General features: G+C 51.9%; 1 protein-coding gene across 1 annotated transcript; it reads left to right on the plus strand.

The window, feature by feature from the left end:
* The first annotated feature begins 24753 nt into the window (after window positions 1-24753).
* On the plus strand, window positions 24754-107893 carry BMP1 (bone morphogenetic protein 1). Its single transcript, XM_077805667.1, has 20 exons — window positions 24754-24892; window positions 58276-58389; window positions 64721-64882; window positions 66153-66270; window positions 70663-70841; window positions 71074-71179; window positions 80069-80193; window positions 86152-86267; window positions 89164-89266; window positions 91002-91118; window positions 91426-91571; window positions 93910-94105; window positions 94622-94747; window positions 94947-95107; window positions 95870-96053; window positions 104431-104556; window positions 104840-104967; window positions 105483-105696; window positions 106368-106618; window positions 107759-107893. Exons 1-20 carry the CDS (start codon window positions 24754-24756, stop codon window positions 107891-107893), a joined length of 2946 nt encoding a protein of 981 aa, XP_077661793.1.
* The last annotated feature ends 16553 nt before the right edge of the window (window positions 107894-124446 follow it).

Raw genomic sequence — 124446 nt, forward strand, 5'->3', positions numbered from 1 at the left:
TGCTGCATGTCGGTGAAGCGCAGCAGGTAGGTGGGGGTGGAGGCATAGGACAGCAGGGCCACGCGGGCCCCGGCAGGACAGTTGCCCTGGGAGATGCGCAGGTCCCGGAGCAGGAAGGCCAAGGCGTCTTTCATCCGGCCGAACTCGGCGGGAGTGACGTTGGCGGACCTCTCTACCACCAAGGCCAGCTCGGTGGGGAAGAGCGGGCAGGCCAGGGAGTCAGGGTCTGCACGGAGAAGGAAAAAGCAAAGATCCCATGGCGTCTGTCCCTGGAGCTGCGCATAGGAGGGGCACAGAGCCCTCCTCCTCAGAGGGCAGCACTGCCCATTCAGAGAGCGAGCCAGTTACTACCGCTAGCCAGGCAGGGGACAGGATGAACCAGCCACTACATCCTATAATGTCCCTGCCACATCCACCCACCTAGCACATCTGCCTGTCCCTGGCATGTTCACCCACCCTTCATGTCCCTCTGTTCCTGCCACATCTGTCCATCCATCTACACACCCATCTGTCCCTGCTACATCTGACTGTCTGTCCATCCACCCACCCAGCATGTCCCTCTGTCCCTGCCACATCTATCCGTCTGTCCGTCCATCCAGCATATCCATCTGTAACGCCGAAATGCCCAACCCCTCTGTCTGTTCATGCTGCTGGTTTCCCTATGCTTCTCACTAGCGCAGACCTCCCATCCCCTGTTCTGCGAGCTCCTCACAAAGCAGGCAGAACTGAATGAACACTTACCACAGCTCTCTCGGACGGAGGCAATGAGTTCACAGGGCTGGAAGGAAGAGTGGGAAGCTGAGTCAGTTCTAGTTTTGTTCCTTGCCTTTTCTTTCCTGGCCAATGGGGTTCCCCCTCTGCCTCCCCAGCTCTCCCAAGTGACACAGGGAGGAGACCTGTGGGCCACTGAGCTGACCCCAGAGGCTGTGATGGAATAGACCCAACTAGACCCAAGTTCCTCTGTGTGTTTAGGTCTTTTGCAAGCTCCTTCTGTCAAAGGGATGGGAGTCATTCACAGGACTGAACTAACATAAGATCTTATATCCTTGGGGTATTTCCACCAGGGGGGCAACTTTCTGGGTGGTACTTACCCATATTCTGCCCATAAACCAAGCTTCGCCTGCATATGATCATTCGAACTATGACCTTGCACCGTCTGCTGCCTTTTCAGACTTTGATCCACCCATATTGTGTGCAGGGCAATTCTTGGGTTCCATCCCCCTCCACAAACAGCTTCCCCCAGGTGTGGAGGAGCTCATGCGGACACAAACACCCAGCACAAAACTGGCTGTGCTGGAGGATCCCTGCTAAATACTGTTCCACCCTGTCTCTCAAAGGAGAGCCATTTCCACAGCTTCTCTTCCTGCTGGAATGGGCCTTCAGAGAGATGCATCAGCTTGGAAGGTGAGCCAGCTGCCCGCCCCCCAGCAAGTGGTGAGAGTCAGGGGTAGCTGGTGCGGATTTAAAGGGTGAATAGCAACCTCTTATGGCAGGGAGCACCAGAGGGAAGAGGCTACTGTACATGGCGGCGGTAGCACTCCCCCCAAGCCATCACACGCCCTGACTGACCCACCCAACGGGCACACAGCCAAGCTAGCGAGACACTACATAACAGAAGTACCCCTTACCGTAAAGAGGGGAACTCCAGGTAAACCTTTCAGACCCTTGAAGCAGAAAGGAAAAATAGAGAATGAAAAGGCAGAGAGAAACCTTATGAGAAAGCATCAGAGGACTCAGAGCAGTGAAATCACCACACACATCACACGCACACACTTTCTCTCACGCACACCAAGCACCCACTGAGGCAGATAAGATTTACCCTACTGAATGGGAGCATTTTCCCACCAGGGCCAGTCTCCTGCCTCTGGCAACAGCCTATATCCAGTTCCTCAGAGGAACATACCTCTGATACACCTGACCAATCAGGGCCATGCTGAACATGGGTTTCTTCCTGACCTTGGCAGGTAATCAGTTTATGCCCTGAAGCATGAGGTTTGGTGACCCTTATCTCGGCATGAACAGCTGGGTTTTTAATAGCCAAAATAAATCATCCATACCTTTTATACAAGCCCAGACACAACCGCTGGCTGATTATGCCCCCAGACCCACTTCCCCAGCCCTCCAAATGCAGTCCCACCAAGAAGTCCATGCATCGAGACCCTACCATCTCTCCTGGAGGTCCCATGCTTCCATGCAGCCCTTGGTCTCCCCTTCGCCCAAGTGGCCCCTGAAAGATTGGGGGCAGTTTTAGAGAATACAAACCTGCAGGTCAGCACAAAACAGCGTACAGGAGAAACGGCCCCTGTGGATAGCCCCATGCATCACAGGCAGGGAACAAATGAGATCCACCAGCCAAACTCAGCCAGCAGGAGGTGCCATTTCTCCCCATCCCCCTCCACTCCTAGGCTGCTGTGTTAGCACCTACAGTCCAGGGCAAAGGGCCCCCCCCTTTAGCACTGTACTTGGGAGCAGGAGATGGGTGTGTTGAGCAGAGGCGGGTCAGAGATGCTTTTCTGTGGAGAGTGCTGGCTGCTCACATATGACCAGCTGGGTTTGCACGGCAAATCTTGCTTTGAACAAGACAGCAGGCGGGCATTAGGTGTAGGGTGAGGGTTGGCACTGGGGGAAGAGATGGGCATTTTTGTGGCATGGCAGACTGGGTATGTGCTGGATCCATCCCGAGAAGGAAGCCTGACTTGGCTCGAAGGCCATGGCAGCACTGTACTTACCCTGGATCCACGCAGGCCCTTCCAACCTTTGTCCCCCCTGCCACCTTTGTCGCCTCTTTCACCCTGAGAATAGAAGGCAATAGACAGGCAGGGTCAGGCACCAGCGCTGGGGGAAAGGAAGCCACTGCCTGTCCCTTAGGGACGTCCCCTCACACATGTGCATCCCAGTCTGCCCTGAGAGATCCTCGCCGGTCCCCTATGCCCTCCATGCTAACCTTGCCTCCACGGCCCATGCTGAGCAACAGAGAGTCGCAGAAAGAACGAGGAATACTGGTGGCACCTTAGAGACGAACAAATTTAATAGGGCATAAGCTTTGGTGGGCAGCTGGCAGATAACACGGAAGCGCTGCTGGACCCTGGGTAGTTATCCCGAGTCCCGACACAGTCACCGTGAAACGACAATGCTAAACCGCCACCTTCCCGCGGTAGCCACAGGCTGACGGCCGCAGCTCTTGAGCAAAGAGGACGCTGCTGGCTCTCCACTCACCTGAGCACCAGGGTCTCCTTGGCCTCCGCGGTACCCCTACGAAGAAAGCAGGAGAGAGGTGAATGCACCCAGGGAACGGATCCCGGCAGAGCCCTTCGATCACAGGGCAGCAGGCAAAGCTCATGCTGCAGGGGGTCACCATGGAGAGGCTGGAACTCAGCTCCCATCCGCAGCCAAAATGCCATGAGGAATGGGGCTCCTCTGTGAATCGCTCCATCACCAGCCCAAGCCTTTGGAATAAAGCACCTTATGCCCACACAGTGACCTTCGGCTGGTAGGATCCTAAAGCTCCTTACATGCCCCACACAGGAACAGCTTCCCCCTGCGCTGAAACTGTTTAGGGCAAAGTGAAGAATTCCAGGCCCGGGGCTGCTGGTTTCATGATTTCAGTGGAGCAACTGCTCATTTACACCAGTGTTGACGAGACCAGAATCAGGCTCAGCAGTGGAAGTGCGGAGGGCAAGGGGGTGGGGAGAGGAGAATGGACTCCGCCCACGTGGGGCAAACGCTGCTGGTTTGCCGGCAGCAGCAATTACCTTTGAGCCCTTCCTCCCTGGAGATCCTCGTTTATCACATCCACTGTCCCCCTAGAAAACACACATAATTACTGTAGGACCTGCACATCCACAGTACCTCTGTCCCAGCCCAGCCCGAAAGTGCCAGCCTGTCCTGTGAATTTCTCCAGTTTGCCGGGGGCTGCATGGGGACAATCAAGTTGGCAAGATGGGACCATATTGCAAAGTGCCCTGGAGATCCTCTCCCAGGCACCCCGGACCAGGAATGTAGGTGACTTTTCTTTCTCATGCATCCCCTCCTTAAGGGACAGCCAGAGTCATACCAGGAGCATCTTCACCCAACACTCAGGTCCTAGGTGAAGGTGCTGAGTGGCTGCAATGCATTTGGGAGGGGACTCCCCATAGAGATCTCACAAGTCATTTGGGTCTCAAAGGGGAACAGCGGGGTCCTGAAAAGGAGAGGAGGGAACCTTTGCTCCCATCCGCAGTGGCCTCTGGCCAGGAGCTCCCGTTCTCGGATGCTTGGCTGACCAAGTCCAGCCCCATGAGAAATACACCTGTTCCAGAGCAATGCCAACATTCCCCACACCCAACTCACCGGTGCCCCCTTGGGCCCCAGAGACCCTGGGTCTCCTTTTTCACCTCTTGCTCCGGCCTGCCCCTGGAAGAGAAAGAAGCCTGCCAGCTCAGGGAAGTGCTAATGGACCAACAGGGCAGGAAAGGGGATGCTGTGCCTAGGCAAACCTTCAGGGGTGGGAATGAGAAATTCACGGGATTCCCCACCTGAACCCAGATCTAATTAATTCACTCCCACGCACTCGTTGGGCCAGGGGTCACATTCTTAGCCACCAGGCAAGGGCTCTGCAGGGCTCTTGCAAACAGAGCTGCACCCAATAGTCAAGAGAACCTGTGGGGAGATTTCTGCAGCATGCCCTTGTTATGCAATACACCGTGATCTCACTGACCTTCTCACCCTGGGAACCAGAGGGGCCGGTGTTTCCTGGGGAGCCCACATCTCCAGAAAGACCCTAGGCAAAAGACAAAGGTAGCTCCGAAAACACCTCTGGTGCCAGGACCATCCAGCCCCCTGGCATAAGAGGAACTAAATATAATGCCCTGGGGCAATGCCCAACAACTAGCTCAGCTCACTCCACCTGCTAGGGCGATAGGCTGGGAGATGCAAGGAGGACCCACCGCTAGGAGGCACAGGCAAGGCAGTGCTGCCTGGCAGCTCATGTCACTAGAGCCCCAGCTGGCGTGGACAGGGCAGTCCTTACCAGGACGGACCATTTTCCAGCAGGGACAGGGCCCTGTGGAGAGGAGGCTCATCACTGGCAGAGCAATGCCCTGGAGCCTGCAGCAAACACCTGTGTGTCCCCGGGGAAACATGAACAATGCAAGGTAACCATTTAAACCACAGAGAACACACTCTGCCCTCTAACACCATTGGGTCCCCGCTGGGGTTGGGGGGATGAATCCCAGCACCGGAGGGACTGAGCAGAAGCACCACTCCACCATTTCCCAGTCCTCATCTCTGGCCAGCTGTAAAGTGCGGGGAGTCGAGAGCCGGCACCTGAGCTCCACGGCACCCTGGGTGACCCGCGACGCCCTTTGTGCCTCTGAGACCTCGCAGCCCCTGGAACAGAAGCAGCAGAGGGGAAATGTAGATGCTCCAGGTACAAGCCCAGGCAGACTGTCCGAGGCAGGCGCCCGTGGGCGGATCCAGCTGGCCTCACCTGTGCACCTTGGTAGCCCTTCTCCCCAGCAGTGCCTGGGGCTCCTGCGATGCCCCTCCTGCCCTATGGAGAGACCAGGAAGGGTCAGTCTGGATGTAGATGAGGGACTGGAGTGAGTGTCTCACCTCCCGCTCTGGGGGCCTCCTGCAGCCAGGATGCACCAGGTCAGAGAGTCCCAAAGGCAGGCAGCTCGTTCTGAACGGGCTGGGATGGCCTTTGTTAGGCTACTCTGCCCACTGGGTCTGGGACACAGGGACTAGGTCTGCCACACAGCTCAGGCACTGAGCCTGGACTCTGTCGGGCCATTCCCCACCCCTAAAGCCGGCCAACCTAACCTGACCTGGGGTGGAAAACGACCCACTGGCTCTGCTAGAATTTCTTCTTTGGAAGGAACAAAAACTCCTCCAAAGTGGCTCATTACCACCCGGTCAGAGGAGGGGAACTAGGAGCCTCGGTTCTAGCCCCAGCAATCTGCTGGACTTGCTGTGATCTTGGAGAAGTCACTTGCCCTCTGGGCTTGTTTCCCCATCTGCAGACTGAGGATAAGGATATTTCCCTCCCATGGGGGGGTAACAGGGACTCATCAGTTCTCACCTGGGCTCCTTTCTGTCCCTTCAGGCACGTGCTCTGGAGAGAAGACACACATTGTTTCTTTACTACTCAACCCAGCCAGGCTCACGCTATGCTGGAGGCCAAAGCTACCCCTGTCCTTGCTGCTTAGTCTACTGGCCTTGGGCAAACACTGAGATACTAAGAGAGATGGTTTCAACAGCCAGTTCTGATCCCAGGGCCAGACTTTGGGGGCTGGGTGGCCTGCGGGAGCTCCCACCCAGCTCCTGGGGTGCCATTTGCACAGCCCTGACCCCACTTTGAAATCTAGGGCTCAGTGGGGAGCTCTGCCCAGTTCTGTGACGACAGACCTCCATGGGGCAGGAGGATGCATGGCATAGGTAAAGACAGGGAGGGGCTCTCCAAGAGGGGACCCTGCCTGCAATTATACCAGCTCCCAGCAGACAGGAAGCGGGCTCCAGAAGCGGATGGCTGCTCAGATACTCCAGGACCTTCATGGCTTTATTCTACAAGCTACAGATCAGTCCCTCCCAGCCTCCCCTGCCCCATGGAAACAGAACAAGGAGCTGGGCCTTGATGTCAGACACACGTTAGGGAAGGGGCCAACTGCCCACCTTCACCTGGCGAGGGGCTGAGGTCTCAGTGACCTGCTAACGGTCAGGATTTGGAGGCATTGGGGGCTGGGGGGGTGGGGGGAGTTCAGGGGGCTAGGACAGGCACTGGACATCCCGCACAGAATGAGAGCAAAACGTACCGGATCTGCAATTGGTCCCTGTGATCCAGGTGGCCCAGGGCTGCCCTCTGGACCAGAGGCCCCCTGTTCAGTGAAGGGAACAGAAAGAGAAGCAGAACAAAGCTGTGACAAATGGCCTAGGATGAAAGTGTCCAGCTTCTGGTCTGATCGCAGCAGGACCATGGATTCAGCTCACCACCCCCTGCAGACCCCGAGTGGGGTGGGCTGCAGACTGGGCAAGGGTCCCACACTGCCACCTCCCCTGGGTCTCTTCCTTCGTTAGGCACAGGGAGATCTCCCCAGCAAGCTTCCTCTCCCAGCCCCTCACAAGAAGCCTGATTCTCCATTGCGCTGCCCTGTGCTGCCCTTTACACCTGTGCAAAATCAGCACCGTGCTCTGGTGTGGATGGGGCACAAGGGGAGAACTGGCTCCCCTGCTCTCCAGGGGGCTCTCCGACCCCACTGCACCGTTTAACAGGCCTTGCACACCTTCCCAGGAGCAACCCCTTCCTCTGGATGGAGCAGCCTGAGGAAGCAAATACCTCACCATTATTATCCAGAGAACTCCCCTTCTCTGCAAACACCACTGATCTCTCCTAGCCACGCCACCTTGCACCTTTGCAGTCTCCTCAGACAAAAATCCATTCATCTGCCATCAAACACAGCCTGGCAGCACCATAATACACCAGGCAAGGGCCAGGAAGGGAAGATGAATGCCCTGCACCAGGAAAATTGTGGGACGCAATTTCCCACCCAGGGGCTTGGCCAGCATTAACATTTCTACTCTGACCAAAAGCTCCAGGAGGCTTCCTATGACCAGCCATTAACGGGCAGGATCTCTGGCTTACACCTGTGATAACTCTGAGCCTGAACCTGCTTCAGCCTGATGAGTCATCCCTGGGCCAGCAAGCGTGATGAGTCAGAGGCAATTACCTGCGGTCTTGTGGTAGGCCCCATGCCATTCAACCAGGGTTCAGCCAATCCACAGGCAAGGACTCACCCAGGTGATCCCAAGGCAGGTATTGGAAGCAGGCTCCTGTTTGCTCAATGACTGGGTGCATTCCCATTGCTAGTTGGGCCAACATACCGTCCTGGCTCCTGCTCCAGCCTTACCTCTTTCCGTTGGCTGCCTGGCAACACTGAAACATCTGATCCTGCAGAAATTACTGCCCATGGTCACTCTCGGCAGACCCTCCCTACTGAATCGCCAGTGCAGTGACCTGCATTTTCTTTACAGGTTTCCCAGCCAAGTACTGCTCAGGTCTGGTTCGGTTCAGCTTTCAAGCTCTGAACGAAGCATGGCCCAGGGTACTACCCTGCTGCCCCCCTTTGTTTATCTGGACTTGCAGCAAACAGGGCTGTCTAGGAGCATCCGTCTGGAGTCGCTAGTGGCTCAGAGAGTTGGGACAGATTCATTGCCATTACCTGGATGCCTCTTTCGCCCTTCCTTCCGGGGGCTCCACGCTCGGGGCTGCTTCTCCCAGGATTTCCCTGTGGAGCACCGAGTCAGAGGGGGTGAGCCCACACGCTGTCCCATCCTCATCCCATCCCCTTCCTTGCCAGTGAACTCAGCATTCATTTCTCCCCTTAGGCTTCAAAGCCAGACTCTCTGCCTAGAGCAAGATCTGGCTGCAAATGGCAGGGTGGCCAGTGTGGGGGACATGTCCACTTGGCCCCTGGTTTGTGCCTTTCTGGAATGGCACAGGGGATGCTGTCTCTGAAGCTGGGCATTTGGGATTAACACGTCCCCTTTGCCCACCAGGGACCCCAGCTGTGCATGCTGCAGCCTTCCCTCGCTCTTTGCTTTTCTGCTGGGTAAGACAGCTTGGGCGAATTGAGTGCTGTTAGAAGGGGCAGGTTCCCTGCCCGAGGTGGGGGGGAGAGGGAAGGTCTGTATATGTATCCACTGGGCATAGGCAACAGTAGGACAAATTTCCCCCCTACACTGCTCCACCAGTGAGCCCCAGCACGACTCTGAAACCACCCCATTTCCTCTGTGGCCCAGCCAGCCCTTGGCCTCTCCACTGAGGCTACTGACCAGTGGCCAATTAGTGCCAAATGCCATGGTGATTTCAGGGACTTAGACTGAGACCCACTGAACTCATTGCACACCAGGGCCAGTGAGCAGACAGGAGTCACTGCCCACAGGGTCTGCACTGCAAGAGCTAACTCCCCTCAATTCTCCCCCACACTTACAGTGTTGCCGGGGGATCCTGGAGGTCCTGCGACGCCACGGAGACCCCGGGAGCCTTTCTGCCCCTGGATCAAGGCAGGAAGAAGAGATTAGCAGCACGGAGCCAGCAGGGGAGAACGTCAGAAGGGTCGGGAAGTGCAGGAGGCTATTGCTGACTCCGCATTGCCGGGGCACCCGCTTGAAGGTGGGTGGCTCTTTGGGAAGCAGCATTCACAATGGGAGTTGGGCCACACAGAGTGGGGTGATGCTTGGATCAGGGATCTGAGGTCAGGTCACGATGCTATGGGGCCGGGGGAGGTGGGCACCTTCTCCTCCTCCCCCCGAGGCTTCTTTACCTGCTCACCCTTGCTGCCCACTCACCTGCCTCCCGCGGGATCCTCTTGTCCCGGGATTCCCAGGCAGGCCGGCTTCCCCCTGGCAACGAAAGAATCCGGGATAGGGATCAACCCTCGCTGTGCTTTAGTCATTGCTGATGCCCTCTGGTCTCCCTGGGGGAGCTCAAACGATTGATAGTTGGGCTGCAATGGCTCCAGGGGCCGACCCTCTGCCCCGGAGAGGGGAAGCTCCAGACCGAGTGCCCACTGCGGGGCCTGTCCCACAGAGGCCAGGAGACACCAGCCAGAGGACAGAGGGCATGAGCCAGAGCTCACTGAGAGCCTGGCCATGGATTTCACAGACTCTGGCTTGGAGTTTTAACTCCAACAGCAGAGGCTGGTGTCATTCGCCCCTGCGAGCCGGGCTCTGGCGGAGGATTGTCATTTCTCCAGGAGCTGTGGAGGTTAATAGGGTGGATTGTTTTAGGGGACACGCAGCGAGCGCGGCCCAAAGGGGGGCGGTGCAGGGGCTTGGGGCTGCCCAGCTCTGCCGCAGGACATGCGATTGGGCAGCTCACCTTCTCCCCGGGGATGCCATCGTATCCAGCTTCCCCAGAAGATCCCTGGAAAGAGATTTGCAGTTGTCTTAGTCCTGGATGCTACCTGGGACCTGTCTGAGTAAACAGGTGCTCTGCAGCAGGCCCAGGAGCAGCTCGTGTCCTTCCTGGCCACATCCGTTAGTGTCAGGCCTTCTCAACATTGTGCATCTCAGCAGAGAGGATGCCTTGTGGACCATCCCCTCCTGTTCGAGCCACGAGCCACCTCCCCTGCTGCTCTTCATTGTCCAGCCCCTCCTCCCCTGCCATTCACCACTGCACAGCCAGGAGTGCCCCGGAAACGCCAGGCACTGAGGGGCCCACTGCTCTGACCAGTTTTGCAGGTGGATATTTGGAGGCTGGTGAACAGTACAGCTCGGGGTGTTGGCCTTCCATCTGCCTGGGATGGCGCAGATTCCCCTGGCACACCTGTACTGCCTGGCCCCAGAGGAGTGTGCCTGGACTGCCACGTGCGGGGAGATATTTAGGGGGAGGCTGTGACTAGCGGGCCTGGCTATTGTGCAGATGAGCCATGAAGCTGAGCCCTGCCATGCTCACCTTAAGGTTTGCTCTACAACATACGTGGTATTTGCCTGTTAGATTCTACACACACACCAAATAGTGAGGCCTCTGTACCTGCTCTCCAGGGTATCCTGGCAGTCCCTAAAGCAAGACACAGAGATAAAGTCAGTGAGGTGGAGGAATCTCCGAACCAAAGGGAAAGCAGCTGCCAAGGCTGGGTCTGGCATCCTACCTTGGGTCCACATTGGCCTGGGCATCCCTGGGTTCCCCAGCTTCCTTGGAGCCCCCGCAGTCCCTGCTCCCCCTGAAATTGGGGTTGGAAAGGAGAGACCTTCAAGCACTCCAGTAAAAAAAGGGGACTTCAGAAATAGGCAACACATACATCCCTATGGAGGCCAGTGGCTGGGAGTCCCCCAGAGCCGGCTTTGTCTAGCTGGGGGAATGTCTAGGGAGTACAAGCAGGAGTTGCAATGGGAGATAGCTGAGCTAAGGAGAATCCAGGCTCGGTATCAGGAAACGCTCCCTAGCAGTGAATGCTATTTGATTGTGCAAGGGGCAAGTGTGAGCATGGGAGGGTCCAGTGCCATTGGGCAGCGGACTCATGGGCCAGCGTGAGCATAGAAAGCGGTGGGAGCCCATCGCTTGGACTTTAGAAGCAGCGTAGATGAATCTCCAGGGCACAGGCCTGCACTGGCCCATGAGGGAAAGAATTAGATGGGCTCTGATTGATCTGTTCCACCTCTGGCCCCTGGAACTCTAGCCTGCACTGCCGAGGGGATGCCAGAGGCAGATGGTGAGAGGGCTATCTTCAGCAAATGGGACACTTACCAGTGTTGGCTCCAGCACTATCCCCGGGCTTTAGGATTGCTCTGGTTTTTGCGCTGTCCTGCTGCTGCCAAGCTCTAAACAAGGTGTGCAAACTCCAGTGTCCACACCAGGCGTGGCAAAGCTATGCCAGAGCCCCCGCCCCTATGCTGTCCTGATCAAAGATGCAGGGCGGGGGCCGGGTCTTTATGGCCAGCGCTCTGATCACTAGTATACGCCAACGGCCACACCCAGTGGCCTTCCCACCCTGTGCACAGCGTCTCTGTCCTTGACAGAGGTTATCGGCTGTGATCCCTGTTTGTGGGGTACATCCCACACACCCCATTTCTACACAGTGGGCCCCACCCTAGGGTCAAGGAGCCCAGCAGCAGCCACCCCTCCCTTGTAGACAGCAGTTCTACTCACGCTGTGTCCGTAGTGCCCATGGTCTCCAACCAGCCCCTTGGCTCCTTTCCTCCCCTAGAGCCAAGACAGCAGAACATTTGAAGTCAGGTCCCCTGGGACACAGCCTGTGCCATGCACTAGCTTCCCGTTTGAGCCCTCCAGAGGAACAGTCAGCCGCATCAGCTCTAGGGCTCGCTTCCTTCCCGGTGCCCAGAATTCTAGGACCCAGCAGGACATAAAGTCCCAGCCTGTGAGCCTCAGACAACACGGGAGCCTCAGTGCAGAATTAAAGCAAGCGCCTGAGGGCAAGCTCTGCCTAGCTCCTACCAGCTCGCTCAGAGCGCTCTCTTTGGCTCACATGGTGGTGCTGAGGCCTAAGAACTGGGAGGGGTGGGGGTCTGGGCTGAGTAACAGCTGTGCTGTGTGCAGCTGCCTAATCGGGGATTCCACTGAGAGGACTGTAGTGGTCTAGTGGATTGAGCACAGGGCTGGGAGCCAGGAGTCTTGGGTTCTAGGCACAGCGAGGGAGTGTTGTCTAGTGCATAGAGCAAGGGGCTCAGGAATCAGGACTATGTGGGTTCTCTTCCCAGCTCCGTGCAGGAATTTGAGAGTCAGAGCCCCAGCGTTCTAGTCTTGACTTGGGGAGGGAGTTCTCTTGTGGTTAGAGCAGAGGCTGTGGGAGTCGAGGCTCCTGGTTCCTATCCTCAGCTCTGAGGGAGTGTGTATAATGGTTTGAGCAAGGTACTGTGATTCAGGATGCCTGGGTTCTCCAACCCTGGGATGGAGTGCAGTCTAGTGGCCTTGGGCAAATCACTTCATCTCTGTGCCTCAGTTTCTCCATTAGTAAAACAATCATGCTTGTAAAGTGCTTTGAGATCTCCAGAGGAAAGCACTCAGTATGGAAGAGCTAAGTATTAATCACTATGACTAAGTGGTTAAGACCAGCTTCGATGTCTAGTGACTCCAGTTGACACAACATGTGATGGTAGAGCTCAGGCAACATAGAGGCCAAGTTAACAAGGTCCCAGCTGTGTAGGGACCAGCCAGCTGGGTCAGACAACATAGGCCCAGCAAGGCCAATAGGAATGGGAGTTTGAGACACCAAGAGATTTATCCCAACTGGAAGGGAAAGAGAACATTAAAAACTCTTCTCAGAAACCTAGAAAACAAAAATCCCCTTGTGCCTTTATATCATTCCCCCATGCTCTGCAGATCCAGATGTGCAAACATCTCGCCTCATCCTGACTTCTCAGACCAGTGAGTAAGTGCAAAAGGCATGTGGCTGGGAACAAGCGCTTTCCTCGGGCTTATCTGCGCAGGGTGTTTTTGCACTGGAAGCTCTGCTGGTGTCATACCACTAGTGCAGATACACTGTGCAGAGCAGTCTGTGCCCAAACATGGTTTGGAGCCTCATCTGCCGGAGTCACTATTTACACTGGTGCAGCACGTGGATAGTGGCCAGCATACAACTCCAGCTTTGTCACCTCCATGCAGAGCGGGGGGGTGCAGGCAGCGAGCCAGGCAAACCCCAGGTCTTACACACAGTCTCACACTCCTGCTAGAGCCTGGTCCAAAGCACTGGAAGGGAACAGCACAACCCCCCTCCCCACCTAAAACGAAGACTGCATGTGACAGCCGTGCACGCAGCGCCAGGACCGGCGACCCTCAGTGAGCGCTTTACCTTGCGCCCTGGAGCACCCAGGGGGCCTCGCAAGCCTGGCAATCCAATGCAGGTGCAGGGGCATGGGTGGCAGCATTTCTTCTCCGACACAGCCAGCTGCAGCGGGACAGAGTATCAGCGTCACAGCCAGGAGGGGGACCTCTGCCCCATGGCCCAGAGAGCAAGTCCCCTTGGGTCTCGTGTGAGGCGCAGGGGAGCTGCAGGCTGACACAGAGCAAGTTACTGACCACTGCTGAGAAGACAAGCCCAGTCATCAGGCTTCTTTCGCTCAGAGCAGAGGAGCTTCCGTGCAACCTTGACCTCTGGGCCAGCTGGTCAGTATCCCTGCCTCAAGGGATAGACCCAACTGGACAGCTTGTCAAGTATCTCTGCCCTCTGCTAGAAGGGGTCAGACCCCTGGGCCCACGAGCCACCCTGCTGGGAAGGGCCATTCCTTACCAGCTCTTGAGCCAAAACAAAGCCAATCTCGGGGCTCTCCATGCTCAGCTGCTGGCTGTGCCTGAACCTTCGCCCAAACTCAATGAGCTGCAGCTCTTCCACGTTGGTAGCATTGTTCATTGCGATAGTCACTAGTGCGTCGAGCTGGCCTAGGGCAGGAATGAGGCCAGAGCAGGGGTCAGCGTGGCATATGGAGCACGTGGAGACACAGGTTACCGACTGCAGCGGGGTGTGGGTTAGGTGACTTAGCACCCTGGGGCACATGACTCCCTGTCTGACTCTGTCTTTCAACCTCTCCATGACTCAGTTTCCCCATCCATAGGGTGCAGGCAATAACACTGTCCCACCGAACAGGGACGGTAAGGATAAGTTAAATGTATGTAAAGTGCTTTGAGATCCTCAGAAGGGAGGGTGGATGGTGCCAGGGTAGCTCAGCACCATGGGGCAATGGTAAAACATGGCATCATGGAACCAGATGCAATGTAGTGAAGGACTACAGTCCCTGGGATAAGAGGGGAACGGAGACACCATGCTCAATCAGTGCTAAGATCCCCACCTTCCATCAATGCCCCTGCACCCAATCCCCTCCTGAGGTCTGACTGTGCTCCAGGCTAACATTCTGAAAACCTCTTCCCCTCCCGATATGACCACTGGTCGCCAGGAAGTTGTGTGATCCACCCACATACCTTGCACCTGCAGAGCGGCTGACATCTCCTCCAGCTTCTTCACATCATCGTCCAACCCGTCCGTAAACAGGAGCAGCACCTGGGGCCCAGACACGTTTGGGGCCCGTCAGCCTACAGGCCGCCGTGGAGGAAGCAGGATCCAGGGCAGAGATAGCTGGGGTCCCCCAGCCTGGGAGCACACAACACTACCCAGTGGCAGCAAAGCTGCTCTTATGCTGCCCAAGCCAGATGCACCTGCTGTGCCGGCACCAAATGCCCCAGGTACCACTGACCCGGGCAGCCAAACAACCCAGGTGAAACCTCTGCTGAGCTCCGAGGAGCCTTCCCCTTTGAAAAAGCAGTGGAACAATGGGAGCTGCGCAGGGAGCTGGCAGCAAGGGGGTGAAGTGGCCAGAGCCAACCGAGGAAGGGAGCCCGCTGAGCGAGCGTCCTTGCCCTGCAGGACGTGCCCATGCAGAGCTGTTGGGCCAGCTGCGGCTCTACCTTGTTACTCTCTGGCAGGCGTTGGCTCATCTCCAGGTGGCTGCGCAGGGAGGGCTGGTTCAGGTAGGAGCGCCTGAAGGCGTGCGCCACGCGCAGCTGCTGCAAGGTGTCATGCTGGTACTTGGCGAGGCGGGCTCGGAATAGGACCTCGCCGCCCTTGTCCACGCTCTGGATGCTCAGGGTGACGTTGAGCTGGGCGCAGCTGACCCTGGCCAGGGAGAACAGCTCCCGGATGATGCCCTCCAGGTACTGGTGCAGGCTGGACTGTTGGTAATCAGTGACGTCCAGGCCGACGAGCAGGTGCAGGGGGCACAGTCCTGCAGGGCAGAACACGGAGACCCAGCCGGCTCCCTGCCTCCTCTCACTCACCACCGCCCCCTCCACATCTCCACAGCAGCCCACGGGGTGCGGAGTCCGTCTCCCTCCCACCCTCGCCCAGGGACTCATGTGCCAAGGTCTCGCCGACCTGCCCATGGTGTTCAACGGCTTCTCAGGACTCACCCCTGCGTCGGGACCATTCAGGGCACGTCTGCTCCGCAGCCGGGAGCATGCCTCCAGCCCGGGCAGACAGACTCATGCTACAAATAGCAGTGTGGATGCTGCCGTGCCAGCAGAGGCTCAGCTAGCCCGCCGAGCTCAGAGCTAGCGGGTAAGGGAGGCGAACCTCGGTCCCTCCTGTTCTCTGCCTGCGTCGCGTAATCGTCTGGTCTCCTGGGGGCTGTGGTGCTTTGGTCTAATTCTGGTTGTTGGGATCAGCGTGGAGGTGGCATGGACCTGTGATCTGTGCTATATAGGAGGTCAGACTAGAGAATGGTCCCTTCTGGCCTTTAGCTCTGTGTCTTCATTGTGATAAAAAACCGCACGGTGCCAAGTCTCAGAGCCTGGGTCTGTTGACTCGGGCTCACACTGCAGGGCTAAGCCCTGAGACCCTCCCTCTGGCGGGCTCGCCTGGAGGTCTACATTGCAATGTCATAGTCCTGCATGGTCCGGAGCCCCAGGGGCCTGAGTCATCTGACCCAGGCTAGCCACGGCCACGCAGAGCAGTGACTCAGGCTGGAAGACTCCTTTCCAGCTGCAGTGCAAATGTATCCTAAATGATGCTCTCCCTGCTCACTTTTCACAGCTGTTCCAAAATACTAAGGGACTGTCATGAGCCAGGGACCCTTCGCCCCACTCCAGCATCCCCGCAAAGAATCCACCTTGTGGGCCAGATACTGAAGTCAATAGAGCTCCCCTGATTTACGGCAGCTCGGGATCTGGCCCTCTGTCTTTACACATGAAATGGGGCTTGGGGTCCCCATGGGGGTACAGCCCTGGGAGTCCCCTCCACGCGTATGTACATAGACAGCAAGGCCTGGGGTTTCACTTTGTGGGTCCCCTCACCAGCCCTTGCCCCTCCTTGTGCATAGAGTAGGGCCTGGGGTCTTCACTGGGGTACACCCTGGGAGTCATCAGCATCTATCTGTAGGGATTGGGGTTGCCCTAGGCAACGTATTGGAATAAACGCCCCTCCCGGAGCAGTCCCCGCTTACCCGGACTCCAAGCCCCTCCAGCTCCAACAGCAAGCAGAAACAGAGCAAGCCAGCGTTTGAACAGCACCATCCCCTGCATCCTTGCAGGCAGGACCTGGGCTGGGCAGGCAGGAGTGGGCGAGGGGGCCACGGGGATGGTGCAGCCCGTCTGCATGGGGAGAGCACAGGGATCACCTTCCTGGAGCTCTTGGCCCTCAGATGGTCTACCAACTCACCAGGGAAGAGCCTCACTTTCACCCTGATAGTCCAGCTACCAGTCAAACTGGGTCCTGGGCAGCTCCACGGGGAAGTGGGCATGAGGCGGTATCCTTTCCCCGGGCTGCAGCGCCAACCCTTAGAGGTGACTCTGGTGCAGCAGCCCTTATGCATGCTTCCCACGGGGATGAGCACAGGAGAGCCGAGGGCCTCAGCTTCCCAGGCCCCACCACATGCATGAAACTCCCATAGGACACGGTTCCAAGCATCCCTGCAGAGCCCCTCCCCCAGTCCCCCCAGACCTGTCCTACTGCTGGGGGCCCTCTGCAGCCATGGGAAGAGCAGGACTCACCCCTTAGTATGGGGCTTCAGCAGGCCCCAGCAAGTCTAAGCCAGCCCTGGTGACCCCATTAAAATGGGATCGCAACCCACTTTAGGGTCCCGACCCACAGTTTGAAAACTGCTGACCTAGAGCGGTGGGACTCTGATCTCAGTTGTGGCCAGGAGACTCCACTGTAATATAAATAACGAATAGCAATAATAACAGTAATCAGGCACCTGCCTTGTGAACTCGGGTCAGGGCTCTGGGTCTGGCACCACTTCCTACTCTCCATCATTGCTCATGAAAAACAAACAGGGCCCAGCCCAGCTGAGAGGCTGATTTTGGCTTCCTCCAGCCCTGGCTGCAAGAGCGGACTCTGACCCCGTCCTTTCTTGTCTGTCTGTTTTGCGCTTTCCAGAAACACATTTGGGTGCATTTTATTCCTCTGCTAATGCGTGTCAGTTTCCAATCATTGTGCAATGGATTTGATCCTGCGGTCTGGGGTGAGAGGACACCGAGTACAGGGAGATTTACCCTGAAGGACATCTGAAATGTATGTAAGTGTACAAAAATGACTTTTCCATACACATCTCATGTTCCTTGGTCCTTTCTCAAGCTGTATGGATGCAAATGCAACCCTTCACTAGCTCACATGTGTCTTTTGCTTCAATGTTGCAGTGAGTTAATAAATACTAATAATGCTTTGAATTTATGTAGCATCTTTCAGCGGAGAATCTCAACATGCTTTCCCAACGTGGTTAAATAGCTTCTTTAAAAAGCCTCATTTAAAAGATAGGAAAATGGATGTACAGAGGTTAAGATTCAGTTGAGAATAGAACCCAGGACTCCTGGCTTCTTGTCCCTGGTCTGACCACTAGACCATTCCCTCCCAGAGCTGGGAGTAGAACCCAGGAGTCCTGACTCCCAGCCTCTTGACCTAACTGCTAGACCATCCTACCTCTGTTTTTACTGCACAACCGTCACTTTGTAGATTCAACACCTTAACGTCACTGAAGGATCAAAGCGAAAGAGAACCTTGTTTAAATGCAAACACCTTTAGGAATTAGCAAAGTGGCCAGCTGAGAACAACACACAGCCAAGAGCTTAACCTGTGATATCTCCAACTTTCTTCAAAAGCTTTCCCTAGTGTAAAGTTTTCTCTTTATAGAAAGCATAGCCTCTTACCTCACGGTACCATTCGGCCGCACGGAATAGCAGCAGTGCCTGGGGATCCCAAGAGGCTTATCCAAAAAGGACAGAAACACATAAATTACTTTATTTGATAGGCGGCTGCAGGATGGAGGAGAATTGACTGCTCACTCAGGACGGTCGGAGGTTTACTTGTTTATTCCACAGCTTAAATAAATAAATAAATGGATACGTCAGGAGACACCAGATTCCGCCCAGTGACTGGCTGTGAAGAACTTCCCAGATTTTAGCTTTCCGGTTCTTAAAGAGAACATGTGAGGTCAAACTAACCACCCCAAGGCCCGTGATGCCACATGGCATTATTCTCACTAAATAATGCTGGTGGGGTTCTCATTTTTGTCCTGTTGAGGGTACAGTATATCCAACTTCCAGCAAGCCCACTTGAAAGAATCGAGGAACAGACTTGCCAAAGGGCACTTCTGTTCATTGGAGCACCTCTTGCTAAAAGAATATAATGAAGCCTTTTGAATGAAATTCCAGGACAAGAATCAGTGAGATTTCCAGTTCTCCTAAGTGGCAATCAGAATGAGAGACCAGGCCACTTCATGAACAGGTGTGGAAAGAGATGTGAAAGAAATTCACCCTCTGAATCTGTTTGCCAACATGCTACAACGTAAAGGGGAAAAATACCCAGATTGGCCTCCAGCTTCTTAGAGGGTGTAAATCTGCATAACTCCATTGAAATAATAGGTAGAGGCTGATTTACACCAGCTGAGGATTTGGCCCAATAGCGTCCAAAAAAACCACTTTTCCTGTAATCCAAACAGAACCTGAAGTTATCAAAATGGAAAGTGTTCGAGACATTCAGCTTTTACATTTTAAATGTTTCACCACGGATGCAGTTTGTCTCCTCTTGAGACTACCCTGACAATGACATTGGATTTGCCTCTTGCCCTTTTGCGTTCTCATTGCGAGCCCAATGTTGCAGCATGGGGATTGCACACTACGAAAGGGGGGAAACAAAGAAAGCCACTGTTTTCAAAGGGTGCTTTGTGGAATAGAAACTTTTTTTAAATTGCACTTAGTAGCTTTAAAAGCTTGTTTTTACAAAAAAAATCTAAATTTTGGGTTTAAAATGAACCTACAAGCATTTGTGTAATTGAAGTATATCCTGACATTATCTACCCTGGAGAAAAACAAAGGGGGGAAATACATCAAAGGTAATTTATTAAGGTGACAGGCTTTCCCGCTCATCAGTGATGTTTGAGTAAGGAATTGGAATTAGAGGAATTCTGAATTTAGCAGTTACTGAAAAGAAAACAGGAGATAAGTAATGTTATTTAACAGATAGGAAAAGGAAGGGGGATCTAGGATTTCTGGGTTCGATTCCCATCTCTGGAAGAAAGTTTTAGCTTGTATCCAGCGCAGGAATCTGGGACCGAGGATGACTGAGTTCTGTTGTCTTCACTGCCACTAACTCACTATGGAACCTCAGGCACTTTGTCCTTGAGATACCTCGAGCCTATGCAACTGCAGTTGGCATCGAGGGGAGTTGAGGGTGCTCAGCCTGCTGAAAACGTGGCTGGCCCTGCCCTCTCTGTGCCTCCGTCCTAGTCTATGCATTGTGACTAACAACACTGACCTGCAGTGAATGTTAATGTTTGCGAAGGAGTTTGAAACAGTCACACAAAAGGGCAAAATATTAACCTGGCTGTTTAACGGAGAGGCAGCATTACCTAATGCCCAGGACCGGGAGTCAAAAGAACTGGGTTCTAGGCCTGGCTCTGCCACTCACCTACTAGGTGCTCTTGGGCAAGTCCCTTCATTTCTGATTCCTCTCTTTTTTACAGCACAAGCTTTTTGGGAGAGGGACTGTCTCTCCCTGTGTAGATAGCTCCTGGCACAATGGGGCTCTGAGCTCAGTGGGGGCCTGTGCGTGTTTTCATAATCTAAACAACAATATTAACAACTTTAAATACACTTCCCTTCCCATTTGTACTTGCAAGTTGGGGACAATCCTCCTCCTGCTGTGAGATTTGCCATCAATTTCAACAGAAGCAGGATTGGGTCCTACAGGAGCATCACCCCAGGGATGTGAGAGCAGAAGCAGTGGCCAGTGAACCTGAGGAGTTCAGGCAGCTAAGCCAAGCCCCTGTGAGTCCACTGTGCACTGCTGTAGGACTAGTCATGCAAAAGGGCCAAGAGCGGTACACAGTGCATTTAAAGTCCTTAGCAAGTTGGGACACCGTATGCTGCAAAGTGTATCACAGCACACAGCGTGTGAGGCCCAAAGGGACCACTAAATCACCTAGTCTGGCCTCCTGTGTAGTCCAGGCTATCGACCCCAGCCAGCACAGGGAGCAGATGGCAATACAAACTGCACAGAACCACCCTAGAGTCAGGCAGAGTGCACTCCTTGCCCCCGTGTTGGAACAGAGCTGGGTTGGTGGGAAGAGAATTTCCTCCTCTCCTCCCTATCACACTCATGACTCACTTTCTGCTGTAGGCTGGGAATCTAACCCTCCCCCCCCCCAGTCTAAATCCTGCCTACTCTATCCCAGGAGTTCTCAAACAGGAGTCCAGGGTCCCCTGAAAGGCCACAAGCAGGTTTTAGGGGGTTTGCTAAACAGGGCCAGCATTAGACTCGCTGGGGCCCAGGGCAGAAAGCCAAAGCCCTATCACGTGGGGCTGAATTCCGGGGCCCTGAGTCCTGCCTCCCAGGGCTGAAGCCAAAGCCTGCGTTTCATGGGGAGGGGGGCTGTGGCATGGGGCCCCAGGCTTTTATATGCAGAAAACCAGTTGTAGTGGCACCGGTGGGCCAGGGAATTTTTATAGCATATTGGAGTGAGCCTCAGAAAGAAAAAGTTTGAGAGCCCCTAGTCTATCCTACCCCATCAAAACATGGGAATGCACATCATGCCCATTGATTTTAAGGGGGTTGCATGAGTTTTGTAAGCTCTTTGGGACAGGAAACATCTCTCTGTTCCATTTGTACAGCGCTGAGCACCAGGACTCAGACTCCCAGGCACTTATGGGGATACACATTAGTAACAATTCAGCCCTGCATGTTCGCTGCCCTTGACAGACAATAGCGAGCTTGGAGCTCTACCTAGTGGTCACTCCTTGGGCTGATCCCAGTGCTGGCCAGTGGCCAACCCTCACAAATCACAGCCTTGCCCAGAACTGCAGCAGTTCCCCCATGTGGCTGACTCGCCCCCAGTGCTGCTGAAGATCACTCCCAGAGTTAGGCCTCCGCAGAGGCATTTTAACCCTTTGGACTCAGCTGGGTTTGGGATGGGATACATGTTCTGTGTCCAGTGGCAAGGAGGGAGGAAGAGACTGCAATGAGAAGGGGGGTGTAGAGGGGAAGGATAGATGCTCAAGGAAGACAGGGAACAAGACAGCACAGTTGTGAGAGGGAAAGGCATCCCTCTCCCATCAGCACCACCAGCTGCTCTGTGGGCAGGTGTTCAGTGTTTGATACAGGCAGAGATCTCATTCTTCTCAGAGGAGCATGCAGTAGGAATTCCACTGAGAACTGCAGGGAAGAAACCACAACATCTCATCTTCACAGAGGTAACTCTGCTTTCTCAGTCTGCTGTCCAGCCGGGGTTGTGTTCTGCAGGTAAAGGAGACAAGGGCAATTAGTGAATGCAAAGGTATGGACCCTGCTCACACCTACACACAAACAGCATAAGCACTATGTACTCTCTGACTGATGCACACACTTTTATATATATATATAAACACAGTATCCTCCCACACACCTTAATAAGTGAGACCACTGCTCCCGCCCATATGCACACAGCCCACACCTGCACATACTCACCATATCAAAGGTGCAATATCCAAGGCTGCTGGGAAGAGACTGCAGTTTATGGCCTAGCCCCAGTCACATGACCCGGGTAAAGGTTTCAAAAGTGTCTGCACAAGCTCTATGATAGTAGCCAGCAGTTTCTACTGCTCCAGCAGTTGCTTGTGCATTGAGATGCCAGGCACTTCTTCCCAGACCCACCATGCAGCCCAGGGAGTCCTAGGGGCAGGAAAGAAAGGTGAGGAGCTGTTCAAAGTGGGAGATGTGCCGCCTCTGGTCATAGCTGCCCTTGGGATGGAGAATAACCTACAAGCACAACCCCACTGCTGTTCTGCAGATTGGGCACAACCAGGGTCCTGGGGAGATCCGAGCCTTAGCCAAGTCAAGGGGGCTAGTCCCAATCCGGGAGCAGGACTGGGAATGTTTGCTGAACCCTTTGCCTAACTGTGCTCTGCACTCACCATGCTATCCTGGTACCCCCTTCCTTGGGCCTTCTGTTTGCAAACAGCTTGCTCCCCAGGGCTCAGCTTCCAAAGGGTTAAGAAAAACACAGGCTGGGTGGGCTCCTGACAACAGGCGGTCTCAGGGTCATTGTGCAAGGTAGCCAGGGGCCGCCAGCCACAAGAGAGGCCTGAAGTGACACAGCTTGACCAGTAGGTGTCGCCCACAGACCTCCATTACAGGGGTGCTGAGCCCAACTTCCCATGGGGGGAGCTCCCTGCATGTGTAAAGGCTGTTCATCTCTCCTGGCTGGGGCTGCTGCCAGGGCCTGGCTTTATCCTTCCACACACAGCTACTGCACCACCCAGCAATTCCCCTGCCCTGCTTCTTCTGCACAAGACAGCCACCCTCTCCCAGCACACCAGTCACCCCAGGGTGATTTCCCTGCTGTTAACCTGGCTGAACACTGGGGCTCAACAGCACCCCGGGCTGGTCAGACACCCTTCTCCAGTGGGCAGAGTCCATCCCTCTGCATCAGTCCTGTGGGGAGAAGCATGTTGCACAGGTACTAGGGTGACCAGTTGTCCCGATTTTATAGGGACAGTCCTGATTTCTGGGCCTTTTTCTTATATAGGCTCCTATTGCTCGCCACCCCTGTCCTGATTTTTCACACTTGCTGTCTGGTCACCCTAACAGGTACAGGCCTTGTGCCAGGACAAGCTGGTGGGTTCTCGTGGGGCCAAGTGTCTACCTCACACGTGTGCAGGTGAAAGCCCTGCCGCAGGGCATGGCTTAGCCTGGGCAGCTCCAGCAGAGAGGTCCAGGAGCAAGTGGGCTGAGGAGAACTCTGTGGCTGAGTGCAGTGGTGGGGCCCAGTGTGTGCATAGGGGACGCTTGCCCCCACTCTGTGCTAGCTCCAGGGATAGAGGGCATCCTGCTCCAGGGCTGTCAGGCCAGCACATCTCACCAGCATGAAATTTGCCTTGGGAGAAGGGCCGCTAGAAAACTGAGCGGGGCCAGATTTGCAAAAAGGTGCAGCCCCCAGCAGCTGTGACTGCTCCTGGCCGAGGGTTCACACTGTCCAAATCGGACTCTTACAAACTCTCCAGTCCTAGTCCAGACCAGACCCCCGAGTGACACAGATTCATGGGGCAGAGACTGTGCTTCCCATGCTCAGTGCACATACTGAAATGAGCACAAGCCAGCTGAGGGACTTCCCCCCTGCAGGGTAGGGAGGGATGGCTAGATTCCTAGATGGAGACCTCACAGGGGCACTGCACGCCTCCCTGTATTTCCCTGGGCACTGGAGAAGCATGCTGTCCCCTTCCCAGCCTGGCTCTGTGGCCATTTACCCCTGTGACAAGTGAGTTGAGACTCCAGTCCACCAGCAGCTCTTTGCATGAAGCCAGAGGCAGGGGGAGAATCCCTTGTGATGCTCCGATCCTGGGAACGGCTGGAGCTAGGGTTTTGGTTCAGGCCTGTCGGTGGAGACCCCAAGGGAAACCCCAATGTGAATGCTAACAGGAAGCCCTTACCAAAAGCAATCAACAGACTGCTAAGGAGGCTGCTTATTTCCCAGTTTCCTTCTCAGCAAGCAGCTGCTTTGGGGTCTATCCCATGGCCCTCAAGCCCTGCCTCTCACAGACCAGCCCTGGGATCCCAGCAGGGGATGACTCTCCCAGTCCTTCTCCCTCCCTGGTAAACATCCCAAGGGCCGGAGCAGAGAGGGGGCAGCGTTTCCTAGCTCTCCGGATCTCTCCTCACGCAGCTGGGAGCCCTGCAGCCGGCGGCTGCCCTTTTCTCTGGGCTTAGCTGCAAGGAGCAGCATCCAAAGCGGTGGGCGAGGGGACTGGACCATGGCGGGGCCCCCCCAGGACCCTGCAGCTCAGAGATCAGGTCTGAAACCCCCCCGCTGCCGCCCTATAGAAACCTGCCACACGAAGGGGGCCCCGCAGCAGCTCCCTGCAGACCCGGCTCTCGGGGACCAGCCGTGCCCACACCGGGGCGGGGTATGACAGCCCCACGCCGCGCCGCGGGATGCCGGGCATGGCCAGCCCCGGGCAGGCGGGTACCCCAGCGGCGGGGGTTGCCCGGGGGCCCCAAGGACGGCGCTCCCTGGCCGGTGAGCGGCGATGCAAGAGCATCTCTGGGAGCCGCTTCTCCCCCACCCCGGGCTGGCCCCGTTCCCAGCCGGGCTGCGAGCAAACTCTGCAGGCTGGAGGGGCTGAGCTCCCGGCCTGAACCCGCCCCCGCCAGCTCTCATTTCCCTAAAAAAAAAAAAAAAAAAAAGACAGAGAGCGAGGGGGGAAACCCTCCCATCTCCTTCCACTTCTCTCCTTCCCCCTCCTTCCCGCTCCGCTTCTCCCTTCGGTCCCGAGGCGCGTCTGCCCGGGACTCGCCAGCCAGCATGTCCGGCGTCAGGGCGTGCTGGCTGCTCCTTTCCTTCGTGGTGCTGGGGCCAGCCCTGGACTTTCCCGACTACACCTATGAGCTGGAGGACGAGGAAGACACGGAGCCCATTGACTATAAGGATCCTTGCAAAGCTGGTAGGGCCAAAGGGCTCCCCCTTCCCCCCCCCCCCCCAAGCTCCGGTGCAAATGCGCCCCTTGATGGGCGGGTGCGGGGAGCAGCGAGGCCACTGGAGGACAGGGGCTGGGTGAGCCTGGGTCATGCAGACTCTGCCTGGCTGGCAGGGCAGCTGCAGACAAAAGAAAGGGGCCGGGGTGTGTGTGTGTGTGTTTAAGGGACACTTTCAAAGTTGCTGCTCCTGCAGCCGGGGCTGGGAGGGAGCTGAGCCCGGGCAGAGACAGCCTCGGGCAGGGAAAAGCTCCGGGGCTGGACACTTGAGTTTTCTGGGTTGTTTTGCCCCCTTTGTGCTGCAGGAAATGAAACTTTGCTTCCTCCCCCCAGGAGTTTTTCCTCCCCCCGGGAGTTTTGGGTTTCTTTGTGGGGAGGGCTGGGGGGGGAGTTAAGCATACCTCATGCAAGGGAGAGGGGGAAGGAAGTTGCCACGAGGTTACGCTGTGGTGTGGGGGGGATCCATCCATCCATCTGCTTATACTTCGGACGTGGAGGAGGCTGGAGGGAGAGGGGGGCTCTCCCGCTTCCCCAGGAGGAGCTGTCAAAGCAGGCGGACTCCTCCAGCCCGGATCAGCCCCCAAGTCCCCGGCACAGCTGGCCCACTAGCAGCTCAGGCTTTGTGGCTACGAGCTCTCTGAAAGTCTCCTCTCGTTCACACCGGTTTCACTCCTGTCTCAGTCCGGTGTGAAGGGTGGGATCCCGCTCCAGAACCCAGTGGGGCAGGATCGGGCCGTAAGCAAGAGGAGGATCGGGACCCAAAGGCTTTGCAAAAACTTTTTGTTCTTTCCTTCTCCCAGCTGTATAAGCCGCTGCGAAACAGCAGCGGAAAAGCCTGGCGGTGATAAACCTGGGGGTTGGATTACAATTGATAAAGAGGGATTTTGGCTGGGAGGAGTGTTATCTCAGTTAGTGATTGTGACATGTTATTTCATCAGCGCCTTGAGTGCTGAGACTTGGGCTGGGAGTGAGGAGACTTGGCTCTGTTCTTGGCTCTGCCACCAGCCTGCTGCCTGTCCTTGGGCATCTCACCTCATTGCTTGGTGCCTCCCTTTCCCCAAACGTAAAATGGAGATAACGAGGACTGTCTTTTGTAAAGTGCTTTGAGATCTGCTGAGGAAAAGAGCCCTGTAAAGCCTAAGTAGTAATCTATCACTGTTTATTATTATTCCAGTTATTATTATTAATCAGTCTAGCATGATGCTTTACCAACCAACAGTGAGGGAGTTTAAAATTTAAAGCTGCAATGGGATCCTTAGGGGTCCTGGGGTCCCCTGGGGCAGATTGGATTGTGGGAGTGGGGCCTGAATTTGTGTGTGTGCCACTGTGACCGTACAAAGCACCGTCTAAGTGCAGTTATTATTGTATTAGAATGATGTTTATCATCTTCCTTGAGCAAGCCAGGCCAGGAGATGGCTAAGGGGTTGGTATTTAAATTACAGCAGCACCTACAGGCAGGGCTTTGGAGCTGTGCTCCGGCTCCGCTCCAGCTCCAGGCAAAAACCTGCAGCTCCACTGCTCTGCAGCTGCTCCGCGCTGCAGCTCCGGGCTCCGCTCCAAAGCCCTGCCTACAGGCCCCAGCTGAGATCAGGGCTCCATTGTGCCAGGTGCTGTATTGAATGAGAGATGCTCCCTGCCCTCAAAGAGCCTGCAATTGAAATAGACAAGAGTGATGAAGGGTGGGAGGGGAAACTAAGGCCCAGAGAGCAGACATGAGTTGCCCAGGGTCACACAGTAGGTCAGGTGTTGCAGAGCCTAACCTTGTGCTCTGGACACAGGAACCAGTTGTCCCTTTAAATCTGCTCTGTTCAGCCTCCACTTTGTCACCGTGTGTGTGTGTGTGTAGGAGAGGGGGCTTTAATTGTTGATTAAATTAATAGAGGTTGGTAGGGATAAGAGGTAGGTCCAGAGGCATTCCTTCTGATTGTGCTTGTTGGTCCATTGTGTGTGAGACACACGCAGAGCGGCGTGCCGGAGCCCTGCCCCCCACCTTTATTGGATCCATATGTGACTAAGTCAGTTATTGCCATTTGTATGGTGGCTGCGTCCGGAGGCCCCAGTCTGAATCAGGCTCCATTAGACACTGCACAAACACAGGCCCTATCCCGAAGAGTTCTTTATCCCTCGATTAGCTTCAAGTGCAACTCGGAATCGGGGGGTTGGATGGGAGCTTGCCCATTGCTTCTAACAGGACAGGGAAGCAGTTCCTCTGCTAAGATTGGCCTGGCCAACTACATATCCCACAAGGCTCTGGGAGCGTGTGTGTTTGTGTGGTGTTTTTTGTTTTTTTTTTCAAGGCACCAGCTGCAGTAAGTTTCCTAGGACTTTAAGAGCAGCCGGAAACAGCTGACTCCTTGGCACTTGGAATTATTCCGTGGCTCCCTTAAATTCCACATGGAGAAGGAGCAGTAGGAATAGCCAAGAATGGGATTTGGTTTTCACTGCACAGTTCCTGCCACGGGTATCCTGCGGCCACCCGCCCACCAGGGATAACTCCCTGTGGCTCACAGCCTCCGTAATGTTCCCCTTGCCATCTCTCTCCGCTGCAGAGCTTCCCCCAACCCTACCCCAGGGTGGTACTGGCCCAGACCCTGCTGTAGTGTGCCAATAGGCGTTTTCCTGAGAAATGCAGCCAGGCTTGGGGGCCTGCCAGCTTTGGCATCAAAGCTCCCACATCACAGCTGTGCCTGCTCCCTAGAAGGAAACAGTGGCCCTGGTCCTGCAGTCCTGTCTCCTTACCTCCTGTCAAAATAAACCTCCCTGGCTCTGATTCAAAGCCATGGCAGCGGCGGCTGCCTTAGCAGCCCAGTATCAGGGGGTAGCCGTGTTAGTCTGTATCCACAAAAACAACGAGGAGTCCGGTGGCACCTTAAAGACTAACCGATTTATTTGGGCATAAGCTATTGTGGATAAAAAAAAACCCACTTCTTCAGATGCCTGGAGTGAAAATTACAGATACAGGCATAAATATACTGGCACCTGAAGAGATGGGAGTTACCGTACGAGTGGAGAACCAGTGCTGACAAGGCCAGTTCAGTCAGTTAGCAGTCCAGACTCCACAGCGCTGAGGGGCCCCTTGGTAGTTTGCCAGGAGCAGTAGCTGCATCAGAGCCTGTGTGTGCTATGGGTTCTGTCCTAAGCACTTGGATCCCCTGCAGCTCTCAGACTAACACCCCCTCGATTTCAACCCAGGGGGCTGGCAACTGTCGGAGAGGAGCCCTTCGCTGTAGCATTCACTCCCCTGTTTGGACCAGGAAAACCATGTCCATCTATTCTGTTTTACTGTGTATAGGTTCTCATACCGCCCTCATCATTGTCCTATGTGAAGTACTTCCAGCCGTGCATTAAGCGACATGACTGACAACCTCACACGTGGGTTGTTCCCTCCCCAGGGCAGTGTGCAGTGTCTTGTTTGTGCAGTGAGGTGTCTTGTTTTAGAAGGGCTTTGTTTAATTTTTGTATATCTCTGTCCACAGTGCTCTGTACAATTGCTGTATTAATAGGGGGGCTTGCCCATGGGATTAGCATGTCCTGTGGGGGGGCCCATCTGTTGCCACTGAGTCAATCTTTTCTGACAGAGTCAGTTTATAAAGCAACTAAATATCGCTTTATTTCCTTTTGTGCACCGTGGGCTAGAGGAATAAGCAGGAGATTAGCAGGCAGAACTCCTTGGGTTCTCTTTCCAAGTCTGGGATGGAAGTGTGAATTTGTGGCTGGAATAAGTGGGGGGGACTGGCAGTCAGGACTCTTGGGTGCTATCCCTGGGAGGGAAGTGTGGTCTAACGGCTAGAGCATAGAGGTCTGGATTCTGCTCCCAGTTCTGCTACTGACTTGCTGTGCAGCTATGGGCAAACCCCTTTGCCGCTCTATGCCTCAGTTTCCCCATCTGTGAAATTGGAATGTTGATACTGACTGACCTTTACTGGTTTATTATGAACAAGGCTGAGTTAACATTTGCACTGAGCTTTGAACACACAACGCCCTTTTAAGTGCTAACCAAACACGTACAGCTAGTGTTTGTGCTTGCTTTGTCCTTGGGAGATTAATGTACCGTTGTTGAGCTCTTCAGCAATGAAAACAAACTCCTGGGTGTCTCCTGACCCGTTAGAGATGGACAGCAGCTGTGGGTTTGGCCCTGTGTGAGTCACTAGTTCCTATTAGCCGGATGTGCTACTGTTGTAACTCTGCCTCTGTAATGTGATGTCGTTGGGGGTGAAGCTGGAAAACGTGGATCCAGATTTTGGACCTCCCCTTTCCCAGAGTCAGGGCTGATTTGAATCTTCCCATTCTGAAGTGTCGTGGTATTCTGTTCCAGGAGTTTAGTCTGGACCCTTTGCTGGTCAAAATGCCCTTCCAATATGAAAGGGTGTGATGACATTTCATGGCCCCTGATTTCTGGATCTCTGAGCATCCAGGATAGCAAAGGGTGTGGGATACTGGATCAACAGGAATAAGATTGGGGTTATCCCCCAAATAACTGGGATAGTTAGCGAACTCCACCATCTGCCTATGTAAGAACTCCCCAGATCATACCTTGGGTATCTCTACCATACACACCTGGTTGCAGGGGAGCAGGGCTTGACCTAAATTCCAGTTTCCATGTTGAGTCAACTGAAGTCACTTGTTACAGTTGTATTTGTCATCATGATGCACAAACCTATTCCAACTGTTGTCATTTATTCATCCAGGGTGAAGTGCGTCCGCTGAGCAGAAGCCAGTGTGAGGCTTTTGTTTGGAGATTTAAAGCGGTGCATAGGCCTTGTGAATTTCACACCATGATATCTGGATTTTGTTTGTTAGTGCAGGGGCGTGGCTCATTTCACTCTGCAGCAGTCCTCTGACTAGACAGGGATGGTCTTGGTCTTGGACTTACTCGTGCCTCAGTGTGGGTTGGGGCGAGGGGGAAGACCTTGTGAAGTCTCTTCCAACCTTACATTGCTATGATTCTATAATAAACTGAACAGGGGAGAGGACAGCTCTCATCCTGCAGCTTTGGGAGGGCATGGTGGTGGCAGTGTGGTGAATAATAGGTAAGGTTTAGTTGCATGCTGAATTTTAATCCTGGGGAGAGCTGGCAGGATTTCCCATGGCAAAGCACAAGGCTGCGTGCTTGGCTCAGCTGCACCTCTCATCTGCCCTTCTGTACACGCTGCCAGCAGCTTGGGAAATCCTCCTGCTGTTGATTCATGCCAGCGGGTCACGTCAACAGGGACGCAGGACTTCCCAAGGCTTATCAACCAGCACTGCTGCTGTGCAGGAACAGGGAGTACCTGCAGTGCACTTGGACAGGAAGGATGCTTCAGCCTGCTAGAGACGGAATGGGACAGAGACTCCCTGCAGATTTCTCTCTCCTCTCTGGTAGAGGAAGGAAAGGAGAGAACAAAGCAAAGCATCCACAGGCAGCACAAGCAGAAGGGGAGAGATTGGCAAGACAAACTAGATTGGAAAGATTTGAAGGGGCTTTAATTTGTGGGTGAAAGAACTGTTTGAATGGAAGAGGAAAGGACCAGTTATTTCCAGGGGTTGATCTGTCTGAGGACTGCATTTCTTACCCGCTTTGGTCTTTAAGGCAGTACCTAGAATCATACTGGGCATTGCTTGGGAGGAGAGAATGCCCCCTCCTGGTCTATCAGCAGCCCTGTGTGCTTCCTGGAGGTTCCCAGTCCAAGCAGTGACCCTTTGAAGATGTGATACGATCACAGCTTGAGACAGGGCTGCAGCGCCTCCCTGACTAGTGAGCGAGTGGATTGAGAGGCCTTGGACAGCACTGACTCATTAAGAGGTCTCCTGGGGTCAGCCACACGCAAACAGTTTCCGGCCGGGAGAGGAGGACCTGAGAGCCGGCAGCATCATAGGCTGGAAGAAGGAGGCACTTGGGGAAGAAAAGAAAATGTCCTCTTTCCCCAAACCTGGGCTGGTGCACTAGAGAGACTGACAGTAACTCTGGCATGTGTCCTTCCCCACAGAGAGGAAATCCCTGCTTCCCCCTGGGCCTCATAGCTCCATTTCCCAGTGGCTTCAGATTTCCAAGCCAGGGCTACCTGGGGTCTCATAGTTCCTGCACCGTTGAGAGCAGATGCTGCTGGGGACATTGCCTCAATGGCTGGGATCTAGCAGGTCCTAAAGATGAGAAGCATCTGTAATAACTATCGGAACCTAGTTATTGAGCGAGACTGTATAACTACTGTATTCGGATAGTGGAATGCTTATTATACATGGGTATTGTGTTAATTCAGTGGGGCTGCAGGCGAAAGAAGACACTAGCTTCCAGATAAGAACAACCCAGCACACAGTTGAAAGACAGTGGGGAAAGTTATTAGCTTGGAAGATCCTACAGCCTGTCTCCAAGGAAGTTGCAAGGTTTATTTTGCCAGTGGTGGGAGGTAACACATCAAAGGACTATAGGCAGTTAAAAAACGACTTGATCCCTGGGAAGGGGTTGATCAAAAGATAGAGCAGGATTTAAAGGCACACTCTTTGAAGCAGGCAGGGAAAACTGCCTGGTTTAGTTGAGAGAACAGAGTATACCACCCAGACTCTAGAGGTCTTGAAGTGTCTGTAGGAAGTTTAGATCTGGATGTGCATGTGGAAGGTGGACAGACACCTGGTAAATTAGACATGCGTAAATAAACAATATGTTGCTTTAAGAAGGCTGTTTGGTCACTGCCTACCAGAGGAACAGAACAGAGGGCATTGAACATAAGTCAAGCCTGATGAGGCAATCACAGTTAGTATCTGGGGCTGCAGTCCAGGGTCCAATCTGAGGGTGAGAGAATTGTGTGATTCCACCCAAAGAGAGGTGACAGCCCGAGGCCTGAGAGGGGATGCTCTTGGAGAGGCCAGAAGGGGTCCAAGGTGCAGTTAGCTTGGTAACTGTGACACAACAGTCCTGCGAGGCAGGCAATTGCTCTTCTCCCCATTTCACAGATCGGGGTACAGAGGCATCAAGAGACTCAGGCCTGGTCAACATTTAAAAGTTTTGCTGGCATAGAATCATAGAACTGGAAGGGATCTCGAGATGTCATCTAGTCCAGTCCCCTGCACTCGTGGCAGGACTAATTATCTAGACCATTCCTGACAGGTGTTTGTCTAACCTGCTCTTAAAAATCCCCAATGATGGAGATTCCACAACCTCCTAGGCAACTTATTCCGAAAACCACCCTGACTGTTTGGAAGTTTTTCCGAATGTTCAACCAAAACCTCCCTTGCTGCAATTTAAGCCGATTGCTTCTTGTCCTATCCTCAGAGGTTAAGAAAAACAATTTTTCTTCCTCCTCCTTGTAACAACCTTTTACGTACTTGAAAACTGTTATCATGTCCCCTCTCAGTCGTCTCTTCTCCAGACTAAACAAACCCAGTTTTTTCAATCTTCCCTCATAGGTCATGTTTTCTAGACCTTTAGTCATTTTTGTTGCTCTTCTCTGGACTCTCTCCAATTTGTCCACATCCTTCCTGAAATGTGGCGCCCAGAACTGGACACAATACTCCAGTTGAGGCCTAATCAGTGCTGAGTAGAGCGGAAGAACTACTTCTCGTCTCTTGCTTACAACACTCCTGCCAATACATCCCAGAAGGATGTTTGCTTTTTTTGCAACAGCGTTACGCTGTTGACTCATATGTAGCTTGTGGTCCACTATGACCCCCAAATCTTTTTCCGCAGTACTCCTTCCCAGACAGTCATTTCCCATTTTGTACAGGTGCAACTGATTGTTCCTTCCTAAGTGGAGTATTTTGCATTTGTCCTTATTGAATTTCATCCTATTTACTTCAGACTATTTCTCCAGTTTATCCAGATCATTTTGAATTTTAGTCCTATCCTACAAAGCACTTGCAACCTCTCCCAGTTTGGCATTGTCCGCAAACTTTGTAAGTGTACTCTCTATGCCATTATCTAAATAATTGCTGAAGATATTGAACAGAACCAGACCCAGAACTGATCCCTGCGGGACTGCACTCGTTATGCCCTTCCAGCATGACTGTGAACCACTGTAGCTCACGAAAGCTCATGCTCAAATAAATTGGTTAGTCTCTAAGGTGCCACAAGTACTCCTTTTCTTTTTGTGAACCACTGATGACTACTCTCTGGGAACAGTTTTCTAACCAGTTTTGCACTCACCTTATAGTAGCTCCATCTAGGTTACATCTCCCTAGTTTGTTTATGAGAAGGTCATGCGGGACGGTATCAAAAGCTTTACTAAAATCAAGATATACCACGTCTACCATTTCCCCCCTATCCACAAGGCTTGTGACTCTGTCAAAGAAAGCTGTCAGGTTGCTTTGATAAGATCTGTTTTTGATAAATCCATGCTGACTGTTACTTGTCACCTTATTATCTTCTAGATGTTTGCAAATTGATTGCTTAATTATTTGCTCCATTATCTTTTAGGGCACAGAAGTTAAGCTGACTGGTCTGTAATTTCCTGGGTTGTCCTTATTTTCCTTTTTATAGATGGGCACTATATGTGCCCTTCTCCAGTCTTCTGGAATCTCTCCTGTCTTCCATGACTTCTCAAAGATAATCGTTAATGGCTCAGATATCTCCTCCGGCAGCTCCTTGAGTATTCTAGGATGTATTTCATCAGGCCCCGCTGACTTGAAGACTTCTAATTTGTCCAAGTAATTTTTAACTTGTTCTTTCTCTTTTAGCCTCTTCTGATCCTACCTCATTTTCACTGGTGTTCACTACGTTAGATGTCCAATCACCACCAACCTTCTTGGTGAAAACCAAAACAAAGAAGTCATTAAGCACCTCTGCCATTTCCACATTTTCTGATGTTATTTTTTCCCCCTCATTGAGTAACGGGCCTACCTTGTCCTTGGTCTTCCTCTTGCTTCTAATGTATTTGTAGAATGTTTTCTTGTTACCTTTTATGTCTCTAGCTAGTTTGATCTTGTTTTGTGCCTTGGCCTTTCTAATTTTGTCCCTACATATTTGTGTTATTTGTTTATATTCATCCTTTGTAATTTGACCTAGTTTCCACTTTTTGTAGGACTCTTTTTTTGATTTTTAGATCATTGAAGATCTCCTGGTTAAGCCAGGGTGGTTTCTTGCCATACTTCCTATCTTAGCTACGCTGGACAGGTGTGTGATGCGGTATGATCCCTGATCAGCAAAGCTGTGCTGGCAAATGGTTCCTTAGTGATTAGAGCAGAGGACTTGGAAGTCAGGACTCCTGGGTTCTTTTTCCAGGTTTGGAGGGAGTGTTGTCTCATAATTAGAGCACCGGGGGGAGGGGTGGGTTGGAAGTCAGGACTCCTGTGTTCTTTTCCAGCTTTGCAATAAGAGGAGGATGGCTTGAGAGACATGACTTGCAGGTTGTATTCTTGTCTTTGCCAATGACTGGCTGTGTGACATTGGACAGGCCACTCCACCTCTCTGTGCCTCAATTTCCCCATCTGTACAATGGGAGTTAGTCAGTGTTATCAACCCCACAGTCATGCAGCAAAGCCAGGAACTGATCCCAGCAGTCCTTGCTCCCAGTCCTGGCCATGAACCACAAACACTGTTCTTCCTCCTGAAAAACCTGCTCACACCTCTGAAGATCCTGTTTCCATGCAGATGACCTTGATCATGAAGAACTGGGGAAAGATTAAAAAAAAATCTGGTACCCCTGCTAAATAGATTCCAAATATTTTTCATTCCAGCAGCTCTTCTTTCAGCAAGTGACTAGCTCTGCTGGCTCCAGTTCTGTCTTCATAGTCAACTTGAATTTGCAGATTGAATCCAAACTCGAGAAGGAGGGAGAGAGAGAGAGAGTGTGTGTGTGTGTGTGGTCCCCCCGGTGTCCCTTTGCAGCTTTCTTCGATTAATAAATATCCTTCCTTTTCCGCTTGCTTCCAGAGAGGCTTTGACGTGAGTTGGGTTTGCTTCCTTGCCCTGCTTCCTCAGCTGGCAGCTGGGAAGCATCTAGTCTCTTCAGAATAATGGAGCAGGAGCAGTAGGAAGATGAGTCCCACCCCATAAGGAGAGTTCCCCTCCCTCTCTCCTTTGGGGTGACCAGACCATCTCCTGTTTGTGACCCATCTCTGAGCATGTGTTAGCTGGAAACCATTTATGCTATGCAGGAGGTCAGATTAGATGCTTACAATGGTCCCTCCTGGCCTAAGAATCCAGAGAGCTCAGCTGAGCTCCTTTCATTGTTGAGTGGGCTCTGATTAAGCTGAGAGGTACCCAAATCAGAAGCATTATTCCACCTGCCCCACCCCAAGCTTTGTGGGATCCAGATGTCATGGGTGTGCTAACCTCAGAGATTTACAAAACAAGACCCAAAGCCACCCGGGCATTATCCCATCCCTAAGACACCTCCTAAACAGCCTCCCCATTCCACAGTCTCTGCAGCTTCCCCCACGAACATGGCTAACTTCTCTACCCAACCCCAAAGTAGCCTGCGGGTGAATCGGGCTAACTGCACTGACGTCCTGTACTGACGTCAGTGAGCCCAACTGCCCCAGTGTCTCCTGCCTTGGGCAGCTGTTCACCTGCGATAGCCAGGGCTACAGTGGCAGGATGAAGGAGGCAAGGGGAGAAATGAAGGCAGAGAATAGAGCTGTGCAAGCCTTGAGTCCTGGACAAGAGAAGTTGTGGACAAAGGGGGGAGAGGGCAAAAATGCTGAGCTTGCTACAAAAAGGAGAGAGAAGGGGCAGGGGACAGTGTGCTAGACTGGGACTCAGGAGGCCTGGGTTCAAGTCCCAGCTCTGTGTGACCTTGGGCAAGTCACTGTCCTGCACCTCAGTTTCCCCATCTGTAAAAAAGGGAAGAATAATACTTCCTGTCCTCTACCTTTATCTGTCTTGTCTATTTAGTGTCTAGACTCCTCAGCACAGACAAAGGGTAGGAGTAGAAACTGAGGCCCACAGAGAGGAAGAGACTTTCTGAAGGTCACACAACAGGTCTCACATTTCCCCATCTGCTTTCCCAATAATCCATCCCACTTGCCTAATGCCCTGGTATAAAAAAGCCCTTTCCTCCTTATCCCTTTCTGGATTCCTCTGTTCCCCATATCTGAACCACCAACACTCCCATTTTCTGTTCCCAAGGATGCTGGCTCCCTCCCTTTTCTGATTCCCTCCACAAACAGTTAAAGAACATGAGAGGCCATCCTGGGTCAGACCAATGATCCATCTAGTCTAGGGTCCTGTCTTCTCACCTGGTCAATACCAGGTGCTTCAGAGGGAAAGAAAAGAATAGGGAAATTATCAAGCGATCCATCCCCTATTGTTCAGTCCCAGCAGCTGGCAGTTGGAGGCACCCAGAGCATGGGGTTGCATCCCTGACCATTTTTGCTAATACCCATTGATGGATCTATTCTCCATGAACTCATCTAGTTCTTTTTATAACTCACTTATATGTGAGTTCTCTGTGTCTTGCTCTCTCCTGTCCATGCACCATCTGCTGTTTCCATTCTATGTGTGCCTTGGCGCATAACATTCTCCTCGCGCTCCCCCTTGGCCAGTAAGCCTGGGATGCGCTCTGCCTTTGCGCTCAGTTCGCACAGATACATCCCATGGTACCGACAGCCCTGGCGGCTGGTCGGGCTGTGATTAGCAGGGATTCGGAGCTCGCCAAGTCTGTAATTACACACTCGCCATGTGAGCCAAGAGGGAGGGAGGCAGAGTGGTTAAGGTGATGAGCAGCTGGGGATCCACTCGGAAGTAGGGGCCTAGCAACAGACATTTAGCAGAGCTTGAGGAATACAGTGAGGGGCTTGCTGCAGGAACGGAAAGCACACTAACTACAGGCCCAGGGGCAGGGATACAAGGGTGCACTGAGGAGGATGCACCCTGAAGAAGGAACCCTCAAGTTCTTCATGCTACTGCCCAGTCCCAGCTCCATCCCAGAATCCCCCAGAGCCTTTGCCCAGCCCCTGCACCATATTCCCTGTTCCCCAGAATCCCCCAGGGCTCCCACCCTTCCCCAGCACCGTACCCTGTTACCTCAATGCCCAAACACTGATGTTAGCCTGGTCTCAGCACAGAAGGGATTTTTTTCTCGACCTCAGTTAAATCAAGTCCTCTAACTGACACAGTTGTACCAACTGTTCACTCACTGCTAGCAGACACCAGTAAACTATAGTAAGATCTATACCTGGCTCAGATTGGGCACATGCCAGGAGAGGGTCCCTGGGTTCTCTCCCCAGCTCTGATACTGGCTCACTCCCTGGCCAGCCACTTCCCTGCCCAGTGCCTCGATTTCCCCCTCTGTTAAAACAGCATCCGTGATAATGACCTGCTCCACAGCACGCGTTGTGAAGCTGAATTTCTTTTTGTGTTTGACAGACATGCGTCTGGGTCAGAAGGAAGATGCTATGGGAAAGCAAATATCCCTAGCCAGTGTTCACAGGCTGTTTGCTCCCCATCCCTGGCTGGTAGTGAGGGGCACTGCCAGGGGGCTGCAGAATGGTGCATCTGGGAGGAATCTCGCAGAGGGCCTCCCTTGCTTTCCTGGTTTGTGTCTCCATCCCTCCTTGCTGTTCTCGGAATCTCTTTGCACAGCCGAGGCTGCTGCCAGGCAAACATCCCGGAGCCTGCCTGTTCAAACACAGCAGCAATCAGGAGGTGCGCTGCAGGCCCAGCAGAGGAACAGAAGCTTCACCAGCGGTGCCAGGTAACCGTCCACTTCGCCCCAAGGAATCTCTGATGCTGCTGCTAGGCAGGAGACTTTTGAGGGAGGAATTCATTCCCCCCCCCCCCCCCCCCAACAAATGAGTGAGCTCAAGTTGCAGGACTCTGGTCAGGACTGTGGACGGGTTAGTGCAGAGGGTCACTCCCTCTGCAGCACACGCGCTGGGATATATCCCCACTCCGATATGTGCTCATAGGACTCCCCGCACGGTGCCTGGGCTCCATGGCTGGTCTAACATGAATGCCGTGCCTGGCTCTGGCCAAGCTTAGGAAATGCTAAGCATTGTGGAATGACTGCCTGCCTCTGAGCTGAGTGATTGCCCAAGGCCAGATAAACACTCCGACCCGTGAGGATAAACACAGGAAGGATATGGGGCAGGGATGGGCTGTTGGCCCTGTCCAGATGCAATGGGGACACGTTACTGACCATTCAAGCTAGCGTGTGCTCTCTGCACTCTCCTCTCAGCTAGGGTGACCAGACGTCCCGATAAAATCGGGACTGTCCTGACTTTTAGTTCTTTGTCCCGCGTTCTGATCGATGCACGGTCGGGACGCCATTTGTCCCGATATTGCGGCTTTGGCTGATCCGGCGGGTTTTGGGTTTTTTTTGCTTCCCCCATGTGTCCCAATATTTTGTCAGGTTCATCTGGTTACCCTAGTCTTATCTGACAGGGTACACAGCAAGGCTACATAGTACTGTGGGTTCATGGGGTTGTGGCCCCATCAATGTAGGCACAAGCAGGATGCGCTTTCTCGGTTACATTGCAGGGGTGCTGTTTGCATGACTTCCATCTAAACTGGTGTTCCTGATCACCCTGGTCCATCAAAGAAGAGCCAATCTGGGGGATTGGGTGGGCTCAGGCGATTAGAAAGGGGATAAGTGGAGCCTTTTGGCTGCAGATCACAGGTTCCTGTCCAGCCTGGGAATGATGGGAAGGTGATTGGGGGTGCGGGAGTCTGTGTGAAAGAGCTGGACTGAGCCCTCTGCATTGAAATGAACTTAAGTTCCACAGAGCAAATGAATGAGAACGGTAATCGACCTGGCAGAGAGGAAGGATGGCCCAGTGGTTAGAGTGCAAGCCTGGATCTCTGGGTTCAATTCTTTGCCCCATCACAGACCTTCTGTGTGACTTTGGGTAAGGCCCTTATGCTTCCCAGCTGTGATGGAGGTATAAATAGCACTGCTCTGCCTCACTACTCCTGGGGTGATGGGGGCCACACAAGTCCCTAAGGATAAAGAGCAATAGTAAGGACTGAGTGGAGCATGAGGCCTGACCCTCCCTTCCCCTCCTCCCCCCAGGTAGTGCAGGATTGAGCTCCTTCCCGCAGCCCTGCCATCCTCCGCTGTGTCATGGAGCTCCAGTATTTCAGGGGGAGAACCTGGAACTGGCTGAATTCCACTCTTTGCAGCTTGGTGCCTCTGTGTGCTGGGAGCGTAGCATGTTCTGTGTGCAGCAGCCAGGCTGGCGTGAGCTAGCGAGGGGGAGGGGGAGCATTCCTGACATATTTAACAACTTTGGGGTGGAAGTAGGATGCTCAGCTATTGAAGCTGAGGCTGTATTATTTGCCAGATCAGCACTTGTCCGGGATCCACATTTTTAAACTAGGGTGACCAGATAGCAAGTGTGAAAAATCAGGACGGAGGTGGGGGGTAATAGGAGCCTATGTAAGAAAAAGCTCCAAAAATCAGGACTGTCCCTACAAAATCGGGACATCTGGTCACCCTATTTTAAACAGATCTCCTCCTTCCACTGAGCTGCCTTCCTGTTCTGGGTAAACCCACAATCCCTTCCAGTGGTGCAGGAATGCAGGTCAGGGTCTTGTCTTCCTTGGGACTCCACATTAAGTCTATTCCAGGAGGGCACAGGAATCCAGTGTGAGATTTGGAAAAGATCTTTCAGATCCCATTCAGTCCACCACCAGAGATTTTGGAATATGAGACTTCCCACACTGGATCAGCTCCATAGTCCAACTAGTCCTGTCTCCAACAGTGACCAACTCCAGATGCTTCAGAGTAAGGTGCAAGAAGCCACACGGTTATCAGTGGTGACGCAATCTGCCCCACCCCATGTCAGCCGAAGCTTTCTTGCAGGAGTTTTCCTTACTCTTTGTTTTCTAGAGTTGTTTCAGGACTTGTTTGAAACCCCCTCATGTAGTGTGTCTGGCGAGAAGCTATGTTGGCAGGAGAGCGTCTCCCACCTATATAGTGTGGTCTGGCCGCACTTTAAGTTGATGTAACTTACGTTGCTCGGGGGGGTGTTGTTTTCACACCTCTAACCAATGTAAGTTACATTAACTTTTGTGGTAACGTAGGCCAGCCCTCTGTCCATTGGTGCTGCAGGGCTGGGTCTTTTAGCTCAGGCAGTAGAGGCTTGTGAACATAAAGCCAGAGGGCCCAGGTTCAATCCCTGATACCAACAGCTCACCCAGAGTCATGGTGTTACATTGGCAGTTGATCAGAGGTAGCTTTTCCTCTGGCTAAGACTTTCTAGAGCATAAAACTGTCTCCTCGCCATTCCCTGGGAATCTCTTTGGTGGTATATGCCCAGCTGTGTTTATTATTCCACAGATGTCTGGATAGTTAAAGTCTCTCCTGTGTGGCTTCCTGCAGTTTTAAGTACCAGGAGAGTTGGCCTGGGCCTTCTGTTTGCTTTCTCTCTCTCTCTCCTAGCTTTGGTCATCTGTGGAAAATGCCCATTGTGGTTTCTTTGTTTTTCTTCCCCTTTATCTTTGTCTGGAGTGTTTAAGGCCAGAATGGACGATTGTGATCACCTAGTCCGGGGTGGGCAAGCTTTTTGGCCCAAGGGCCACATCTGGGTATGGAAATTATATGGCGGGCCATGAATGCTCACGAAAGTGGGGGTTGGGGTGTGGGAGGGGGTGAGGGCTCCGGCTGGGGGTGCGGGCTCTGTGGTGGGGCTGGAGATGAGGAGTTGGGGGTGCAGGAGGGTGCTCCAGACTGGGACTGAGGGTTTCGGAGGGCGGGAGGGGGATCAGGGCTGGGGCAGGCGGTTGGGGCACGGGAGGGGGGCAGGGTGCAGGCTCCGGGTGGCACCTACCTCAAGCAGCTCCCAAAAGCAGTGGCATGTCCCCCATCTGGCTCCTACGTGGAGGCGCAGCCGGGAGGCTGTGAGCACTGCTCTGTCCGCAGGTGCCTCCCTGCAGCTCCCATTGACCGCGGTTCCTGGATGTGGAGCCCCCTGGCTGCCCCTACGCATAGAAGCCGGAGACGGGACATGCCGCTGCTTCTGGGAGCCTCACGGAGTGGAGCAAGCCCCGGACCCCGCTCCCCAGCGGGAGGTCGAGGGCCAGATTAAAACATCTGGAGGGCCGGATGTGGCCCCCGGGCTGCAGTTTGCCCACCGGTGATCTAGTCTGACCTCATGTATAGCATGGGCAAGAGAATGCCCCCTAAGTTGTTCTTGCATCTTATGACCATGTTTTGATTCTGTCACCCCCTTCTCATTCTTAAATTGCAACTCACTGGTATTGAAAATACATTTGGAATGGGGCTGTCAATTAATCAGTTAACTCAAGCGATTAACTCAAAACAAATGAACTAAATTAAAAAAATGAATCACGATTAATCACAGTATTTAATCGCACTGCTAAACAATAATAGAATGCCAATTTAAATGAATTATAAATATTTTTGGATGTTTTTCTATGTTTTCAAATATGTTTATTTCAATTACAACACAGAATACAAAGTGTACAGTGCTCACTTTATTATTATTATTTTATTCCAAATATTTGCACTGTAAAAAAGATAAAAGGAACAGTATTTTTCAATCCTCTTCATACAAGTACTGTAGTGCAATCTCTTTATCATGGAAGTGCAATTTACAAATGGAGAATTTTTTTGTTTGTTTCATAACTACATTCAAAAACAAAACAACGTAAAACTTTTGAGCCTACAAGTCCACGCAGTCCTAATTCTTGTTCAGCCAATGGCTAAGACAAAGAAGTTTGTTTACATTTACGGGAGATAATGCTGTCCGCTACTTATTTGCAATGCCCCCTGAAAGTGAGAACAGGCGTTCACGTGGCACTGTGTAGTGGATGTTGCAAGGTATTTATGTGCCAGATATGCAAAATATTTGTATGCCCCTTCATGCTTCGACTTGTAGATTGCACTATCTTTTATCTTTTTTTACAGTGCAAATATTTGTAATTAAAAAATAATAATATAAAGTGAGCACTCTACACTTTGTATTCTGCGTTGTAATTAAAATCAATATATTTGCAAATGCAGAAAAACATCCAAAATGTTTATAATAAATTTAAATTGGTATTAAATTTATTGTGATTAAATGTGATTAATCGTGATTACTTTTTTTTTTTTGACACCCTAATTTGGAATAGGGGCCATATTCTCTTGGGGCGTCTACCCAGACAGAGTGTGTTACAAATGGATAAGCTCTCAAAATAGTAAGTGGGACTGAAGTGGTGCAAAGGACTTGATCCGGGGTTGCACAGACGTTCAATTTACCCAGATTGAGTTGAGATGTGATCTTCTTCTTTTTATCTGCATGACCCTCCTTTGCCACTATCATTCCCCCTAGTCCATGTTTGCTCTTGCTTGCTCACAAGAACGCTGTTCACCTTTTGTGTGCGTGACCCCACTCACGGCCCCATTGCTCCTCCCCATTCTCCTGCTGTTCCGCCAGCCTAGCCAGTGTGGATGTGGGGTCTAACTTGTCCTGAAGTGACTGCTGCAAATGATTTGGGAAAGAATATTCTTTTGACAGAGCAGTGCAATTTTATCATACCCTGCAGGATATTTCCAGCTTTGAGGAGCTACTGGAAGGCTACCGAGCTACCAGACTCTTTGGTTTGCCAAAACAAGCCATCTGGGGTTGCTGGAGATCTTTTAACATGGTGTGGTGCTGAGGTAGGGAGTGGGGGATTAGAAAGGGTGACCAAGAGAGGGAATGGGCTTTCTGTTTGTTAAAGGAGCATGCCTCTTGCAGTTCAGGGACTGGCTTGTGTCATAATAAGAGCCTTGTTTATACAAAGCTCAGCCCTGGGATTACATCAGCGTTCCAAGAAGCAAAAAAGAGAGAGACACAACGTCAAATAGTTGAGTATTAAGTTATCTTCCAGACGTTGGAAAAATATGGTCAACTAAGTTCTTTTGCTCCAGTGAGAATTCCCAGGACTTCTGACACAGCAGCACCTCAGTGTGACCCATTCACAATAATGCTGATACTTAGCAGCTCTCTAGTACCTTCTCCATGAGGAGCTCATGCACATGGCCCATGCGCCACTCAAATCTCACCTGAGTTTAAGCACAAAGAGCTTGTGCTTCAGTTTGAGTAGGGCTTAATGAGGGCATGGACTTTGGGCTGGCGCTCTGCCCAGAGAAGAATTGTACCCTAGGCCTTTCAGAAATAGGAACTGATTTAATTCATTCCAGGGGGGGAGTGTAGGTCAGTATTATCCCAGAATTGCTGATGGGGAATCTGAGGCACAGTGGGGTTAGACAAAATATTCAAAAGTAGCCACTACTTTGGGTGTATGTTAGGTGCCTAACCTGAGATATGTGGGTCTGATTTTCAGAGACTAAGCATATGCGACAGCGAACAAGATAACAGACTCTTTTTTGTGTTTGTGATTTCATTATGAATTAAGGAACAATGTGCAACTCATTGGATTCTGCATGGCCACTCCCAATTGTTTGGTTATTTTGTTTTCAGCTTGTAAAAATGAGCCCATCCAATGCTCTGAGTCCATTTCCAGCTATTCTTAAAAAAAACAAACCCTATCTGTCTATCGTTTACAGTAGAACTGCAGAGTGACAAACACCCCGGGAATGGAGGTTGTTAGTAACTCTGAAATGTTCATAACTCTGAACAAAACGTTCTAGTTGTTCTTTCAAAAGTTTACTACTGAACATTGGCTTAATACAGATTTGAAACTTCACTATGCAGAAGAAAAATGTTGCTTTCCTTTTGTTTTTTTTAATAGTTTACGTTTCGCACAGTACTATTTGCTTCTTTTTGTTGTTGTTGTTTTGGTTTTTTGTCTCTACTGCTGCCTGATTGCGTACTTCCGGTTCCAAATGGGGTGTGTGGTTCTCTGGTCAGTTCGTAACTCTGGTGTTTGTAACTCCGAGGTTCTGCTGTAGTTGAGTTAGGGTAGCACCTGCAGGCCCCAGTCAGGGACCAGGGCTTCATCGTGCTTCGTACTGTACAGGTGAACAATAAAAAGGTCCTGCTCCAAATAGCTCACCCTCAGAGTTATCTCTCAGTTGGGTTTCTGTACGACCCATCACCATGATCTCTCTACCCCCAGATAGAAGGCCTGATTGTCAGAGGTACTGAGCCCCCACAATTCCAATTGAAGTCAATGGGAGGTCTGGATGTCAGGCCTACAGTATCAATCTCTGTCATCTCTAGGTTATTGTATTACTGTCAGCAATGATTAGGTCCAATGTAAGGTCCACCTGGAACCCCTAGATTCCCACACCCGCCTCCCCTCCTACCCTAGCAATAGCCTGGGAGAGCAAGCCAGCCCAGAAGTCGATGCGCCATTTTGGCTTTGACAAGCGAGTAGAGGAATCAAATTGCAGAGTCCCTTCACTGGGGATGCCCGGCATCCTGTCCCCGAGGTGATCAGAGCATTAACTCCCGTGCTGCTCAGGGGGGCGCTCAGCTGCCATGGTGCAGCATGGGGAGAGGGGCTCTCAGTTAATCAGGATGAAAGCACCTTGTGCCGATCACTCCTTTGGAAGCAGGGCGTGCTTGCGAAGCAGCTAGAGAGCACATTGCTGCACTGTTAGGAATTGCTAGAGGAACAGCTAGAGAGCACATTGCTTCAGCTTTGCAGCCCCCTTCTTTTTCACAATTTCTTTCCTTCTCCTCCTCCTCCTCCCCCACTCAGCTACTGTCGATGGGAACTAGGTCGAAGGGATAGTACAGGAAAAACCCATCAGCACCAAGCAGCCGCCCTTGAACCTGCACCTGCGCAAGATTGCTGTGTTCTCTCCCTCCTCTGGCTCCAGCCCAGGCCTGATCTGCTGAGCTGTTATTTTGTCTACCCGTGTGTGTTCTGCCCGCCATGCACTCGCTTGGGTCGAACCCAGTCTCACCGCGATAAGGCCCTGTTTCTGAAGAAGACAAAACAGCCACAGGCAGAGCCAAATGGAGATAAACCTGGACTGAGGTGCCCGGCTTCCTTGTGAATGAAGTGGAGCACTGATGTGAGAGCAGGGCTTGGTCCTCAGTTCCTTGACCAAAATATCCCCCTTCCCACTGGTTTGCATGGTGCTGTGTATCTGTCTGCTGCTCTCCTCCCCAGAGGTGGCTGCATTGCCATGGGCTGCATGTATAGCATTTGTGTGAAGCAATTTGGGACCTGTGAAAGCCAAAGGAAAATACCCCTGGTATTCCCAATGCAGATTGCATCCTGCGGTGGCGAGTACCTTCAGGGAGCACATTAATAATGGCTGTGACTGGGATGCTCCAGACACGTAACTGAGCCAGGATTGACTGCCCTACAGCTCCTAGCTTTCCTCATGCCCTTGCGGCTATTGCTAAGTGCTTTGGTGTCCGTGCCTCTCCCTGACCTTGCCTGAGGCCTCTGTGTCTGAGTTTTCCCCAGCAAGCCAGCTCCTACTCCCTGCTCAGTTCAGTGCGCAGACCCCTAAGGCTGCTTGCTCAGCAGTTTTCTGATGCCCAGTGACACCCAACCCCAGCTTTCCCAGATACAGACAGGCCACTGCACAGCTCCGGGATGAAACCCCAGGTGGTGAGGCTGAGCTGTCTGTCCCTCTGCCCCAGTAACCCTCCCACTCCTCCCCTTCCCCGGCGTCTCTCCCCTTTGCAGCGCTGGAATTTACAGTAACAGAAGTCAGTCGGAAAGTTAAGCAAGGGATTTTTCTAAGCTCTGTGTGGACTAGCACAGCTGGCAGCCCCGAGGGAAGCCGTGCTAATACACGTCCCCACCCTTACAGAAAATCTTTACTCCTTTCACAGAGGCTCATCCCCTCTCTGAAGGGTCTTTGCACCAACCTGTAGAACTGAGTAGAGAATTGCATCCCTGCTATAGAGGGCAATGGGATGGGTCAAAGCCTCGGCCTTTGTTACATTCCATGGACTAGATCCTCAGCTCATGGTCTCCTTGACCTCTGTGGAGTGACGCTTTTTATACCAGCTGAAGATCTCGCCCGATAGGTCATTGTAATAATAGAACGCTGTTGCTTTCATCTCTGTTAAATTCTACAGGACTTTTCCCCGTGGAAAAGGTACAAAGGACATAATGGGTTATGCCAAGCCCCAGCCTTCTGGCTTATTGCTCTGAGACCTTTAGAGTGAGGCCAGGGTTCAAATCACCGTCCACGTGTCGCTTGCTTTGTGGGAACGGGAGAGCCTTGTGGAGGCAGCGCGTGCAGCCACTGCGGGAGGACAGCTCGGCAGTTGAAGAGCGGTGATCTCTGCTCACCCAACCCAGGGCTTAGTGGTTATAGGGATCGTGACTGGGTGGTGACATCTCTGATGTGATGGAGGGCAGGGGCTAGGGCCTAGGCTATGGTATTCGGAGGGTCACTAAGAGGATAAGAGAGAACACAGCACAGCGTCTGAGGAGTAACCCCAGGGACTTCAATCAAATGCATGTCTGGGGCTGGGCAGGAGCCCGGGGTCTTTGGGTAACAGTGAATGTGACGCTGAGTTTGGCAGGAGCCCCAGTGGATCCTGGGTAACAGTGAATGCAGGGCTGGGCAGAGGCCCCTGGGAGTTTCTGGAGAACACAGTGTATGTCAGACCACAGTAAGGGGGAGGCACCAGCCCTGGGAACAACAGGGTTTGTTTTCTATCCCATCAGCTCACTACATATATCCCTAATTAGCCAGGGCTCATGTTTACCGTTTTGCTGCGTTATTTTTTAGACCTGGGGTTGGAAACACAGAACAGGAGCAAGAAAACATCAAAGCAGTGAGAAGGATTTGAGGGAGCCCATTGCAGGCGGGTGATACCAAAACCAGAACCCCTCTGTCCTGGGGTTTGAGTCTCTTAATCACGTACTTGACTGAAGCTCATTCCTAGAGACTCTGCGACGAGACTGCACAGGCCGAGAACGCCACGCTTTGGCGCTTGGAAAGAGCCTTCGAAGACGAGGCTGTAATTCCTGTGAAGAGAGCGGCCCGATTCAGCAAGGTGCTTTGAGTACGTGGGTTGCCATCAGTGGGACTATGGCTAAAAGTCAGACCTTGTCTGCACACAGAAACGGTAGCAGTCTGCTGTCTGGGCAGAGCTGGTGCAACCCCTTAGTGCGGATGCAATTACACTGGTATAAAGGTGCGTGTATTGGTGCAGCCATTGATTGCTGTATGGGAAGGGGAACAAGCTACCCTGGTAAAAAGCATTTTTAATGGAATAAGTGTATCTATACTAGAGTTGTACCAGAATAGCTATACAGTAAAAAAAAGTCACTCCTCTCCGATGTCCGAAGAGATGTTTCTGCAGTTATTCTGCAGCTGGGCTTCCACTCCTCCTCCTCCTCCCACAGGCTGAGGAAATCCAAGGCTTCTTCCCTGGACCAGGCAGCAGCACCAGGTTTATCTGGAGCTTTACATGGAGCCATACCTGTGTGCTCGCCAAGGTGGGCGAGCAGAGAGAGAGGCATTTCAAAAACACGGTAGAGGTTTTAAAGGTGATGGGCAGCTTCTGGTCCCTGCAACTCCTGGGCAGCAGAATTGTGACCAGAGCTGTGGTCGTCGCAGGGATGGGGCCATTGTGGGACTGTTGCTGGAGGACTGTTGACAGCAGAACAGCGAATGCAGCATCTACTCAGTGATGGTACCTCTGGGATAGGGCTCTCAGATGACTTGGGTTGTCCATGGAGTTGGCTGACCATGACACACAGAAAGTCAGGGTTTTACCAACAGAATGCAAAACTGAGTGTGGACACATGCAGAGGTGTGTTGAAATGAGGCAAGTTTTACTGGTAAAACTTGGAGACCAGGCCTAATTGACGACGTTATGCTGCTACAACATCTGTATGGAGACCAGGCAGCGGGCACACGGTTAAGCACCATGCTGAATGGTGGCCGGAGCATTGGTCTCCAACACAAGTTAGCGTGTTCACCTACTTTTTTATTTTGTCTTGTGTATTCTGTGCTCTTGATAAGTAACAGGCTGACTGTCGTGGCAAATGAGCACCTTTAGTTATTGATCAAGTGGATACAGCATGGGCAGCATCAGGGCCACCTTCCCTGCCAAGCTGGCCTGCCAAGGGGCATCCATGAGAAGGGATTTCAGTCTGGGTGATCCAGCTGGTCCTTGGCCTGTGAGCTGGGACTTCCCGAATATGTTGTTAACTGCTAACCTGCAGGGGTGTGTGTGTTTGTTATGTAGGCAGCTGTTTGGGGAACTGGACTGAGACGTCCCACCCAGCACCTTTCACATGGTAATAGCCACGTTTTACACTTCTGCACAGGGCACTTTTTGGCCAAGGGGCTCAAAAGTGTCTGGTGACTTGGAGGTGCTCAGCTTGTGGCTGGCCGGCTTTAGGCCCCTTAGAAAGGTCTGATTTTCCTGCCATTTGAAAACCAGGCCCCTTTAGGATGCCTTCAAGCTGGACATCCAATATCTCACCTCCCTGGCCCTTTTCAAAGGAGGGTAAGTCTCTGTCCATTGGTCACTGAGGAGGATGGTGGTTGTAGTAGGAAGAGGGGCTGAGCCATAAGCCCTTGTATGAAGAAGTCTGGTACGAGGCAGGACCTGCTCACAGAATCTGGCAAGAACAGGGCTGATATTGCAGAAATACACATTCTTAAGAAGTGCTAGTCACAGAGTGCTCACGCAAACACATCCCAATATCAAGGATGGTACAAAAACATTCCCCAAGGATAACAGGAACACACTGACCCCTCCTAAAAGCTAAGGTCAGGATGACAGTAGGTAATAATCAAACCAATATGTAGAAGGTGATGGATGATAACTAGCCACATCAGGGGCAGTAACTAACTATGTCAGAAGGGCGGTACTAACGTGTTTGGATCAGGGTACAAGTTGTATCTCAGAGGGAGTATCTTTGCCCAACATAGGGGGCAGTGGAAAGTCCCACCACGGACTGAGCTGCGTCCGTTGTCACAGGCATCCATGTCTTAATATCCTTGTAGAGTCTACCAGGTGCTATTACTGTGCTTCGTGGACAATAAACCTGGCCGGGTGCCTTCATACCTTAACGGATCTTGTGGTCATTGGACGGTTTGATCGAGGTCTGCTGTGCCAACTGTCTGTGCAGAGCTGGGACAGCACGCAGGGAGAATACACACATGCAGCCAAACATCTGACCACAGTGGTAACTTTCGGTGACTGCTGGTCTGAGCTGGGTGTGGCTTAGAGGTGAAAGGCCCCCACATATGATCACCATTCCCCTGAGACATCTACCCCACCTCCTTGCCAGACTAATATGTGTATTTGAGTGCATGGTGCTTAAAATTAAAGTGTTGCATCTTCCAAGGCTGCCGTTCACCTAACCATCTGCCTACCACTGTCTTCCTGCAAAAATGTGAGAAACCTCTTCTGTTCATAGCCAGGCATCTCCTGCACTCCTGACTTCTATAAGCCGTCTCAGAGACTTCTAGCAGATTATGCTGTCTTGATCCCAGGGAGATCATTAGCAAATATAAGGCAGCCCAGCTGTTGTGGTTTATGGTGTATACTCAGCATATGGAGGAACTTTGTCACCATACAAAAAACCAACAAATCGACATGTCCATGTAAGATCAATTTGGAGAAATATGCAGGCCATTCCCAAACCTGTCCAGGAATGGTTCAACCCAGGAGTGTGTCAGCTTGTCTGTCTTGAAATAGCTCCACTGGTTCACACGGGGTCACCTCAGTGTGTAAAACAACACGGTTCATTGTCAGTGGCTGAGCTTCTGAATTATATTGTAAACTCTTCCGGGTGGGGGCCCTGGGTCTGACCCACCTGTGCCTTGCATCTTGTGGTGTCATATACACGAGCGCAAACTGAGCGCAACATGCTGCCATTGTAATGGCTTGTGCTCGGATACTGTGGTGATAAAACCCTGAAACAGATTATTTGTATAGCAGTAGCGTCTAGAGCAGGGTTGGTCAATAAGTGGGACCGTTGGCCAAATCCAGATCAGCAGATGCTTTTGAATGGACCCCAAAATCTTTTTATTTACTCATTATTAGTATTAGCATTACTGTTGTTTTTTATTATTTTCTCCGGATTCTGGACCTTGACTATACCTTGACCAAGAAATTTGGACCGAGACAAAAATAATTGACTCCCCCTGGTCTAGAGGCCACAACCAAGATCAGGGCACCATTGTGCTAGCTGCTGTACAAACACCTGGTGAGAGACAGCCCTATCCAGAAGAGTTTATGGTCTAAATACGCAAGACAGATAATGGGTGAAAGGTGAGCGGAGTTGCCCAAGGTCATGCAGCAAGTCAGAAGCAGAACCAGGGATAGACCTCTGGTCTCCTAATTCACCAGCCATGAGGGCTAGAAACTTTTTTTTAAACAATAGAAGCTGCCATTCTCAGGTATTCACATGACTCCAGGAGCTGGGACTCAAAGAAAAACACCAAATGTCACAAGGCTCATGAGAAAATGGCGAGTTTGGCCCCATCAGCCACATACTGGGACATGGGAAGCCCGTTCCCTGTTTGTTCAGACACCAGTCGCTACTAGAATCCCTGCAGAGACTTGCAACCTGTGCGCTAAACCAGTTTCCTCCATCTGACAGCAGGATGAGAGGAGGAGCTGGCCCGGAGATCAGTTTTCTCTTCCCTTCTGGCAGCTCTTGCTTGTGACCCCACAGTCTGTACTGCCATGTCCTGCCATCTGCTTGAGCTTTGGGGTCTAGTGCTGGTTGAAGGCTGTTAAAATTCTCCGCTTCCCCCTTGCATTGCAGAGAGGGTAATTTACAGGGAGCGCTCTGCTTGCTAATCTGCTATCACCCATGAACTGCAAACATCAGACAGCAACAGCCATTATGCTAATTGGGGATAAACAAGTCACAACAACATTGTATCAATTACAGCCAATGCTGTTAGAGAAATTAAAAGTGTCTTGGGAATCTTTGCAAATGGGTTGAACGCTCCTTCACTCCATTGTCTGTGATGTGGCAGCGGAAACTCCAGTGGATCATTTTATGGCATTCATTGAAATCTTTTGCTTGAAAAAAGATTTTTGATGAAAACTGCCTTTTTTTAGAATAGAAAAAAGGTTTGTTCTTGTGACACTTTCTGGGTTTTTTCTCAATGAAAAAATTATATATATTGGACGTTGAAAATGATTAAAAACTGAAAAACAGTCATGACATTTTTTTAAAAAATGTTTTATTTTGTTCTGAAATTTTTCTTGGAAAATCCTTGCCATTATCTGACCAGCTCTGTTAGTTTCTAATACCCCTTTAGCCCGGTGTGACAGTGCCCCTCTACCCATCTCAAAGCACTTTTCAAACAATAATTAATTCAATCCCACAACCCTCTGCAGGATAGATGAGTATCATCATAACCCACTTTGCAGATGAAGGAAAGAGATGGTGCAGGGAAGTAAGCGAGTTGGGATGTTGATCCTGCGCCCATTGTGACAATGGTAAAACTCTCATTGGCTTTAACAGGAGCAGGCTTTGGCCCTAGCCCAAGGGCACTCAGAAAGTCAATGGCAACCTGGGAATAGAACCCAGGGGTCCTGACACCCAGTAGCCTCCTGTACCTCAGTAAACACCACTTGCTCTCAGCCAAAGGAACCCAGGTGTCCTGATTCCCACTTAGCTGCTCTAGGCACAAGACCACAGTCCCCTCTCAGAGTCAGGGATAGAACCCAGGAATCCTGATTCCTAGTCCCCTGGTCTAAATACTTCTGCCTCTTTGGGTCCATCCCAGTATCTGTCCAACTCTGCTAGTGGTGCCAATGACTACAGACTTTTTAACCCCCACGTCACTTAGGCTTGCGCTGAACAGAGTTAGACAACATGCCAGTAAAAACACTGAGGGCTGGAGCTGATCTGGTGATAATGGCGGGAAAAAAGCTAGCCTACATAGAGCCACAGTCCTTCTCTCCAGCATTCCCTGACACGTTCCCTGACCTACAGTGATCCACCCGTGCAAGTCACCCATGATGCACTGCAGTCGTGTTGGTACATGTGTAGCTGAGCTCTTTGAAAGCGCTGCTGGCAGGAGCTCACAAGTGATACTTTGCTGCCTTGGTTTTGCCAAATATTTAAAAGATATACGAATAATTATTGGTTTCCCATTTCCTGCTGGAGGCTTTAGGAGCTTGGTCAAGAGGGCAGATCTTAGACTGTCTATTCCTCTGATGGGCATTGTTGCCGCCTTGTTGCAGTGGCCAATATGTTCTGTTTTTGTTTTGTTTTGTTGCTGCCGCGTCGGGGGGAAGATGGAACTTTTCCAAATCCTAAGTGTGCATTTTGTCTGTGTTGATTCCCTTCGCCAGCGATCCCTTTGCTGCAGAGAATTGTGTTCTCCACCCACGTGGCTATTAAAATACATTGCCTCTTAAAAACACATAAAGCCACCTTCATTTAGGGATACACCCAGCTTCAATGAGCCAGATCCTTACCTGCAATAAATCAGCATTGCTCGGTTGAAAGCATCAGCCACTTTTCAGAGGAGATGCATGTATTTGTCAGTTATTGAAGATAATGGAATGAGGCTGAGAATCTGGCTCTAAAGACTTGCAGTTTCATTACCCAGGTCTTGCACGTACCATAAGTCTCCCCACATGGCTTCTATACATCCTCTTAATTTATATCTCTTGGCTGCATTCATAGCCTTGCAGCTCCTTCAGCGAGTTTACTTTCCCTTGCCTTTCTGTACTGTTCTTTCGCAGAAAAGGACCTGGGGATTACAGTGGACGAGAAGCTGGATATGAGTCAGCAGTGTGCCCTTGTAGCCGGGAAGGCTACTGGCATATTGGGCTGCATTAGTAGGAGCATGGCCAGCAGATCGGAGGAAGTGATTATTCCCCTCTATTGGGCACTGGTGAGGCCACACCTGGAGTACTGCATCCAGTTTTGGTCCCCCCACTACAGAAGGGATGTGGACAAATTGGAGAGAGTCCAGTGGAGGGCAACAAAAATGATTCAGGGGCTGGGGCACATGATTTACAAGGAGAGGCTGAGGGAACTGGGATTATTTAGTCTGCAGAAGAGAGGTGCGAGGGGGGATTTGATAGCAGCCTCCAACTACCTGAAGGGGGGTTCCAAAGAGAATGGAGCTCGGCTGTTCTCAGTGGTGGCAGATGACAGAACAGGAAGCAATGGTCTCAAGTTGCAGTGCAGGAGGTCTAGGTTGGATATTCGGAAACACTATTACACTAGGAGGGTGGTGAAGCACTGGAATGGGTTACCTAACGAAGTGGTGGAATCTCCTTCCTTAGAGGTTTTTAAGGCCCAGTTTGACAAAACCTTGGCTGGGATGATTTTGTTGGGGTTGGCCCTGCTTTTAGCAGGGGATTGGACTAGATGACCTCCTGAGGTCTCTTCCAACCCTAATATACTATGATTCTTGGCACTACCTAAGTGAAGGTATTGTCCATTAATGTATTTGAGAGTCAGAACTCCTGCAATCCCTCATCTTCCCCTTGCAGGTTTTGACATGTTCCCTAAAAGCTGTATTCTTTTTTATTATCTTGTAATTATTATTATTATTATTTTTGCACTACTCCATTGCCTCCTTGCCCACATAAATGGATAGTCAATCCAAATATTGCACAGTTCGTAGCTGGGTTCCTTCTTCTAGCTGCATGAGGCAGTGTGACACAGTGGGTAGAGTGCCAGACTGGGAGCCCAGACACTTGAGTTCTTCACCCCAGGCCTGCTCTGTGACTCTGGCAAGTCACCCTTTGTGTGTCTCGTTCTGCTCTGCTGTAAACTAGGGAGAAAACCCACCCTTCTGGGGGAACTGTGTTGAGATACTGGAGACTTCACAGCACCGGCGCCGCGGTAAGATCTCTCGTGTAGCCGCTCTATGCCGATGGGAGAGAGCTCTCCTGTTGAGATAATTCAACCGCCCTAGTGAGCGGCGGTAGCAGCTCTCCCACCGACATAGCGCTGTCCACACGGCCACTTCTGCCATTGAAACGTATGTTGCTCAGGGCGTGTGTGTGTGTGTGTGTTTGTTTCACACCCCTGAGCAGCATAAGTTTTGCTGACGTAAGTGGTAGTGGAGACGTGGTCGTGTAGAACATCATTGTTCTGTGTCTGGTCAAAGCTGTGATCACTAGAGACAGGCCTGAACCATGAGGTCCAGAGCCAAAGGTCTCCAAGTTTTGTTCAGAGCGGGGGGCTTGGTTCAGTCATTGTAAAAGGGGGGCAGGTACCACGTTCATTTCTGGGTCAGGATCTGATTCTAGCTCAATATTCAGAAGGCTTTTAGTTTTCTCCAGTTACTCTAATTGTCCTGTCTCATTTTCATAATTAAAGACATAATTAAAGATGTTCAATTGCATCAAAGCAGGGACTGGGCATCACCTTTCCTTACGTGTTAACTGATCCTGTCACCTTCCTTTTCATTATTATTACTCTCTCCTCCATCTTTTCCTTGGTGCCAGAAAATGTTGGTGAGCTAGAAATGCAGAAGGAGGTGGCTTATTTCATGAAGTCCTATGATTCTGTCCTCCTCATTCCACTGTGCTGGCTGCTTTCCCTTTCAATGATTCTAACATGGACTGTGGCTGCCCATTGATTGCATTGTAGAGGGAAGAGGAAGACATTGCCTCATGCAGTCTGCAGCTCCCCGTTCATGGACCTGGCCCGTGGTGCTAGGCACCGTGCAAACATAGAACAGAGGGATGGATGGTCCCTGCCCCAAAGAGCCTGCAATCTACATACGTCTTTCGACACTGGGCTCTTATAGGAACAAGATAAATGACCTAAACCCCCTCTCCAGACCTGCACAGGGTGTTTCAGTGAAAGTCTGGCCCCCAAGGCAGACAGTTGAGCCAAATTCCTGTAACTGAGCTGAATCGCCATCCCAGGGCTGGCTGGCTGAGTGTTGATGGTGTATCTGTAAGGTGCAGCCGCCTAGGGTTTGCATGTGGATTCCATCTACACAGCAAAGAGGAGAGCTTAAATGTCTTTTCCAGGGGAAGGAAATGGAGGGAGGAGGAAAAAGCCGTCTTCCAAGCCAATTGTTAAGTCTGGGGTATTCTTTCTCAGCCTCCTTTGGCCAGAAACCATCCTGTTTCTTTTTAGCACTGTTTTTTTCCCTCTGTGGCAATGCAAGTTATATCCTTTAAAGATTAGGTTGCTCCCATGGTCCCCCTGTATGCAGCATACAGCACAGGCTTTGTTTACCCTGGTGATTCCAGCAATCAGTAGCCAGTCACTCACTAGCGCAGAAGTGCAGACCCAGGGTATGTATTATCCAGTCAAATGGCTGTGGGCACTGTTCCCTCTAAGCTGCACACGTGCCCGTGCGCCTGGCAAAACACCGCGTGCACAACAATTTGCACAGAAGCACAACAATTTGCACAGAAGACATTTTTTGCGCACACGGCCTTTCAAAAATTAGAGGGAACATTGGTGGTGAGGCAAGTCTGCTTGATGGAATAGGAAGGAAGCCAGAGCTGGCCAAGGGGAGCGAGAGGAGCAGAGAGAAGGACCAGGTGTGTGATAACAGTGGAAACGAATCCATGAAGGGTTTTAAACACAAGAAGGATAATTCTGAACTGGCTCCTGGTCTATTTAAATTGTAGGCTGCTCTGGGCAAGGACTTCCTGGTACTCTGTGTTTGACCATGCCCAGCACAATGGGGCCCCATTCTTGGTTGGTCCCTAGGCGCTACTGTAATAAACATGATTAATAGTAATAATGGGATTTCAGAAGCTGGATACTGGGATTCCCTCATCTCCTTTCTCCTACCACATGCTCTAGGTGTCCCCATTCCGTGCATCCCAAAATCTGCTGTCACGTTCTGGGACCGTTCCATCACATAGCTATGGCTTCCAATCTAGGTGTGTTTTACACAGAGGATTGACTGGCATTATCTGCTTGCATGGCGCAGTGTGGTTCTTAACTACGCAGAGCTCTACTGTGATACTTGGAGAGCTTGTTGCTGTAGAATTGCCCTTGTAACCAGGAGGATGGATACTCCATCTTCTCTGAGGGTCAAATTCCACACATACACCGTGTACTGGGCCAGGACTAGGTCTATGTACAAGGCAAGGCCCAATCTGAGGGCTTAAGTAGGACTAAAGTGGTGCCTAGCCTTGTGGGTACTCTGCTCAGGGGTGAATTTCATTGGACACATGGGGAGAAATCTTCTGGGCCTTCCTTACCCAGGTGACACTCCCAGTGGTTGTAGTGAGATTTGCCTGAATGAGGGCCGCGCCGCAAGCTCAGGGGTTGGCTTGCAGCCCTCCTGATGGACCCGAACCAAACCACTGGATCAGATCCCAGATCTGAACAATGCGCTTGGGCCACTAATCTTTATACCAGGACCGCCCCAAACTTAGCTCCAAACTTAAAATGTGAGTAAAATCTGAATCCAGACTTTGCAGCTTGAGCCCCATCTACCCTTTGAATGTTGGACCCCCTCCCCCAGGCTGGCAAATCAGGCACAGGGCCCCCACCCCATCCTCTGAGGGCCTCCGTTGTGACTCTGGGGCTGCTGTCTGCAGCGGCCATCGTGCGAAGGAGCTGAATCCAGGCTCGCTGTGGGGAAGGAGGGAGGCAGAGGCCGTGTTTGCACCAGTGATCTCTCGGTTGTACCATATGGTTTATATTCTCTTTGGCAGAGGAAGCTGAGGTTATTTGAGTATCCCTTGGCCGTAGACTGGCGTGTGTGTGGAGACACAAAGAAAAAGGAGGGTGCAAAGAGGGAACTTGCAAAAGAAGCTCCAGGTTAAAACAATGTGTGTAATAATAATTAATAAAAAAAAGTCCCGAGGCCTGTTGTATCCAAACCAGATGTCTGAGCGTCACTGCTGCCAGCAAAGCTGGTGAACCGGCACAATGGTGGGGCACAGAGCACCAGTGGGTGCTCCAGCTTCATCAGTCTTCTTTGTTGCTGCTTTCCCTGCACGCACTGTGTTTTTATTTTAAAAAAGGGAGTGGGAGGGAAGGAAGGAGAGGGAAAAGCCAGCTGCATTCTTTCGGAGGTGCATTTGAGGTGGAGATTAACTCCTCACCTTTCCTGTCCTGGGATTCAGGGGAGGCTGGGCAAGAGGAGAAACGGAGAGAGAATCTGCCTTAGTTATCCCTGGATTGGAGCCGCACTTTGCCCCAGTATTGTGTTTTCTGAGGTCAGTTATCTGGGATTGTGACATGGGCTGAGCTGCCTGTGCACAAGAAAATTCATGGGCAGGTCCCGGGGCACCAAATACTGTCCCCCCCACCCGCCCCCATTCGTTTACAATGATTATCAGTGTCCCTTGTGAGCTGGCAAATGTGCCCCGACCCAAACCTGCAGGGCACTCTGCAGCTGCTGTGCGGCAAAGGAAATACGGTTGATCTGAGCTCGGTTTACTGGCGGCAATGAGAACCCAACAGACTAGAGCGTGTGCACTGGGCTCCTAACTCACCGAGCTACGGAGTGGAATTCTCTGCTCTGTGATTTATCGCAGTGTTCCTGTCTGGCCCTGGAATCTCTGTATCCATGAGGCACCCTCTGAGCTGCACGTCCAGGGGCCTGATCCTGCATTGTCCACTTTGTGCAGTCATTTGCACCAGTGCCAAGTGACTGTAAGATGCCAGTTCCGAAGGGTAGCATTTGACACCCTGTTGTGCTGGTGTAAATATGGCTGCACATGGCAATAGAGAATCGGGTCTCCAGTCGTTTGCCCTGCCTCCTTGCTCTTTTCAGAAGGTCCGGTGGAATGTTCTGAAATAATAATCCTGGGGAATAAATATACACTGGCAGTATCGCTAATGCCAAGCCTTTATAAAGCATGAGTTGTGTCCCAAAAATCATGGGACTGGCTTCCAAATCATGAGATATGGGGTGGAGGGAGGAGGAAACCCAGCAACTGTTGGGTTCTTTTTCTTTATCTCCTCATTTCTGGGCCTTTAGAGTGCCTTTGGGCCCTGGTTCCAAGCTTTTCTCGGCAACCATAAGTGCTAGAAACTTCCTCCTTTTTTTTTTTTAATGAAAGTGGAGATTCTCACCTAACCATGTTCGTCTGTGGTCAGAAAGTGCCTTGAGAAACACACCAAACATCGTGAGACTCCATGACAGAATCACAAGAGCTGGCAGCGCTGGAGTCTTGTGATACCTACAAGTCGTCACCAGTTGTCCGTTACTCTCCTGCCCCTTCTGCTTGGGCTACGATTATGGTACCATACGGGACCCTGGAACCAAGATCCCAAAGTCCCGTTTCTAGAACATTGATTGCTCTGGCAGCTAGGTGCTGGTCTTGGCCTTCCTGGTGACAGAGGGCCAGAACAAACCCTGTGCATCACTGAAACCCTGAAAGACCCGTTTTTTACCTTCAGTGGGACATAAGTGCTGCAAAACGCCACGTACTGGGAAATTTCACCCATAAGCTTTGCAATGGGAGCTGAGCTCTTGAAAATCTGGCCCAGCAGTGGCTGCAGGACATTTGAAAACCCAGCCCTGAGTATCTAATCTTTTTCTTGATTCTTCCCAAGCTGTCAGCTTGAATAATATCCCATGACTGCAAACTCCAGGGTTCCCCTTATAAAACGCCTACCCTGGGAGGGCAGCAAAATTAAAACCTGATGATTTCTGCCCCATAACCGGCCTGTCCCCTTTTCCAGCTGCCTTTCTGGGAGACATCGCATTGGACGAGGAGGATCTCAGGTTATTCCAAGTGGACCAACTCGTGGACCTCAAACGCCGCATCATCGAGAAAACAGCCACCAACCCCTCAGGTACAGTAGCACCTTAAGAGTGGTAGGAACTGCTCGGCTGCCAGAGCTCTTTACTCTGGTCGCTTCCAGGTGCTTCCTTTAGATGCCTCCGCACACGGGGGGTCGGAGAAGAGTGGGGTTGCCAAAGTCTTTCATAGTTACCGTTATTTGGTAAGATTACTAAGTGCCTCCCAGCCCCAAAGCAGAGGGATGTTTCTGCCCCATCTGCTGAGCCGCTGATGCTGGGGTGGTCCCCGAGGTCACATTTCTAAATGATTTCCGGGAGGTAGTACCGCATGTCATGCTGCATAATGAAACGGAGGGAGAGTCCCCAAAGCAGAAGGGATCAGCTGGCAGGGGATGGCTTGAGCCAGGGCCCCTTGAGAAGAGGGGATCATGGACTGGAATTTTCAAAGGGTCCTGATGGGAAAGTCAATGGGAGTTGGGAGCCCTGCTCCCTGAAAGCCCCTGTGAAAACTCCATCCTGTATCGTTAGCCCGGTATTCGTTACTGGGGAATGCCTGGCTGCAGGATGCTGTTAGAAGGGAGAGCTTGACTCAATCATAGGGCACGGGCCTGAGAGTCAGGAGGCCCCAAGTTCCCGGCTCTGCCACTGCTATACTGTGTGACGTTGGGTGAGTCATGTCACCTGTGTGACTCAGTCTGGGAATGGGTATCGCAACACTGGCCCGTCTTCACGCAGTGCTTTGAGCTTGTGTGATGGGAAGCACAGAGGCTTATTATTCATGTCCTGGTTGTCTCTGGCAAGGCCTGTGTTGTAGCTCTCTTAAAAGGAGCTAGAAATAGAAGGTACCTAAGAGGTTTAATTCCCCTCCCTCCCCCCCCCGACATCCATTTACGATATCAAGCATCTGGATTATTTGTAGTATCCATAGCTCCAAGGAACCCAGACCCTGGACCAAGACCCATTGTGCTGGGTGATGTACGAACGCAGAACAAAGGGATAATCCCTGCCCCCAAAAAGCTCACTGGTTTAGCCCTGAGAGCCACAGGTAGGAAGGACACTTCCCCGTCTCCAGGATTCTCTTTCTGTGTCACTTACAAATCACAGACCCTCCTGTTCTAGCTCTGTTCACCACAGGCCCTTAACTAGCGACTTGAGCACAGGAGCCATTTGGTGCAACCCTAACAACAGGGCTCCCCAGCCCTGTTCTCCTGCCTTTCTTTCATCCTCCCCGCCCCGCACCAAAGATAAACAGAATGGCCTGGCCAGCGCTGAAGGATTGCATAGACCCTACCACCCGTCCTGCTGAGAGGTAGGGGTCATTAGCCCTGCAGGCTGCCCCACTGTTAGCTCAGCTGCTAGTACTGAGACAGACTGAAAAAGGGGCAGCCACCTCTGGCATGGCTCCACTAATAATATTTGCAGGCTGCACGTCTGTTTGGGATAAGACAAAGGTACCCCAGCTCAGGGCCAGTTCCCACAGGCACCTCAGGGAAGCTGTTTAACCATTCACGTTCCCCCGGAGTTCCTGGGGATCTGTCCTCCAGTCTTGCTGTCTCCCTGCTAGGGGGATCTATGAGGCTGTGGGGAGACTCTCCCCAAAGAGGCGAGCAGACGCCCCATTGCTTGGAACAGTAGTAGCTGGGCTAGGCAAAGTGCTGGGAAATAGGGTGGAGGGGACAGTCCTGCCATGGGCCCCGGAGGCAATGGACCAGTCGGGAGCTAACGGGTTTTCTCCATCTGCAGTTTCTCCTACCTCATGCACCATCGTGGCTCACACAAAGTGGGCCCCATGGTCCGTTCTGGCTGAGATTCTGGAAAGTGATTAACCCTTGGGGATACCTCTGTTCTCAGGTGCCCGGCCCAAAACCATCCAAAGGGGCCTGACTTTCAGACAGTGCTGAGCACCCGCCCTCTGGTGACATGACCCCTTTAAGACATCTTGAATTGGGCATCGAAAATCACTCTGGAAAATCTCTTCCTATGAACCAGTCAGGGGTCCCAGGGCAGAGCTACGGATACAGCATAATCCCAGTGCCTAAGCCCTTCCCACAGACCTGGGGACAGATCTGTGGCAACTCACAGAATCATAGAATATCAGGGTTGGAAGGGACCTCAGGAGGTCATCTAGTTCAACCCCCTGCTCAAAGCAGGACCAATCCCCAATTAAATCATCCCAGCCAGGGCTTTGTCAAGCCTGACCTTAAAAACTTCTAAGGAAGGAGATTCCACCACCTCCGTAGGTAACGCATTCCAGTGTTTCACCACCCTCCTAGTGAAAAAGTTTTTCCTAATATCCAACCTAAACCTCCCCCACTGCAACTTGAGACCATTACTCCTTGTCCTGTCATCCGCTACCACTGAGAATAGTCTAGATCCATCCTCTTTGGAACCACCTTTCAGGTAGTTGAAAGCAGCTATCAAATCCCCCCTCATTCTTCTCTTCTGTAGACTAAACAATCCCAGTTCGCTCACCCTCTCCTCATAACTCGTGTTCCAGTCCCCTAATCATTTTTGTTGCCCTCCGCTGGACTCTCTCCAATTTTTCCACATCCTTCTTGTAGTGCGGGGCCCAAAACTGGACACAGTACTCCAGATGAGGCCTCACCAATGTCAAATAGAGGGGAACGATCACGTCCCTCGATCTGCTGGCAATGCCCTTACTTATACATCCCAAAATGCCCTTGGCCTTCTTGGCAACAACAACACTGTTGACTCATATCCAGCTTCTCATCCACTGTAACCCCTAGGTCCTTTTCTGCAGAACTGCTGCCGAGCCATTTGGTCCCTAGTCTGTAGCGGTGCATTGGATTCTTCCGGACTAAGTGCAGGACTCTGCACTTGGTCCTTGTTGAACCTCATCAGATTTCTTTTGGCCCAATCCTCTAATTTGTCTAGGTCCCTCTGTATCCTATCCCTACCCTCCAGCGTATCTACCTCTCCTCCCAGTTTAGTGTCGTCTGCAAACTTGCTGAGGGTGCAATCCACACCATCCTCCAGATCATTTATGAAGATATTGAACAAAAGCGGCCCCAGGACCGACCCTTGGGGCACTCCTCTTGATACTGGCTGCCAACTAGACATGGAGCCATTGATCACTACCCGTTGAGCCCGACAATCTAGCCAACTTTCTACCCACCTTATAGTGCATTCATCCAGCCCATACTTCTTTAACTTGCTGACAAGAATACTGTGGGAGACAGTGTCAAAAGCTTTGCTAAAGTCAAGGAACAACACGTCCACTGCTTTCCCTTCATCCACAGAACCAGTTATCTCGTCATAGAAGGCAATTAGGTTAGTCAGGCATGACTTGCCCTTGGTGAATCTGTGCCGATTGTTCCTGATCACTTTCCTCTCCTCTAAGTGCTTCAGAATTGATTCCTTGAGGACCTGCTCCATGATTTTTCCAGAGACTGAGGTGAGACTGACTGGCCTGTAGTTCCCAGGATCCTCCTCCTTTCCTTTTTTAAAGATGGGCACTACATTAGCCTTTTTCCAGTCGTCCGGGACTTCCCCGGATCGCCATGAGTTTTCAAAAATAATGGACAATGGCTCTGCAATCACATCCGCCAACTCCTTTAGCACTCTCGGATGCAACACATCCGGCCCCATGGACTTGTGCACGTCTAGCTTTTCTAAATAGTCCCAAACCACTTCTTTCTCCACAGAGGGCTGGTCACCTCCTCCCCATGCTGTGCTGCCCAGTGCAGCAGTCTGGGAGCTGACTTTGTTCGTGAAGACAGAGGCAAAAAAAGCATTGAATACATTAGCTTTTTCCACATCCTCTGTCACTAGGTTGCCTCCCTCATTCAGTAAGGGGCCCACACTTCCCTTGACTTTCTTCTTGTTGCCAACATAGCTGAAGAAACCCTTCTTGTTACTCTTAACATCTCTTGCTAGCTGCAACTCCAGATGTGATTTGGCCTTCCTGATTTCACTCCTGCATGCCCGAGCAATATTTTTATACTCATCCCTGGTCGTTTTTCCAATCTTCCACTTCTTGTAAGCTTCTTTTTTGTGTTTAAGATCAGCAAGGATTTCACTGTTAAGCCAAGCTGGTCGCCTGCCATATTTACTATTCTTTCTACACATCGGGATGGTTTGTCCCTGTAACGTCAATAAGGATTCTTTAAAATAAAGCCAGCTCTCCTGGATTCTTTTCCCCCTCATGTTGTTCTCCCAGGGGATCCTGCCCATCAGTTCCCTGAGGGAGTCAAAGTCTGCTTTTCTGAAGTCCAGGGTCCTATTCTGCTGCTTTCCTTTCCTCCTTGTGTCAGGATCCTGAACTCGACCATCTCATGGTCACTGCCTCCCAGGTTCCCATCCACTTTTGCTTCCCCTACTAATTCTTCCCGGTTTGTGAGCAGCAGGTCAAGAAGAGCTCTGCCCCTAGTTGGTTCCTCTAGCGCTTGCAGCAGGAAATTGTCCCCCACACTTTCCAAAAACTTCCTGGATTGTCTGTGCACCGCTGTATTGCTCTCCCAGCAGATATCAGGGTGATTGAAGTCGCCCATGAGAACCAGGGAGTGCGATCTAGTAGCTTCTGCGAGTTGCCGGAAGAAAGCCTCGTCCATCTCATCCCCCTGGTCCGGTGGTCTATAGCAGACTCCCACCACGACATCACCCTTGTTGCTCACACTTCTAAACTTAATCCAGAGACACTCAGGTTTTTCTGCAGTTTCATACTGGAGCTCTGAGCAGTCATACTGCTCTTACATACAGTGCAACTCCCCCACCTTTCCTGCCCTGCCTGTCCTTCCTGAACAGTTTATAACCATCCATGACAGTACTCCAGTCATGTGAGTTATCCCACCAAGTCTCTGTTATTCCAATCACGTCATAATTCCTTGACTTTGCCAGGACTTCCAGTTCTCCCTGCTTGTTTCCCAGGCTTTGTGCATTTGTGTATAGGCACTTGAGATAACCCGCTGATTGCCCCTCTTTCTCAGTATGAGGCAGGAGCCCTCCCCACTCACACGCTTCTGCTCGTGCTTCCTCCCGGTATCCCACTTCCCCACTTACCTCAGGGCTTTGGTCTCCTTCCCTCGGTGAACCTAGTTTAAAGCCCTCCTCACTAGGTTAGCCAGCCTGCTCGTGAAGATGCTCTTCCCTCTCTTCGTTAGGTGGAGCCCGTCTCTGCCTAGCACTCCTCCTTCTTGGAACACCATCCCATGGTCAAAGAATCCAAAGCCTTCTCTCCGACACCACCTGCGTAGCCATTCGTTGACTTCCACAATTCGACGGTCTCTACCCAGGCCTTTTCCTTCCACGGGGAGGATGGACAAGAACACCACTTCCGCCTCAAACTCCTTTATCCTTCTTCCCAGAGCCACGTAGTCCTCAGTGATCCGCTCAAGGTCATTATTCGCAGTATGATTGGTGACCACGTGGAGAAGCAGGAAGGGGTAGCGATCCGAGGGCTTGATGAGTCTCGGCAGTCTGTCCATCACATTGCGAATCTTAGCTCCTGGCAAGCAGCAGACTTCTCGGTTTTCCCGCTCGGGGTGGCAGATAGATGACTCAGTCCCCCTGAGGAGAGAGTCCTCGACCACCACCACCCACCTCCTTCTCTTGGGAGCGGTGGTCGTGGAACCCCCAACCCTAGGACAGTGCATCTCGCTCTCCTTTGACTCCTGTCCTGGATACAGTCCGTTGCAAAATCAGCAAGCCCCATGCACTCTTTCCAGGGGGCCCGTCTGTGTGGCCTTGGCCAAGCCATGTCCCATCACAACCCCAGCCCATCCCGACAGGCAGCATCTTCCATGAGCCCTTCGATGGCAGCATTCTAGACTGTTTGGAGACCAAGAACTTGGTGCGCTCCGGCTGCTTTTATTTCATTTTCTTACAGAGACAGGCAAAATTTTGGAACGGCTGTGATTCCCAAGCCAAGCACACGTCGCTTGAGATCCCGGGGGCACTAGCTGGCCTCTGCTCTGCCCCATCCTAATTTAGCTCAAGAGGGACCAAAGCCACTGTCTCCTCGGCAATGTAGAGAACTGGTGGCTTTGGCGAAGGCCATGCTAGATGAGTAATTAGTCCATTCTGCCTGTAATCTGGGCTAGCGGGGAGATCACATCCTGGCTTTCCACTGTGAAGTCCTGGGTTCAAGTGTGATGTAGACTCATTCCTGTGATGAGTTTGGTGGTCTCATCTTAATCCCTGTTATCATGACCCTCAAACTGGGCCTTGGATTCATCACCCCAAAACAGATGTAACGGAGCATGGATTATTGATCGGTCTGGTGTGCTAGGTTCGCTGGGCCAGGTCCATCGCTGGCGTCACTGAAGTCAGTGGTGTTACACCAGGGAGGAATTGGGCGTGGGGACAGTCAGGTCACCATGGTTCCATGGTCACACCCCCTGCCTTCGCTGCCCTCCTGCCCCCCAGGAATCAGCACCAACAGCACCAGCCTGAAGTCCAGGAGGCAGTGGAAGAGGCAATGGAGGCAGGGCCGGGAACGGTCTCGAAGCCGCCGGGCAGCCACTTCCCGTCATGAGAGGGTGTGGCCGGATGGGGTCATTCCCTACGTGATCAGCGGGAACTTCAGTGGTGAGTGGGGGCGATCGGCATGTGCTGGGCCCGCCGGCTCAGTACGCTGGGAGTGCGTTTCATTGCCAAGCTGTTTTCCTTTCTCGTCATCTGTTGCTGAGGAGAGAAGGGCTCCAACGTGGCAGCAGCGCGGTCCAGTGGTTAGAGCAGGGGATTGGGAGTCAGGACCCCTGGGTTCTATTCCCAGCTCTGCCCTCAACTTGCTGTGGGACTTTATATGATGGCTTCCCCTCTATGAGCGTCAGTTTCCCTCTCTGTTAAAATGGGGATGCTGATGATGACTAGGGCCCTACCAAATTCACGGTCATAGGATTTTTTAAAAACCATGATTTCAGATATTTAAATATTTCATGCTGTTGTAACTGCCGGGGTCCTGACCCAAAAGGAGTCAGGGCGGGGGAACAAGATTATTGTAGCGAGGTTGCGGTATTCCCACCCTTACTTCTGAGATGCTACTGGCACAGAAGTAAGGCAGGCAATACTGTGACCCCCCTGCAATAACCTTGCAAACCCCACCCCACCCCCAGTTGACCTCCTTTTGCGTTGGGACCAATGTTCCCTCTAATTTTTGGCAGGCCGTGGGCGCAAAAAATTTCTTCTGTGCAAATTTTTGACAGGCCGTGGGCACAAAAAAATTTCTTTTGTGCAAATGTTTGTGCGTGCGGTGTTTCACCGTGTGCACGGGGTTTAGGATCTGTGTGCGCACGCACGTGTGCACTGCTAAGAGGGGACCGTGGTTGGGACCCCCAGTTTGAGAAATGCTGGTGAAATCTGTATGGGATAGGGTAAAAGCACACAAAAGACCAGATTTCATAGGGGAGACCAGATTTCACGGTCCGTGATGCATTTATCACGGTCGTGAATTTGGTAAGGCCCTAATGCTGACTCTTACCTCCCTTGGTAAGAGACCTGTGGATTGTGCACGCAACTGCTTCCACTGAGAACAACAGGAACGGATGGGTGCTGGGCCCCTTTGAAAATCTGGCCCTGCAGGGCCAGGTAAGAATGAAAGATCATTGCTCATTCCAGCACGTTGCTCTGCCAGGTGCTGTAGGACCCTGTGACAGGTCTGGCTCAGCCGTATTCCTGTGTTGCCCCTCACCCACCTCAGCAGGGCCAATGGTGATTATTTATTATTGCAGAAAGTGGGCGCTCTAGTTATGGACCAGGGCCCCCTGGTGCTAGGCACTGTGCAACCCGAGAACAAAATCCCCATGGAGCTTAGAGTCTAAGGAGCTGAACTCCTGGTCTCCTCCTGCCTCTCTTGCAGGCAGCCAGCGGGCGATTTTCCGGCAGGCCATGCGCCACTGGGAGAAGCACACCTGCGTCACGTTCTTGGAGCGCAATGCTGAAGAGAGCTACATAGTGTTCACGCACAGGCCATGTGGGTGAGTGGGGCGGAGGCCGCTGCTGGGCGGGAGGTGGTTCTCGCTCACCAGAGCCCAGGGGGACATTGTGCACTGGACAGAATCACCCATACTGGGAACTAAGGCTGAGATTTTCAAAGTACTCCAGGGGAGTTAGGTACCTACTTGACTTTGAAATTCAGTCGGAACTGAGCGCCTTATTCCCATAGGGCCCCTTTGGAAACCCCAGCCTAACAAGTGGGGCAACATTGCCGAGTGATTGAAGCACAGCCATGGGAATTTGAACTGTGCTCTAATCCGCTTCTGACTTGCTGGGTGACCTTGGGCACATCACTTTGTCACCCGGGACCTCAGTTTCCACATCTGCCCAGCGGTGAGAACAGTGCGGGCCTGCCCCCACAGGGGACTGGGAGGACTCGTTCTGTAAAGTGCTTTGAGATCCTCAGATGGAAGGGGCGAAAGGAGGGCCTTGGCTTAAGAATTATGATTTTAATTATAAAAGACATTGGCAAATTGGAATTCAGAGGAAAGGTGGCAGAAAATTAGGATGAGCCAAGTTTGAAATGTGGGTGCCTGGCTTTGCAGTAGATACAAAGGGCCTGACTCTCCTCTCACTCTGGTGTCACTCTGCTGAAGTCAAGTAGCTATGTGGTGTAAAAGTGAGGAGAGAATCAGGCCTCCAAGTTGCATGCAGCCCGTGAAAATTTTATTCTATTCATTACAGTAAGGCCTAGAAGCCACAATCTGTGTTGGGGCCCCATTGTGCTGGGTGCTGTACATGCACATAGTGAGAGTCCGTCCCTGCCCCCAAGAGCTTACAATCGAAATAGACAGGACTAGACAAAAATTAGGAGGGTAAACTGAGGCATGGAGCGGGGCAGTGACTTGGCCAAGATCAGGCAGCAGCTCAGTGGCAGAGCCAGGGATAGAACGCAGCTCTCTGGAGTCCCACTTTGGTACCTTAACAACTAGACTTTGCTGCTTATCTGACTCCCCCTCATTTGAAAGAGCAGGTCCATAATATACCATTGCATGCTCTGGGGGCCAATCCTGCAGCCCTTGCCTACCCAGATGGTCTCATGAAAGTTAACAGGTCTTCTCGCTGCAGGCCCAGGTCCCGTGCTAGAAGCAGACCATATGTGCCATTCAGATGCAGTCCCATCTGCCGCGATCACTGCTTGGTCACAGCTGTTACACAGCGATCCTTTCCAGAGGGCAGAGTGTGTCAGTGTTGTGCTCGAGCGCCAGGCTGGGGGGGGGTTCAGGCTCCAGGGCCAGATGTGGCAGGGATCCATTGGATCCATTTGCTCAGCGGTCGGGGTGGACTCCTCTCCTGTGTGATACACTCAGCTGCCGGTGAATAGAGTGGTGGCACTAATTAGATCGAGTTAAGTATCTGGGCATTGAAACACTGCCTAGCAGAATTTGCTCTGCCCTAGCTCAATAAAAACTTTGGTCCTGATCCTGAAATAAATGGAACTTAGGCACTTGAATGACTTTGAGGATCTAGCCCTTTGTGCCTGATTTGGGAATTTCTTTTTTAAGGAGCTGGGTGCAAAGATCCTTTCAATGTAGCAATACAAATTGGGGTTGCCCAAGTTGGCCCTCCTAGCAGGATAAGAGGACAGTGACACTGTGGAACTCATTGCCACATGATATATTTGGGGCCAAGAGTTTAGCAGGTTGAAAAAAGAAGGATTGGGGGTCTTTATATGGATAATAAGACTAGTCAGACTCCTAGTAGTAAGAAAAAAATAAAACAAGAGCTTGGGAAGAGAGAGAAATCTTCATGCTTCAGGGCATGTACCAACCTCTAACTAATGAAGGTCAGGAAGAAGCTTTTCTTGGAGGGCAGGTTATCCCACATTGGCCTTTTGCAGTTTCGTGCACCATCCTCTGACACACCTGGTGCTGGTCACTGTTGGAGACAATGCTCTTGGCTAGGTAGAGCCCTGCTTTGACCCAGTCCCTATGTTCCTGTGATTCACAGACCCGTTTGTACACACTGTGCATATGCCTGCAAATTAGAAACTTTGGTAGAATAATGAGGATGGATTCAGACAACCCAGTCTGATTGTGCTGGTGAAGCAGCGGTGAAAAGTAGGTGGGGGATGTGATAGCTGTCCACATAGTCAGCGAGGAAGGAGGAGAGCCCTTGGAGTGGGGGCTGAAATAGGATAAAATTAAGCAACGGAAAAGGCAGGCTGGCTCTCGGCAAATGTTTCCTGACAGGGAGAAGTATCAGGCTGTGGAACAGCCTCCCCGGGGAAGTGGTGGATTCTGCAGGCCTTCAGCTAGCCTACTGCAGGGATCAATCCTGGGCTGGCCAGGCTCGTTAGACAGGACGGGGCCAACCTGCTTTGTTCCATCTCCACATCAAGGCAGAAGGCAACTCTAGCTGGAAGGAGGGCTGCTCCCCGGCATGGCAGGTGCTGCGTGTTCTCAGCAGGTGTGGTGAGCTGGGGAGGCAGCTTTCGCTGGGAGCTCCCCAGCCCAAGTGCTGGAGTCGCATGAAAGCCACCTTCTCCTCCACGTCCCTGCGTGTGGTACAAATGCAATAAAGCAGGGTTATTAATCCTCTGGTTTAGCGGAGTCAATCCATGGAGGAGCCATGGACCCACCCTCTTCCCACAGCCAGCCAGTAACAGCCAGGAGCCCTGCTCATTCCCTGGGAATGAAGCCTCTTGGGAGGAGACCAGCAGGGACTTGGTGCACTGCAGAGGTGGAGGAGCAGGAGTGATGAACTTGGTCATGCTCTGGAGCAGGCCCTATTGGCCAGCATAAGTAGCAATGCCAAAGCATGACTCTCTCGAGGCCCCTTCCGGTCCTAGGATTCTTTCACCCCTCTGTTCAGTGACAGCGGGTTCAGCTTCTTGGTTGCTTGCTTTGTTCAGATCCAGTTCTTCCTCTTCCACCTCAGCCGTGCATAGCCATAGAATAAGGTGCGCTATTGAATGAAACAGCTGGATTCGCTAGAAGCCTGCACACTGAGCTGAGAGCACTACTAACTGAGACAAGGTGACCAGTACCTCACCGGAGCAGGCCCTAAAGGATACATTTTACCTTGATTTGCTGTCAGCACATTCAGGCCTCCAAAAGTCTTGGGGAGGAGAAAGCACCTCTCTCTGGCTACTCAGCCTGGTGCAGCTTTGGCTGACTCCACAAGTCTTTAAGGAGAGGTGTAGACAAACACAGGGCGTTCCCAGCTGATCCACCTCTAATCGCAGGGGAGAGAGAGACATGTGACAAAGTGCAAGATGTTAGAACCATCACCCAGGAAACGTCCGCACATCCTGAGCCAGGGGGCCAGATTCTGACCCCTTTGGGAACTGGCCACCTCCTGCTGAAGGCAATGAGTATCTCCCCATTGACTTTAACGGGTGTATAGACCAGGGTGCGCCAATGACTTCAGGGGAGTTAGATCAGTCTGGCCCACAGAGTGCAGCGTTCTCCTCGCGGGCCCCAAGTGGCAGCGGCATCCTGGGGTTCAGTTCAGAGCAGCAACCAGCAGCTTGGACGCTCATGCAGACCTCGTCGAAGCTCTCGGAGCCTCTGGCGTCTGGCCAAGGAGCCTTCGTGGTGGTATTTTGGCTCTGCTAGTTCCAGTCCCGGCCAGAGCGCAGAGCTACAGAAAGGAAACACAACTGTTCTTAGGAGTTAACCCCAAACTGGTCCCAGGCAAAGATCCAGGCCAGGTCTTACTCCATCCAAACTGGTTCCCCCATCCCCACCTGGGGCAGCTTCTCCCCCCGCCCCCTCCTTGCTGGTGACATTCACTTTTCCAGCTTCAACTTTTCCATCCCACAGGCAGCTGCAGCCTCTCAGCCCGGTGGGATGTGCTAAGCCTTCCCAGTTTCCGACTAGACCCTTCTCAAGTTAAAGTCACACAGGCTTTCATTTAAATAAAACCTGGGCAGGCCGTTAAAAGTTTCCAGAGAGTAATGCTTTTCCATAGGCCCTGCCTCTTGTGGAGACTTTACAGCACTAACACTTACGGCCCCGCTGATTCTCAAATGATTCGAAGGGTCGTGATTTCCCCACGGTCAGAGGGGGACGCTCCCTTCTCCACCCAGCTCTCAGACGTGCCTCGGTCGTGGGAGGAGGAGGTGGGGTGTCCCCGCGAGCGCAGGTTACTCCAGACCTTCCATCATGTGATTGCAGACACCTGCTCATCTAGGATGATGGATGGAACCCTAACTCTAACTCCAGGCCACTTAGTGCCAGGGGAAGAGCATAGCCTTAAGACCATTAACCCTTTGGAGACTGGCATATCGGCACCTCCCCCTGAGCACTGCCCTCGGAATGGCAGTGATCGAAGGGTTAAGGAGAGTTGCTGATGGGCTGGCTGATTTCTTGTTCTTGCTACGCATGGGGTTCGATGGGGCTCTTATTCCCCCTCTCCGCCCGCCCCAGGTGCTGCTCCTATGTGGGCCACAGAGGAGGGGGACCCCAGGCCATCTCCATTGGCAAAAACTGTGACAAGTTCGGCATCGTGGTTCACGAGCTGGGTCACGTCATCGGCTTCTGGCACGAGCACACGCGCCCGGACCGGGATGACCACGTGTCCATCGTCCGGGAGAACATTCAACCAGGTAAAGGCCCCTGCACTCCTCTCCACTGCCATCTTCCTCTGTCCTCCCCTTCCCTTCGTCCCCGTGCCTGGCACCCTCAAGGATGGGACTGGGAAGTAGCTGGCAGTAATCAGCCCGTGCTCGAAGGGAGAGAGCGAGACCAAGGACGTGCGTGGCTTACCCAGGTTCCCCTTCTCCACCCACTGCCGCCTCCCTTGCTTTATTCATGCCTTTGTCTCCCCCCGTTTCCCAGGGCAGGAGTATAACTTCTTGAAGATGGAGCCCGAAGAGGTGGAGTCCCTGGGCGAGACATATGATTTCGACAGCATCATGCACTATGCCAGGAACACCTTCTCCAGGTAAGAGTCCGAGGAGATGTTGCTTCATTCACTTGCTCAGCCCATGTGCACACACCTGGCCTCTCCCACCGGAGCTTCTTTGTGAAAGCCACGCCTTGGGCCCGAGCCCTCTCTGATGCCCTGTGGACCTGCCACAGGGATGAGCCTCACCCACTGCGTGAGACATGCAGGCTAGGATGAGATTCCCAGCCGGGCGCTCTCTGCCGGCTTGTTGGCCAGTTCAGGCTAGGATAATTGTTCCTGTTGCACTGAGACGAGGCCTGAGGGGACCAGATGCCTCTCTTGGGGAATGGGGGTTAAAGAAGCCAGGGGATGTAATAGGGAGGGAATTCACGGGAGGAGGCAGAGAAATTCCTTGACTCAGGCTTCTGCAGGTGAGCAGCTCCTGAGGGAGCTGCAGAATTAGACCCCTAAGCCCAGTTTGTTACTGGCATCACTCCACTGATGTCAGGGAGGGATCCCTTGTCCATGTGTGCCTGGTGATGAGCCGGCTGCGGCTCTAGGGAAGTTCACCATCTCCCCCCTCTGAGGGAAAGCCAGGAGGGTACTCTCCTAAGGCGGCTGGGCACAGACAGACCCTACAGGTCTCTCTCGCTCCCCGGCTGGCGCTGCCCAGTGTCCCCACACAAGCTCCTCAACAAGTCCTGGCCTGGATTAGACAGTCGGGTCTGCTGATAGCATGCAGTGGCCAGAGGGGAGACGGAGAGCGGCCAGAGAGAGAAGCAGCCACCTCGGTCACACGGCAGGAAGTCCACTGATGGCAGAGGAGGTCGGGAACTGTGGTGGGAGCTGCAGCCTCTAGCAGGGAAGCCTGCAGCGAAGGGCACTGAGAAGGGGAGGAAAAATCAGGGGGGCTCGGTGCCTCTGGGACATTCATCCAGAATCTCAAGGCACGTCCTGCTCTAGGTCCCATGTGGAGGCAGCGTCCTTCAGGGGCCTGTGCCAGAGCGTCATTTGAGAGCAGCTCCTGAATCAGCCTGAGCTAATACTCCAGTAAAAGCCCATCCCAGGGCAGGCCCCCGCAAACAACAACTCTGTCAAAATAGTCCTGGCAGTGCTGACAAGGGCTGGCCGTGGCCGGCTGCCTCCTAGGAGTCAGGAATAGGAGTTGAGTGTTTACCTTAGAAAGGCAGGGGAAGTGCAGAGCTGGGCCTGGAAATCCCCTCATTGCCCTAGGGAGAAGGTTATGCACTCCCAGGTTGCGCACACCTGCCTCCCACACTTCCCTTCTTCACTCCCGATTCAGTAATTCCTCATCCACCGCAGTTGTGGAAAGCCACAGAATAGGGTGCCTGGGTACTAGCATGGAGAGAGAGGAAGGAAGGAAGGAGAAATCAAAAAGCTCTATTTAATAATGATACGCAGCTCTAAGATAACCATTTAGCTGTAGTACTGAGGCCTCTCCTGTGTCTTCTGCCCTGGCCAATGCAGGATTGTTCCCTGCAGTATATTCTCCAGGGTTTCGTCCCATCTGGGTTTCAATGTTTCAACTCGTGAGACTCTTCCTCGTTACCAAACATTTCCTGCTCTTCAGCCCCAGTTTCCGCAGGATGAAGCTGGCAATAGTACCGGCCGAAACACGCCAGGCAGCAACACAAACACCGCAGGTCAGGGGTATCTCATCCCATCTCCCATGGCCATGAATGATTCTCCTACCCCCTCTGTGATCGCACCTTCCAGTGTTTGCAACAGCAAAGCTGGAATCTCCTCTGAGGTGCATTGGAGCAGAAAGAGAGAGGCCCAGAATGTATTCTCACTTGCAACAAGCCGTGTTTGAATCCTGATTTTAAATGCATGAGAAATCCCCTGAGGAGAAGTTCACCTTCTGACACAGCCGCAGCCAGGGAAAGGGCTTTGAAAATACAAATCGCTAATTACTGTAAATCTCACGGATCGCTGGGAGCAGCGCCACATCTGGATCTGCCACCGCAGCCTGACTGCACTGCACCACAGCCCACCTCCCGGCGGGTTGCATCCTTGCATGCTACGAGCTGACGATGTCCTCTGCTGAGCCTGTGGGCTCCAGATTATCCCTCCTTTGCTTGCCGCTGTTGGGCTTGTCGGTCTTTTCCCCGGGGAGGTTGGCTCGGCAGGTGAATCCCAGGTTGTGAATTCCTTTCAGCCGAGCCCGTTGGCGCGCGCTCCGCAGACGCGTGTCACTGCAGGCTACGAAGGTGCAGCTGGTGCAATTTCTCCTTGCACTGCGTGTGCGGTGCTGCCTGGCGTGTTTCAGCCGGTACTATTGCCAGCTTCGTCCACGCTGCCTGGGATTGCTGCTGGGGCTTGCTTTCGTAAGAGACACACAATGTTCCCCAGATGGCATGAACCAAACCTACTCAAACCACCTGTTATCTGTAATGGAGGCAGGTCCCTCTGGCTATTTACCATGGAGTATAACAGGACAGGGGTCCAGAGACACAGAGTCAGGCCTGAGTTAGCATGGGGGCTCCCTTCCTCTGCTGGGTGTCAGTGGATTCAGTGAGAGCAGCCAGGCTCAGGCCCCAATTCAGCAGGTGCAGAAGCAGTGCAACAGACTGGGCGCATGACGTCAGCAGGACTGCCCGGCTGCATAAAGCTGGGTGGGTGCTTAAGTGCTTTGCTGGATCAGAGCCTGCAGCGTCCTAAGCACCTTGGTCCTACCGGCTCACATCTTCAAAAGTCGCTAGTTAGAGCAGTCTGAACCAAGGGGAGGGGTCTTGGTTCTATTCCCAGCTCTGCCACTGACAGACTGGGTGACCTTGGGCAAGCCACTTCACCTCTCTGTCTCACCTTCCTTTTCTGATTTAGGCTGTAAACTCCTCTCAGTGGTGCCCCAATCTCTATGTGCTACCATAATAATTTGAGGTGCTTTTGGTGCCCAACTCAGGACCCCTCTTTGCAGAGGTGGTAAGCACTCTCAGCTCCAATTCCGGGCAGTGGGGGATGCACGCATCCATCTCCTCTTAACCAGGAAAGGATGGAAAGTTCAGGTGAATTCTGCAGAATTCTCCACCAGTTGGACACCAAGCCTTCAGGCACCCTGAAGGAGGGGCGGCTTTTGAACAGTGTCCTGCTGATCTGGGAAGCTGGACATCTGCCCATCGTTGGTGAAGTGGCATCTGGAGAGCCACAGCAGCCTTGATTGCCGAGAGCTCCAGGCCTCCATCAAGAACGTTGCAGAATTGCGGTCGCTCGGCACTTTTTTTTCCTCTTTCATAAAAAAGCCGGGTACTTCCACCCTGCCCTGCGATTCCGTGAAAGCTGGGCCCTGGAGGCTCGATATGGGACAAGCACTTGGGCTGCTCCCTCATGCTTCATATTCCCAGGGTCACTGGCAACTCACCACACAGTTACTCACTGCGGAGCAGCCCTGAAATTTCATCACTTATTTTCCATCTCTGGCCAAAGCCTGTTGAGGAGGAAAAAGACTGGACATGGGGCATCTCCTTGGGTGATTTGCCGCACATGATGGTGCTGCTGCTGGTCGAGAATGTCCCATCTGCCTTGCCTTGTGCTGCTCTTTTAAGTTCTGTTGCCTCTCCTGCCTTGGCCCCGGCTGCCAGATGAGGGTCCCTGCCAACTGGGTGAAACGTAACAAGAACTCCACGGGGCCAGGAAAGCAAGCCTGCAGATCACTCAAGATGACAGGATGGAAACTATAGAGAAATAAAAGCCCTCCTTCCCCCCGCATGCGCCCCTTTCCAGATTTAAACAGGTCCATATGGTAACAGGAGCAGGGAAAGATTCCATTCATTAATGGCAGAGTCCCGACCCGTTGGGGGAGAGCGAGCCCAAGCTGCTTGCACAGCCTCGCTCCGTCTCAGTGCCTGGTTCTCATTCTTTTCCATTTTCCTCCGTTCCCTCTTCCTCTTGTTTTCTTTCATTTTCTCTCTCTCTCTCTCGGGGGATGTCTACCCTGCCACAGCGCGTCAGGCCTGGTCTGCCCTGGAAAATGAGGTCGGTTTAATGACGACGTCGGTCGGGGTGTGCAAAAGCCATGCCCTCGAGCGGGGTAGTTCCGGCGACCTCTCGGAGAGGTGGATTAATGACAGCGCGGGGAGCAGTTTCCCCATCGCTGTTGTAACCCAACTCCCTAAGAGGCCGTAGCTGGATAGATGAAGGAATTCTTCCGTCCCCCTAGCGCCGTCTGCCCCGGGGGTTAGGTCAGTGTAGCCTCATCCTAAATTCCCCTAAGCTGTGTGGTCATGCAGCTGCCTATTAAGCCCTGCGCAGGGCTCAGGGCTGCAGCGAGGAGAGGTGCCCCTGCCGCCGGCCCCAACACAAATCTGCCACAGCCGGGAGAAAGGAGCCCCTCCCTTGGCCTGGCCCAGCCCAGCTGGAGCTGCCGCAGCTGAGAAGAGGCACCTTTCCCCCAGCCCCGAGCTGCTGCGGCGAGAGGGGCCTGAGGGGAGTCCTCTTTCCCCAACGCAGCCCCTGGGCAGCCTGCAGCCCAAACTCTGCATCCTCGGCCCCACCCCAGAGCCTGCACCCCAACCCTCTGCCCCAGCCCTGAACCCCCTCCTGAACCCCTCTGCCCCAGCCGCAGCCAGAGCCCTCACCCCAGCCAGAGCCCTCCTCCACTCCCCCACACCCCAATCCTCTGCCCCAGCCCTGAGCCCCCTCCCACACTCTGAACCCCTCATCCCCAGCCCTGAGCCTTCACTCCCAGTCAGAGGCCTGATCCCCACAACCCTCTGTCCCAGTCCTGAGCCCCCTCCCACACCCCTCATCCCTGGCCCCACCCCAGAGCCTGCACCCCCAGCCAGAGCCCTCCCCCACCGAACCCCAACCCTCTGCCCCAGCCCTGAGCCCCCTCCCACACTCCAAACCCCTTGGCCCCACCCCCACCACATTAATTTTGTTGTGCCCACCAATATGGAGGTGATGTGTTACACATCTCCTCCATATTGGTGCACATAACAAAATTCATTCTGCACATGGACGTAAAATAGAGGGACCACTGGCCACATCTCTCAGAGGTGTGGATTTTCACATATCTGAGAGACGGAGCTTTGCTGGTGTAACTTCCGTGTGTAGACCAGTCTTCTGTTCCTCTTCCACACACATTCTTACTCATTTTCTCTCCTCCTTTTCCTTGCCCTGTTTTATTCTCTGTCTCTCACTCACTCACTGTCTTTAGCATGCCAAGCAGCCTGCGGGCACCGTGGAATTTGCTCCCTGTTGAGCTTGCTTCTGAAAAGAGGCAAGAAATATAGACACCAAAGTATGGGGCGTAGGATGGGCCAATGCTGTGTCTGCAATACCCTTTGGGCCTGATCCTGCTCCCGTTAAAGTTGCTGGGGAAACTGCTGTTGCCCCAGGATCGGGCGCACTGGCTTTTCAGAATGTGGGGGAGTTCATCGCTTTGGTTTGGGGCCCCAGGGGAGGCCCTGCTGGAAAACTGAGTGCAGCAGCCTTGCCCTTCGGGATGGTGTGTCTGTGGGGAAGGTTCTGCCTTCTTTGTGGAGAGCAGTTGGATTAGATAGTTTGAGAGACAAGGGGCTTCCCAGCTGGCATCCTGCCATCCGCCTTGGTGATGGAGAGTGAAGCTGCTTCCCTGACCTCCTCCTGTTTGTGGGATGAGCTCAGAGCAGAGGTGGGATAATGCCCTCAGACCACAGCCTGGCCCATGAGCAATCCCTCTCCACTCTCCCTTCAGGGCACTCCTCCGGTGGTTTTGGTCTCTGGTGACGACAAAAGCTTCCCCCAGAGGTTCTTCCTGCATGTCTTGGGTGCCCTACTTGCTGGTGGCTGGGTTTCACGACAGCTCCGCACCCTTGTTTACATTTTGGTGTATTTTCACGTTTGGTTGTGAAATGGCAAAGGGCCATGGGGAGCTGCCCTGCTCTGTACAGCTGCTGCTGGCTGGTCAGGATTATGCATTGGGTCACTCCAAGGGCACATGCTTCATGTAATCAGTGTCAGAGATGGAACTAGAACCCAGGACTCCCTCGGCTCTCACCTCTAGACCCCACTCCCCTCCCAGAACTAGGGATAGAACCCAGGAGTCCTAACTCCAACCCCCCTCTGCTCTAACCATTGGACTGCATTGCCCTCACAAGACCCACCCTAATTGGGGAATGACACAACCCCACCCCAGCCCTGCTGCTCCCCCTGCACCCCAGGTCTCAATTGCTGATTAGCAGATGAGTTAGCTGCCCCTCTCCCCCCACCAGCTGCATGCAATCCTATTCTTCCACCGGTATGGGCCTCCGGCTTGTTTGGCTCACTTTCCTTCATATATTCAAGGAGCACTTTAATTACAGGGGCGTGTGAGCTGTTTTTAGCAGCTTGCCCCTTTTTCCCCCCGAGAACAGAGCTGACCTCCTTTTACAGCTGTGCCACCCTTTCAGGGGCGCGGTGTGCGACGCCCACACTGAGTCCCAGGGAGGAAGCCAGCCCACATATTAGAGAGTTCTGACTCAGCTGCCTGGATGTGGACCCACAAGCCAGGCTAGATCTGGCACAGGCAGGGTCATGGCCCACCCCCCCCCACCTGCACTCAGCTAGGAGTGCCGCTGCTGTACTCCTCCTGCTCCAACATCAGCCCCCTCCCCTCAGCACCTTTCCCCACACAGTCCTGATTGTTACCCCTGGATGGCTGATTTAAAGCCATGTGTTTGTTACGGTCTCCTGGCGGCCTGGCCCAAAGCAGTGCAGCTCCTCCTGAACTGTCCCCCTCCTGCAGCCCAAGCTGCTGCCCCAGCTTCATCAAGTGGCTGGTGTCAAAGCAAACTTCCCTCTGGTTGATAACCGACGATACCGCTGACAGGAGCAATGCCATGGTGGGTACTAATGCTACCGATAACTGACGATACCGCTGACCGGAGCAATGCCAGGGCGGGTACTAATGCTACCGATTACTGACGATACTGCTGACCCGAGCAATGCCGTGGCGGGTACTAATGCTACCGATAACCGACGATACCGCTGTCCGGAGCAATGCCGTGGCGGGTACTAATGCTACCGATAACGGACGATACCGTTGACCCGAGCAATGCCGTGGCGGGTACTAATGCTACCGATAACGGACGATACCGCTGACCCGAGCAATGCCGTGGCGGGTACTAATGCTACCGATAACCGACGATACCGCTGTCCGGAGCAATGCCGTGGCGGGTACTAATGCTACCGATAACGGACGATACCGTTGACCCGAGCAATGCCGTGGCGGGTACTAATGCTACCGATAACGGACGATACCGCTGACCCGAGCAATGCCGTGGCGGGTACTAATGCTACCGATAACGGACGATACCGCTGACCGGAGCAATGCTAATACGATGTATCGCACTACGGTGCTGTAATATTGATACTGCTATTCATAGAATCACAAAAGATCAGGGTTGGAAGAGACCTCAGGAGGTTCTAGTCCAACCCCCTGCTCAAAGCAGGACCAACCCCAACTAAATCACCCCAGCCAGGGCTTTGTCAAGATGGGCCTTAAAAACCTCTGAGGAAGGAGATTCCACCACCTCCCTGGGTAACGCATTCCAGTGCTTCACTGCCCTCCTAGTGAAATAGTGTTTCCTAATATCCAACCTAGACCTACCCCCCTGCAACTTGAGACCATGGCTCCTTGTTCTGTCATCTGCCACCACTGAGAACAGCCGAGCTCCATCCTCTTTGGAACCCCCCTTCAGGTAGTTGGAGGCTGCTATCAAATCCCCCCTCACTCTTCTCTTCCGCAGACTAAATAACCCCAGTTCCCTCAGTCCCTCCTCGTAAGTCATGTGCCCCAGCCCCCTGATCCTTGTCATTGCCCTCCGCTGGACTCTCTCCAATTTGTCCACATCCCTTCTGTAGAGGGGGGACCAAAACTGGACGCAGTACTCCAGGTGTGGCCTCCCCAGTGTCGAATAGGGGGGACTAATCACTTCCCTCCATCTGCTGGCCATGCTCCTACTAATGCAGCCCAAAATGCCATTGGCCTTCTTGGCAACAAGGGCCCACTGCTGACCCATATCCAGCTTCTCGTCCACTGTCACCCCCAGGTCCTTTCCTGCAGAACTGCCGCTTACCCAGGACTGTGACTGCTACTGATAAGTTGCAACACTACTGACAATAGTGGTAGAAAAACTACCAATGCTCCTGCTAGTACCAGTACTGCAAATGTCGTAATACTACTTAACATTTCTCAGGTCGTTTTTTCAGTACTATGGGTAGGAGTATTAATGCTGCTATTACCACTTCTGATACTAAGATGTTGATTAATCCTAGCTCTAATATGCAGTGCGACTTGTAATACTGCACTACTAACGGTACTGTGGTAACAGTGCTAATGTGGTTTCCCTGCAGTCTTTGGGGCCGTGACTGTATGATCCTGGGGTCTGAGTTCTGCTCCTCCCACCTTACTCGGTGCTTTTCCTTCCCATCTGCTGCTCCATCCACCTGTTCTTTTCCACCCACTTGGTCCTAAAATCTCCCGCTGTCTCCTGAGCAGGTGACTTCTGTGCTTCTCCCCACTTCGCTCTGCCAGTCATTCCAGGAAATAATTGGGCCGAATTTTTGTGCCTCTCCCTCTTTAACTGTGTGGCCAGTCGGGGTCTGGGCCATGTTCATCTCTGGGATAATTCCACTGACTCCAGCCTTTCTCCAAGCGCAGTGAGCGGGGCTTGCTGTGACTGCATACAGCTTAGACACGACACGAGCAGACCTGGACTCTCGCCAGAATGGGTGAGCCATGCCCACCGAGCCTCACTTCGGCTCTCAGACTGGGCCTGGGCTTGCTACAGAGGCAACGTGCAAAGGGGACTGCTCCCTGCAGCCAGTTTGGGCAGCAGGGGAGCCCTGCATGGAACCCATGAAATGTGAATCTCTGCCCCAGGTGCTGCTTTGCTATGGAGGTCCAAGGGGAGCTGAGTAGGTGGCGTCCTCCATTCCCCTCACCCCTCTCTGCTCTTGTTCCAGGGGGGTTTTCCTTGACACCATCAAGCCCAAATACAATGTGAACGGGGTGGTGCCTCACATCGGCCAGCGGACTCGGCTGAGCAAAGGGGACATAGACCAGGCACGCAAGCTTTACAGATGCCCAGGTAAGAGCCACTGGCTACTCAATATCCGCCGTGGGGGTAGGGTAGGTGCAGAACATCCATCTGCCTGCTGGGATCAAGGGGAAAAGGGCAACATAGAAACCAGCTACACTAGCCTTACCTGATACATTATTGTTATTACTGGTGTCACAGTAGCATCCAAGATCCCAATTAAGTTTGAGGCCCTATTGTGCTAGGTGCCACACGTACGCTTAAGTCAGGGACTGCGCCTGTCCTGAAAAGCTTGCAATCTAAAGAGAGGAGGCAGACAAAGAGTAGGAAAATGGGGGATTATTATCCCCATTTTACAGAAGGGAAACTGAGGTCACCCACGGAGTCCATTGCAGAGGCAGGAATGGAACCTTAGACCCCAGGAAACTTTAACCGCCTAACCCTCCCAGTTGAAATTGTTCACATTCTGAAATTTCCACCAAAAAATTAATCAGAATTTCAAATTTTTGACCAAAAAAGTGATGATTTTTTTCACCAGTGCTCTCTGGTTTTCAATCAACCATGGAGTGGCTAATTTTTTACCTTTAAAAAAATATATATATATTTTGACAAAACTTCAAACAAAAATAAATAATAAAACCATGGAAATAAATAGAAAAAAAAATTTAAAAATCCAAAGCCCAGCTCAAATACACACGCTGTGACTGCAATCAGAATGTGGCATGCATTCTTTATAGGTCTATAGTGTATTTTGACCCACACACTTATTTTGTTTGTCTCCTAGCTGCATGAATGTAAAATCTTTGGTAAGGATGACTCAGAAAGGAGTTTAGAGGGCAGAGAATGAGTCAGTGACCCACTGGGAATGGAATCACAGCCTCCGATTTGGTAACACCAGCTGGAGTAAGCTAAGCCTGGTGTCCCAAGTCCTTCCTTGTGTGTTATGTCCCCCGAGTTCTGACATCATGCTCTGATCTGACCGCTTCCCACTGCTTTATGAATGGAAATAGCATGACATAACCCAGGTCTGAGAGCCCAGTCTGGACAGACAGCTCCCATCTTCACCAAGGCTTTGGAGACCGTCCAGCCATCCCCAGCTTTGGCGCCAGCAATTAAACAGACGTCAGAAAAGAAGGCAGGGACAAGTAGTCAAGAGAAGAGCCGGGAGTGTGTGAAACTTCTGGTTCCCATTTGACTCCTGAGTCTTGTCAGGCCGGAAGATCCCAGACAACCAGCCTTGCTCACCCTCTATGTTCACAGAGAGGTCAAAGGCTTATAAACAGAATGGGATTGTTTTTCCACCAAGGAGTTCAGTGATGGCCGCGGGAACGTTTCTGAAGGGAATGATGAGTCAGTGCCAGGGAATAGGGGGTGGTGCAGCAGAGGGGGAGTTACTGGCAGAGTTGAGTGTGTGAGGAGCACGGGGCTTGGACAGCAGGGTCAGGATTGAGGTGCATTGACGGAGGTGGGGTGGGTAGCCCAGTGCTGGAATAACAACAGGTGCAGTGGGACAGGACTGAGATGCTCTGACAGAGTTGTGTGTGTAGGGAACTTGCATCCCACTCTTGTTTTGCCTGGCTCTAACTGGTGCTGATCACTTTGGGTACCACTCCATTTCCCCTAAATACAGTCAAAACAGAATGAAAATAAAAATGATACAAATCTGCTGAGTTTCCCGAGCCCTAGAGGGGCCTTTTCTGTTGCTTTCTCTGGAGCCCACCCGAGAGAGTCGGCAAGCTCTGTTATAAACCTTTCCCCTTGTGCCTTATGGGTTGCTGCCAACGGAGGATGTTACGAAGAACCAAAGCACGTGTCAGGCAAATGGAACGAGGCTTTGGAGTGCCACCCACAAAAAATAGCCATGGAGACACATGCCTTGTAACAGTTGCCTCCCCAGCTTCCCCCACTCCCAGCTGACAGGGTGTGGATGGAGAAGACAGGCTGGCCAACAGCTGTCAGTCTCCTATCTTCCCTGGGGCTTCCTGTAGGCATCAGAGCGAGTATCTTCCAGCTGGTTTTCCTGATGTGCATGGTGTGACCATGTGACCCATCCGGCTGCAGAGGCAACAGGGTCAGTAATAATATTGTTCTTCAATGTCAGTGAGAATGAGTCGGCTTTGCTGTAGTTGTCCACAGCTGGGGGAGATATGGTTGAATCTCTTAACAAGTTCTAATCGGCTGCCTCATTGCGCCAGGTGCTGTATGTACACATAATAAGAGATGGCCTCTGCCTCAGGGAGCTCACAATGTAAATAGACAAGACAGACAAAGGAAGAATTGAAATCCCTGTTGTACAGATGGGGAACCGAGGCACAGAGAGAGAAAGTCAGCGGAGTTACTCCCCGTGCAGCCTGAGATCTGAACCTGGCCCTGTGAGCCAAAGAACAATGCTGTGTAGGAGCCCGGGTGCCTGGGTTCTATTCCTGCCTCTGTCACTGACTAGGCTTGAGCAAGTCATTCCACTTATCCATGCCTCCGTTTCTCCATCTATTAAATGAGGGTAATACCCAGCTCCTTGGGCCAGAGGAGAGTGGAGTGCAAGGTTGAATTCATCAATGTGTGCAAAGTGCTTTAGGATCCTCAGGTGAAGATGTTAGAAATGGGTAATGTATTTACAGGGCATCTGTGGTAGATGCTATGGTGACAGAGGCATTACAAATGTGTGTGATATCTACAAAAGAACAGGAGGACTTGTGGCACCTTAGAGACTAACAAATTTATTTGAACATAAGCTTTCATGAGCTACAGCTCACTTCATCGGATGCTTATGCTCAAATAAATTTGTTAGTCTCTAAGGTGCCACAAGTACCCCTTTTCTTTTTGCGAATACAGACTAACACGGCTGCTACTCTGAAACCTGTGATATCTAAGTACACTACAGATAACAGACCAAGATTCAGAAATCTAGAAGGACCCTGACTCAGGATAGGAGCAGACCATGCAGAAATCTCTGCTGCTCAGAGATAATTTTTACAGTGGAATAAAATGAGACATATGCCCTATTGTTGCTTCTTTATAATGAAGAAGGAAGCCTGAAAGGAGGTTTGTTTTTGTTTTCTTTTGTTGATTAATCGCAAAAGTAAGGAGGAGGGACAGCTCTTCTTCCATTTGTTTGTTTATTTCTTTGTTTTAAATTGAAATTCGGATCCGCTCTCAGGTGGAAGGCTCTAGGGAGAACTGGAGAGCTAGGAAGAACTATGACATCACATAGGCAAGGAGAGCACAAGTTGGGCAATTGAGTGGAGAAGGGATTTTTAGTCAAATACCTTAGAACTTTTTGTGCCAGATTGTCTCCTGGGATAGATGGACACAGCTCCTTTGGCTTCGCTGGAGTTTTGTCCTTTTGCCCTTTGTTTGTCATTAGTTCCTGTTTAACTCCAGTGACTAATTGACCTCTTGGAGAACGGAAGTCTTTGTTAAACATACAACACCTTTGCCGGGCCCTTGCAGTGAGAACACCCCGGAGACCTTCCAGAGGTTCTCCAGCAAACTCAGGGCAGAGCAGAGTTGAAATTGCTGATATTTCTAAGGTTAGAAACCAAGCAGGAAAAATTATTATTAAAAAGAGAGGGACAGGGTTTCCTTTTTTCCATGGCAGGGACAGGCTCAAACCCCAATTCTGAAATTATCTTTTACATTTCACCTTTAATCTTGCTCCATCAAAATAGTCCCCAGTGCTGGCTCCACACTCGGGGAGGCGGGAAAGAATGTCTTGGCCTGTGGACAGCAGTACTGACGTGCCTCTGAGCTTTGCCACAGCTGACTAGATCATGTGGCTTCCAGATGGTAGTGCTGGGCTAGCTCCAGATAGTGCTAAGCAGTAAACCTGTCATGGCTGGCTGGCCACGGCATGGCGTGGCAGGGTTGGGGGGGGGGATTTCTGCCCTGATGGAGGCGGGGCTGCCACGGGGCCTTACTGCAGATGCAGTTCCTGGAAAGCCTTAATTGACACTTGGATGCAGCTCACCCCTGGCTGGGTTTGAGGCTCTGGCTTGGTGGCTATTGGAGCTGGGAGGCAGGGGAAACTGTTTACAGGAGAACGTTCAATCCATGGTGCTCTGCTGGAAAGGCTGAGACTTGAGGGGCGGGAGGGGGGTGACACGAAAACTCTTGTAAGGTTTAATTTTCCATCTTAAAGTTGGGACTTCTGTTGCTGTGGCAACATGGCACCAGGTTGGGTTTCCATGGCTACTTGGGAGCTTCACTCCAGGCTATTGAGATTTGATTGGAGGGGTGAGGGAGATGCATCTTAAAAAGGCCAGCGCTGCTATTTGGGTGACAAGAAGCAAAGCCCACAGACAAAAGACAAAGATTTCCCTTGGAGCAATGCAGCCAGAGGGGTTGGGGGTGTGTGTTAAACATCAGGTTTGGAAGTGCTAACTTCTGCAGGAATGCAGGGTCAACGCCCAGCCAAGGTGATTCAGCCCGGCTAAGGGGGATAAATTGTCCTCTGTGTGATGTGCTGTCTGGGGTCTTGGGGATGGGATCTTTGAAAGCTGCTGGTTGTTGAGCCTGATCCAAACATCCCTGAACTTTGCATTCAGATCTTGCAGCAGCCTCCCTCTGGATGGGACGCCGGAGTCCGTGAGCGCTACCCAGGGGCAGAGCATGCACTGTGGCAGTCCAGAGAGGCAAGCCTGGTCCAATGCTCTGTCTGTACAGTAACTGGGAGCCCATTGTGCACCCTCTCCTTGTGCTCAGGATCAACTCCCCAGCACGCCTTCAGCGCTTTCGTGGTCCATTGAGCCGTTTCCTGTGGGCACTTGCCTCCCTCGCCCTGTGCTCCCTCGGAATGGGCCTCAGGGTCCAAAGGCGCCTCCAGTCCCATTACAGCCTCAGGAGCCCAGACTGTTCAGAGCTGCTGGGCCCACAGAAGGAGGCTGGAGCAGCGCAAGAGCAGAGAGCTTTGGGGTATACCTGGCGCACGGGTGAGGTTCACCTGGTTTTGCATCAGGACCACAGACGGGTCAGAACGCTGGGAGTTCAGAGTCAGACCCAAACAGGCCCTGGGGTTTCTAAGGTTCCCTATAGCTTTAGTTCCCCGCAACTACCCCAATCTATATAACCCTTCTCAAGAAAACGCCCCACACGCAACCCTGCGACCGTCCCTCACTCACACCAAGCTATTATTCGGGAGCTCTTCCAGCTTCTGCCCTCCTCCCACTGCTGCTCTTCCTCCCTGATACAAACCGAGCAGCTCTGGACACGTCATTCCACCTGCTGCTGCTAATGGTACCCGGCTTCCCCTTAGGTGCTGGAACTAGGGCGCTGGGGGGCAGGAAGGGGGGCTGCCGCACCCCTTGGTTGAAGTGGATTCCATCATATAAAGGATGTACAGTTCGAGTCTATACAGCTTGTTCCATTGCCCTGCCCACCCGGCCATACAGCTCCTTCTGTCACAAACCCTTTCCGAAGCTTTGGCTCATCATGCACCTTGTGAATACATGCCAGTAACATGTCCCCGTGTGTCTCCACAAAAGCCAGGAGAGACACTAAAGTCAGCCAGCCTGGATACCTTCTGCTCACGCTTGCAGAGCTGGCGGGGGAGGGGGGTGGGGGGTGTTGCAGATGGGAAAACTCAAGGCACTTCTTTGGGTAGCTCTGGAATCGGAAGCTGGCAAGGGCAGGGAGCGGTTAGCGACATGTTAACCCTTGTAACAGTGAGAGCAAGTAGCTTGGATCCAGAGTTTGATCTTTGATATGTTGTCTGTCTGGGGTCTTCCTACCCTTGTGCTGGACTTCAGGGAAGACTGGAATAAAATTCTTTCATCTCTCTGATTTGGATGTTTCTTACCCCCGATCCATCTGCCTCTCTCACTCCCTGCCCTGGCAGATTTATGGGAGCGTGGGTGGCAATCCGTCGACATTTGTTCCTTCTGACCCAACCTGCTGTTGACAGGGGGATCTGCTGTGGGGCTGCTTGTGAGGGGTGCGATGACTTGGCTGGGTGCTGGGGTTGGCTTTGCTGCTGGGTTTTTAACCCTCCGCCCTTTCCTGTTTTGTCCCCAGCCTGTGGAGAGACCCTCCAGGACAGTCAGGGGAATTTCTCCTCCCCAGAGTTCCCCAACGGATACCCTGCACACGTGCACTGCATCTGGAGGATATCGGTCACCCCGGGGGAAAAGGTACCAGAGCCCGTCCCAAAGTGTCTGGGGTGGGGCGCACAGTTGCAAAGGGCTGGGGGTAAAGGGGTTAAACGAGGGAAATCCAGGTGTTGAGTGATGCTTTCCTTTCTTGTTCCTCCTTCTTCCTAGTCCCCTTTTCCTTTCTCTGTCTCTCCCCCCTCTCTTGTTCTCCTTCCTTCTTTTTTCTCCATTTTTCCCTTCCTGTCTTTCACTCTCTGTCCCGTTTCCCTCTCCCCTCTTATCTTCTCAGTCACCCCCCCCCCCCCGAAGCACTGGATGTAAAGCCATACAAATCGTCACCTTCTCTCCTTCCACACCTTTGTGCCCCTTGTGTGGTGGTTCCTTCCCCTACACACGTGTGCACACGCACACGCACGCATGCTCCTTTCCCATGGGCAGGTCAGCCCCAGCTTTCAGCACGCAACGTGGTGTGAGCTTTCTTACGGCCATACCTCCGCTCTGGCTGGCTGGCTGGGATCCCATGTTCTGGGAACTGTCTTGACAGCCGCAGCTATTTAACTGCGCGCTCCCCAAGCTCCACGGCACGGCTCTGCGTAACCAAGGATCCCCTGGAAGGGCCTCGATACGGAGCGCAGGGCAGGGAGCAGAAACGGGGCGTGGAGCAGGAGTGGGAACCGCTCCTTTGCTGCACCCCATTGGAATTTTACCCCCTCCTCCAGTCTCATGCTTTCAGGGTCACCAGGCTCCTATCAGTTAGGGATGGGAAAGGCCAGTAGAGCATGTGCCTTGAACGGGGGGGTAGGGACCATCCTCCCCTTCCCATACTGCCAACAGGAGAGGATCCCAGCTAGATCCTGGCTTGGGGGCAGGGGGGCAGGGAATGGAAAAAGTGTGAATCACTGCATTAGAGGCGCCAGAGCCATTTACTCTTTGGGGCAGGGACTGTCGCTTTGTTCTGTGTCTGTACAGCGCCTAGCACCGTGGGGTCCTGGTCGATGGCTGGGTCTCCTAGGTGCAATCGTACTACAAATAGACAATGATCATTAGAGCACTGAGCCCATCCCCCTTCAAGGACAGGGTACAGGCCCCAGAGCCGGGACATCACACTGATGTGCTGCTTCACCTTTGGCTGTGCCTACCTGTGTGGGAGGGGCAGTGGGAAGGTGAGTAGCCAGCAGCTGGTGCCTCTTATGGGTCCGAGTGCTCCTCCCCAGAGTGGGGGGTCACCGGAGAACAGGGGTGGTTTGGGCCAGGATCCAGCCTGCTACTCTGGTCACAAGCAGGCGACCTTACTCTTCAAACAATCTGGTTCTCCCCTTTACCCTCAGGCGCGGTGATTCAACCCTCCCCTTCTGCCCTGCCGTGCCGCCCACGCATTGTCCGTGCCAAAGTCACTAATGGGATAGCCACACGTTCATGCCAGCTGGGGAGGGAAAAGGCCTTGTGGGCCATCCCCAGTGGGGGATAGCACAGAGGCGTGGGCTATTCCCTGGGGCTTTGTCCAGCCCATTGGAAATGTCCCAAGTGCAGGCGGGCTCCCAGCGCTTGCCTGGAGAGGGACTCAGAAAGATCTCTCCTTTGGGAAGCTTTTCCCCCCGATGAGCTGCCTGAAGGCCCAATCCAGAGCCTGCTGAAGTCACTGGGAAGGCTCCCAATGAGTTCAAGGGGTGTTGGATCAAGCCTTAATTGCTCCTCTTGTTCAACTTTACCCCATTCCTCTGAGTCAGATACTCTAGAGTTCCTCAACCCCGCACCCCGGCCTTGCTGTTTTCTGCCTGTGAATCGTGCCAGCAGACGGCTCTCTTGGCTTTCCATAGTTAGCAGCTAGCCAAGCTAAGCAGCTCTACGTATTTAGTGCCTCTGGCTGCCATATCTCAATGCAAGCACCTGTTCATCCCTGAGCCCTTCAAGACTTTGGAGAAGGACCCGATCTGACAGTGCCCACGCTTGGGTTGAGTGGTGATCTGGAGCCCAGCTCTGCAGCCTAGGCCCGTTTCTAGCAGGAGGGGTTAAGCAGCGGAGCTTTACGCAGTCACGATTGCCTGAGTTGGGGTTTCATTACGGACTCGTAGCTTGAACCTGGGTCCTCTCACATGAACCTGGGGCAAGTGCTTTGCTTTCCTGACACCCTGGGATACCTGTGGTTCCCACCTCAAAAATCAAACGAAAGTCTGCTCTTTCCGTTGGAGTTTCTGCCATTTGTTCCACCCTGACGTTCAAAGGTAAACGCAGGGCCCGCGGCCTCCTGCAAACACTTTCCTGTGTTAACTGACCGCTTTCCTCAGCCAGCGGTTGCAGCGCCTAACGGTACTTGCCTGGGGTGATCACAATAACGGATGGGCCATGGGCTAGCTGCAGTGCAAATGCCCTGCTTTCGGAAGTTTGGGCCTATGACTAGTGGTACCTCACTTGGTAGCTTCCCAACTTGAAGTGCCTGGATGGGCCGCGGTTTTCAGACAGTGCTGAGCATCCCCCTCTGCAAGTCGGACCCCCTGTAGGGTGTCTAGCCACTTCTGGAGGTGTGCAGGCCTTTGATCAAAGTGGCATCTGGACATGGTGGCTACTAGAGATACCTGAGGTGGATGAAAGAACTTTAGTTGAGCAGAGGATGCGATTAGTTCATGACTGCACCCAATGGAAAGCCCTCCTGCTGCTTTTGGGTTCACTCACTCCCCCTGAAGCCTGTTGGAGGGAGATGGCTGGAATGGCCTAATGATCTCCTGGATGCGTTTGAACCTGGGAGCTTCAGTAATGCAGCACAGGCTAATACCACATCAGCTCAAGGAATAACTCTGTGAGCTGGCACCAGTAGTAGGCTATTATCCTGTCATGGTCGAGCCATCAGAGGGGGAGGAGGCACTCACTTGGCCGGTGTGTTACCATAGGGTTCCTCCGTGGTGGGGGTGTTTTAATCTCTGCTTGTTTTCCCTCTCAGATCATCCTGAACTTCACATCCCTGGATCTGTACCGAAGCCGGCTGTGCTGGTATGATTACGTGGAGGTGAGAGACGGGTTCTGGAGAAAGGCCACACAGCGAGGTAACCAACAGGAATCTTGGGCAGGCGGGCCAAGCTATGCTGTGCAGCTGGAAGTCAGTCCCTCTAATGACCCCTTCCTCCACCATTAACTCCCAGCTCCAGTATGCTCTCCCTCCCCACATTCCCCGCCTTCTCTGCTTTATTTGCTTGTGGCAAGGAACTTTCCACAGCGATGCTGAATGATCCACATGCCATCAGCCAGAGCAGGCAGAATAACCAGTGTCTTGGGCCTGGTTTTCCTCTCACTCACCCCATTGGTTCAAATGGGGATAATCCCAATTGACATGAGTGTGAGATCAGAAACTCACCCACAGAATCATAGGAACAAAATGCTGGAAGGGCATAAGAACGGCCACACTGGGCCAGACCAAAGGTCCATCTAGCCCAGTATCCTGTCTTGACAGTGGCCAGTGGCAGGTGCCCCAGAGGGAATGAACTGAACAGGTAATCATCTAGTGATCCATCTCCTGTCGCTCATTCCCAGCTTCTGGCAAACACAGGCTAGGGACACCATCCCTGCCCATCCCGGCTAATAGCCATTGATGGATCTATCCTCCATGAACTTATCTAGTTTTTTTTTAACCCTGTTATGGTCTTGGCCTTCACAACATCCTCTGGCAAGAAGTTACACAGGTTGACGGTGTGTTGTGTGATGAAATACTTTTGTTGGTTTTAAACCTGCTGCCTATTAAACATCAAGGAATCATCTAGTCCAGTTTCATAAACGACTGGTCTGAGGACCGGCGTCAGTCCCTGAGATCTCCCTGACGCAGTTTAGGAAGGCAGAAAGCCAGTTCCTGGTATCAAAGAGGTTGAGAAACACTAACTAGTCCATCCCCCTGTGCCGAGGCAGGATTAAGTCTACCTAGATCACCCCAGACAGGTGTTTGTTTAGCCTGTTCTTATGAACATCCAATGACGGCAATTCACACCCCCATGTTCACCCACATCTTCCAAGTGCTTTGCAAATGAAGCAAGTGCAACTCTGTCGACCTCAGTGGAGTGACCCCTGCATACGTGAGCGCTGCATGTGACCATTAGCAGATTAGCCTAATCCACATGGCCCATCTGGCAGGCAGGCAAGCCAGTCTCCCCATTTTGGGAAACAGAGGCACAGACAGACATGACGGGCCAGATTTTCCAAAGATCTCGGCCCTCGTGCGCGAAACTCTTTTGAAAAATCTGGCCCTCGAAGACTCGCCGAGGGTCCCACCGCGAGTCAATGCGGGGAACAGAACCCAGGAGTTACTTGATTGCTAGTCCCCAGCTCGACCACTAGCCCACGTTGCCTTTAAAAAATGGCTGATTCAGACTTATGGCTGCACAAGCTATTTTGAGCCAACCAACATAGGGGCCTACAGAATTCCTTACCCAGGAACAAACTGGGTTTCCCCGGGGCGGGGGCCTTTCTGGTAACTTGCTCTAGCCCCAGAACTTGATCTCTATGACAATGATGATCTAAATGTTCCCCAGAATTCCACATCCTTACATTCTGGGCCACTTCACCCCTCCGCCCCGGAAACATCAGGTGTTTATGAAATTGCCATAAAATGGCCATTTTCCCATCCGAAACTGGCCGCGTTCCAGGGCCAACCAGGTATTGTCAGGAAGCGATGTTGGCTTGCCAAATGTTTTGCTCTGCAATGACGGTGCAGGGAGCAGAGGGTGTGAGCCGCTGCCAGCCGGCAGTAAATGCCGTCGAGAGATACCCCATAAAGCACGTGTCCCTCTCCAGGTAGGTTCTGCGGGAATAAGCTCCCCGAGCCCATCATCTCCACCGACAGCCGCCTCTGGATTGAGTTCCGCAGCAGCAGCAACTGGGTCGGCAAAGGGTTCTTCGCTGTCTATGAAGGTACCGGGCTCTCCCCCGGGACTGGCTGGGTCGCTCATGTTGGTGCGGGGAGGGAGATGACTCCTTCGGGGGAAAGATTCCACGCAGTATCTTAAGGGTTACTTTTCTTTGGGGAGGGCTGATTAGGATTGTCAGTGCTAAGCCTTCTCCTGGGAATGGGCTGGGTGGTCGCAGGCCCTCCAGATAACTTTCTCCCCTGGGGCCTGCCCCAGAATGTGGGGGCCGGTTCTGGCAGCAGCATCACCTCTCCCCCAGGCAAGCGCCACCCTGCTGCTTACAGCTGGGCTGGTGTTACCTTCCCTTACAGCCATCTGCGGGGGAGAAATGAAGAAGGATAATGGCCACATCCAGTCTCCGAACTACCCAGATGAATACCGGCCCAACAAAGTGTGCACCTGGAAGATCACGATCTCTGAGGGCTTCCATGTGGGGCTCACCTTCCAGTCGTTCGAGGTATGGGCCTCATGAGTGTCCAGCCCGCACTGTGAGTGCGCGCAGGGCAATGGGGACAGGACACAGAGCCTTGATGCTCACTGTGGCCCGGATCCTGAGACATGCTGAGCCTCTGGGACTCTCTCTGGCCCTGTTGAGGCTGGCAGGAGCCCAACACCTCTTGGGATTTCACCCAAAACTTCACTAGCGCCTTTTGCCTGAAGATCTCAAAGCGCTTCCAAAGCATTAATTAGTTAATTTTCGCAGGCTGGGTGAGGGAACAGCATTTCCCAGTGGATAGGGCATCAGGCTAGGATTAAAGGTTCTGTTTCTGGCTCTGCCATGACATACTGGGTGACCTTGGGCAAGTCACTTTCCTTCTCCCTTCCTCGGTTTCCCTATATGGGGGTAATGGTCCTTTAAGCTTCCTGGAGGAAAAGCCCCATATAAGAGTTAGGTATTGCTATCTTGACCATGGTAGAGCTGAGACACAGAGAGGGGAAGTGGCTTGGCCAAGATCATTCAGCAGGTTGGTGTCGGGATTATAACGCAGAATGCTTGATTCCCTATCCTGTTTAAACCCCTTCTAAATCCTTTTGGCAGCACTGAGAATCTGAGCCCTAGATCAGTGCTCCTCTAGCTATCTGATATGGGGGACTGGCATTTTTCCCCCAATGTGCCCACAGACCGGCAGCCAATGGCTCGCGGACTGGTACCAGTCCGCGGACCACCACTTTCAGTCGCACTGCCCTAGATCATGCCTCACTCCTGTTAACAGCAATTCCCATTAGGCTGCAGCAAACGCATACTCTCCTCTTTTTCACAATCCCCTCCTCTTGCCCGAAAACAGACAGGCTCACAGAAGTCACCACATGCCTCCACTCCGTAATCAAAGCCAGAAAACTGAGTCATTGGCACTCATCCGGAGTCACCCAGTGGCTCTTCCCGTTAGAACAGCATTCCTTAGCAACGAGAAACCTACCGGCGAGCTCGCCTGCAGAGACAGTCAGAACTTCCATCCCCTGGGAAATCTTGATATTGCAAAATTTCCTTGTTCCCGAAATCACATCGACAAGTCAAAATTTCCAAAAATTCCCACAAAATGAAATTTCAGAAACATGGTTTTGTGCTAATATCGAAATGACCTTGTCGAAGGGCTTGGCTCTGAAGGAAGCATTTTGACTCTGATATGATATTAATCGAAATGTAATGCTTTGCCTTATCGAAACAAAACGTGCCGATCATTTTTCATCCAAAATATTGAGAACACGCGAAATGTGTCGATTCCATTGAATGGATATTTTCCGACAGTAAATGGTCCCGCTGGAGGATTTCTGTCCAGCTCAGCTCTACAGCGGTAGGAAGCCAGCATGGGCTTGTGGTCAGAACCGAAGGGGGCGGTGAGTTGTATAATTGCACCTCAGCCCCACCTTGGAACAGCTCCGCCAAGGCAAGCGTCATTTGCCTTTTCAGGGTCTATGTACGCTGCAGTGGAGAGGTCTGATTGCAGCAGGGGGTGCCTTCCCCATGCTAGCTGTGATTGAGGTAGCTTGCTAAAAATAGCAGTGGAGACTTGACTTAGCACAAGCGAGTCCATACCAGGGGTCCAAGGAGGGCTTGTATTTGGGCTGCTAGCCTGTGTGGCCCTGTCTTCACCACTGTTTTTAGCAAGCTAGCTCGATGGATGCTAGCCCAGATACACGTGTTGCAGTGACACCTCCCATGCTTAGCACAGACATGCCCTGACATGCACTTTACCTACCCCTTGTGGGCTTGCTTGTGCTTTCACTGTGGTGTAAATCAGGCATCCCTGCTGAAGGCATTAGGATCATACCTGTATAGAAGTGGTTCACGGGAAAGCAGAATCAAACCGTGCATCCCCAACTTCCATTTTGTAGCTGCAGTACCATGACCCCCACTCAGACACCTGGTCTACAGCTCTCAGGCCTGGTTGCATGTCGAGTTCGTGGGCTGGGGTATGAAATTGCTCGCATCTGAACTGAACCTGTAACGCTTCTCCTTTGGGTCAGTTGAACTAGGTCCTACTCCCTTCTCTGCCACTGACCTGCTGGGTGACCTTGGGCAAGTCCCTTCCGTGGCTCAGTTTCCCAAATTTTAAAATGGGGGTCATGGTACCACCCCTGCCTGCTGGGGCTGTTGTTGAATTGCTTTGGGATCATTAGCTGAAAGAAGCTAGAGCTGCCAAGTAAAACCACAATGGTTTGGGCCATTGCTACTGGATTTGGGAGCTAACCTCAGCAGGTGAAGTTGCCGTCTGGCTGATCAGGCCCCTGAGCAGCTGAGGGATCCTTGGGAGCCCTCCGGTGAACTGATGTCTTGCCTGCTCTCCCTGTCCCAGATTGAGCGGCATGACAGCTGTGCCTACGACTACCTGGAGATCCGGGACGGCAGCACCGAGTCGAGCAGCCTGATCGGCCGGTACTGTGGCTACGATAAGCCTGACGACATCAAGAGCACTTCCAACAAGCTGTGGATGAAGTTTGTCTCGGACGGCTCCATCAACAAGGCTGGCTTCGCCGTCAACTTCTTCAAAGGTACCGGAGCTTTGCCTCCGCCTCTCCTCTGCTGGTGGCGTCTAGAGCTCATGTGGCAATCGGACCCTTTCTTCTGAGCCTCCTGGTGTATGGGGTGGGCTTGGCACAGCAAGCTGGGGCGGATGGGCTCTGCTTGCCAGTGGGAAAGGGCCAGGCTGAGCTGTTTCCCCCATGGGGGAAGCTCTTTGGCTTTAAAATCTCAACCTTTATCCTTGGGTTTCCTGGAGCAGAGGGACCAAAAGCAAGCCCAGTCCAAGGTATGGTCCAACCCTCTAGCAACTGGCCAGGAGCTTAGCTTGTTCAGAGGCCTCTCTCTTTCCAGGCCACTGTTCCCCAGTTCTTCTCCTGAGTGCCCGACTGGGGCTGCAGTCCCCTGCCCAGCTTGGTTCCTTTCCTCCATGGGGGGCTCTGAGAGTGGCACTGCCCCCCTTGCTGGCCAGCGCCGAGACGTGGCCCTAGCAGCCCTTTCCAGGTGTCCCGCTCCCAAACCCTTTCTCTGCTTTTGTCCCCTTGCAGAGGTAGACGAGTGTTCACAGCCCAACAACGGCGGGTGTGAGCAGCGCTGCGTGAACACCCTGGGCAGCTACCGGTGTGCCTGCGACCCTGGCTATGAACTGGCTTTGGACAAGCGCCGGTGTGAGGGTCAGTATCTACGGGCAGCCAGGACCCTTCCCTTGACCCTGCTGACCGCTCCAGAGCTGTAACTGCTCTTCCCCGCTGCACCTAGCCCTGCACTGCTCCAGCACACCCATCCGCTTCTGAGTGGTGCCTGGCCTAGGACAGTCAAAGTGTCACGCAGGAGGGAAGCCTGGCCAATGCTCCCATGCTTTGTACCCTTCAGCCGCCTGTGGAGGCCTCCTCACCAGACTCAATGGCTCCATCACCAGCCCTGGCTGGCCCAAGGAATATCCGCCCAACAAGGACTGCGTCTGGCATCTGGTGGCGCCCTCCCAGTACCGCATCTCACTGCAATTCGAATACTTCGAGACTGAGGGGAATGACGTGAGTACCAAGGCCCCATCTCCTTATGGGAGGAACTCCTCCTTTGTGAATTCCTCACCACCACCTGCAAAAGACCAGCTTGCTGCGTTTCCGGGTGCAGATCCCCGCAAGGTTTTAAGCCCCTCTGTGCATAGTCTGGGCTTGGGGGGAGGCATGGCTGCAGAGGGAGGTCAGATGCTCATTTCTCATGCTCATTTTACGTCCTGGAAAGTGCGTGGGTCAAAGCCAATGTAGTAGCTCTCAGAGGAAGTGAGGGACTTTTCTACACCAGGTTGGTTGTTGCACGAGATTCATAGACTCTAAGGCCAGAAGGGACCACAGTGATCATCAGAGAACTTCCCTGAAATTCATTCCTGTTTGAACCAGAGCAGATCTTTTAGGAAAACATCCAATCTGGATTTTAAAATTGCAGCTGATGGAGAATCCACCACGACCCTTGGTAAATTGTTCCAGTGGTTAGTTACTCTTACTGTTGAAAACGTACCCCTTATTTCCAGTCTGAGTTTATCTAGCATCAGCTCCCAGCCACTGTCTAGCTAGGGCCGATACATTGGTGCAAAGCTTTAGCATGCATGTGTGCACTGCTGTAAATCGTGACCTGCCTCCCCCATTGCTAGTCGCTTTCTGCCCACTGTAGACAAGCCCTGAGCTCAGTGCTCTAAGCCCTGCTCCAGATGAGCAGCTGGTCAGCTCCTGCTGGCTGCGTCTCCTCACCTCATCTCAGCCTGGCTCCTCTGTCTGTCCTCTCCACCCTCACCCCAGCAGGTTTGCAAATACGACTTTGTGGAGGTGCGCAGTGGGCTGTCGGCCGACTCCAAGCTGCACGGCAAGTTCTGCGGTGCCGAGAAGCCCGACGTCATCACTTCCCAGTACAACAACATGAGGATCGAATTCAAATCCGACAACACCGTCTCCAAGAAGGGCTTCAAAGCCCATTTCTTCTCAGGTAGACCCACTAGCCTGCGGCATGGGTGTCCTCTGTCCCTTCACCCCCACCCTATCGCTAACTACCTCCAGCCACTTACCTATGCCTAGAGGGTGCAGTCCCCAGCCCCTTTCACTGGAGGACACTCTGCTGCCTCCAGGAAGTTCTATGCAGATGCCTCCCCCTCTCCAGCTGCAGCTGCACTGGAGAGCCATGGAGGAGTGGGGAAACATGTTCGAGGTTCTGCAGCTCATTCCAACTAGGAGCAATGGCCAGATCCTCAGCTGGTGAAAACCAGCATTGGTGCTACACTGTTTTACACCAGCTGAAGACTGGAAATTTAAAAAAACAAACCTACAACTAAGGCTATCTCTGTTTAATAGGCAAAATCTCTGTCCCGCTGGAGTCAGTTCCTGTGGCATCACTGTATGCTATGGGGCGTGTACAGTGTATGGGCTGCAGTCTGCCCCCCGTTCCACGGGTAAATCCAGAAGATGCTGAAGTGGCTGCAGGTCTGCACCAGCGTACTGCAGATGGGAATCTAGCCCAGTGTACCTGGGCCCAGATCCTCAGGTATTCGGGCACTGAACTCCCATTTAAAACACTGCGAGTCCGGTGCCGGAATATCTTCGAGGATGTGGGCCTCGTGGCTTACTGTGGTCCTGATTCCGCCACCCTCGCTCACACCTGGTTTGCTAGGGCAGTCAGTGGCACAAAGGCAGGACTCACGATGAGTGAGGGCAGCCCTGTGTGTGTCAGAGACAGCCAGCTACCCCCTGGGATGAGCCCGGGCAGCCCCAGTGGATCCCTCTGCGCCAAGTTCAGCAGTGACGTAAAGCTCCACTGTTACCGGGGTGAGTTATACACACTGGGCTAAATTCGGCTGTCAGCAACATGGCCGCCGCTCCCGTTGACTGCTGCGTGTGGCTAAGGATATGTCCATACGGCAGACGGGGGATGGCAAGCTCTAAGTAAGGGATATGTGCCAGCTAACACAGCCTTATGCCAGCTCATGCCTATGGGCCTTCATTGGTTTCAAAGAAACTCCCCACATGACTAGTCCTCCAACACAGGAAGCCTGGGCATTGTCCACTCCCAGCTAGGGAAGCTTTTAGTGGCATTGATGCAAACAGGGCTTGTCTACACAAAGACTGAGTGCGTGGCCAGCTGGGGTGTGAATCTACAGCCTGCTGCACACTAAGGGGCTGTGTGGACCCTGCTACCATGCACTAAACTTTCCCTACTGCACTTTGGCACCTTGCTACTTGAAACTCCAGCTTGCCACGCACTAGGTCTCTGAATAGACAAGCCCACACACTTTTTGCTTCCCTTGCAAGGCTAGACCTTGAAGTCCGCCTCTAAGCCTTTGGCCCCTGCACTCAATGACAGGTGCAAAACTGCCAGAGCAAATGACAGAACCAGCGTAGGGCTGCACAGCCAGTTGTTATTGTTTGCCTGACTTTAAAAGGTGTTGAGCTCCCACCGGGCCGGATGAAGTTAATGGGGCCTGCCAGTGTTTAGCACCTCTGCAAATCAGACCGCAGATATCTAAGTGCTGTCATTTGTGTCTGTAATTATTAATTATGTGTATTGCAGTAGGACCTAGGCGCCCCAGTCATGGACCTCTTGTGTTAGGCGCTGTACGAACACAGAACAAAAAGACAGGCCCTGCCCCAAAGAGCTTGCAGTCTGATTAGTTGTGCTACATTTAAAGGGACAACTCCTGGGAAAGCAATGAGCTGCCCTAGTCCCTGACTGCCCTTGGTGCTGGCCTTCCCTTCCCAGGGCACTGCATTCTCTAGCATTATTGTATCATAACAACTTCAAGGAATTTGAGCTATCCGAGTGGGCCACTTCTCGCCTTGGCTACGGGTGTCTCCTCGCATCGCCTCCTCCGCTTTGCCTGTCCCCGCGGTGCATCCCAATCCCTGGCTCTGCTTTGATGATGCCACTGTCTGCTCAATGCCTTTGCCACTTGTCCCTCCTCCTGCCACGCTGGGGACGTGGCAAAGCATCGGCGCGCCTTCTCTGCTTGAGGGTGTCCCCTCTCTTCCTCCTCCTGCTGGGATGTGCGGTGATCTAGAATGGACTAAAAACTCCCACTACTTTCCTAGACTAGTAACAGCGGTGAGATATTGACCCGTCCTACTCTCTTGGCTATGCAGGGTCATTTGGATCCCTGGCTTATACCTTATGCGGCAATGGGATTGCACCTGGTCTAAGTCTAGGGCATTGCACAGGGTCTAAATCTAGGCAGGATTAGTCCTGAGATCACTTAATTATGCCGCGGAGGTGAATCATCTTTGATCCATGGAGCCATTCAGCTGCCTACGCTCCTTGGATTGGGTCTCCTTCCTTTAAAGCAGACAGGGAATGTTGGGACAGTTCCAGTAAAAACCATTACCTGCTTATTTCCTGTGTGTCTTTCTCTTCTTTCCTACACCAATGCCTTGAAAGCAGTGTTAGCTTTTGGAAATCCTTTATCCGCTTCTTTTAAAAAAAACAAACTCCTGGGCGAGCCCTCCAGCTGATGTAAATCAGCGTAGCTCCATGGAAGACTAGTTCAGGGGCTCACTCTAGGACCCCAGTTCATTTTTGTTTAGGACAGGTTTTAAGTCTGGGCAGGATTTGTCCTGAGGTCCCTTCATTATGTTGCAGCTGCGAATCACCTTTGATACATTTCATACATGTTTAGGGCACGGTTATCTTTACGCGCATGCTGAAGTCCCAGTGAAGTCCAGGCGATTGAAGGACATGTTTAAAGGGAAGCACATACTGTCTTGAATAGGCATGGATTTAAGCGTATGCATATGCCGAAGGGCATTCCTGAATCGGGGTCAGAGAAAGATTCCTCAAGGTCTTGGCCCCTTCAAGCCGTCTGCCTGAGCAGTTTTGCCCTCAAAGCTCAGAGAATTTCCTTCAGCTCCTAGTGAGCGCCCTGCCCCATCCCATGCTGCCACAGGAGACGTTCCAAAGAACCCACCCAAGAGGGTTTCTGCAGCTCCTGTCTGAGCCATCATGTCGCTCGTTAATCAAGGCCGCCTGCAGCTGGCTGGAATGAATGAAGAGCCAATGGGCGGGCTTCGGGTATGGTATTTTTGCTTTATTTTTTTTTTTTTTTAATGAAAACAAGGCAAGTAAGGTAATCTGGCCTGGCCCAGCTGGCAGGAATCGCCACCGTCCAGCAAAGAATGACTTCAGATAAGCCTCAGCAGCTGATCATCCAGCAGGATTGCCAAGGCATCCGGGTAAGTGTCTTATTCTCTTCCACTTCTTAGCTTAACGGCCTGCTCCTGGATCCTTTACTCACCTAGGGGAATGAAATCCGGGCCCTGCTGAAGTCAACGGGAGTTTCATCATTGACTTCAATAGGGTCAGGATTTCACCCATTGGTTTTAGTGGCACTACTTGGGTGGGTAGGGGCTGCAGGATCCCAGGTGCCAACTTAGGTCCTTTTCAGCCTTTTGATGTGCCTCCTGTTTGTTTGCTCCCCTGCCCGGTCTGCCATTGTAGAAACACAGCGTTCCTCAAAGACTTCCCAAGTCGCGCCTACCCGCCCACAGAACAATTCAGACCCATGGCTTTATAACTGCGATGGCTACTACACACCCTTGTTCGCATTTTGTGGCAACTAGGGAGCCGTGGGTGACTTCTCGGGGAGCCCCCAGTTTGTCCCATGGGCTCTACTCACTGGAACGTCCTCAGGCTGCAGATTACCAGAGGTGCCCACTGCAAATGAGGCCATAAAAATATCCCTTCTGTCTCTTCACTCAGGTCACAGCAAGATGAAGCTGGAGGACACAAAAAGAACTGGATTCCCTATTTGGCGTATCACCCCTATTTGCTCCCAGAATATTCTATTGTTACAGTCCAACACCAGGCAGGGCCAACCATGAGCAGCTCCCAGATGTTTGCTTGGCTGGCTGGTCTCCTCTCTAGAGGTATTCCTATTCCCTTGGTCCACTCTGGAGTTCTTGGGCCATTCATGCTCCCGATTCAGGCCAGAAGCAAAGCCTGGCTGTTGCGCAGGAAGGAGCCCTCCCGTCTTTGTGACTGAGTTATGTTCCTCACCTTCTGGGCTGCTTTGGGAACTGGGGATAACCAGAGGCAGCTGGCAGGAGGCAGATCGCTCTGGATTCTACCTGAGAAAGCACCAGCCGGGAGCAGAGCTAACTGCCTGGGTTAATGTGGGTGCGTGCATTAGATGAGTAAATGAGATCAAGAGCCGTGGTGGAACAGCAGCTGTTGACCAGCCGAACGGAGGACATTGGCTGGAATGTCCTGTTCCTTAGCAGGTGCTGCAGAGTCTTGGGGCTTATCCACTTCCACTGGAGCTGCCAGTGTCAGTGTTCAGGTAAGCTCCCCTTCCAATGTCCCTTCCACACCGGAGCATTGCTTCACTGCTGTATGTTTGTGTGATTCGGTACCTCTTGGGCTTAGGTATCTTTCTGGCCCTTCATTACTATTGTGCAGTGTTATCTGCCTAGGTGGTTGCCCTCCACCCCAGTGGCGGCTTGATTTCATCACCGCTACATGTGGCCCTGCTCCAGGAAAGCACCTAAGCACATGCTTAACAGTGGCAGTCAGTGGGACTTAAGCGCGTGCTTTGGCCAATGGTGTGCTTTCGTGGTATCGGGATATATGTCAATACAAACGGGGTGTATACGGCCCAATGCTGCATCGCTCAGTTGCAGTGGGAGTTTTGGGTGCAGACGGAAAGCAGAATTGGGCCCAGAGTTTGTAAGGTGCTTTGGGAACCTTCAGGATAAATGTCAGACGATATCGTTATTGCTGATTATTTATTTTCAATGAACGAGTTATAGAATAAACAGTTACTAAAGACAGCTTTCCAGTGGGCTCTTTTCCTATGCAAATTCTCTTTCTTTTATCTTTATCCATCCCAGGTGTCCTTTCTGAAGGGGGTTTATTATACACAGTCCCCCTTGCAGACCCCTAGCCTCGATTGAAATGCTTCTCCCCCCTGCTCTGTTTGCTGCCTGTACAGTTAGGCCTTTCAGAGCCCCCTCCTCTGCTGCATCATGAACTTTGAGCTTTCTGGTTATAGGCTTCCAGGAAACAGGTCTGGCTATGTGCAGCAGTGGGCGGTCAGAACAAGGGGGTACGTACCGTTGCACAAAGGGGTTGTAATGGCACGTCACACCTGTTCTTAACAGCAGCCAGGCTCGTAAGAGTAACTGGACCATGCATCATGCTAAACAGAGCCTCGCATGCATGTCTAGATGAAAGAGCCTCCTGAATGCCACCTGTAAGCAGTGTCTCACCTGGAGCCTTGGGCACGGGAGACACCTGGCTTCCTGAGGGGTGTTCTTTTCCCCACAAGATAGAACGGTCACGCGATTTTTGCTATTCTTTGTATCATAGTAGCAGACCTAAAGGCTCTAACTGAGACCAGGCTCCTATTGTGCTAGGGACTGCCCATGCACAGAGTTGACCTGCAGAGTTGACAATCTGAACAGACGAAGGAAGGACTGTTAAGACCCTGTTCTACAGATGAGGAACAGTGGCAGAGAGGTGAAGTGACTGGCCCAAGGCCGCATGGGGAGTCTCAGAACTGAGCCTGGATCCCATGAGACCCAGTGCGATGTCTTAAGCATAAGACCAGCCTTTTGCTCCAGCAAACCTTTCCTGGATTTGTGCTGTCTTGTGGGGAAAAGAACACCCCCCAGGAAGCCAGGTGTCTCCCATGCCTGAGGCTCCAGGTGAGATGCTGTTTATAGGCTAAATTCAGGAGACTCTTTGACTCGCTGACTAGAAACAGGTGCTTCTTGCAGACTAATCATTCTTGATGTTTAAGCCCCTGACTGTATGCTTGGCACAGTACAGGGCTAAAAGAACCACAGCTCCTGGGGGCTTACAGTCTGAACAGGTAGTGCACACAAGAGCCCACTGCAAGACCAGGGGCTGGGGCCAACTTACTGCCATTTTTAATACTTGGTTGTCTGACCCCAGAGTCAGGATCTGCCATAAGTGGAAATCTCCAAATGCCCAGTCTTAACTGTCCTGTTATTGTTATTTGTATTACAGTGGTGCCACAAGACCACAACCGAGATCAGGGCCGTGCTGTGCGAGGTGCTGCACATATACATAGTGAGCAACAGTCCTTGCACAAAGAGCTCACCACCTAGACAAGACTGGCTAAGGGTGGGAGGGGAAACAAGAGGCCGAGAGAGGGGAAGTGTCTTGCCCAAGGTCACACACACAGGTCAGTGGCAGAGCTGGTGAATAGAACCCTGGTCTCCTGGCTGCCAGTCCAGTGCACTATCTGCGTCACCGCACGGCCTCTTGGCCTGTCCTATAGCCAAAGAAATTGCCCAAAAAGATCATCTAACCTTCCCAACTGGAAGCCCAGGGGGAGCCCTAAGTAACCAGCCTTCCTACACATGCTCCAAAGCCTTGAGACGACGTCGCATTTCAGGGGGTTCTGCCACGTGCAGGGGCAGGTCCTTCCCGTAACAATTGCAGCCAGGGTTCGGCGGAGCGGAGGTAAGTGGGTAGGCGGGAGGATTTTGCCTCCTCCCATCTCCACGCACCGTCCCATTCCAGGTGCCCAAAGCACAAACAACGGTCCCTCAAATATGGTCTTCCAAAACCTCCTCCAAATTAACACTTTGCAAACCCTGTGCCCTCTAAGTTATCTACCTGGAGGGCTATCCCCCATGATGCTCATGTTCCTCACAGGGACGATGTGGAATTCGCATTGGCTTTTAGCAGGTGACACCTAGCGAAGACTTTATTTGACTGATAGCTTGAAAGGGCCAATTTGCTCCCAATACTCCCTTGTCTCCAACCTCTCTGGAGTCTGCCAGCTCACCTCTGCCTCCTCGCATTCTCCTCTATGCAGAGCTAGAGCTGTGTTAGGCCAGTGAATGTAGAATAACATGGGAAAGGAGGAGACGCTTCTGCCCTGAAAGGAACACTCCCCCAAGCGCCTCGAGGGGGTGCTGCACCAGAAAGTTCCTCCCGACTGGCCCATCCATCACTTAATGCTGGAGCTAAAGTTTGCTTTCAAGAGCCAAAGGGGAGGGGTGGGGTGTGACTCAGTGGGCTCCGGGAGATCTTGGCGCCTTCCCCTTGTGCTGTGCCTCTCCTGTAGTTTGGCAGCAGTAGCTGTGTGTGTGCTTCCCCTTTCGCTCAGCTCTGTAACACGTGCTACTGAGTATGGCCCCCGCTCTCTGCATGTCCCTCTGCCCCCCAGCCCTTTCCTCGGCTCCCTTACCTTGGTGTCCAACTCTCCTTCCTGGCACAACCGCACAGGTTCATTTTCATTTTCTCTCTCTGTCGTTTCAGAAACGAAGCAGCAGCCGCAGCCCCCGAAAGCTCGCCCACCCGGCTTGAAGTTCCGCCTGCAGAAAAGAATACGAGGCCCGAAAGGAACTCGGCCAATCCTCCGTTCAGTTCCTCAGGAACACCACTGCCCCTCCAAAGGATCCAGGGAACAGGGAACCAATGTCCTTCCGTTCTGTCCTAGCTCACAGCCTCGCTCAGAGAGCCGCCCAGGCCCCAAATTGGTTGCTTGACAGAACTGGTTGTTGGCCTTATTATTTTTTTATTCACCGTTGTTTTTAGACTCCTCTGGTTTGTCATTGACCAGTTGACCTTTATTTCCAATTTTTATTGTGTCTGTGACATTTCCTATTGATAAGTAAAGAAGGACACCATGTCCTGGTCTTTCTTGCATCTTTGGTTGTCCTTGTGTCTGTTTTTCTACCTACCCGTCTGTACAGTAAGCAGGTAATGGTTGTGTCCCATATATATTGAATTGATTTCCATATGGAGTTAGCACGGGGCAAGATTTGTAGACACGGAGCTTGATTCTCCTCTCGCTTGCACTAGTTTTGTGCTTCAATCACTGCATTCACTCTGGTGGAAGTGAGAGCAAGGGTCAGGCCCATAGATCTGGTTGCTGCTGGAAATAAGAACTTGCTTGTCTGATAGTTTCCTTCCACTGATAGCTGAATGTTTCGAGTCCAGGTCCGGGGACTTTCAGTAGCACAGCACTCAGAGTCTGAGAGTAGTGAGTGAGGTATGATTTAGTTGGCACAATTTGTCTCCATGGAAGAGGTTTCCACTCGAACAGGCGGAGGTATGGATTGAGGTCCCTTAAGCTGATGTTCACCCCAGTGCAGAAGGGTCACAGGGAGGCACTGGACACCAATTCAGTGATGGAATTTAAGTGGGATTCTGCAATGCACAGAACCTTGTGAGTGAGCCTTCTGCACTGGGGGTGAGTCTGGCCCTTTCTGAACAGCTCAGCTGCCCTAGATTTCACCCCATGGAGAAGGGCTGTCCATTGCAATGCTGGTGATTCACCATAACCCAGCAGGGAACAATTCCTAGGCCCGGCTAAACCACAGACTGCTTCCTTTCTTCTCCTTAGACAAGGACGAATGTTCGAAGGACAATGGGGGGTGCCAGCACGACTGCCTAAATACCTTCGGCAGCTACCAGTGCCAGTGTCGCAGCGGCTTCGTGCTGCACGACAACAAGCACGATTGCAAAGAAGGTACGTTTATCCCCAGGGCAGCAGGGAAGGTACAGTTGCCTTGCTGGGCTTCTCCGTGCACAAGGTCTCTGAAGGGTTTGCTGCCAGTTTCCTCTGGACCGTGCACAGGTTTCCCCATCTCTTCATATTTCCCAGCAACAAGGGGCTGGCGAGGGGATAAACAGCTTAGCTGGCCCTTTGGGAGTGTTAGGTGAGTGAGTTTTGGAGGTGGGGGAAGGATAGAGAAATGATCCTTTGGGGGATAGGCCCCCTGGCTGACTCCTTTGGGATTCTCTTCCTGCAGCTGGCTGTGATCACAAGGTGACGTCCATCACTGGTACCATCACCAGCCCAAACTGGCCCGATAAGTACCCGAGCAAGAAAGAGTGCATCTGGGCAATAACTACCACGCCTGGGCACCGCGTCAAACTGGTAACGTATAGCGCAAGGGACTAGCAGCAGAAAAATACATATGTGATATAGCGACCGCAGCCACCGGTCCCCATGTGAAGGATACAGCAGCTAGGAATTTCCAGTCTGCTTCAGAGCAATGTCTGTCGAGTCCATTGTCCTCTCTCCCGCTATGTCCAGTGCCAGATGCTATGCAGGGAGGTGGATAGCCTCTCTAATGGACAATGGAGCCATGACACACATGGGAGGAAGGGGACAATTACGCAGGAACATCCCCGGGGGACGTTTCTTGTTAATGGTGCTTTGAGAACAGTCAAATGGGATGGGAGTAGATTGCAGACAAGGTGACCTCTGCACAGAGAAACTGCCGGCTGCATCCAGACTAACGTGGCTCCTAATAGCATAGCCAGAGATGTGCTGTGTATGGGACTTGGAATGGCCCCCTATCACTGTCGTGACTTGAGATCCATAGAACTTCGGTGCTTTGCCACCTACTATCATTGTAAGTTTCCCTCCATCTCCTCCCGTCTTCCCAGACCTTCACAGAGCTGGATATTGAGGGTCATCAGGAATGCACTTATGACCACCTGGAGGTTTACAATGGGAAAGATGCCAAGGCTCCAGTCCTGGGCAGGTTTTGTGGGGCTAAGGAACCGGACCCCGTCATCTCCACCAGCAACAAGATGTTCCTCAAGTTCTTCTCCGATAACTCCGTCCAGAAGAAGGGCTTCCAGGCCACCTATTCAACAGGTAACCGGGTTTTTGTTTGCTTGGTGTTTGGTTCAGTGGCAGGTACCTAAAAACTCCGGAGAGTTGTGGTGATGTCAGGCCAGGTGTGAAGCTCTGGTCCCAGAAGAGAGGGGCTGGAATATTATCCCACTTCACCCTTGTGTCTCCCTAGGAACTGTGGTGCTTTAAAGACTCCGAGGCTTGGCGCAGTTCAGTATTTTGCATAATGTGTTAAATGTATGGAGAGAATCAAGGGGAGGAGAAGAACAGAAAGATTAGGGGTCACCGGCTGATAGTAAAGCAACGTTGAGAGGAGCAAGCAAAGCAGCTGCCATGTTTCTTTTTCAAGTCACGCTTTTGCGGGGCAGATGGCTCAGGAGATCAGTGATGGGACAAGGAGCCACTGACTTCTGCATGGCACATTTGGCCGTCTATCTCATGGCTGCTCAGTGGACCCTGTGCAAAAAATGCCCATGGCTGGCAGATTAAGCAGAGAGGCCAAAGGCTGGATGGGACCAGAGGCTGAGCTGATGGGGAGGGTGTTCGGTGAGCTCCAGGGTAGAGAGAGGCCCCCCGTGGCTGCCAGAGGGAAGACATTAGGAAATAGAGAGGAAAGAAGATGACCCTCTCTGGCAATAGGTGTGTACCCTTCTTCACCTCCTTGCTATACACGAGTGTGTTCTTACTTCCAGTCTGCGGGGGCCAGATGCGAGCTGAGGTAAAAACCAAGGACCTGTACTCACACGCTCAGTTCGGAGACAACAACTACCCTGGGGGCTCGGACTGCGAGTGGGTGATTGTGGCAGAGGAGGGCTACGGGGTGGAGCTCATCTTCCAGACCTTCGAGATCGAGGAGGAGGCCGACTGTGGGTACGACTACATGGAGCTCTTTGACGGCTATGACGGGACAGCGCCACGCCTGGGGCGCTACTGCGGATCTGGGGTAAGCTTTCCCCGCTCTCCTCCCTTCCTTCCCACCCTCACCCCCGCTTGGCCCCAGAAGTCAGGGATAGCTGCACCACATCCTGGAGCAAAACCGTGCGCTCTGAGCCAAGAATTGATTGTTCAGTTTGGTGGCTGAACAGAAAAATCCAGGGGGAAAAAAAAAATGTTTTTGTTTGACGCACAATGAATTTTTTTCCCCAGTGGTTTTATTACGGTTTGGAGTGGTCTTCAACCTTTTTTAACAATGTTTAAGCAAATCTAGCTACATTTTTAAACAAAAAGCCAAAAAGGTTTGTTTTGAAATGTCTAAACGAACCATTTTGACTTTTTCTACTTTTTTTTTTCATTTGTTTTGGGACGAAATTATTCACTGAATTCAATCTGGATTTCCAACCCGGATAGGGGGCGAAGTTTGGACTGAAAAATGCCTTTTTTGGCAAATAAACTATTCCCTGAAGAAGAAAAAACTGGCCCAGCTGTAGCACTCAGCTACTGCGGAGATGGGCACAGTGTAAGAACCTATAGGGACGGGAAAAAACAATGATAATGCAAAGCACGGCAAGCCCATTGGAGGAGAGCGGGAAACACCTCACCCCTGGCGGGGAAGCGATTGAGCTTTCAGAGCTGGGGGCGGGGTGGCTAAGACTAGGGAGGGATATTTCAGTTTAATGTGGATCCATTAGGAAAGAGGGATAAGGCAAACTGAAATCAGTGCCCATCCAGCATCCGTAGCCATGGAACTAACCCAGTTCAGGTTGGTGCATAGATAAGTCTTATGGTGCTCGCCCAATGGCCGCCTAGGCTCAACCCTGCCATTGGACGCTGCTTCAAGCAAGGTGGGATGCAAGCTGCCCCATCCCAGGAGTTGCCCTGGGATTCAGACATTGCTGTCAGCCCCCCAGGCCTTCGCCCTGCTCCCTCCTGGCTCCAGGGCCGTTGATGGTTTGTTGCTGACCTCTCTCAGCAGCAACTTACCTCACTGGCCCGTGAGGAAGGGGAAGAAGAGCCAAGGCTCCACCCAGCCGTCCCAGAGAGTTTGTAGACTCTCACGTCCCTGCAGTCTCTCACCCTCTGGGTCTGTGAGGGAGAAACAGTGTGCCCTGACCGGCTCTCTTCACTCCGTTGCCTCCCCCCGCAGCCCCCGGAAGAGGTCTCCTCCGCCGGCGATTCGGTCATGATCAAGTTCCACTCGGATGACACCATCAACAAGAAGGGCTTCCACCTGCGGTACACCAGCACCAAATTCCAGGACACTCTGCACACAAGGAAATGAGGCTCCACGGCCACCAGGGCCCTCACCACCCCACGCTGGAGGGACGGTTCTTTTCTGTATAGAACAAATACATGCGCGGGGAGGTGGGGGGAACCAGACAGACTGGACGGAGAAACACACAGTCAACCTCAGCACTAAGACACACTCACACAGAGGCTAAGGTGCAGTCAGCTGCTGGCATCGACCAGATTGAGGGCGGGGGGGATGTCTTTTATCTCTTTAAATATCCATTTCTGGGCCTGTTTTTTTTCTTTGAAGCAGGGCACCGCCCAAGCCAGGAGCAAATGTTCTTCTTAACCACTTTGCAACTACCGTTGATGAATCGATTGTATCCCCCAACTCCCCTAACACCCCCCCCACCCTTCGGGAGGTATCGCTTAATGCAGGAAAGTCCAATTGTATGGCAGACGTTTTCCTTTTAACTTGACAAAGCAGGTATCAGCTCAGCTCCCTGAATGTACAAAGCCCATAGGAGTGAAGAGCCCAGCACGCACACAGAAGCTGCTGGCTATCTGTTGTAACTATGTAATAAAAATTCTGTCTTGTAAGGAGATGGCCATCGGCCTCTTTAACTCTCATCTGTTTGGGGTTTTGTTTTAGTGATGCTTTTATGAGAGACACCTAATGTTTCGGAGTCCTTTTCCCCCAATGTACGTTTGTTCTTTTTAAAAGTCTGATCTCCAATTGGAGCGTTGTCCTCTTTCATGACACATCAGTCGATCTAGAGACAGCCCCGAAAACAATTGCGGGAAGGAGCCATGCACTACCTCCAGCCCCACTTGGAAAGTCTACATCTAATAAATGGAAAGTGTTGCAAACAAAACCGCCTGGAGTCCTTGCTGGTGTGCGCCTGCTATCCAGGTATTCCCATCTGTGCACTCTCTCTTTTGGATCCTTCTTGGATCCTCTTTCGTCCTCTGCCATCTGGTGGTGGTTTCCAGCAATGCTGTTTCTTTCTGGGGTCCTGCTTTGCAGAAGCCATTGTCTCATTGGGTTCCAGCAGTGCTGGATCCTTCTTGGGAGAGATCCTGATCTCTTGGATCCCATTCTCATGCCTGCTCTCCAGCTCTGCCATCTCCTTCGGGATTCCTGTGGTAGTGTTCTGCTCTCCAGATGTTTCCAGCTGTGATCTCTCTTTTTGTCGACCCTTTTCTGCAGCATCTCTTAATCTTCCATGGGTCTGATTCTCCTTTGACACTCATGTTAATCTGGAGGAATTCTAGTGGACTCAGTGAAGTGTCTCCATTATGTGGTAAATGAGAAGACTAAAAAAGGCCCTATTTACCTGGGGCTTGAGTCAGCAAAGCAATTAAGCAGTTGCTTAAACTTAAGCGAGTACTTATGTGCTTTGCTGATTCAGGGCCTTAGGGAGACGGGAAGGGCTTTATTGATCATATTTAATAAGGACTCTTTTTTAGGTTTTTATATTCCAATAACTTTTCCCCTCACCCCACGTTGCAAGGGGAATAGCAGGAAAATATTGCAGAGCAATTAAGAGAGACAAGAGAAACCTATTAGGTAACGTGGGCATTTCTAGTCAGCAAAGAGCAGAGACCTGGCTCTGAACCCTGGCGTGGCTACGAGTCAGGTTTGCTAATGTGAAATGCTCAGTTGCTGGCTCATTTTGCAGGAGGCGCTACACGAGCAAGGCGAACACTGTTCACACATGAGTAGGTCTCTCTGAACCAGAGACGAGGCTGAACCCAAACTCCAGAGCTTCAGGAAAGCACAGAGCCAGGCCTGCATTGTGCAGTCCAGGCCCAGCTCTGATTGCAACAGCCATTCTGGAGCCTTTAACTGAGGCTTGAACAAATTTGTAGAGCTTCTGGTCAAATGCATGTCAAGGGCAAAATGCAGACACTTGGATCAAACTCCATTCTCAACCCAAACAGTCTCCAGAATCCTTGTAGGCGGAGGAGTCACCAGCTCTGTCATGGGTGTGCGAGAGGCACATGGGAAGGAAAACCACACCCTGGAAACATTTATCCTCAGCCCTCTCAAACTCACCCCCCCCCCCCCACCACTCCTCCTCTGTACAATCCAAGAAACAAGCTGAAGTGTGATATTGCCTCCATCCCCTTGCCCAAGCCTGCCTGTCCCTCTTCCATTCTGTCTTGTGTCTGTCTCTACATGAGCTGCTTGGATGGCTTCTCTCCTGTGGGTCTGAGAGTAATACAGTGCTTTTCCTCCGGAAGGCTCCCAAGGCACTTTGTGAGCCCCATACAGGGTACTTAGCAACACTGGGAAACAGTTGCCCCTGGGGTGGGGTGGCAGCTCTGTCGACAGCTAGCATACAGGGCTGTGGGAGATTGGGGGACACCAGCGGAAACACTGACTCCAAGTGCCAAAAGATCTTAATGTCTTTGTAGAGGACACAGGATGTCAGCCTGCTCCAAGAGACACAGCCTGGGGTCTCATCTGATCTCCCTTGGAAGGATAAAGGTTAGATGCACTAAGCACCACCAGAGACCCACGTGGCCAAATCCTTAGACCCTCACTCAGTTTTTAGGCCACACTTACTCAGCAAAACTGCCAGTAACTCCAATTAGAGTTTGCTTGATTAAGTAAAGAGCAACTATGGAGTAAAACATGAGTAAGGACCTTGGGAATTCCACTGTTCTTTCCATCAGCTTCAGCATGTGTGCTGTAATGACCTTGCTAGGCAAACTACTTCATTCAGTGTGTCCCTCCATCCAGATGCTTACGTTTCTCTTTTGCCAGCTGTAGCCTGTTGCTCCTTCCTCGGCCCAATGGTGCTAGAAAAAGAGAGTGATGCCCAAATACTGTGGCGTTGGATATCCTAGAGTAAATGGGGTGGATACATTAGTTATCATCGACCTTTTCCATAACTGTGCTCCTCTAGCCAGGGCCTAGCTGGGACCCTCTCCACCTTTCATTTAACAACATGAGAAAGGCAGGGAGGGCATGACCCCCAGCACCAGGTCATGGCCCCCCAGCTGGAGAACCCTTGAATTCAAGGATTCCATGAAACAGGTCACTGAACTTTGTCCGGAAAGTGATGAAACTGAAATCCACTTCTTGAAGGTCTCTGATGACAGCGTAGGTATGAAGCGTGCTTATGACATCACTCAGGCAGCTGCTGATGTCACAGAAACCCCAGCGCCGGGCACAATACTCAAGTGAAGGTGGCATGGAGATGGGTCAGGTGAGCGGAAAGGGAGCAGCATGAGACTCCAGAAAGAAAAATGGAAGGAAATGCACTACACCCCACGGCAGCTTTCCAAGAAGATTGGAGTCACCTACTCCATGGCCCAGTTCATAGTGCAGAGCTATCGCAGGCCATGCCATGCCAAAGCTCACCAACGTGTCACCCACCTTCAGCCAACTCCAAAAAAACAGAACATAACTGTGTATAAGGCCCAGTGCACATATTATGTCAGGACCAGGGGCCGAGGCCGGGAGTTAACGGACTCTGATGCATCTTTAACATCTTGCTGCAGAGCAAAGGGGAAAGCGGAGGAGGATATGCGTGGCTATGATGCTCCGTTGACATCTAATGCCGGGGGCAAGAGAGGAGCCAAGAATATGGGTGACTCTGATGTGCCTTCTCTTCACATCTATTCAAGATCTTATTCCAGGGCCAAGTCCAGAAAGGAGCACGTGAGCCCCTCCACATCCTATTCCAGACCCTGCAGGGGAAGAAGCTGTGTGGCTCCTCCTGCTAGAAAAGCAAAATTTTCTAAAGGAAGGAGGGGAAGAAGGAGGCAAAGTGTAAAAAGGAGAAAAGGAGCCCAGGGTGGGAGATACCAAAGAGTGAGAAAAGCTGTCCCTTTTGTGCCTTCTAAGCAGCCCTGCCAGGGAAGAGGCAGAGAAATACCCATAACCCTCCTTCTGGATGTACCATTGAACATATACCTGGAGGATGAACAATGGACAGTGAAAGGCGAGGAGAGGCAAACAGGCAAGAAACGGAGGAACAAAGGTGTCGCTGTCCAAGTCCCTTCCATCTGCACCACCGAGCTCGTAGCAACAGATGGCTATCAAACCGATTCTTCTTGCGGACAGGGGGAATCCAGGACCGCCAGGCAATGGGCTGCAGATGCATCCACGACTGTAGATGAGAGTCCAGGGGAGAGGAAGGTTCCTGTCCCTGAGGAGATTTCCTGTGAACATGGGGCTTATCCAACAGGGGGAGAGGTCCCAACAGAAATCAGCAAGGAATGCACTGGCTCTGGGTGGTGGGAAAGGATCCAAAACTGGCTGCTGTCCTTCGGAATGTATTTGGAAAATATAATAAAGTCCTAGCTCTCCCAGCCAGATCCTTTCTTGTTTGCTATTGTTTCATTCGTCCCTAATGTGAGCATGCTTAGAGTGCTGAACCAGGGACCATCTGCATCACAGTGGGATGTGGGCACTTGCAGGTAGCCTGCTGTGAGCCGCTGGAGAATCTAGCGAGCAAGGCTTTGAGGACCTGATTTAAAGGCCACAGGAGTCTTTGCACTGACTTCACTAGGCTTTGAATCAGGTCCTTATACAGCCCTCACCACCGACATCTGCTGACCACCTCACAGGCTGCATCCCAGGTGATGAGGATGATCAAGTGATTACCTGCTTCCTGGCCACAACCCCATCACCTGGGAGGCAGCTTAATTAATCACAGGCTGGGGACTGAACCAGAATCCCTTTAAAGGACCAGCCCATCCTGGGAGAGTTCCTTGGATTTTAGGGGCCCAAATTGGACCCCTGGCAGGGGCCTGTTTTTCAGAGGGAGGGAGGGTAGGTAGCTGAGTGGGTAATAAACACTGTCTAAAAATTAGCCCCCGTTAAGTTACCTTAAGTAGAGCTAGGTGGGGAACAGTTCTTCATCCTGGTAGTGTTTTTGAGAGTTCCATGTTTTTTCCCATCCCAAATTGGGATGAGAAGTCAAAACTCCAAAAATGTTTGCAAGCTGGCAATCTGAAAAATGTTTTGTTTCGATCACTTTGAAACGTCTCATTTCCATTTCAACCTTTTTCCCCATTTTTTAAAAGCTTTTTTTAGTATAAATTAACTAAAATGTCTGAAGAGAAAGTCGCTTTGCACCAGAAAACGAAGCTGTTCATTTCTGTAATGTCAACGCAGGATGGTTCTACAATTTCAGAACTTGTTCTTCTCAAAGGGGGAGAGTTATCAGAACCGACCCTCCCCCACAAACAGTTCCAGCCCCAGCAAATTGACATTTTCTGACAAAAAAAAGTTGGGCTGGAAAACTCGCAACCCGCTCCAGTCTCAAGTGGGGCACTTGGATGCACGAGTTGCTTTTGAAAACCTTGGCACGCAATTGCCACTCCTTGGAACCTCTGGATGGCCCTTTGATTTATGGGTGCTGCCAGCTGTGGGGAACATTGGCCTCATTTTCCCCTTTCCCTGTCTCCCTCGCATCTGCCCAGCTCGCATCTGGATTCAATCTCTTTTGGCCCTAACACTGTCTTTGTACCATTGCCCAGCCAGCCGTTAACATTTCAGCAGCCCCAGTTCTGTCATTCGGGGAATGCAGCTTCTTTCAGCTCCCCAGGCTGTATCTCAGAGTCGACATAAAGGGCACGCCTGGTCACCTGTGAAATCTGCAGCCTGATTTGCAATGGTTTGCAGGCCAGTCCCAGTTTTAACCTGGTCCTTTCAGTAGCTGGCGATCAGCCCTGTGCTAATTGGGCCAACTTTTAGGCAGAGACTGGGTGGGGAGAGCGGTCCTACGGCACATCTCTGCTGACTAATGAAATTCTGCGCTAACTGAGCTGGCCGATGCGTATGTGCACCACTGCCTTCTACTGGATGGTATCTGAACTGCTCAGCTGTGTGGCATGAGTCTGATACTATCGCTAACTACTAATGGAGATGTGACAGGTAGCATCATCATCATCAAACACGCACAGTCTACTGAAGACCACTGCACCAGGCAGAGTGACCATGGCGGATGGTGTCGCACCCGGCATTGTGTAGTGAAGTTCCCAGATCTGGCTCAATTCTGCAAATCCACAAATCCCTGGAATGGCCCCACAAAGGTAGGGTCAATGGAGAGTTTTGGAGAGCATGGTATGCTGGGGTGTTTTTGTCCACCCTGGCAATGGGGTTGAAGAGCACGCAATGCTGCTTTTGAACTTAATAAGTGAAGAGAGTTTGTCTGAACTCAACAAGATGAAATACAATGAGAATAAGCATGAAGTACAACACTTGGAAGGAAAAATCAAATGCCCAACTACAAAATGGGGAATAACTGGCTAGGCGGTAGTGCGGATGAAAAGGATCTGGGAGTTACAGTGGATCACAAATTGAATACGAATCGTCAATGTGATGCAGTTGCCAAAAAGGCTAGTATCATTGTGGGCTGTATTAACAGGGTGTTGTAGATAAGACATAGGAGATACTTGTCCCTCTCTGCTGAGCACTAGTGAGGACTCAGGTGGAATATTGTGTCCAGTTCTGGGCACCACACTTTAGGGAACATGGATAAATTGGAGAGAGTCCAGAGAAGAGCAACAAAAACGATAAAAGATTTAGAAAACCTGATCTATGAGGAAAGGTTAAAAAAAACTGGGCATGTTTAGTCATGAGAAAAGGAAACTGATAAGTCTTCAAATCTGTTAACGGCTGTTATAAAGAGGACAGTGATCCATTGTTCTCCATGTCCACTGTAGGTAGGACAGTATAACAATGCAGGTAGTACACAGGTTTGACAGATCCTGAACTTTGTCTCAGCACAAAGATATTTTGGCACCAATAAGCGAGACGTGGACATCATGCAGGAGGCAGTGAGAAATACTGCAACTTTGAACATGGCTTGCAGCCTAGGTAGATAAATTGCTCCACAGAACTCAACCCCTCCTGCAACAGGAACTCTGCCGGCCCTGCTCTATGGTTCTGGCCCTTGATCTTCTGCCACGAGAAGCGAGCGGCGTCTTGGAGACTTTGGAGCGGGGAGGCTGAAATATTTGGACTTCTCCACAAGCAAGGCAGTGTCGTCAGCAGAGTCTCAATGAGTGAACACTTCTTCACCATGCTTGATTCTGACACGTGGAGAGGGAAGTCCCAGTATCCAATCGATCACTCAACACAGAATAGCGGCAGGATGAGAATTCATCCCTGCCTCATGTTGTGTAGAAATGCGGCAAAAGCCGTGAACCAAGTGACAGTGGCCTGTACTTTTACAGTAGCTACTGCTGAGTTCTCTCTCTGTTGGTATTAGGGTGACCAGAGAGCAAGTGTGAAAAATTGGGACAAGGAATGGGGAGTAATAGGCGCCTATAAAAGACAAAGCCCCAAATATCAGGACTGTCCCTATAAAATTGGGACACCTGGTCACCCTAGCTGGTATCACCATGAAGTTCAGAGTAGCCCTGACATGCAGCACAGTCCTGGCATGGTTTTGTTTCACCACACCTTTCAGCTGGGGATCACAAACCATTATAATCATCAAGCAATGATTTGCCGTAATGCAACACATTCACCCCAGTTCCCTTCTGTTTGTCAGGCAGCTCCAGTCTGGGGGTTCACATCTTGTCTCAGAGACAGCTGGAGAGGGGCTGGGGGAGGGGAGAGTGAACCCAGTGGCCAATGCACCATGTACAATGTCCCTAAGCACAGATGTCGTCTTGCTGGGGGCAAAAGGCAGGATACTGTGTGGGGCTGAGACCCAAGAGAACATAGCAGAGGTCGGTAACTGACATGGTGCAGAGATAACCAGACCTTCGGCATAAATCTTGTTTCCTGGGAGCCTGGATTCAGGTTTCTGCATTCAGGTGGTGGCCGCTGGCAGTCGTTTTCAGCGCTAAGATATGGGACATCGCCAGGTCCACTTGGGATAACAAAGGTGAGTCTAAAATGAGACACACTCCCCTAGGGAGGAGCAGACAGGAGGTAGGCTAATGCCCCTATGCACCCCCGCTCCCCCTGGACTTTGTTTAGTGCCTTCGCATTTCAGAAACGACAGCTTTGCGGCTCCCCCTTGTGACCAAACTAGCTAGTGATGGGATTAACTTTTGCGCTGGGGGGGGGGTTGTCGGGGGGGTTGTCAGCAGTGGAATAGCCTCCCTCCTTAACGTTTCTCAGAGGCTGGTTTGTTCTAAGTGTCAAGTGGCGTCTGTGTACTGCACTGTTCTGTTCTGGGGTGCAGGACAGCAGCGGGTAGTGGGGAATGGGGGTGGGGGTGGTAGAGGGTGGGGGCTACTGAAGAGATGGAGTAGAGAGAGCACCCACTGCTAGGGGCATTGTTAGGGTGTTTGTTGCCAAGGAGCATAATAGCGAGGGCACCTGTTACCAGGCAGGCCTGGCAGTGAGCTCTGATTGCAGGGGTGCTACGGCATTCAATAATAATTTTTCGTCTTTAGAAGGTGGGGAAAGATCATGGCTTTAAGTAACTTGAAATTTTCAGTGTCCATTTTGGAGCAGCTGCAGACATTGCTCTGTGTGTGTGTGTGTGTGTGTGTACGCCTATGCTCCTTGGAGAGTCTTTAAAACCTACGCGCCTCCCCTCTAGGTCCCAGGTTGTCTGGGTGGACAGAATGACACTATTCTGCTATGAAAGCAGAAAAGGGAGCTGAAGGACACACGTGGGACTGGATATGCATGGGTTTGCTGGTGGGTTACCAAGCTTCACCACTAGCTCATCTATCCAACCCCACCTTTGGACAGTAATGATCAAAAGCTGTTTCTGTTCGAGGGGTGCCCGGTGGCCCATGTGAAATGAGTTTGCTGGGTCTTGGCCCAGTTGGGCAGGCATCAACATCCCAAAAACAATGATCAATTGGCACGAATTAGTCCCCTTGGTTGGTAGCTTCAGCAAAGGCGCCGTGGACTGAATGGGACATTCAGAAGAAAGCGCAGTGTGGTCTAGTGTATATAGCATTGTACTGGGAGTAGGGAGACCAGGGTGCTACCTAGCTCTGCCTCTGTCCCATCTCTGTGCATCAGTTTCCCCATCTGTAAAATGGGGCTAATTATACTGACCTCTTTTATATAGCACTCTGAGATCTACTGATGGAAAAATGCTACAGAAGAGGTAGATGATATTATTAGTGGTGGGTAGGAGTGTAGGGAGAAGCTTGCACTGCCTGCCTCTGTCCATGCTGTACCTGCTCCATGCACAAGCTCCAGGCTTGTCTCTTACAATGCAAATTGTAGATAGGAAAGCTGAATATCCTTTGGGAGAAAACCCTGATCTGAGGGTCATAGCTAGATCCCTAGTATAAGAGGCAGCCAGTCCTTACCCCTACTCCAGGAGGAAGGGACATGCAAACAAAATGGCAAGTTTTCTTTTCTTTTTATGTATTTCATGCTAATATTACGAGTGGGATAATAGTGCAAAGCATGACGAGTAATTGCATGCTAATCGCCAGTTAGTCAGTATCTTATTTAGCAGTGTTCTCTCTCTCTCTCTCTCTCTGTAGCTTGCCTAATTTGCAAAGAGAACTTGTGTGTGAATCGGATCTTTTTATACATAATTTAATAATAACAGGTTTCAGAGTAGCAGCCATGTTAGTCTGTATTCGCAAAAAGACAGAGTACTTGTGGCACCTTAGAGACTAACACATTTATTTGAGCATAAGCCTTCGTGAGCTACAGCTCACTTCATCGGATGCATTCAGTGGAAAATACAGTGGGGAGATTTATATACATAGAGAACATGAAACAATGGGTGTTACCATACACACTGTAACGCGAGTGATCACTTAAGGTGAGCTATTACCAGCAGGAGAGCCGGGGGAGGGGGAACCATATGAACTGGAACCATAAACTCACTGAACATTAAACCCCACCAAATGAGGGTAGATCCATCCTCATCATCGTATCCACTCATTATACTCCACACCTGAACATAGCCATTATATGGACAACATACCCCCATTCTCAATGTCTGTACTTTGACCCGTTAAACTTTTACTCCCAATCGGGGAGATTGCAGATTATGCATTCCTTACGCCACCCGTTCCTAAACCAAATTTTGTACCTCTTGATAATCTGTACCTAATTCCCTGATAACCAGAACCTTCTATGCTTAAACTCTGTACCGTTTTCTTTTTACTTCAACATTATCTTAATAATCAAGGATGGTGTTTTCAGGAAGATCACCGATGGATTGTAGTTTCCTCAGGAAGTCAGTGGTGTCTCGAAGATAGCTGGGAGTGCTGGTAGCGTAGGGCCTGAGGAGGGAGTCTACATAGCCAGACAATCCTGCTGTCAGGGTGCCAATGCCTGAGATGATGGGGCGTACAGCTAATAAGCGATGGTCACATAAACACCACCCTATACCGGAAACCTACTGACTGCTATTCCTACCTACATGCCTCCAGCTTCCATCCAGGACACACCACATGATCCATTGTCTACAGCCAAGCTCTACGATATAACCGCATTTGCTCCAACCCCTCAGACAGAGACAAACACCTACAAGATCTCTATCAAGCATTCTTACAACTACAATACCCACCTGCGGAAGTGAAGAAACAGATTGGCAGAGCCAGAAGAGTACCCAGAAGTCACCTACTACAGGACAGGTCCAACAAAGAAAGTAACAGAACGCCACTAGCCGTCACCTTCAGCCCCCAACTAAAACCTTTCCAACGCATCATCAAGGATCTACAACCTATCCTGAAGGACGACCCATCACTCTCACAGATCTTGGGCGACAGGCCAGTCCTTGCTTACAGACAGCCCCCCAACCTGAAGCAAATACTCACCAGCAACCACATACCACACAACAGAACCCGCTAACCCAGGAACCTATCCTTGCAACAAAGCCCATTACCAACTTTGAGGGAACACCATCGTATGGCCTAATCACATCAGCCACACTATCAGAGGCTCATTCACCTGCACATCTACCAATGTGATATATGCCATCATGTGCCAGCAATGCCCTTCTGCCACGTACATTGGTCAAACTGGACAGTCTCTACGTAAAAGAATAAATGGACACAAATCAGACGTCAAGAATTATAACATTCATAAACCAGTCGGAGAACACTTCAATCTCTCTGGTCACGCAATTACAGACATGAAGGTCGCTATCTTACAACAAAAAAACTTCAAATCCAGACTCCAAAGAGAGACTGCTGAATTGGAATTAATTTGCAAACTGGATACAATTAATTTAGGCTTGAATAGAGACTGGGAGTGGATGGGTCATTACACAACGTAAAACTTTTTCCCCATGTTTATTCCCTCCATCCACTCCCCACTGTTCCTCAGACGTTCTTGTCAACTGCTGGAAATGGCCCACCTTGATTATCACTACAAAAGGTTTTTTCCACCCCACTCTCCTGCTGGTAATATCTCACCCTAAGTGATCACTCTCGTTACAGTGTGTATGGTAACACCCATTGCTTCATGTTCTCTATGTATATAAATCTCCCCACTGTATTTTCCCCTGAATGCATCCGATGAAGTGAGCTGTAGCTCACAAAAGCTTGTGCTCAAATAAATTTGTTAGTCTCTAAGGTGCCACACGTACTCCTTTTCTTTTTAATAACAACAGATTCTGGCATAAAGAAGAATGACATCTGCAGTGACACTTTCTGGGATAAAACTTACGTGGGCCATCAACTCTCATGCTCCCCTGCACAGGCTGCCCACCGGCCGGGGGTCAGGAGGGACCCTGCACTCTCACCCCTGCCTAGCATTGTACTGCACAGTTGGCCAGGTGCGTGATGCAGATGTGCCAAGCCTCACTCATTCTGGATTAATTGCCAGGCAGCTTCTGAAGCGCCTTGCTCTTGTGGAGATGGATTTTGCAGCATTTTAGATGAGTAATTTAAAATGTCTCACTGGCAACATCTATGAAATCAGAGGCATTTAAACTGTCACGGCTTAGAAAGCTCTGCATGAGTGAAGCTTTTATTTATTTTTTCACCACCCCTGAAGTATCTGGAATTTCCTACTGATAACAGACAGGACACCAGTCTAGATGGATCATTAGTGTCCCAGTACACCTGGAGGCAGGATTCTGTGCTATCTCAATGCAGATGGAGACAAAACTAGATTCAGATGGAGACCAAGAGAGAGGGCATGGGATCTCTGTGTAGATCGAGACAGGATACTGGTGCAGTTGGAGACCAGACTATATGCACCCATGTTCTAGTCAGTGCAGCAGGAGACCGAATTCCAGACTAGACTGATTTCTGAGCTGCTGTGAAGTAGTGACTTCTGTGTTCCGAATCCGGAACCTCTTGCTGCTTTGTTTGTGTTCATTGCAAACTCTTTTCCTCTGGTTTGCAGGCACTTTGTGCACTGATCCTCAAAGGTACTTAGGCACCTTATTCCCATGGGAGTAAGGTGCCTAAATACCTTTGGAGATCAGGGACTTTGTGCCCAGTTCCAAAAGCAGAGCATTAGCCAAACTCTGCAGACCCCATTGCAAAGTGAGTGGCCAGTCTGTGAGCAGCATTCGAGTCACCACAGGGCAGATGGGGAGGAGGGGAATGGACCCAATGGGCTGCAAAATCCTCTCCACCCTTACAGGGAGAAATACTGCAGTCTTCTGTAGTGATAACGCCAAGTAGGGTGGGCCATACTCCACAGTTCTTACTCAGGCAAAGTCAAGCATAGAGTACGGATTGTAGGATTTAGCCTAGTAGAAACTCTTTTATAAAGCTATTGTGCTTGGGGTCATTACTGTAGGATACTGTTGTGTTTTTTGTTACTGTAGTATTAATTACTGCTGAGCAGTGATATGCTCTTTGAAATTCTGTAATATTATTTACTGTAGAATAGTGTAGCATTCATTTCTGTTGACCATTGTTTTGTTTTTTAGTACTGTAATATTAAATACTGTTGAGCTGTGTGGTTCGGTCTGTTTCTGTGGAATACTGCAGTATCAATGACTGTGGAATCGTGTAGCAATTCTTGAAAGCAGGGTAGAATTCCTAATTCATCCTGCAGGCTAGTCCTGCTGTGTCATGACCCCATAATGTCATGGCTTAAAGCCAGAGCAAAGTCACCCAAACGTGGCCCTGTTAGTGTCATACAGAGGTTGCTCTGATCTGGCTCACAAGATCATTAATGTCCCCTCAAGATTCCATCCAACTGTGGTGGTAGCAACCACGGTCCATTCCTCCTTAGTTGGTATGTTCCATGGGGGCCTATTTATTCAGGGTCCTATACTGATCCCCATGTTTTGAAGCATCAGGAGGTGGAACAGGGAGAAGCCAATTTGGTAGCTCGTCACGAGTCTGCTCAGGAAGACCTTCACGACAGAGAACCCCAAAAGGAAACAGGGAAGCCATGTTAGCCACCCCAGGAGCACCCCAGCTGTACAGAGGCCTCCCTGGGTGAATGCCCAGAGGTTATTGAGCTAGAGGATATCTTGAGGCCAGGCAGGAGGTCAGGTAGCAGAGTTAATTAACAGGTCATGGTTGCTGGGGTGGGGTGGGGACTCTATGTTCACCATTGCAACCTCATCCGTTTTTAAACTTTTCTTCCTTTTGACCGTAGAAGATATTTCAGGCTCCGTTCCATTGGGAGAGCTTCAGCAATGGACCAGCCGCTGCAGCCCCACCCCTAAGTTTCCCACTGCCACACGCACAGCCATATATAAAAGCCCTTTCCTTGAGATTGGATCACCTCCCTGGCACACACCCCCCCCACACACCTACACACACACCCCGCTGCCCCGAGACGCCAATGCAAGCAGCAGGCTGGGCTGCACACAGGTTGTTAGTTTATTGATACATACTGTCAGCACAGCACAGGTTTGTAAGGGGTTTTCTTTACAGCGTGCATCATACATAGAGCCTGGGAAAGCACCACATCAGGCCAGGGACGGTGCGGCCGCTACCGCACAAGCGCCATGCTGCGGTTCTCAGCCACGGGCGGGGCACAGAGGGCAAAGGGGGATGGAGTCTCTCAGAACTGATGTGGCCTCTTCTGGCTCCCACGCTGATGCTGCGGAAAGGGAAATCTAGCCTGCGTCGTCTTTAAAGGGACAACAAGACGCTCCCAAACGGAGATCCACTCCCCCCTCGTGGACACCCTCCCAGCCAGAGCAACAAGGAGATCCTGACTCTCCCCTCCTGGTCTCATGGGGGCACCTATGTCAGGCTAGAAACAGACTAAATTCAATCAACCTCCTGCCCTATGGTGTGCGTTACACCAGCCTTGACTCCCCGACTGTCACACGCATCGGCCAATGGGCAACTTACAACCCCCTTACACAACACCTCTGAATTGCGCCCACTGATTCAATGAGTTCACAGTCAGCTGTGCCACACACCTCCTCCTCCGATCTCTAGAGAAATTGTCAATCCCACTCACCACCTCCCCCGTCCAGCTGTCTCTAGGAAAGGCCGATTGTCACCAACCCCCTCCTCCTCCTGTCTCCAGGGAAGACTCTCCGGTTATGTCTACACTGCAATAAAAAACCCATGGCATTGGGTCTCAGAGCCCAGGTCAGCTGACTTGGGCTCGGGCTGCAGGGCTACAAATTGCAGTGGAGATGTTCCGGCTCGGGCTGGAGCCCAGGCTCTGAGACCCACCCCCCTCGTCAGCCTGGGTGAGCTCGAATGTTTATATTGCAATTTTATAGCCCCACAGCCTGAGCCCGGCAAGCCTGCGGCAGCTGACCCAACCCAGCCAGAGCTGTGCCATGGATCTTTCATCCCACTGTGGACACACCCTTAGTCACCACCACCCTCCTCCGCCTGTCCCCCAGGAAGGCTGACTATCACACCTACCACTCCCTGCCTGTACCCATCTCCAGGATATTAACTCAATTCCCACGTGGCCATGAGCAATGAAACAAAAGTCACTGCCAATCCTGTGGCCTTTGTGGGAGTGATCTATCAACTTTACTGCTTGGAGGCGCTTCCGACGATGCAGCAGCCTTTGGGACCTCTGTGTCAGGATCAGCACGCAGGCCAAAGACCAGCCAGGAAACCGCACACTACCTCTGCACAAGCCACATCCCAGTGGACGACTGGGGTTTTTCCAGTTGGCATGGCTGGATTTTGCGGTACGAGGGGCCATCAAAAGCTAGTGTAAAAAAAGCCAAGGTCCTTATCGCTTCCCAGCTGCAGCACTAACAGCCCAACACAGCGAGGGCACACAGCAAACACTGCACAGCTGGATGCTCAAGCACCCCAAACGCCACTAAGAATGAAAACACGACTGTGCTCACCAGAGCCGGGCCTCCCTTCCCGGAGCAATGGCCAGGGCTGGAAATTTCCCTCTCCCTTTAAGGGTGACTGCTTGATAATAAATGCCCTGCTCTGTTTCTCTGGACAGCCAGGGACATGCCGGGTATAGAATATGACTGCTCACCAGGAGCCTATAGGATCTTTATCTGCTGCTAGTGGCTGGTCTACATGAAATCTGTTTGTGAATCTACTACTTCTGCTGCTCGCAGGGGGACGTGCTCCTTTAACTCACACAGTAGCAGCTCAGGCTTTTAAAGCTGACGGTTCCAAGGTTCAAACCCCCTGCTGGTGAAGGGGATAGCAATCAGAGCTCGGGGACGCTGAACATCTTCCAGCTGTTGGTAGCAGAGTCCTCAGTTCATTTGCTTGGACCTGCTGCTTTGGATGCCCACAAGCTCCTCCGTGGGTCTTATCTGATTTCCAGATGCCGAAAAACCTCTCCACACAGAACATCCCTGTTGCCTCTGTCCTTCGGGCCCTGGCCCCAAACTGCAGCAGGCTGTGGTGAAAAGGTAGACTCTGCATCTCTCTTCCAACTTAGGAGATGCCCCCACATTCTGTCCTGTCTCGGGGCCAAGGGCAGCTCGCAGGCACGGCTAGAAGGCTGACGGGCGCCTCACGCCACACATTCGGGCGGACTGGGTGCCAACAGACTCCCCTGGAAAGCTAAAGTTTTCACATAGCACAGAAAGCCCAGCACTATTTATAAAGAGGAGGGAGAGAGGCGCAGCCTTGGGAGGAGGTGGCTGGTGTGGGGAGCAGGGTGGGCCTGGGGCAGGAGCTTAAGGAAGTTCTGCTAGGCTCAGGCTGCCTCAAGTGATGGGCAAGTTAGGTTGAAGCAAGGATGGGGCTCTGCTGTGAATGCCTTGGGATCTAGCCAAGCCTCTTTTCTCCCATCACCTGGAGAAAAACTCAGCCCTCAAGACCCCTCTTGGGGCAACACATCAGCAGCCGTAGCATAGCAGGCAGATCATGCCCGAGGGACATGGTAGCAACAAGGAGACCCAGCACTCTGATCAGCCTGGTTCCATGGTGCCCAGTGGCGGGAGGCCAGGGGAGAGCCATGCTTGGAGGTGGGAGTGGGCAAGCGGGACAAAAGGAAGAGAGGCAGAAATTGCTCCTCACCCCAGAAGCTGGTAGGTCACTCCAGGACCTGACTCAAGTTGCAAGCAGGAAGACTGCATTCCTCTCCCCACCAAGACGGGCGGGGGGGGGGGGCTTGTGGGCAGGGCTAGGCTCCAGTTGAGACAGGGGAGCAGGTACATTCATGCTGCAGCCACCCCCAGGAATTCCAACACACCCCAGGAGTGCCACGGGGCCTGTCAGGACCTGCAATGGGGCCGCTCGCCCATCCCACAGGGCGCTTAACCAGGTAAATAAAGGCTGTGAAGCAAGAAGCTCCATGACAACCTGGGGCTGAGACAGAGC

The sequence above is a fragment of the Eretmochelys imbricata genome, chromosome 26 (assembly GCF_965152235.1).
Source record: "Eretmochelys imbricata isolate rEreImb1 chromosome 26, rEreImb1.hap1, whole genome shotgun sequence".
Taxonomy (NCBI): Eukaryota; Metazoa; Chordata; order Testudines; family Cheloniidae; genus Eretmochelys; species Eretmochelys imbricata.

Excerpts from the sequence above, each read along its gene's own strand:
- BMP1 (XM_077805667.1), top strand. The coding sequence starts at position 24,754 with ATGTCCGGCGTCAGGGCGTGCTGGCTGCTCCTTTCCTTCGTGGTGCTG. Across the intron at positions 94,748-94,946 it reads GGACAAGCGCCGGTGTGAGG|CCGCCTGTGGAGGCCTCCTC; the intron begins GTCAGTATCTAC and ends TGTACCCTTCAG. Across the intron at positions 106,619-107,758 it reads GGCGCTACTGCGGATCTGGG|CCCCCGGAAGAGGTCTCCTC; the intron begins GTAAGCTTTCCC and ends CTCCCCCCGCAG.